The 140,107-nt window shown below is 53.1% G+C and overlaps 4 protein-coding genes and 3 long non-coding RNA genes across 7 annotated transcripts; 3 read left to right on the top strand and 4 right to left on the bottom strand.

Annotated features, from left to right (window-relative positions):
* Nucleotides 1-23,337: 23,337 nt before the first annotated feature.
* Nucleotides 23,338-28,882, bottom strand: LOC122462983. The gene is made up of 3 exons (XR_006285903.1): nucleotides 28,565-28,882; nucleotides 27,043-27,124; nucleotides 23,338-24,654 (listed from the first exon to the last, which is right to left on the bottom strand). It is a non-coding gene; the product is annotated as an uncharacterized LOC122462983 (long non-coding RNA).
* A 6,849-nt stretch (nucleotides 28,883-35,731) lies between these two features.
* Nucleotides 35,732-47,321, top strand: LOC119567759 (maestro heat-like repeat-containing protein family member 1). The gene is made up of 8 exons (XM_043528492.1): nucleotides 35,732-35,806; nucleotides 41,864-41,943; nucleotides 42,383-42,488; nucleotides 42,956-43,051; nucleotides 43,804-43,908; nucleotides 44,309-44,387; nucleotides 44,683-44,777; nucleotides 47,226-47,321. The coding sequence occupies exons 1-8, from the start codon at nucleotides 35,732-35,734 to the stop codon at nucleotides 47,319-47,321; spliced, it is 732 nt and encodes a 243-aa protein (XP_043384427.1).
* Nucleotides 47,322-51,509: 4,188 nt separating this feature from the next.
* LOC119567732 (E3 ubiquitin-protein ligase TRIM52-like) lies at nucleotides 51,510-64,534 on the bottom strand. The gene is made up of 2 exons (XM_037914979.2): nucleotides 64,059-64,534; nucleotides 51,510-54,829 (listed from the first exon to the last, which is right to left on the bottom strand). The coding sequence occupies exons 1-2, from the start codon at nucleotides 64,476-64,478 to the stop codon at nucleotides 54,770-54,772; spliced, it is 480 nt and encodes a 159-aa protein (XP_037770907.1). The 5' UTR covers nucleotides 64,479-64,534; the 3' UTR covers nucleotides 51,510-54,769.
* Nucleotides 64,535-64,656: 122 nt separating this feature from the next.
* LOC122462998 lies at nucleotides 64,657-83,078 on the top strand. Its single transcript, XR_006285921.1, has 2 exons — nucleotides 64,657-64,699; nucleotides 82,613-83,078. It is a non-coding gene; the product is annotated as an uncharacterized LOC122462998 (long non-coding RNA).
* LOC114018773 (E3 ubiquitin-protein ligase TRIM39) lies at nucleotides 82,703-109,314 on the bottom strand. Its single transcript, XM_037914927.2, is given in 7 exon segments — nucleotides 82,703-84,655; nucleotides 84,657-85,135; nucleotides 102,414-102,517; nucleotides 102,617-102,639; nucleotides 103,131-103,361; nucleotides 107,052-107,147; nucleotides 108,845-109,314. Coding segments are annotated over 7 exon segments (1,383 nt in total). The 5' UTR covers nucleotides 109,262-109,314; the 3' UTR covers nucleotides 82,703-84,622.
* Nucleotides 109,315-109,366: 52 nt separating this feature from the next.
* LOC114018743 lies at nucleotides 109,367-114,023 on the top strand. The gene is made up of 2 exons (XR_003564002.3): nucleotides 109,367-109,547; nucleotides 110,946-114,023. It is a non-coding gene; the product is annotated as an uncharacterized LOC114018743 (long non-coding RNA).
* Nucleotides 114,024-128,184: 14,161 nt separating this feature from the next.
* Nucleotides 128,185-134,424, bottom strand: LOC119567730 (C-type lectin domain family 2 member D-like). The gene is made up of 5 exons (XM_037914972.2): nucleotides 134,231-134,424; nucleotides 133,559-133,657; nucleotides 131,039-131,226; nucleotides 129,995-130,098; nucleotides 128,185-128,338 (listed from the first exon to the last, which is right to left on the bottom strand). The coding sequence occupies exons 1-5, from the start codon at nucleotides 134,322-134,324 to the stop codon at nucleotides 128,185-128,187; spliced, it is 639 nt and encodes a 212-aa protein (XP_037770900.1). The 5' UTR covers nucleotides 134,325-134,424.
* Between the last annotated feature and the right edge of the window lie 5,683 nt (nucleotides 134,425-140,107).

Raw genomic sequence — 140,107 nt, 5'->3', positions numbered from 1 at the left:
AGTGTCTGAATCCAGCCCTGAGAGTCAGCAGAGCTTTATGGGACTAAATGTGCCTCTTTCCACAGGCTTCTGGGAACAGCTCTGCTCAGAGCAGTGACTAGTGGAGGGACCAGCGTCAGCTTCTGTAGAGGGAGGGGCAGGGACCCCGCCCCCAATCAATGGACAATTCTGCTCTATGGGACAATTCTCCCATGTCAGGGAGATTCCCTGTGAGTGAGCGGCTGGTTGGAGACCTGTGCTATGGTGGTTTAATTCATTCTCTGATCTAATGTAACTGTGAAGGCTTTCATGATCCCTGTCAGTGCCTCACCCTGCTGGTCATTTTGTCTCAGTGATACCCTTTGGCAGTGAGTTCCCCAGGTTAGCTGTGTACTGGGTGGGGCTGGGCAGAGGCCATCATGGAAATACTGTTCAGAAAAGAGACTGGGCAGGCAGAGGAAGGATAAGAGCGGGGAAGGAAGAAAGTGGTGGCCAGGGCTTGCCAAAGGGGAGAAGGAGGAGAGAATGGGCAGGTGTTTGGAGCCAGGGCTGGGGAGCGGTTCCCTGGGGCTGAGGCCAATTTAGGGGGGGGCTGAGCAGAGGAGGGGACTGGTGGGCAGAGGGGTTAAGCTGGGGCAAAGAGAAGCCAAAAAAACCTTGCTTGCCAAAGAGCCAAGGAGGAGAAGGACACAATCCATCAAGAGGGACTGCTCTAGAGGCTCCTGGATGAAGAGAGGTGGAGCAGACAGCGGGACGGATTGCTCAGGGAGAACGCTGGGTGTGTGGGCCAGCAGGGTGATTCGTCCAGCTCCGTGACAGAGCCTGCACCAATGCCTGTGCCAGCTGCAGTGTCTGCGGGTGCCCAGGTACCTGTGGACAGGAGAGGGGAATGGTGTCCCTGGTCCCGGTTCACAATGGTTGGAGGGTGGAGTTTCTAGCAGGGCCAGTGAACAACATGACAAGCAGGGTTTGTTTTCCAAACTATTCACCGTTGTGTGTCTGAGAGAAAGATCCTCTAACCCCTGTCCAAGGGATGGACCCCTGTCTCCGAGACCAGGGAGGTGGCAGAGCGCAGTCTGGTTTATGACATACACGACATCTTTGCTGGTCAGCCCTGAACTTTGAATTCCATGATTCATCTTCTTCTGACACTTAATAGCTTTTCTATTTTGGCTGTAGCGATTCTTCAGGCGCTCTGACAAAAGGCAATTTGACACACCTGGCACCTCAATTTCCCACTCTCTAAAGTGGGGATAATCCTGACCCACATTCAGAAAGTGGTTGATCTTCTCTCTTTCTTCCCAAGTCCCTGCCCTCCTTGCCCAGCCCCGGCCTCTGTCCTGTTCCCCAAACTTCCATGCCCATGTTAGTGCCTGTCTCACCCCCCCTCAACCTGCAAGGTCTCCTGCCAGCAAAGGGAAGCTGCTCCCGGATCTGGAGCTGCATTCGCATGTCCTGAGGGCTGTCCTGCACCATGGTCACCACGGGCAGGTAGTTCATCAACCTCGATCTGTGTGCCAGGTGCAGGATGGCCTCTGGTTCCTGTTCCCTCAGGCACCTGGAGATGCTGAAATAGGGGTGGGGTTGGCGGAGCAGGAGAACACCCCATGAGGTTAAGAAATGGCAGTGAGAGCCTTTTCTCTCCCTGGGAGATTACGGTGTCCCTCTGTGGGGACTCCCTTCCTGGCAGATGCTGTGCTTTCGTTCCTGGACACTGCCAGGAGGCCCAGCTCCCAGCCCTAGCAGCTTGGCTGTTCCATCCCCTACTGTGTACCGAAACTGCCTTGAAAGGACTATCCGAGCCCCTCCCAGACCTGCTCCCATTGCAGGTCTCTCTCCTGGCTGAGCACAGGCTGTTCTTATATCGCCCAGAAGGCCTGGATCCTAGTTACATGCTGCTCCTTCCCATGTGACCCCTGCACTTATTCCCTTCACCTGGGGATAGGTTCACTTGAGCTACTACCCCTTTCATGGCCTTCTCACCCTGGGACAGCCTGAAACTGGAAACCTGTGCTCGAACAGTAACTGTTTGCTAGGAAAGGTGCTGAAGACACAATGGAAGAGGAAATCCTTTGGACTGGATTGAAATTATTCCAAAGGAAAGTAAATGAGAGAAAATGTCCAGCATTATCCTCCGAGCGAAAGAAAAAAATTAAGGTCAGAAAGGACCATTCTATCCATCTTCTGTGTAACACAGGCCCTAGAACGTCACCGAGCGCTTCCTCCAGAAAACCTACTACATGGGACTGAGCCAGAGCACGTCTTTTGGAAAGACATCTCCATGCATTAGAGCCAGCTGGTCAGAAAAAATCTTTCTTCTCCAGTGAAGTGAAGTTAAAGGACACGGAGAAGAAGAAAACCTCGACTTGGGTTGTTACTGGAGCTGAAGCAGAGAGGCCAGGACAAACACGGCTAGGGACCAGGACTGACTATCAGCAGATCTGCCGTTTTCTATTCCTGGCTTTTTGACCATGAGTGAATCTCTTTGCTTCTGTGTGCCTCAGTTTCCACAACTATAAAATAAAGCTACTCAAGGTTATGTTTTTTTCTCTCCTGTTTTTCAAGGCGGGACACTTAGATACATTTGGGGCCTGTCTACCCTACCAGTCTAGAGTGTCTTTGTAAGCTGATGACCCCCACATGTTGTTCAGAAGCTATGGATGACACAAGCTCCTACGTTTGTTCTGTGCTTAGCCCCTAGGGCATAGCTGGGCTGGGCGGCCTTTTCTCGCTGTGCTGTATGGAGCAGGTTCTGGGCATGAGAGATATGAAGAGGCTCTCAAGGACTAATTCTTGAAAATAAATATCAGTGAACTGCAACCCAAATAAAAAATCACTGCTGCTAACATTGGTGGGTGATAAAATAGTAGCAGAGTGGTAATTAATGATGAGGAAAGGGCAGTGACACAGAACAATCGGATCTCTTGATAAGCTGGAGCCATTCAAAGAAAACAAGTTGGAAAAGAACCACCTCTTGATGTCTTCTAATGAAGACGAGATGCCTTTCTGGAACGTGTGTAGTCAAAAACTAGCTTCTATGCTCTACAGAAAGCATGTGATATGCAGGGGGTCGGATGACATGCTCTAATTGTCTCTTCTGTCCATAAAGTCTGCTCATTTATGAAAAACTGAGCGTAGCATGGGGAGAAGCCTCTGATGTTTTACTGTGTTGGGCTTGAGCCCACAATGAACGCTCATTGCGTGGGGTGATCCAGGGGAAGCAGCTGAAACATCCAATGTGGCTGGACAGGAGCAGGACATCAGCACTGCAGGGGAGGGGTGGGTGTGGCAGTGACGTCACAAGGGCCTTTGGCAGGACCTCAGCCTATTGGACAAAGGTGGTGGGGAGGCGATGACCTCACAGAGAGATCTTGACATCAGCAAGGCAGGACAGGGGTGCAGGACAGGGGAACCTCGGAGATCCCTGTGGCTTTGCTTCAGCACGTCTCCTTCTCGAGGTCTCTCCTGGAGGACTGAGAGAGCATTCACTTTCACATTCGTGAGCACAAGGAGGACCCTCTTCGGAGTTTTCTCCTTTTCTTGTAGTGGTTTTGCTCGAAAACAGACGTCCCTGTATACAAGGTAAGAGCCTTGGAGAGGTTTGGAACCTGTTCAGTCTGATCTATCAGGTGCCGGCTGATTTTTAGGAAAGGAAAAGACTCAATTGTAGGGGCAGCATTTTATTTCCGACCTAGGACTTTGTCCCTTAGAATTACTGGGGACGTTGGGATTTCTCCTTTTTGTTTTCCCTTTTCCTCTCTCCCTCCTACCTTTCTCTTCTTGCTTCCGTTTTCCTTTTCCTCTGCTCTCCTCCCACCACCAGGAGCTCTGTGTGTGGAGCGGGGGCCGGGGGGGGGTTGTGGGAGGCCCTCACAGAGAGGTGAGACTGGACTAGTGCTCCGAGAGTGATCCCCTCGGTGGTGACCAGGGCCATTCTTTGGGCTATTTGATGAGAACCCTTAGCCTCCCACCCCTCAAAGTCTCAACCTTGATTGGCTGAGGAGGGGGCTATTGACAGGGAGGAAACTCTGGTCTTTGTTGTTCTCTTTTATGACCAAGCAAATAAGCACCACCAGTTATATGTTTGACCAATGTGGATGCTGCTCTCCATTCATTGTCTCAGAGCAGTTCATGATCCTCTCGAACATTCCAATTCTTCCGAAATATTTGCTGAATAATTACTATGAACAATTGTTGGTCTGGAGCTCATTTGAGAGCAACTCTGCTACTGACTGGCTGCATCAGCTAAGACAAGTCCCTGCTCCTTTCTCAGCCTTCGTTTCTCCTTCTGTCAAGTACGAATAACAATCCTCTCCCACCTACCTCGGGATGAGTGGATGCTGGGGATCCACTGAAGAGTGTCACTCGGAGCAGTGCAGATTAAGGATGTCCTATCACACTGAGCCATATCCGATTATGACCTAATATTCAATTGGATTTGTATTTTATTCTTTTGAAATTGAGAAGAGCAGCAACTACTTAGCTCAGACTGAAGCATCTCATCTAATTTTCTAGGTCATAGTGTCTCCCCTTTGTGTACGAGGAGACAGTTTAATGTGCTGTGACAAACAGGAGATGCTCTTGTTTTGCAAGCAAATATTTTTGCAAAGAATTTTCATCCTACTTGTTATGATTTCAAGAAACAAAGTGGTTTCGTCTGAATGGATTTTCTGACAGAAAACGGTTTCCCTGAAAATGTTCACACCTGATTTCCTGGGCTTTATCCCTCCCTCCGGGGGGGGTTGTTGTCTGTTAGTTAGAACAGGAGTCAGAACTGTTGTTTTCTCTTTCTGGCTCCGTCATGCTTTGCTGTGTGACACCTTGGGTAGGTCCAATGGGAATAGGGTCAGTTCTCTAACTCCAGGCAGCAGGGAGCCTGGGTGAGATAAGGGATGTTAAGGCCGTCTGCGAAGGAGAAAGGGATGTTTCCAGGTGTTGAATGTCAAGAATTCTAAACTTTGCTGAAATGGCTAGTCTCGAGAAACAAGAACTAGTTGGGGCCAAACTTGAACCATTGTCTTTTTTAAAGCCCATTCAGGGATGTGAGTCCCAGAGAGCCATGGAGAGGGGGAGCAACTTGCCCAAAGTCCCACAGATCAATGGGCAGCAATGGAAGCAGGAGTGACACTCTCTCTCAAAGGCAGGGGGACCAGACATTAGGGCCTGGTTGCAATTGCCAGCTGTGGGAGGGAGTGTGCGGCAGTGGTTAGTGAAGGGGTCCATCCATGGCTCTGACACTTGGTGTGACCCTGAGCTGGTAGCTGAGGCCCGTTTGCCGTCAGTAGGGTTGGGGTCCCATCGCTACAGCCCAGTGGGTTTGGGAGGCTCCAGGAAGGTGTGTAAAGTGCTGGGATGTCAGGATCCTGGAGGCGCTGTCCCCTCCGCCCTAGGGCAGTGTTCTGCACCCCCCTGCTGCTGGCTGAGTTCCTCCATCTCTCAGCAATAAGACAGACTCTTGTTTTCACAGCCAGTCGATCGCCCTCGTGTCATCACCCTGCCTGCTGGCTGGGCAGGGTAACTCCTGAGGTCACCACCCTCTCCAGCCTGCCTTGGGCTTGGAGAGTGAGGAGGAGGGCGAGGGACGTCTGCTGACCCTGAACATCCGCCATCCATTATCCCATCACTGAGAGCAAGTGAGTGGCATTCGGGTTCCTCGGTGGCTTCCCCTGTCTGTCTGGGGAGAGGCAGAAACGGGGAGAGACTATCTCCAAAGGGGGATTTCATATGCAAACAGCCCCCAAGAGCCCCTCACTCTTAGACCGGGCAGGGGCTTCTCCAGAGCCGTCTCCAGTGTGTTTGGAAAGGTTCCAGCAATGGGGCTCCCAGCCCTTCCCTTGTGGGACACTGTTCCCCAGGCTGAGAGTCTCAGATCTGGGCCAGACCCTGTGAGCTGCTGAGCCTGGAAATCAATGGGGAACGAGGAGGGCCCTGGTCTTCCTGTGCCTAGGGTCTTTGTGACTTTGACGTGGGGAATGGTTTCCCAGGAGAAGTCCGGACTCCTGGGTTCTGTTCCTTCTCTAGCCTGGGTGGGAGAGTGGCCTGGGACGACAGGAGGGGGCTGCTTGTCCAGAGTAACCGATGGTCTTTGGGACTCACCCCATAGCTGGAAAAGGATGAGACTTCCTGGATATTGCAGCAGCAGGGATTACGAGGGGGAACGTTGGGAGCAGATCATGCAATGAACTCCTGCCAGTGTGTGTAGATGGCACTCCCTGCACTCCTGTAGGGGCAGAGGGGGCTGCTGTGGTTGGAGCAGGGAGGAGGAGGGACGGAAAAGGCCCAGGAGTGAAAGGCTGCCTTGAGACCAGACTCACACCTGCTCCCTGCTCGGTTCCAGGATGGCCAGGCTCCTGCGGATGTTCAGGAGGAAGGCTCTGCAGGTGGCCCCAGAGCCTGAGGGAAGCAGCTGCCGTCTTCCCAAGGGGCAGAGCAAGCCCTGCGTCCCCGCTGGCGGGGAAGCAGCTCCCGTCCAGGCCAGACGGCGGAAGTGCCCGGCCTTCTGGAAAAGGAACCCGGCTCCCGGCGCAGGCGCCGAGCTGGGAGAGGCCCCGACCAGGCCCCTATGGAGCTGGCCCAGGCTGCGGTTTTGCAGACAGGACCCAGCCCAGGAGGGGCGCCGGGCAGGGTGGCTCTGGGGCTTGCTGTGTGGGCAGCAGCGGCCCCAGGAGCCCAGCCCTCGTTCCCATCAGGAGGCATCGCCCTGCCCGGTCTCTGAGGCCCTTCCAGCCCCCGCCGGCCAGGAGGCGGAAGGTCCCTGTCCCAGCACCAGCAGCTCAGCGCGGGACAGCGGCAGCACCTGGGCCTCTGGCAGCAGCCAGGCCGATGGAGGCCACTGCTTTGTTCCAGGTGAGGAGCCAGGCTGGGCGCCGGGAGGGGTGAGGACGGGATGTGAACCCCCTGGGCCCAGATGCTCTCCCAGGCATACGGGGGGGGGGGCGGTCCCCAGCCCAGGTGTCTGGCCTGAGCCACGCGAACCGCACGGACAGCAGCAGCCGTCACACAGCTGCCCCTTCCGCACGGGGACCTGGGGGTGGGGCATGAAGAGCTGCTGCCACTTTGGTCCTTGCTGCTCCGGGGCCGGGGGAATCGGCAACTCCCCTGGAGTCCTGGGCAGGGGAGGGGGGGCTCTGCTCTGGGCTTCTGCAGCTGCTGGGGGCTGAAGGCATCCCTGAGAGGGAGGTTTGGGGCCCGATCTGCCCTGGGTGCCTGAGGTGGGAAGGGGGGTCTTGAATCCTGCTCTGCCCACCATGCCTCTGTCCTTCCCTCCCTGGTGCAGGGACCCCCCTGGATTCGGAGCAGGAGGAAGGGGTGGACATGGCCGAAGATGAAGCTGCTCTCAAGGTCATCCGAGAGCAGCTCCAGTGCAGGGATAAGGTACAAATGTTCCCCACCTGGGCTGGAACCAAGATTGCCCTGTCCCTTCCCAGCATCCCCACCCCGTGCCGAGGGTCTTGTCCCTCCTGATCCACCACCCCTAATGGGGCCCTTTTACATCCATGATGTGGGACCCCCAAGATGCGGGTGTTTGTCCCACAACAGCCGAGGTCGTCTCCCCCCACAGGCGCTGTCCCAGTTCCTAATCCTGCTTGTGTAGGAGTGGTGGGGGATTTGGACAATGGGCGGGTCCCCACAATCCCCCATTGAGGCCTCAGCCCTGGAGCTGGTTTGGGTGGAGCAGGAAGGTCCCTCGCTAACAGATTCTCTCTCGCTATACCCCACTCCGGGTGGGTGCAGGATGAGGGGCAGCAGCTCCTGTTCCTTCAGGCCATCTACCCCGCATGTCTGGCTGCAGGGGAGAGAGGGGAGGACACGCTGGAGCCGCGCTGCTGCAAGGCGGCTGTGGTGAAGAGGATCGTGGTGAGTGAGACACGCCATCCGGCAGCTGGAGGGAGGAGAGAGACATGGGATTGGCAGGGGTATGGCCGGGCTCATGGGTGGGGGCTGGGTGGTGTTGGAGGGGGCAGCAGAGGACAAGGATTGCTGGGGCTGAAGACTTGGGAGAAGAGAAGGGAGAAATTGTGAGATTGGTCAGTAGTGGGCAGGGGGGGAATTGTGGGGCTGGAGGGCAGCTGAGAGTGGGGGCCAAGGAATCACATGGTCCCAGCTCAGTCGTCGGGATGGGGCTGAATGGGGGCAGTTTTGACAGGGAGGAGGAGAGAAGGGGATTGGGAGTGAGCTGGGCAGGAATCCGGGAAGGGGGACAAGTCTGATGGGCAGGAAGGAATCGGGGGAGCGGGAGGTGGTGGGGGATCCTGCTGGCCATGTGGGGCACTGGCTGTGTCATCTCCTCACTGGGAGGTGTCGGTCGGGCCTGAATCTCACACGCTCCTTTGTCTCCTTCGCGTCTCACAGGAGCTCATCGAGGAGCTTCCCGACGACTCGTCACCCAGCGCCGTCCTCGCCCACTCCCTGGCTGCAGTGGGTTACCTCTGGTACTGAGACAGCCCCACCCCCCCACCCCGCTGGCTCCCCTCACCCCAGTGCTGCTCAGGCCCAAGGCTGGGAGTCACCGTCACTGTCCCTCCCAGGTCACCTCCCAAGAGTGGCGCCTCTGGCAGAGATGGTGGGGTGGGAAGGTTCACTCTCTCCTGGCGGGGCTCTTCTTTTCACTCCCATAACATGACAGGGGCCTTGGGGAGGGGCTCACTCCCGGGCTCAGATACAGGAGGGGCAGCAGGCTCCAGGGAACAGGAGCTATTCTTGTCCTGCCACTGTCTGTCTGGGACGCCTTGGCCTTGTCATTCCCTAGCTAAGTGCCTCAGTTTCCATTCTTGCCAGCCTGTGCCTCTATCCCTGTGGCTTGGTGTCCGTGTTGGAGACAGTCCCACCCCCGTACTGCACAATCTAATACCAGCTCCTCTCTCTTGCCAGCACCATGAAACCTGCCCTGGAGCCAGCCCTAGAGACCCACCTCTTGCGAGCTGCCCTTCACTCCGTCTTCACCTTGGGCACGGAGAAGGACACCACCTACATCCAGGTACCTCCTCCTCTTCCATCCTCTTACTTTTCCAGAGTGGTCCTTGCTCCCTGCTCCCTTGATTCACTGGAGCTCCAGATTTAGGGGTGGGGTAGCGGAGATGGAACAAGCTGCAGGGTTGGATCCTTCCCTCCAGCAGGGAAGAGATTACCCCTCCCTTGGGGATTTCTTTCTTTCTTTCTTTCTTTCTTTCTTTCTTTCTTTCTTTCTTTCTTTCTTTCTTTCTTTCATAAGCCCTGTTTTGCCCAGAAGCCCAGCTTCCATCCATAGCAACTTGGCTGTTTCATACTCTTCTGCCTACAAGGCCCTCTGCAGAGACCTGCTAAGCTCATGGATCAAAGGTCCAGGGGTCATCAATTCTTGCGAATTGCCTGCAGTGGGATGTGAAGGAGAGAGGCCGGGAGATGTGTTTGGGAGTTTCCCCAGTACTTCCCAGAGACCCCTCTTCCCATCCTGTGGCAGGTGTAGGCCCAGGCTCCCTAACTCTGACCCATGCTTTGCAGGCTCTGCACAAAGTCATCCCAGAGGTCCTGGATGCCATGCTGGGGAACCTGCTGGCAGAGTCCCCAGACACAGACAGGCTCCACTTCATCTTGGAGGTGAGCCCCATTTGACCTGAACTCTTTGGGGGACTGGTAAGGAGAGACTGGAAGATGCATTTTCTACTCTGTCCTCCTAGCTGGGTCCCCAGTGGGCCGTCCTTGGTTGGGGAGCTCAGTGCAATGCAGTGTCAGGTCCTTCCTTCTTGAGGGACAGAGGAAGGAGCTGGGACTCCAAGCCAGAGCTCTGCCTGGTTCTGCTGAGCACTAAGCACAGGGCCTCTGGCTGTCTTGGGGAGTGAGAGTCTGAAAACACACCCTTCCCCCGCCCCTCCAACACACAGAGCCCATGAGATTCGGGAGATGGTTCTCAGAGAAGAGGCACATGCTCCTTCCTAGAGAAACAGGAGGAGCCCAGGGAATCAGCCCTTCCCTCTGATCTGCTCTGAAATTCCTGGGGGGATTGTGCTCTCAGTCACTCTCTACATCCCGCCAAGGATTTGCTTAGCAGGGAAGGGCCGAGGGTTCAGTCTTCTTTCTTGTGAACTGTTCAGGAATCAGGAGTTCTGGGAGGATGGGACCAGCCCCGACCCCGAACATTGTCCCAATCTAGAGAGACGCTGAGAAGTTGTGACCTGAAGGGTACAAGCTGCGTCCTGGGGGAAAGAATCCCCTTCTACAGCTCTGCCATCAATGACTCAGCTATTCCCCCCTGCGCAGAATGTCTCAGGCCCCTGGGGCTGGGGGCGTGGGGCTCATTTGCAAAGCAGGTGCAGCTGGCCACTGAGTCTGACCTGCCTCCTTTCCCCACAGCATGTCAACCTCTGGGTCGTGTCCAGGGTGTCGCAGGAGCGAGCCAGGGCTATCAGGAGCAGCACAGCCCTGCTGAGATACACAGTCACCCTCCCTGAGTTTGACGTAAGTGAGCTCCGAGCCCAGCTTGCTGGCTCCCGGCGGAGGCGGGCTAGCTCCAGCGGGCTGCAGGATCTGCTGCTGCTGCTGCCGGGGCTGTGGGTTAGGAGGGTTCTTCACGGGGAGGCAGAGTCAGAGCAGAACTGAGCTAGGGTTGAGTCAAGTTCTTTTTGTCCTGGTTCAGTGTTGTCCCTGGGCCTTTAAGGGGACCATGCTCCAGCTGCGGGCTCCCTTGGCAGCAGAGCAAATGAAAGGTCGATCTCAAGCTCCTCTCCCCCAGCATCTCCTGCAGAGGGGCTAAGAGGAAGGAGCCCTCTGGCCCAGGGGGGACAGGGAGCTGAGAGGAAAATGCTGATGGAGTCCCCTCTGCTCTCCCTTCCATTAGATCTCAGCCGAGTTCCCTCGGATGGGGCACCATGTGGCCCAGCTGGCTCTATTTGTCAGCGAGCCAGACAAGGACATCAGCCGGCAGGCCAGGGAGGGGACTTACCGGCTCTACCAACTGCTGCTCCAACAGAGGGGTAAGGAACCCAGCTGGGACACGGAACCCAATAGGGGACTGAGAGTGACCACAGGTTGATAATGGGACCCCAGACCATTTCTCTCAGACTGACCCCAGCCGGAGGACAAGTCTCTCTCTGCCTCTGTTCTTCTCCACTCCACTGTGCAGCCACCAATGGGATTGGAGGGACACAGAAACTGCAACCAGAATGAGGAGAAAAGTCTCTCTCTCTCTCTCTCTCTCTTCCAGGCCTGACCATACATGATGCGGAAGATCTCTGGTGCTATGACTGGCACCAGGACAGCAGGCTATTGGGCTACAAGAACACAGCCAGAGTGGGGGAGGTAAGGGCACTGTGCCAGGGCATGACACAGCTCAGGGAGTGTGGCTGGCTGGGTTCCCTGCAGTGGATGCCTCCTGGAGACAGGTAAAGAGCCTGCTCCTTATTTCCAGCTCAGAGTTCCTCATCCAGCAGCCAGTGGGACAGGCTGGTGCTAAAGGTCCCACATTGTTGCCTTGATTTGAGGAGACTCCCCCGTGGCTGAGTTAAGATAGGATTATGGCTCTGGGTGTCTCTCTGCTCCTTGTCCCCCTGGCTGATCCCCAAGTGTCTGAGAGGAGAGCACTGGCTCAGTCAGTCACGATTGCTTGATCAGACCCTTGTTTAATTCCCTGCACCCTCTAGAAGCAGAGAAAGGAGGTGGGCTTTGCCCAATTCCATTGGCGGCCAGGAAGCAGAATGCCCCAACCTGGGAACCGGGTAGGGGACATAGTGAGCTCCAGAGCCAATATGGACCACATGAGCCCGCCTCATGTCTCCAGACCTGGCCAGGGAATGGCAGAGTATCTGGACCTCAGCCACTGTTCCAAAGAAGCACATTGTCACTGAGCCAAGTTGCGGCTACTTGCTGCACAAGTAGAAAATCAAAGACACCCCCCCTGCCTCCGTCTCACAACTGTGGTGAGAATATCCAAACCTTCGAACACACCGTAACACAGTGCCCCAGACTGGAGTCAAAGGTGAAATGGGTGATTTCCATAACATCACAGAGGAGGCCTTGGAATGGCTCCTGGTTCGACAAGGGCATCTGCAGAGCGCTCCTCCACAGACGCCCCGTGAGAGAGACTGTGTGAGCTTGTCCCGCCTCCCACACGCTGAATTGCTGCAGCGGAAGAAAATTCTCCGAGGAGCGTCTGGGATGGGGATTGGGCCATGAGTCTCCTTGTCCTTGTCAGGCTGCAGGTTGGATTCCCCTTGAAGAAACCAAGGAGCTGCAGAGGCCATAGCCAGCAACTAGAGAAATCACTTAGCTGGGGGAAGAGACCTTTGGTCTGTCAGCTCCAACCCCCTCCCCCCACAACAGCACACACAAACTCCTCTAGCCGCTGAGGTGCAGGAGATCTCTCCGCTGGAAGCAAGACAGGGTCCCCTGTCGTCTCTGTGCCCTGCACAGCAGAGTGGGCCTGCTCACACACATTAGAGATCCATTTCCAGCCCATCCTGGCCCCTGCCATAAATTGCCTTCCCGAAAGAGCCACTGGAGGCTTTGGTCCCTCAACATCTGCGACCTTTTAATAAAGGGGCTTCCCTGAGCCCTGGGACCCTGAAAGCCTCCTGGGGAATGAAGTGCCTTGGCCACAGCAGCTCTCTTCCCTGCCCTTTGGGGCACTAGACGCCATTGTACCGCCAGGATTTGGAGGCTGGCTCTGGGCAATCAGCTCGAGCCTCATGTCCTCTTGGTTTTAGGTCTTTGGAAAATTCTTCTCTGTCGAGCAGAGAAGATCCTTCCTGCGGACAGCAGTGCTGGCCATCCACGACCCCCTGCTGCGTGTCAGCCAGGCTGGGCTGGTGCTCGTCTACTCCCTCCTGGGAGAAGCCCAGCAACTGATGGGGGACACGGTAAGCAGCTGTAATCGACTGAGGAGCTTGGGGTGGGGCCCAGGGCCTCATTCCCATCCTATCGCCATTCGTTGGCCTGGTAGCAAGGAGCCTAGTGGGGACTTCTGGACTTCATGGACTTCTGTTCTTAGGATGTGGTGCTCTGCTATCAGTCCTGGGAAGGACAGGAGAGTCCCCTAAGTGCCCTCTGGGAACCTTTCCTGCCCCACAGAGCTGCACCCATTTCCCCATGCCCTAGTGTCCATGTCACCCGAGCCACCATTGAGAGTTGCTCCCATCCCTGGCAGCCTGGGAGGCCAAGGACTGACTGGTGATGGTGACTGAGCAGGAAGGGCTGAGGCACATGGGCGTGGGAAGCTGGTCTTGCTGCTGGTAGGGCTGGACCCGCTCTCGAGAGATTGGGAGGATTCAGTCAGCAGGGGCTGCTGACCTGTCCCGTTCCCCAGGGCTGCCATCAGCTTTTGTCACTGGGGTGACTTGGAGAAAGGTCTCAACCTCTCCCCATCCCACTTCACTGCTGCCAGAATCCCTCCCGCCCCCCGCCATCCTTCTAGAGCGCCCTCTCTGCCCTACCTGGGTGGGGATGGAGGTGGGGGTGGAGGAGAGGGTTCTCCGAATTTGAGCGGTGTCCCCAGGTGGGTTGGAGGTGGAACAGCTGTCAGGGGCACTGATGGGGAGGTGGCAGGAGCTCACCCTCCAAGGAGGGGGGTTGGCACTGGAGGTCACGAGAGAGGACAGCAAGCCTCCATCCTGGGGGTCAGGAGGGTGAATCTACCACTCAGACATGAGCAGCTGCTGGGTGGAAATGATGGTGCTGGTTCCAGGTGCCCTTCATCCTCCCTGATTCCTGGGGAGTGTCTCAGTCTCTGCCATGTTCTCTTTCCCCTGCAGCACGAGGATGTCACAGCCAAGGTCATGGGCCAGCTACACATCATCCGGCACTTGCACCAGGTGCCCGAGGTGCTGCAAGGGCTGTGGCTCATCTGATGATCTTACAGGTTCCCCTCCCTGTTCAGCAAGTCCCGCTCCCTGCTGCAGGTACTGCTCTGTCTCACTGTAAATGGGGGGCTAGTGGAAGCGGAAATGGAGGCCCCTGGCACTCACAGAAACTCTCTCCCCTCTCTGTGGAGCTGTGTCCTTCCCTCGGCCCCCCAAATTCCTTCATGTGGGGCAGGAGCTCTTTCCCTCACACCCATACCCCTCCCCTCTTTCCTTGATCTCACCCCCATCCCATTCCCCATGCTCCCAGGCAGAGATCTTCCTGCCCCATATGGCGCAGAAGGACCTTTGGGTCAGGGCTACAGACTGTCTGCCCAACTGAAGCTCAGGAAGCTCCACATTTCAGGAGGTGAGGATGGGACAGAGGCTCAGGGCTAGCTTCATCTCTTGCCCTTTATTCTTCCTTTGGCCCTTCTCTGGGCTCTCAGAGTCTGACATGAAGAGGAGCCGCCTCCCCCCATGTCTTCTAGGCCCTGGGGTGTGTGACAGCCTCCCAGATGGGTGCAGTCAGAAGCTGAACCACCTCAGGGAGCAGTGGGGACAGGTCCCTTGTCCTAGGAAACCAAGCAGAGGTAGTACTCAAAGAGGCTGAGAGGGGAGAGCCCGCTCCCTCATGGAGGTAAGAGCCATTGACTTCTTTGGGCATCTGGGTTTCTTGGGGGAGAAATGGGATCCCTGCTGCATAGCCTGGCTGGGAGCTTCCCCCATCCCTGGGACAGAGACATCTCCATCAATGTGCCACCCTTGTTTTTTTCCTAGCAAGAGGCTCCCCAGAGAACTCCTCAAACTTGTTCTCCTGGGAGGGTTTCTGGGAGGAGGCTCCCGTCCCTCAGTCTCCAACTCCATCATGCAGTCTCTTTCACCTAACATCTCCGCTCTCCAGCTACACTTCCCACAGCGGGACAAACGGACCTTCAGCTCCTAGAGAACAGACTCTGACCTCCTTCTGATCAGCAATGGGGTTTCACCATCCCCTCGGCAAACCTGTCAGCCGGGCTGGACCGGATTTGAAGGAGGAGGGTATCTAACAGGGTGGCTTGGCCTATGGCTGCCTAGCCTGGGGCTAGGCCAAATTGATGACTACAAGTGAGCCCCACCTGAGAGGAAACAAGGGAAAACAGCAGCAAAAGTCCAGAAGCAGAGCGAGCTGTTCAGTAGACGGCCTTGGGCCAAACCCTGGAATCCAGGGTAGGACTGGGTTCTCTCACTGTTCCTAAGGAAGGGGACATAGAAGACCATAGAAACCCAAGAAGGGCAGGCCGAACCGAAATCAGGCTGAGGAAGAACTCCCCACGAGGGTGGAAGGCCTTGTTTCTGTTCAAGACATTTTTGGACTTTGTTTGCAAGAAGCATGACCCAGGAAGGAGTGGAGTAAAGGACAGTCACCTGGTTGGAGGGCTGAGTTCCCAGCCAACAAACTGCAAGAGTGAGTATCAGCGGGGTTGCTAGCCCAGCGAGAAAGCGGTGACACGAGGCCTGGCCAGCATCTAGCGGTGAGTGAACTCTGTTACACACCCAAAGTGGCTGTGTCTGGAGCCCTGTGTAGCCTCTTCTGTGGGAAGTTCCCATGGGTCAGTGGGGCCGGAATCTCTCCTGCTCCTTTGGTCTCTTTGGGCTTCCCACGAGATGTCTGGTGAACTGCCCTTGGACTCTGGGCCCAGCACCGCTCAGAAATTATTCGCTACCTTCAGAGAGACAGGGCACAGCTCAGCCTGTTGGGTAGGCTGGAGACTCACACTTCACTTGAACACACAACACTGAGGTGGTTTGGGAAGCATAGTAACAAAGGAGAGATTTAAGTGATACTAAGCAAGAGGAAGAGACAAATTTCAAAGAGACAAACAAAACACAACACACTTTGTCATGACTAAAACTGAATCTTAACAAGTCACAATCTTTGCCTTAGTAGTTTCCCGAATAAGATCTCAGCTTTCCTAACAGACCTTCTTTGATGTCCCTGTAGGGTAGAAAACTTCTCTGTCGAATCCGCTGATTTGATTGCTTCGTCTTCTGGTTTCAGACCCTCTGTTCTACTTCTGGGTGCCTGGACCCTGATTGTAACATCTCTCTGGCCCAGCCTCTTACACAGATGTGTGCTGCAGCCAGCCCAGCGCAGGGAGCAGTGGGGACAGATGATCTCCTCCTGTCAGACCAAGCAACATGGGTCCCATTGAGGGTTAGATGGAAGATCCCAGGCCTCTCCTGGAGGTAAGAACCGTCCACTCTTCTGGGCACTTGGGGCTGTTGCAACAAAGAGGGGGCTCCTGTTCCATAGCCTATTTGTCCTCATGACTGTGTTTTTTTCTTCTCAGAGGATGCATCCGGGACACTGGAGGCTGTTTTGTGCAGGAGGTTTCAGCGGGGAGAGATCACTCACTGTCCTGACCCATGGGTCATTAACCCAGGTCTGCAGGGTTCCTGGGAGCAGCCACCCTCCAGCAAGCCACCTGGAAGCCTATGAAAAACTGCTTACCTAGGACTGACCAAGTCCAGACCCAGTTTGAGGCTCCTATTGGCAGAGTCCCAGAGCAGCTTATTGGCCCCCGGGACCTCCTTAAACCAGCAGCAGGAAGAAGAAGCTGTCTGAACAGCCGAGCTCCTCCCCGGCTCTGGACCGTGTGTTGGCTGTTCCTGCTCCCACTCCCCAGGCTTGATTTCCTGGCATCCGGACTCAGGGTGACTCACCTGACTTGAGGTTCTGAACACAATTTGGTCTTTTGCTTCTGCTCTTCCAGTGTCCTGACCCAGCTGACTCTCGACTCCTGTCTTGTGAGTGTGGACTCTGCCTCTGACCCCTAGGTCTGGCTGCCCATGACCCAGCCATGACACTGACTTTTCTACAATTCCTCCAATGCCCTTTTCTGCTCTCCAGCTCTGCTCTCCCAGCAAGACACACCGATGCCTTGGCTCCCAGAGTCCTGCTTGCCTGCTAGTCAAGGGCTCAGGGGGAGTGCTTGTCTTGCCCCCTCCCCCACCACAGCTGCTTGTCCTCGGGGACTCTCCCTAGAGCAGAGGAGAATCCGTCCTGGCAACAATTCAGGAAGTCACAGAAGGGATGGTCTGCTCAGCTCCCTCTGCAATGCCACTGCCCGAGACCATTAGGAGTGGGTGCCCAGTGACTGCGCCGGCAGCTCCTTGAGAGACTCCTGGGGGCAGGGTAGTCGTGTTTCACTGTGACCGTGGAAAGCCATGTGAAGAGTGCGGCATTGAGGAGACTCTCCTGCTGTCCCAAAGGGTTTCTGTTCTCCTGCACGGTCAGACTATGGGGCCAGGTTGCAGAATGGGGAAGAGCTGGTTGGTGATGAGTCGGAGGATTCACCATACAGGTGGCAGCAGCTGCAGATCCTGGAGTCCCTGTGGTCGGGTTACCATGCGTCCGGAGTTTCCCGGACATGTCCGGCTTTTTGGGTTTTAAATTGCCCTCCGGAGGAATTTGTAAAACTCTCCAAAGGGCTGGGATTTCCCTCCCAATGCAGCACTCTGGGGGCGGAGGGGGAGCTGCGCACTCTGCTGGGGAGCAAGGCACTGTGTCTGGCTCCGCACCCCAGACACACTGCTCTGAGCAGCAGGGTATGGGGGCCGGGGGGGCTGGAGAAGGGGCATGGGGTCCCAAGGGACAGTCAGGAGACAGGGAGCAGGAGGGGTTGGATGGGTGAGTGGTTCTGGGGGGAGCCTGTCAGGGGGTGGGCTTATGAAGAGGGGTCGGGGGAGTCAAAGGACAGGGAGCGGGGCGGGGTTGGATGGGGCGGAGGTTCAGGGGGGGAGTCAGGGGCAGGGAGCAGGGGGGATTAGATGGGTTGGGGGTTCTGCGGGGTCAGTCAGGGGACAGGGAGTGGTTGGATGGGTGTGGGAGAGCCGGGGGTCTGTCAGGGGGCGGGGGTGCGGATAGGGGGCGGGGCAGTCAGGGGACAGGTAGGGGGTGGAGTTCTAGGGGGGCAGTTAGGGTGGAGGGGTCTAAGGAGGGGGCAGTTGGAGACAGGGAGAAGGAAGGCTTAGATAGAGGGCAGGGTCCTGGGAGGGGGCGATCAGGGGACAAGGAGCAGAGGGTGTTGGATGGGTTGGCGGTTCTGTGGGGGGCAGTCAGGGGGCAGGAAGTGGAGGGAGTAGATTGGGGGCAGGGCTACAACTCCCCCCCCCACCCTCGGAGTGTCCTCTGTTTTGAAAGTTCAAATATGGTAACCCTACCCTATGGGCCCAGCCTCCACTCCTGAGAGTTCAGGCGAACCTCCCCCTGTTCTCAGGGAGTCTTTGGCTTTGGCGGCTGGGCCTGCCTGCCGAGACAGAGGACTCAGTGTTTCCATCAGGCTGCTCAGTTGCCAATGCAGCCACCCAAAGACGTGAAGAATGGAAGCGAAAGAGCAAAGCTGGACCCTCCGCTGAGCTCCTGCAATCATGTGAGCCCAGCGTGGGAGAGACGAGGGAAAGCTCCAAGGTGGCTGGTGGCTGTAGGGAGCCACGGGAGGAGAAATAAATAGTTCATAATGAATCCTACGGGCTTTGTCTTGTGTGGTGAAGGGTTTAAAATGGCTCTAGTTACTATCACATTCAACTTTACAATCGCTGTGTCTGATTGAAGGGCAGGTCTGGAAAGGTCAGAGGTCACTCGAGGAGCTTCAAGTCTCAGATTCTGTCCTTATTGCCTGCTTTGACCAGCTGATCTCAAGCCAACACCTCCCTGGTCGCAGTGGTGAGCTCTTTTCCTCTTTTTCTGGATTAGCCGCCAGCGTGGGGAAAGGATACATGTGGCCAAGGAAATGGAGAGGCATGGGGGTCACTTGCAGAGGCATGCAGATAACTTGCAGAGTTGCCTGTTCATGCAGTTCCTATGGGGGAAGCACGGTAGGGTACCGTGCACTCCGGGGCACCATTTCCAATTTTGGTGGTGGTGGGGAGGATAATTTCACCCTGATTCCAGGGGCTACTTAGGCACCTGAAAACTCTAGTGTTTTGACAGATAACTTAGCAATGAGCTGACAGGAACACTTGCCAGACTGCTTTCTGGGGAAGACAGCTATAAGAATGGGTCCAGGGAATGGTTCTGTAGCTCTGAGCTGTTTGGACACTTTCAGGGAACATTCCCAATGCAAGACAGAGATCCCCAAAGTTATCCTGGGTAACCCTGAGAGACTTGTGGAAAACTAGCAGATACCACATCTCTGCTGTCACTTTGCACTGACAAACTTGGACTGTCCGAACCTGTTCATGTATTTTACCTGCTTTAACCTCTCAAGAACTTTCACATATAAAAGAAAGAAAATTAAAGAAATGACATAGTTACACTGATATAGGGCCGTAGTGTAAACCCGACCTCAGAGTTGTCCCATTGAAATGGAATTATTCACAGCAGTAATTAAAGTTAAACATGCATGTAAGTGTTTCCAGGGCTGAGATTAAGGCCACAGCTTATGAGAAGTGCCAACGCAAGAAGAGAAGAGCTGTGCAAAGACTGAAATGCCACTTGGAACTTGGCCCAAACAATGCATCATGAAAAATAAACTCATCTTGTTGTACAGTAACAGAGCTGGTTCAAAAGGGTTTTACACTGACAATGCAACCTTTTAATTAAAAATGCCACTTTGGATTCCATTGATCATTTGAAAAAAGTTCCCTTTTTAAAAAAAACATTTTGGATTTCTCTGCCCACTTGAGAGAGAACGTGGAGTTTTCCCCACCAAAACGAAACAAAAATTTGATAATTAAAAACATTTTCAAATAAGTTTGAAGAATATCGGGGGGTGGGGGGGGGAAGCGGTTTCTTCTTCAATTTTCATGAACCTCCCCACCCCCGCTATTTTTGACCAGTTCTAAGTATGAATAAATGTCTGTCTGTACATGAATGATAAATATGTCTGCTTCTGAAACATTGACAAACAACGGCTCTCATCAGGAGCACTGAGGTCACATTACGCAGAGAAACACCCAGGCCTGCAGGGTTCACCTTTTCAAAGACATAAACCGCCCCAGGACGGGAATGTCACACACAACACAGTGTGACTGGCCCGGGTTGGTTAGGTGCATGTTTTGCTGTTGCTGGCAAATTGTGCTTTTTTGAGGGTGGGGGCGGGAGTTATATTTGAAAGGAGTTCTTCACCCTCTCTCACTCTCATACAGGGGTGCCGGAACAGGGGAGACCAGGGCCCACCACTTTTTACTGGCAATAAGTGTGAGCGACTGGATGATGGGGGAGAGAAGGGAGTGGGGGGGGGGCAGTGTTTTGGGGGCAAGGGGCGGCATGAAGTGAGAGCTCAGGGAGAAAGGCGGTGTGAAGGGGGGCCTCAGGGAAAGGGGCGGTTTGAGGGGGCAGGACCTCGAGGAGAAGGGGTGGCACAGGGGCTGGGCCACAGTTTGGGTGCCAGCAGTCCCCCCCCAATTTTAGGAAGCTTTTGCCCATCCTGCCCTCATCCCAAATTAATTTGTTGCAGTAAGAAAACTTTGAGCAACAAGGAGACTTAGAGACCCACAATATAACCGCCAAAATCCTCACCCGCCCCTCGAGCTGGGCAAACAGAATTTTTTGGTCGCTGGCAATTCCAAAAAAGAGATGGAAAAAAACCGGTTTCAGGTTGAACAAAACTAACATTTTTCCAAATTTTTGATGAACCAAAAAGCTTTAAAAAAAACCCAAAAAGACCCAGGAACATTTCAAGGGTTGTAACTTTTTGAATTTTTAAAATAAAATTGAAGGACATTTTTAAACAAAAAATTGTTTCAAACTGAAAAATCAAAATGGTTTGTTTGGAAAGTGTCTAAAGGAAATGCTTCGACTTTTTAAGAACTGTGGGGAGGGTCTGGATGTGAACAATTCAGCAGACCGGATACGAATTCGCAAACAGGTCTCCTTCACCATTCTCCAGGGCTGGGTCTCGATTCCTGTTTCTGGTTCCCTGGGCCTGCTCCCCGTCCCTGTCACACACTGCGGGGAGCTCAGATCCCTGTGAATCCTGCTGACTTCCAGGCTGTTGGGAGGGATGCGTCAGCAGCTTCCTGAAGACGAGTTGCGAGTAGGCAAACACTTTCCCTCTACCTTTCCAAAACCCACATAGGTATAGTGAGACTAGCACCCCCACCACTGCCACCACTCCACGCACCATGAGACGAATCCAGGAAGTTTTTGGAAAGCGTAGGGGACAATTTCCTGGCGCAAGTGCTAGAGGAGCCAACTAGGGGGGGCGCTTTTCTTGACCTGCTGCTCACAAACCGGATAGAATTAGTGGGGGAAGCAAAAGTGGATGGGAACCTGGGAGGCAGTGACCATGAGTTGGTTGAGTTCAGGATCCTGACGCAGGGAAGAAAGGTAAGCAGCAGGATACGGACCCTGGACTTCAGGAAAGCAGACTTCGAATCCCTCAGGGAACGGATGGGTAGGATCCCCTGGGGGACTAACATGAAGGGGAAAGGAGTCCAGGAGAGCTGGCTGTATTTCAAGGAATCCCTGTTGAGGTTACAGGGACAAACCATCCCGATGAGTCGAAAGAATAGTAAATATGGCAGGCGACCAGCTTGGCTTAACGATGAAATCGTAGCGGATCTTAAACATAAAAAAGAAGCTTACAAGAAATGGAAGGTTGGACATATGACCAGGGAAGAGTATAGAAATATTGCTCGGGCATGTAGGAATGATATCAGGAGGGCCAAATCGCATCTGGAGCTGCAGCTAGCAAGAGATGTCAAGAGTAACAAGAAGGGTTTCTTCAGGTATGTTGGCAACAAGAAGAAAGCCAAGGAAAGTGTGGGCCCCTTAATGAAAGAGGGAGGCAACCTAGTGACAGAGGATGTGGAAAAAGCTAATGTGCTCAATGCTTTTTTTGCCTCTGTCTTCACGAACAAGGTCAGCTCCCAGACTGCTGTGCTGGGCATCACAGAATGGGGAAGAGATGGCCAGCCCTCTGTGGAGATAGAGGTGGTTAGGGACTATTTAGAGAAGCTGGACGTGCACAAGTCCATGGGGCCGGACGAGTTGCATCTGAGAGTGCTGAAGGAATTGGCGGCTGTGATTGCAGAGCCATTGGCCATTATCTTTGAAAACTCGTGGCGAACGGGGGAAGTCCCAGATGACTGGAAAAAGGCTAATGTAGTGCCAATCTTTAAAAAAGGGAAGAAGGAGGATCCTGGGAACTACAGGCCAGTCAGCCTCACCTCAGTCCCTGGAAAAATCATGGAGCAGGTCCTCAAAGAATCAATCCTGAAGCACTTGCATGAGAGGAAAGTGATCAGGAACAGCCAGCATGGATTCACCAAGGGAAGGTCATGCCTGACTAATCTAATCGCCTTTTATGATGAGATTACTGGTTCTGTGGATGAAGGGAAAGCAGTGGATGTATTGTTTCTTGACTTTAGCAAAGCTTTTGACACGGTCTCCCACAGTATTCTTGTCAGCAAGTTAAGGAAGTATGGGCTGGATGAATGCACTATAAGGTGGGTAGAAAGTTGGCTAGATTGTCGGGCTCAACGGGTAGTGATCAATGGCTCCATGTCTAGTTGGCAGCCGGTGTCAAGTGGAGTGCCCCAGGGGTCGGTCCTGGGCCCGGTTTTGTTCAATATCTTCATAAATGATCTGGAGGATGGTGTGGATTGCACTCTCAGCAAATTTGCGGATGATACTAAACTGGGAGGAGTGGTAGATACGCTGGAGGGGAGGGATAGGATACAGAAGGACCTAGACAAATTGGAGGATTGGGCCAAAAGAAATCTGATGAGGTTCAATAAGGATAAGTGCAGGGTCCTGCACTTAGGACGGAAGAATCCAATGCACCGCTACAGACTAGGGACCGAATGGCTAGGCAGCAGTTCTGCGGAAAAGGACCTAGGGGTGACAGTGGACGAGAAGCTGGATATGAGTCAGCAGTGTGCCCTTGTTGCCAAGAAGGCCAATGGCATTTTGGGATGTATAAGTAGGGGCATAGCGAGCAGATCGAGGGACTTGATCGTTCCCCTCTATTCGACATTGGTGAGGCCTCATCTGGAGTACTGTGTCCAGTTTTGGGCCCCACACTACAAGAAGGATGTGGATAAATTGGAGAGAGTCCAGCGAAGGGCAACAAAAATGATTAGGGGTCTGGAACACATGACTTATGAGGAGAGGCTGAGGGAGCTGGGATTGTTTAGTCTACAGAAGAGAAGAATGAGGGGGGATTTGATAGCTGCTTTCAACTACCTGAAAGGGGGTTCCAAAGAGGATGGCTCTAGACTGTTCTCAATGGTAGCAGATGACAGAACGAGGAGTAATGGTCTCAAGTTGCAGTGGGGGAGGTTTAGATTGGATATTAGGAAAAACTTTTTCACTAGGAGGGTGGTGAAACACTGGAATGCGTTACCTAGGGAGGTGGTAGAATCTCCTTCCTTAGAGGTTTTTAAGGTCAGGCTTGACAAAGCCCTGGCTGGGATGATTTAACTGGGACATGGTCCTGCTTCAAGCAGGGGGTTGGACTAGATGACCTTCTGAGGTCCCTTCCAACCCTGATATTCTATGATTCTATGATTCTATGATTCCAGGACGCTGGCTCTGAAACAAAAGCGAGAGAAAGGCCCCATGACTAAGGGGCTCCGTTAAATCATCCCACTGCTGCCATGAGGATCCCAGAAGATGAAGACGTTCCTGGGATACATGAAGAGCTGAGCTGGGTCGTGTGCACATGGGCACCACTCAGAGCAGCGGGAATGAGATCTCCAGGCTCATTATCCCCATCGGCCAACCTGACGCAGGGAGAAAGGTGAGCCCGGCAAAGCAGCCCCTGTTCCAGAGTCTGGGAACTGTGATTTTTTAAGATGCTCCAGGATGGGGTCCCTCAGGTCTTAAGGTTAGAGGGGACGGTTAGGATCATCTCCTCCAGCGTCTCCTGAAGCGTGGGGAAGGGCTAGCCATGGTGGGAAGGGTGGGGTTTGAAGACGTATCCATGAAAATGGGGGGTAGGGTCGCTAACACATTGCTGACGGGTGAGGGGCACGATTGGTTTCTTTGCCTTGAGGAGGGGGCTCAGCTTTTAAAAGTTTTGGGAAGAATAATTTAGTCTGAGCCCTGGCATAACCCAGGCCAGAGAACGTCGCCTACTGATTCCTGCACCCAGTCCAGTGATTTATGGCACTGACTTGGCATTGAGAGGGATTTTATCAAAGGCTGAAATCCAGCTGCAGAAGGGAAAGGGCATTAGAAGCTGAAAGACCCCAGAAGTGGCTCTGGTTTTCTACTCAAAATAACCACCCGGGGCTGATTTTCCCCGGCCCAGCGCCTTGCAGTCATGCACCCAGCGCCTAGTGAGTTCGCTGTGCAGGCAGGCTCCCAAATCCAGACAGTGGCACGTCACATCCACTTTGCCCTGGCGTCAGGGACTGCCCTGAGTGCCCATCCTGCAAACACTTACGCACCTGAGCCCTCCCACTGCGATCCAAGGCGACTCCTACGGATGGAGTTAAACACGTGGCTAAAGCATTTGCAGAGGTTCCAGAGAGCTGAGGCTCCGTGTAAAAGGAACATTACTTCAGTTATTCCAATCTTGGGTTGATGAGATGCTCCTGCCCGCCCCCTCCCTTCACAGCTGAGTCTCCCACCCAGTGGAATTCTCCAAGGAACTTCCCACTCCGAGACCCTGGACACTGTGACCAGCGCTAGCTGTCCCTCTGGCCCAATCCCATGCTTCAGGACATAGTCTGAACGCCACCGAGGTCAGTAATTAATTCCCCACCTGCATTTACAGCATGGTAAAACTAGCCATGTATGTTACAGCGGGTTCTTGCTTTTCCTGGAAGCATCAGATATTGTCCCCTGGGCTGGACCAGACAGGACAGCAGCCTGAAATGCCCTACGGCATTGGCTTGAACTCAGACTGACCCTGTGGAAAAGAGGCTACAGCTCCCTTTAAAAAAAAATAAAATAAAAAAATAATTCATAAGGAAGACTAGAGGTAAAATTTCCAAGTGCACTTAAGTCACTTTGATGCTTTTGAAAATTGTGCCCTCTAAAATCAGCCCCGATCCCTGTAGCGGCCACTCCTGTAAGCTGTCAAGTTCTGGCCCATTCCTGTAAGTTTGGGTTTGTGGCGTTTTTAATACAAGCCGCATTACATGCCACAAAGACCCCTGCGTGGTAAATTTTGAAATACAACAAGAAAAACAGGAAGAGGAAAAATATGCTCCATACATGCAAGTTGATCAAGTTCGTGTTGTCACAGGAAACTTAACTTGTGTGTCCGAACCGTACAACATTACTGTTGCACTCATATTGGTTTTGCATCTCATTATTTTTAAATAGCAAAAAGAAAAAAATAATGGGCTTAATAACGGTGCCATCTGGGCTTTGAGTTTTACCAACTCTCCACAGCAGAAGAAAGATTGGGGTTCTCCATTGCCTTATGCCTGGGTCTGAATTCTCAGCAGTGCCAAGTTTTCACTTGGCTCAGCAGAGAGGGATGGGAAAAGGGGGCTTGAAGTCACCCTTTTGTTCCCCCAAGCTTCGGCTGGCTGGTGCCTGAAATAGCACCGGACGTAAAACTTAGAGCACCGTTGAGGCTGCTCTAAGTTCCACTGGCTGGAGTGGCAGCGGTTCTGAGCCAGCATTATGCACCACACTCTTTGCTACCACACCACGTCCCCAGACTAAAGATTGGGAGGAGGCAGGTGACATAAGGAGACACACCAGCTTTGTGCTACCGAAGAATTTCTAAGCTGCCCCTTATGGGCAGTTGGCATGAGGCCCAGGATCAAACTCCTTGTGCCGTGATGGGTGGGTGAGGGAAGAGTTCTGGGCCCCAATCCAGCCTTACCCTGATCCTAGTGTGTGTCATTTACACTAGTGCCTGCAGTTCTTTTGGTATTTCTTGCTCACTTTGCATCAGTGTAAAGGTGACACAAACAAAGCGCAAGGCAACAGAGCGTACTTCCTTTTGTTTCTTTTAAACCTGCTGCCTATTAATTTCGTGGGGTGACCCCTGGTTCTTGTCTTATGAGAAAGAGTAAACAACACTTCCTGATTTACTTTCTCCACATCAGTCATGATTTTATACACCTCTATCTTATCCCCCATTAGTCATCTCTTTTCCAAGGTGAAAAGTCCCAGTCTTATTAATTTTTTCTCATACAGAAGCTGCTCCACGTCCCTCATCATTTTTCTCATCCTTTTCTGTACTAATGGAGGCAGCGAGGCCGAGAGCGCTGGACTCGGAGTCCCGTTGCTGTGGGAAGTGTCTGTACTGAAGGGCTGCAGCAGCTATCGTGTTTTAAGTGCAGACAGAGCCTGAGCCGTAAAGCAGGTTCCTTCCCACCTACTCCCTTTGCAGAAAACACCCCCTCGGTTTAAAGACCGACAGAATCCTCATGCAAAGCGATTTCTTCTCTAGGCCGTCTACAAGCCTCTCTCCTTGCAACTTGAAGAAAGCTGAATGGTTGACAAATGTTTTTAAGATGCTGCTGCTTACTTCCGCCTAGCACCTGTTTCTTTTAACGGTGCACCAGCCTGTCATGCAATGACCTTGCTAAAGCGGTTACAAATTCCAGAAACCCGTTAAATATAATACTTAGATTAATTGGACTGTTAAGTAAATTATTCGACTGTGACTAAGCAACTCCCTCACCGAACCCAGACAAACAGGAGTTGCCTGTCTGAGAGCATTCAGAAGAATGGACTGACTTCTTTTTTTAATGATGGAGAATTGAACGGGGCTCTCCCAGCTGAGTGCTCTGACCACAGGGCTGGGTTAGGACGGCCCCTCTGCCATTTTGCATGGAGCAAGGCAGGTACCTAACTTATTCCTGCAAGATATGACTTAAGCAGCATCTAAATCACCTGACTGCAAGAGAGGGGTTTCCCGGGATCACAAGCCACAGCAAGCATGGAACACAGAGAGGGGCAGGGCTTAGGACACACCCCTCTCATCAACATCTCCCATTGGCTAGCATAGGTGGCTCCCCCCCAGAGCATGCTGGGTTTTGGGGATCACAGTTTTCTGCCCCTGAACTCATCCCCTTAATTGACACTCTGCACTCGCGTTGGGAGGCCCCAAACACAGCTCCTCAATCAGCCAAGGGCTTGTCCTTGGCCATAGCCAGCTCTGCTGTGCCAGCTCCCCATGGTCCATTTTTGGCCAATTGTGGCCCAAGCCATCAGGCCGCCTGAGAAGATCTGGAACAACTGGACACTGCCCTCAAGCTCACACTGACGTCAGTGGGAGCTGGGACGGGCGTGTGAAATTCAGGCTGGGAGGAGAGAGGCTACTGGGGAAGGAAATCTCCCATCACAAGCTACTTCCCATCCCCTTTGGTCTCATCACGAGCTTCCTCCTCAGCACCGGAGGTCCCAGACACAGTAGGTGGGAATGAGCTGGGCTCTGGAACGAGACAATAAGGAGGAAAGTGTTGGTGAGGACTCCGTATACCACATGCCTGATTCTCCTCTTCTTGCCTGCACTGCAGAAGGTTGGCCTAAGGGGGAGGTGCTGATCTAGGAGCAAGAAGTGCCTGGTTCAATTCCAGCCTCTGCCCTGGAGCCCTTTGATTATCTAGGGCCAGATACTCAAAGGTATTTGCATTCCTGAAGATGCAGGTAGGTCACTAATGGGATTTTCAAAAGTGACTAACTACCGTCTTCAGTGAGAGTTAGGCAGCTGCATGCTTTTGAAAATTCCCCTACGTGCCTATTTGCAGCTTTAGGTGCCTAAATACCTTTGACAATCTGGCCCTTAGGCCCAGATCCTCCAAGGTATTTAGGTATCCGATTCCCATTGATCTTTGAAGATCTGGGCCTCAGAGACTAGGGTGACAGTGGCCAGAGATAAAACAGGTCACGGCATACCACGTATTTCCCAGGGATTTCAGCGCAGACCCTTCATGAATGTTTGCTCCTGATCCCGCAGTCAGACAGAGCCAGGGGTATGTTAACGAGCAGCCTGATGAACAAAAGGCTTGCTAGCCACCATAAAAATAAAAGTTACCCCATGGCCTATACAACACGTGCCACTTTCCCTGCGAGCCCTTGGGGTGCTTGAAACCTTGCCTGCACTGCAGAAACTTTGCAAATATGGGCGGCAGGTATCGTAGGCAGGGGGAGCCTGTGACTCCCCAGACAGCCTACCATGGCCCTGCCCACGCTCCGCCCCCAGGCCAGGCCCCCTCCTGCTGTTCCCAGCGCTCTGCCCTGCCAGGCCTGGGGACACAGCAACCGTGCTGCCCGGAGCGCTGGGCCTGGGGCCTCTGCCTGACAGCTGCCCGGCACTGGGGCCGGGGGCCACAGTGGGGGTGCTTTGGGCTCCTGCAGGGGCAAGGGGCCAGAAGGGGAGGGGTGGGGCCAGGGACTAGCCTCCCCGGGGCAGCTGGGTCACTAGCTGACCATGTTTGCAAAAAATGTTCATTGTTACTAGAGTCGGTGGTAGGAACATCGGTGGGCCTAGTGTAGACAAGATTCCTGCTCTGGCCCAACAGGATTTACACCTTCCTGGTTCTCTGCCCTAGCTCTAATGCCAGTCCCGTCATTGGTTATAGCAGCCTGGGGGCTGCTCTAGTGTGTGCCGGCTGGCAGGGGGCCCTCAGGGACCGTCCTTCCACTGAGAAGAGCCAGAGTGCATTGTGCTCTGGCTAGTTCCTCTCCTCACGCATTCCCACGTGACACACCCCTTGGGCTGAGGCTGCAGAGGAGATGGCTCTCCCAGCTCAGTGTCTGCTGGGGTCTTCCATATTCTGGGAGTTTATAGGATGTTTCCACAGGCTTTACATGGCCTGAGAAGTGCAAGGGGAGCAGAGTTTTTTCTGGGGTCACTGAGTGCACAACTTACCCACCACGGTAAAGTTTACGACAGCCACACACTTCCTGTACATTTCATCTTGAATCCTGTAAACTCCTTCAGCCCCTTTGCTCACGTTCTCCATCTTGCAGTATCCACCGGAAAAGGAGAGTGTCTCCTTGAAGGAACTGAGGACTGTTTGGGAGCCCCCATCAGAGGAGTAAACGACATCTTCCCACGAAGAAGTGGAGGTGTTCTATTTCTGCACGAAGAAAGACGTCTCTGAAATGGAGCTGGCATTCGGTATGGAGGTGTTCACAGAGCTGCCTTCGGGCTCAGCCACCTGGACAATTAGGAAATCTTGGCGAGCTGTGAGATTTCAAACAAGTAGTATTTTAGTTTGGCTTGGCAATCCTGGGTCAGGGACTGACGTGGAGGGTTGGGAGACAATAAAGGGAAAGGGTCTGAGAAAGGGCGTCCCTTACAATAAATCGTTCAACCAGTCACTGTTTAAGTGAGATGCTTTACAGATGCTCACAGAGAGGCTCTCCACCAGCTAAGGATTTTGGACACTCTGGCTCCCTGCTGGGACCAGCTTTGCTATTCACTTGCAACCAGAGTGGATACAAATCAATGATTTAAAAAAAAAATCAAAAAAATTGGATTTTTTTAATAAAATGTTTTTTGCCCCTCAGAAAGCTATCTAAAGATAGTTTTAATTAAGATACATTATAGCTCAAAGATCTCTCATCATGGAATAGGGATGATAAATTCTAATTCTATAGTATGAGACAATATATTCATGTAACGTTTAAGAAAAGTTTTGTAAATGAGTTCCAATACTTCATGGATTAAGGACCTAATCTTATGGGGTTCCACAGGCTTCTGTATAGATTATGTAGGTTAATCTTTCTATCTACTCAATGGGATTCAGCGCTCAGTCTAGAAGATACCATCAGAGATGCTTAGTTTTGCAGTTCTCAAACTGAAAAGGAGGACTTGTGGCACCTTAGAGACTAACCAATTTATTTGAGCATAAGCTTTCATGAGCTACAGCTCACTTCATCGGATGCAGACTGTAGAAACTGCAGAAGACATTATATACACAGAGACCATGAAACAATACCTCCTCCCACCCCACTCTCCTGCTGGTAATAGCTCCTTACAATGTGTATGATAATCAAGTTGGGCCATTTCCAGCACAAATCCAGGTTTTCTCACCCCCCCCCCCTCACACACACACAAATTCACTCTCCTGCTGGAAATAGCCCATCCAAAGTGACCACTCTCTTTACAATTTTCAGAGTAACAGCCGTGTAGTCTGTATTCGCAAAAAGAAAAGGAGTACTTGTGGCACCTTAGAGACTAACCAATTTATTTGGTTAGTCTCTAAGGTGCCACAAGTACTCCTTTTCTCTTTACAATGTGTATGATAATCAAGGTGGGCCATTTCCAGCACAAATCCAGGTTTTCTCACCCCCCCACCCCCATACACACACAAACTCACTCTCCTGCTGGCAATAGCTCATCCAAAGTGACCACTCTCCCTACAATGTGCATGATAATCAAGGTGGGCCATTTCCAATATAAATCCAAGTTTAACCAGAACGTCTGGCGGGGGGCGGGGTAGGAAAAAGCAAGGGGAAATAGGCTACCTTGCATAATGACTTTGCCACTCCCAGTCTCTATTTAAGGCTAAATTAATAGTATCCAATTTGCAAATGAATTCCAATTCAGCAGTTTCTCGCTGGAGTCTGGATTTGAAGTTTTTTTGTTGTAAGATAGCGACCTTCATGTCTGTGATTGCGTGACCAGAGAGATTGAAGTGTTCTCCGACTGGTTTTTGAATGTTATAATACTTGACGTCTGATTTGTGTCCATTTATTCTTTTACGTAGAGACTGTCCAGTTTGACCAATGTACATGGCAGAGGGGCATTGCTGGCACATGATGGCATATATCACATTGGTAGATGTGCAGGTGAAGGAGCCTCTGATAGTGTGGCTGATGTGATTAGGCCCTATGATGGTGTCCCCTGAATAGATATGTGGACACAGTTGGCAACGGGCTTTGATGCAAGGATAGGATCCTGGGTTCGTGGTTCTGTTGTGTGGTATGTGGTTGCTGGTGAGTATTTGCTTCAGGTTTGGGGGCTGTCTGTACGCAAGGACTGGCCTGTCTCCCAAGATTTGTGAGAGTGATGGGGCGTCCTTCAGGATAGGTGGTAGATCCTTGATGATGCGTTGGAGAGGTTTTAGTTGGGGGCTGTAGGTGATGGCTCGTGGCGTTCTGTTATTTTCTTTGTTGGGCCTGTCCTGTAGTAGGTAACTTCTGGGAACTCTTCTGGCTCTGTCAATCTGTTTCTTCACTTCAGCAGGTGTGTATTGTAGTTGTAAGAATGCTTGATAGAGATCTTGTAGGTGTTTGTCTCTGTCTGAGGGGTTGGAGCAAATGCGGTTGTGTCGTAGAGCTTGGCTGTAGACGATGGATCGTGTGGTGTGTCCTGGATGGAAGCTGGAGGCATGTAGGTAAGTAGAGCGGTCAATAGGTTTCCAGTATAGGGTGGTGTTTATGTGACCATCGCTTATTAGCACCATAGTGTCCAGGAAGTGGATCTCTTGTGTGGACTGGTCCAGGCTGAGGATGATGGTGGGATGGAAATTGTTGAAATCATGGTGGAATTCCTCAAGGGCTTCTTTTCCATGGGTCCAGATGATAAAGGTGTCTTCAATGTAGCACAAGTAGAGTAGGGACATTAGTGGACGAGAGCTGAGGAAGCGTTATTCTAAGTCAGCCATAAAAATGTGGGCATACTGTGGGGCCATGCAGGTACCCAAAGCAGTGCCCCTGGTTTGAAGGTATACATTGTCCCCAAATGTGAAATAGTTATGGGTGAGGACAAAGTCACAAAGTTCAGCCACCAGGTTTGCCGTGACATTATCGGGGATACTGTTCCTGAGGGCTTGTAGTCCATCTTTGTGTGGAATGTTGGTGTAGAGGGCTTCAACATCCACAGTAGCCAGGATGGTGTTTTCAGGAAGATCACCGATGGATTGTAGTTTCCTCAGGAAGTCAGTGGTGTCTGGAAGATAGCTGGGAGTGCTGGTAGCGTAGGGCCTGAGGAGAGAGTCTACATAGCCAGACAAGTGAAAGAAAGTGGTGTTGGAGACCTGCCTAGCAGCCTCTTGTTTATATTCTGACCTATTCATGATGACGACAGCACCTCCTTTTCCAGCCTTCTTGATTATCATGTCTGAGCTGTTTCTGAGGCTGTGGATGGCGTTGTGTTCTGCACGGCTGAGGTTATGGGGCAAGTGATGTTGCTTTTCCACAATTTCAGCCCGTGCACGTCGGCGGAAGCACTCTCTGTAGAAGTCCAGTCTGTTGTTTCGACCCTCAGGAGGAGTCCACCCAGAATCCTTCTTTTTGTCGTCTTGGTAGGAAGGTCTCTGTGGGTTAGTATGTTGTTCCGAGGTGTGTTAGAAATATTCCTTGAGTCGGAGACGTCGAAAATAGGATTCTAGGTCACCACAGAACGGTATCATATTCGTGGGGGTGGAGGGGCAAAAGGAGAGGCCCCAAGATAGGACAGATTCTTCTGCTGGGCTAAGAGTATAGTTGGATAGATTAACAAGATTGCTGGGTGGGTTAAGGGAACCACTGTTGTGGCCCCTTGTGGCATGTAGTAGTTTAGATAGTTTAGTGTCCTTTTTCTTTTGTAGAGAAACAAAGTGTGTGTTGTAAATGGCTTGCCTAGTTTTTGTAAAGCTCTCCAACACCACTTTCTACAAACCATTACCCTCTGATCCCACTGAGGGTTACCAAAAGTTAGTGCCTGTCTCACCCCCCGCAACCTGCAAGGTCTCGTGCCAGCAAAGGGAAGCTGCATTCTGCAGATCTGGAGCTGCATTCGCATGTCCTGAGGGCTGTCCTGCACCATGGTCACCACGGGCAGGTAGGTCATCAACCTCCATCTCTGTCCCAGCTGCAGGATGGCCTCTGGTTCCTGCTCCCTCAGGCACCTGGAGATGCTGAAATAGGGGTGGGGTTGGCAGAGCAGGAGAACACCCCATGAGGTTAAGAAATGGCAGTGAGAGCCTTTTCCCTTCCTGGGAGATTACGGTGTCCCTCTGTGGGGACTCCCTTCCTGGCAGATGCTGTGCTTTCGTTCCTGGACACTGCCAGGAGGCCCAGCTCCCAACCCTAGCAGCTTGGCTGTTCCATCCCCTACTGTGTACCGAAACTGCCTTGAAAGGACTATCCAAGCCCCTCCCAGGCCTGCTCCCATTGTGGGTCTCTCTCCTGGCTGAGCACAGGCTGTTCTTATATCGCCCAACATTCTTGGATCCTAGTTACATGCTGCTCCTTCCCATGTGACCCCTGCACTTATTCCCTTCACCTGGGGATAGGTTCAGTTGAGCTACTACCCCTTTCATGGCCATCTCACCCTGGGACAGCCTGAAACTGGAAACCTGTGCTCCAACAGTAACTGTTTGCTAGGAAAGGTGCTGAAGACACAATGGAAGAGGAAATCCTTTGGACTGGATTGAAATTATTCCAAAGGAAAGTGAATGAGAGAAAATGTCCAGCGTTATCCTCCTAGCGAAAGAAAAAAAATAAGGTTTTTAAGCATTAGAGCCAGCTGGTCAGAAACAATCTTTCTTCTCCAGTGATGTGAAGTTAAAGGACACGGAGAGGAAGAAAACCTCGACTCGGGTTGTTACTGGTGCTGAAGCAGAGAGGCCAGGACAAACACGGCTAGGGCCCAGGACTGACAATCAGCAGATGGGCCATTTTCTATTCCTGACTTTTTGACCATGAGCGAATCTCTTTGCTTCTGTGTCCCTCAGTTTCCACGACAATAAAATAAAGCTACTCAAGGTTCTGTTTTTTTGTCTCCTGTTTTTCAAGGCGGGACACTTAGATACATTTGGGGCCTGTCTACGCTACCGGTCTAGAGTGTCTTTGTAAGCTGATGACCCCCACATGTTGTTCAGAAGCTATGGATGACACAAGCTCCTACGTTTGTTCTGTGCTTAGCCCCTAGGGCACAGCTGGGCTGGGCGGCCTTTTCTCACTGTGCTGTGTGGAGCAGGTTATGGGCACGAGGGATATGAAGAGGCTCTCAAGGACTAATTCTTGAAAATAAATATCAAAGAACTGCAACCCAAATAAAAAATCACTGCTGCTAACATTGGTGGGTGATAAAATAGTAGCAGAGTGGTAATTAATGATGAGGAAAGGGCAGTGACACAGAGCAATCGGATCCCTTGATAAGCTGGAGCCATTCAAAGAAAACAAGTTTGAAAAGAACCAAATGAAGGGTCCTATAGCTAGCGACAAAGCATGCAGGCCACACCTACAGAGTGGGGAAGTGTATCCAGGAAAGCACTGACTGTGAAGAGGATTTAGGGGCCATGCTAGGCAAGCCATTCAACATGAGCACCCAGGGTGATGCTGTGGTGAACAGGGCTAAAGCCATCATTAGATGTATGAAAAGAGCAGTGAGGAGCATAGGGAGGTGAGACACCATGAGGAAGACTGATCATGGAATCCTGCATCCAGTTTTGGCGTCTACCTTTGAAAAAAGATTTGGAAATATTGGAGATGGGGCAGCAAAAAGCAATGAAACGTTTTGTGGGCTGGAGAAAAATGCCTGCGAATGAGCTATTGAAAGAGCTCAGCCTGTTTCGATGATAAAAAAGATCAGGAGGTGACGTCGTTGAAGTGACTTCATGGAGAGAAAATATCGGGTATGAAAGGGCTCATTAATAGGGCAGAGAAAAGCATAACAAGACCGAGTGGCTGGGAACTCAAAAGAGACCAATTCATATTAGAAAGAGGGCCCACATATTCAACCGTAAGGATGAATCACCAAAGGAAGAAACTAGAAAGGGAAGTGATGGGAATTCCCCACCTCTTGATGTCTTCTAATGAAGACTAGATGCCTTTCTGGAACGTGTGTAGTCAAAAACTAGCTACTATGCTCTACAGAAAGAATGTGATATGCAGGGGTTCAGATGACATGCTCTAATTGTCTCTTCTGTCCATAAAGTCTGCTAGTTTATGAAAAACTGAGCGTAGCATGGGGAGAAGCCTCTGATGTTTTACTTTGTTCGACTTGAGCCTACAATGAACGCTCTTTGCTTGGGGTGATCCAGGGGAAGCAGTTGAAACATCCAATGTGTCTGGACAGGGGCAGGACATCAGCACTGCAGGGGAGGGGTGGGTGTGGCAGTGACATGACAAGGGCCTTTGGCAGGACCTCAGCCTATTGGACAAAGGTGGTGGGGAGGCGATGATCTCACAGAGAGATCTTGACATCAGCCAGGCAGGACAGGGGTGCAGGACAGGGGCAAGCTCGGAGATCCCTGTGGCTTTGCTTCAGCACGTCTCCTTCTCGAGGTCTCTCCTGGAGGACTGAGAGAGCATTCACTTTCCCATTCGTGAGCGCAAGGAGGACCCTCTTTGGAGTTTTCTCCTTTTCTTGTCGTGGTTTTGCTCAAAAACAGACGTCCCTGTATAGAAGGTAAGAGCCTCGGAGAGGTTTGGAACCTGTTCAGTCTGATCCATCAGGTGCCGGCTGATTTTTAGGAAAGGAAAACACTAGATTGTGGGGGCAATATTTTATTTCCGACCTAGGACTTTGTCCCTTAGAATTACTGGGGACATTGGGGTTTCTCCTTTTTGTTTTCCCTTTTCCTGCCTCTCCCTCCTTTCTCGTCTTCTCTTGCATCTTTGTCCTTTTCCCCTGCTTTTCTTTCACCAACAGGACCTGTCTGTGCATGTGGAGTTGGGGGCGGAGGGGGGGCGGGGGGGTTGCACTCCAACTCTCATTGCGGGAGACCCTCCCAAAGACATGTGGCTGGAATGGTGCTCTAAGAGTGACTCCCTCCGGTGGTGGCCTGGGACATCTGGTGAGGACTCTCAGCTTTCTGCTTCTCAGAGTCTCAGTGCTGATTGGGGGAGCTTGGGGCTATTGTGAGGGAGGAGACTCAGGTCTTTGTTACCCTCTTTTAAGACCAAGGAAATAAGCCATAACCAAACATGTATTTGATTGCTCTTGACGCTTTTCTCCATTCATTGTCTTGGAGTAATTCACGATTCTCTCTCTAATGGGCTAGTTCTTCTAAAATACTTACTAAAGAACTAGGTTTTAATAAAGCCAAATGCAACCCCATACCTCCAGTAACAAAGGAGTCAGGTGGCACCCTACAGAATGGGGGACAATCCGCTGGAAAGCAGCGACCCTGAAAAGGATTTCGGGGCCATAGTGGACGAGCTGCTCAGCATGGTCTGTCAATGTGAAACTGTGGTAAAAAAGGTTAAAGCCATTCTTGGATGGATAGAGTAGTGAGAATGGAAAGGGAAGTGAAAGAGCATTGGTGAGACTGATGCTGGAATGTTGAATCCAGTTCTTGTGTCCACATTTTGAATATTATGTTAAAACAATTGGAGAGGGTACAGAAAAGATTCGTAATTGAGTGATGGGGATGATGCCTTCTAATGAGACATTGAGAAAGCTCAATCTGTTTAGTATACACAAAAGACAAATGAGAGGTGAGTTGCTTGAGTTCATGGAGAGAAAATGTTGAGTATAAAAGGGCTCTTTTATGTAGCACAGAAAGGCATGACAAGACCCCATGGATGGAAGTAGAAATCAGAAAAAGGATAATAACAGTAAGACCCGGATTTGTAAGAGGGTGATTCATCATTGGCACAAACTACCAAGAGAAATGATGGACTCTCCATCTCTTGATCTCTTCGAATAAAGACTAGATGCCTTTCTGGAAAACATCTGAGTAAAAGAAAAGCCCAGCTCTTCTGATATACAGGAGGCCTTAGGATACGCAGGGGATCAGATTAAATGCTCTAATGGTTGCTTCTGGCCATAAAGTCAACTAACTTGTGCAAACCTAATTGCGGCCTGGGGAAGAACCTCTGTGTTCTACTGTGTAGTCGGTGTCATCCCCACAAGGAAGAGTCATTGAGTGGGGTGATCCAGGGGAAGCGGCTGAAACATCCAGTGTGGCTGGAGAGGGGAAGGACATCAGCACTGCAGGGGAGGGGTGGGTGTGGCAGTGACATGACAAGGGCCTTTGGCAGGACCTCAGCCTATTGGACAAAGGTGGTGGGGAGGCGATGATCTCACAGAGAGATCTTGACATCAGCCAGGCAGGACAGGGATGCAGGACAGGGGCAACCTCGGAGATCCCTGTGGCTTTGCTTCAGCACGTCTCCTTCTCGAGGTCTCTCCTGGAGGACTGAGAGAGCATTCACTTTCCCATTCGTGAGCGCAAGGAGGACCCTCTTCGGAGTTTTCTCCTTTTCTTGTCGTGGTTTTGCTTGAAAACAGACGTCCCTGTATAGAAGGTAAGAGCCTCGGAGAGGTTTGGAACCTGTTCAGTCTGATCCATCAGGTGCCAGCTGATTTTTAGGAAAGGAAAACATTAGATTGTGGGGGCAGTATTTTATTTCCGACCTAGGACTTTGTCCCTTAGAATCACTGGGGACATTGGGGTTTCTTCTTTTTGTTTTCCCTTTTCCTCTGTCCCTCCTACCTTTCTCTTCTTGCTTCCTTTTTCCTTTTCCGCTGCTCTCCTCCCACCACCAGGAGCTCTGGGTGTGGAGCGGGGTCCGGGGGGGTTGTGGGAGGCCCTCACAGAGAGGTGAGACTGGATTAGTGCTCCGAGAGTGATCCCCTCGGTGGTGACCAGGGCCATTCTTTGGGCTATTTGATGAGAACCCTTAGCCTCCCACCCCTCAAAGTCTCAACCTTGATTGGCTGAGGAGGGGGCTATTGACAGGGAGGAAACTCTGGTCTTTGTTGTTCTCTTTTATGACCAAGCAAATAAGTCACAACCAGTTATATGTTTGACCAATGTGGATGCTGCTCTCCATTCATTGTCTCGGAGCAGTTCATGATCCTCTCGAACATTCCAGTTCTTCTGAAATAATTGCTGAATAATTACTCTGAACAATTGTTGGTCTGTAGCTCATTTGAGAGCAAATCTGCTACTGACTGGCTGCATCAGCTAAGACAAGTCCCTGCTCCTTTCTCAGCCTTCGTTTCTCCTTCTGTCAAGTACGAATAACAATCCTCTCCCACCTAGCTCGCGAAGGGTGGATGCTGGGGATCCACTGAAGAGTGTCACTTGGAGCAGTGCAGACCAGGCGGTGTCCTATCACACTGAGCCATATCCGATTATGACCTAATATTCAATTGGATTTGTATTTTATTCTTTTGAAATTGTGAAGAGCAGCAACTACTTAGCTCAGACTGAAGCATCTCATCTAATTTTCTAGATCATAGTTGGTTTCAGAGTAGCACCTTGTTAGTCGTATTTGCAAAAAGAACAGGAGGACTTGTGGCACCTTAGAGACTAACCAATTTATTTGAGCATAAGCTTTCGTGAGCTACAGATGCATCCGATGAAGTGAGCTGGAGCTCACGAAAGCTTATGCTCAAATAAATTCGTTAGTCTCCAAGGTGCCACAAGTACTCCTTTTTCTTTTTGCTAGATCATAGTGTCTCCCCTTTGTGTACGACGAGACAGTTGACTGCACTGTGACAAACAAGAGATGCTCTTGTTTTGGAAACAAATATTTTTGCAAAGAATTTTCATCCTACTTCTTATGATTTCAAGAAACAAAGTGGTTTTGTCTGAATGGATTTCTGACAGAAAACGGTTTCCATGAAATGTTCACACCTTATTTCCTGGGCTTTATCCCTGCCTCCGGGGGGTTGTTGTCAGAACAGGAGTCAGGACTGTTGTCTTCTCTTTCTGGCTCCGTCACCACTTTGCTGTGTGACACCTTGGGTAGGTCCAATGGGAATAGGGTCAATTCTCTAAGTCCAGGCAGCAGGGAGCCTGGGTGAGATAAGGGATGTTAAGGCCATCTGCGAAGGAGAAAGGGATGTTTCCAGGTGTTGAATGTCAAGAATTCTAAACTTTGCTGAAATGGCTAGTCTCGAGAAACAAGAACTAGTTGGGGCCAAACTTGAACCATTGTCTTTTTTAAAGTCCATTCAGGGATGTGAGTCCCAGAGAGCCATAGAGATGGGGAGCAACTTGCCCAAAGTCCCACAGATCAATAGGCAGCAATGGAAGCAGGAGTGACACTCTCTCTCAAAGGCAGGGGGACCAGACATTAGGGCCTGGTTGCAATTGTCAGCTGTGGGAGGGAGTGTGCGGCAGTGGTTAGTGAAGGGGTCCATCCATGGCTCTGACACTCAGTGTGACCCTGTGCTCGTAGCTGAGGCCCGTTTGCCATCAGTAGGGTTGGGGTCCCATCGCTACAGCCCAGTGGGTTTGGGAGGCTCCAGGAAGGTGTGTAAAGTGCTGGGATGTCAGGATCCTGGAGGCGCTGTCACCTCCGCCCTAGGGCAGTGTTCTGCACCCCCCTGCTGCTGGCTGAGTTTCTCCATCCCTTGGCAATAAGACAGACTCTTGTTTTCACAGCCAGTCGATCGCCCTCGTGTCATCACCCTGCCTGCTGGCTGGGCAGGGTAACTCCTGAGGTCACCACCCTCTCCAGCCTGCCTTGGGCTTGGAGAGTGAGGAGGAGGGCGTGGGACGTCTGCTGACCCTGAACATCCGCCATCCATCATCCCATCACTGAGAGCAAGTGAGTGGCATTCGGGTTCCTGGGCGGCTTCCCCTGTCTGTCTGGGGAGAGGCAGAAACGGGGAGAGACTATCTCCAAAGGGGGATTTCCTTTGCAAACAGCCCCCAAGAGCCCCTCCTTCTTATGCCAGGCAGGGGCTTCTCCAGAGCCATCTCCAGTGTGTTTGGAAATGTTCCAGCAATGGGGCTCCCAGCCCTTCCCTTGTGGGACACTGTTCCCCAGGCTGAGAGTCTCGGAGCTGGGCCAGACCCTGTGAGCTGCTGAGTCTGGAAATCAATGGGGAACGAGGAGGGCCCTGGTCTTCCTGTGCCTAGGATCTTTGTGACTTTGATGTGGGGAATGGTTTCCCAGGAGAAGTCCAGACTCCTGGGTTCTGTTCCTTCTCTAGCCTGGGTGGGAGAGTGGCCTGGGACGACAGGATGGGGCTGCTTGTCCAGAGGAACCGATGGTCTTTGGGACTGACCCCATTGCTGGAAAAGGATGAGACTTCCTGGATATTGCAGCAGCAGGGATTACGAGGGGGAAAGTTGGAAGCAGATCATGCAATAAGCTTCTGCTCGTGTGTGTAGATGGCACTCCCTCCACTCCTGTGGGGGCAGAGGGGGCGGCTGTGGTTGGAGCAGGAAGGAGGAGGGACAGAAAAGGCCCAGGAGTGAAAGGCTGCCTTGAGCCCAGACTCACCCCTGCTCCCCGCTCGGTTCCAGGATGGCCAGGCTCCTGCGGATGTTGCGGAGGAAGGCTCTGCAGGTGGCCCCAGAGCCTGAGGGAAGCAGCTGCCCCCTTCCCAAGGGGCAGAGCAAGCCCTGCGTCCCCGCTGGCGGGGAAGCAGCTCCCGTCCAGGCCAGACGGCGGAAGTGCCCGGCCTTCTGGAAAAGGAACCCGGCTCCCAGCGCAGGCGCCGAGCTGGGAGAGGCCCCGACCAGGCCCCACTGGAGCTGGCCCAGGCTGCGGTTTTGCAGACAGGACCCAGCCCAGGAGGGGTGCCGGGCAGGGTGGCTCTGGGGCTTGCTGTGTGGGCAGCAGCGGCCCCAGGAGCCCAGCCCTCGTTCCCATCAGGAGGCATCGCCCTGCCCGGTCTCTGAGGCCCTTCCAGCCCCCGCCGGCCAGGAGGGGGAAGGTCCCTGTCCCAGCACCGGCAGCTCAGCCTGGGACAGCGGCAGCACCTGGGCCTCTGGCAGCAGCCAGGCCGATGGAGGCCACTGCTTTGTTCCAGGTGAGGAGCCAGGCTGGGCTGAGGGAGGGGTGAGGACGGGATGTGAACACCCTGGGCCCAGATGCTCTCCCAGTGATATGGGGGGGGGGGTCCCCAGCCCAGGTGTCTGGCCTGAGCCACGCGAACCCCACGGACAGCAGCAGCCGTCACACAGCTGCCCCTTCCGCACGGGGACCTGGGGGTGGGGCATGAAGAGCTGCTGCCACTTTGGTCCTTGCTGCTCCGGGGCCGGGGGAATCGGCACCTCCCCTGGAGTCCTGGCCAGTGGACGGGGGGCTCTGCTCTGGGCTTCTGCAGCTGTTGGGGGTGAAGGCATCCCTGAGAGGGAGGTTTGGGGCCCGATCTGCCCTGGGTGCCTGAGGTGGGAAGGGGGGTCTTGAATCCTGCTCTGCCCACCACACCCCTGTCCTTCCCTCCCTGGTGCAGGGACCCCCCTGGATTCGGAGCAGGAGGAAGGGGTGGACATGGCCAAAGATGAAGCTGCTCTCAAGGTCATCCGAGAGCAGCTCCAGTGCAGAGATAAGGTACAAATGTTCCCCACCTGGGCTGGAACCAAGATTGCCCTGTCCCTTCCCAGCATCCCCACCCCGTGCCGAGGGTCTTGTCCCTCCTGATCCACCACCCCTAATGGGGCCCTTTTACATCCATGATGTGGGACCCCCAAGATGCGGGTGTTTGTCCCACAACAGCCGAGGTCGTCTCCCCCCACAGGCGCTGTCCCAGTTCCTAATCCTGCTTGTGTAAGAGTGGTGGGGGATTTGGACAATAGGCGGGTCCCCACAATCCCCCATTGAGGCCTGAGCCCTGAGCCCTGGAGCTGGTTTGGGTGGAGCAGGAAGGTCCCTAGCTAACAGGTTCTCTCTCGCTATACCCCACTCCTGGTGGGTACAGGATGAGGGGCAGCAGCTCCTGTTCCTTCAGGCCATCTACCCCGCATGTCTGGCTGCACAGGAGAGAGGGGAGGACACCCTGGAGCCGCGCTGCTGCAAGGCGGCTGTGGTGAAGAGGATTGTGGTGAGTGAGACACGCCATACGGCAGCTGGAGGGAGGAGAGAGACATGGGATTGGCAGGGGTATGGCCGGGCTCATGGGTGGGGGCTGGGTGGTGTTGGAGGGGGCAGCAGAGGACAAGGATTGCTGGGGCTGAAGACTTGGGAGAAGAGAAGGGAGAAATTGTGAGATTGGTCAGTAGTGGGCAGGGGGGGAATTGTGGGGCTGGAGGGCAGCTGAGAGTTGGGGACAAGGAATCACATGGTCCCAGCTCGGTCGTCGGGATGGGGCTGAATGAGGGCAGTTTTGACAGGGAGGAGGAGAGAAGAGGATTGGGAGTGAGCTGGGCAGGAATCCGGGAAGGGAGACAAGTCTGACGGGCAGGAAGGAATCGGAGGAGCGGGAGGTGGTGGGGGATCCTACTGGCCATGTGGGGCACTGGCTGTGTCATCTCCTCACTGGGAGGTGTCAGTCGGGCCTGAATCTCACACACTCCTTTGTCTCCTTCACGTCTCACAGGAGCTCATCGAGGAGCTTCCCGATGACTCGTCACCCAGCGCCGTCCTCGCCCACTCCCTGGCTGCAGTGGGCTACCTCTGGTACTGAGACAGCCCCACCCCCCCACCCCGCTGGCTCCCCTCACCCCAGTGCTGCTCAGGCCCAAGGCTGGGAGTCACCGTCACTGTCCCTCCCAGGTCACCTCCCAAGAGTGGCGCCTCTGGCAGAGATGGTGGGGTGGGAAGGTTCACTCTCTCCTGGCGGGGCTCTTCTTTTCACTCCCAAAACATGACAGGGGCCTTGGGGAGGGGCTCACTCCCGGGCTCCGATACAGGAGGGGCAGCTGGCTCCAGGGAACAGGAGCTATTCCTGTCCTGCCACTGTCTGTCTGGGACGCCTTGGCCTTGTCATTCCCTAGCTAAGTGCCTCAGTTTCCATTCTCGCCAGCCTGTGCCTCTATCCCTGTGGCTTGGTGTCCGTGTTGGAGACAGTCCCACCCCCGTACTGCACAGTCTAATACCAGCTCCTCTCTCTTGCCAGCACCATGAAACCTGCCCTGGAGCCAGCCCTAGAGACCCACCTCTTGCGAGCTGCCCTTCACTCCGTCTTCACCCTGGGCACGGAGAAGGACACCACCGGCATCCAGGTACCTCCTCCTCCTCCATCCTCCTCCTCTTCCAGAGTAGTCCTTGGTCCCTGCTCTCTTGATTTGCTGGAGCTCCAGCTTTAGGGGTGGGGTAGCAGAGATGGAACAAGCTGCAGGGTTGGATCCTTCCCTCCAGCAGGGAAGAGATTACCCCTCCCTTGGGGATTTCTTTCTTTCTTTCTTTCTTTCTTTCTTAAGCCGTGTTTTGCCCAGAAGCCCAGCTTCCATCCATAGCAACTTGGCTGTTTCATACTCTTCTGCCTACAAGGCCCTCTGCAGAGACCTGCTAAGCTCATGGATCAAAGGTCCAGGGGTCATCAATTCTTGCGAATTGCCTGCAGTGGGATGTGAAGGAGAGAGGCCGGGAGATGTGTTTGGGAGTTTCCCCAGTACTTCCCAGAGACCCCTCTTCCCATCCTGTGGCAGGTGTAGGCCCAGGCTCCCTAACTCTGACCCATGCTTTGCAGGCTCTGCACAAAGTCATCCCAGAGGTCCTGGATGCCATGCTGGGGAACCTGCTGGCAGAGTCCCCAGACACAGACAGGCTCCACTTCATCTTGGAGGTGAGCCCCATTTGACCTGAACTCTTTGGGGGACTGGTAAGGAGAGACTGGAAGATGCATTTTCTACTTTGTCCTCCTAGCTGGGTCCCCAGTGGGCCGTCCTTGGTTGGGGAGCTCAGTGCAATGCAGTGTCAGGTCCTTCCTTCTTGAGGGACAGAGGAAGGAGCTGGGACTCCAAGCCAGAGCTCTGCCTGGTTCTGCTGAGCACTAAGCACAGGGCTCCTGGCTGTCTTGGGGAGTGAGAGTCTGAAAACCCACCCTTCCCCCGCCCCTCCAACACACAGAGCCCATGAGATTTGGGAGATGGTTCTCAGAGAGAGGCACATACTCCTTCCTAGAGAAACAGGAGGAGCCCAGGGAATCAGCCCTTCCCTCTGATCTGCTCTGAAATTCCTGGGGGGATTGTGCTCTCAGTCACTCCCTACATCCCCCCAAGGATTTGCGTAGCAGGGAAGGGCCGAGGGTTCAGTCTCCTTTCTGGTGAACTGTTCAGGAATCAGGAGTTCTGGGAGGAGGGGACCAGCCCCGACCCCGAACATTGTCCCAGTCTAGAGAGACGCTGAGAAGTTGTGACCTGAAGGGTACAAGCTGCGTCCTGGGGGAAAGAATCCCCTTCTAAAGCTCTGCCATCAATGACTCAGATATTCCCCCCTGTGCAGAATGTCTCAGGCCCCTGGGGCTGGGGGCATGGGGCTCATTTGCAAAGCGGGAGCAGCTGGCCACTGAGTCTGACCTGCCTCCTTTCCCCACAGCATGTCAACCTCTGGGTCGTGTCCAGGGTGTCGCAGGAGCGCGCCAGGGCTATCAGGAGCAGCACAGCCCTGCTGAGATACACAGTCACCCTCCCTGAGTTTGACGTAAGTGAGCTCCGAGCCCAGCTTGCTGGCTCCCGGCGGAGGCGGGCTGGCTCCAGCGGGCTGCAGGATCTGCTGCTGCTGCCGGGGCTGTGGCTTAGGAGGGTTCTTCACGGGGAGGTAGAGTCAGAGCAGAACTGAGCTAGGGTTGAGTCAAGTTCTTTTTGTCCTGGTTCAGTGTTGTCCCTGGGCCTTTAAGGGGACCATGCTCCAGCCCCTGCTTGGCATCCCAAAGCAGCTGCGGGCTCCCTTGGCAGCAGAGCAAATGAAAGGTCGATCTCAAGCTCCTCTCCCCCAGCATCTCCTGCAGAGGGGCTAAGGGGAAGGAGCCCTCTGGCCCAGGGGGGACAGGGAGCTGACAGGAAAATGCTGATGGAGTCCCCTCTGCTCTCCCTTCCATTAGATCTCAGCCGAGTTCCCTCGGATGGGTCACCATGTGGCCCAGCTGGCTCTATTTGTCAGCGAGCCAGACAAGGAAATCAGCCGGCAGGCCAGGGAGGGGACTTACCGGCTCTACCAACTGCTGCTCCAACAGAGGGGTAAGGAACCCAGCTGGGACACGGAACCCAATAGGGGACTGAGAGTGACCACAGGTTGATAATGGGACCCCAGACCATTTCTCTCAGACTGATCCCAGCCGGAGGACAAGTCTCTCTCTGCCTCTGTTCTTCTCCACTCCACTGTGCAGCCACCAATGGGATTGGAAGGACACAGAAACTGCAACCAGAATGAGGAGAAAAGTCTCTCTCTCTCTCTCTCTCTCTCTCTCTCTTCCAGGCCTGACCATACATGATGCGGAAGATCTCTGGTGCTATGACTGGCACCAGGACAGCAGGCTATTGGGCTACAAGAACACAGCCAGAGTGGGGGAGGTAAGGGCACTGTGCCAGGGCATGACACAGCTCAGGGAGTGTGGCTGGCTGGGTTCCCTGCAGTGGATGCCTCCTGGAGACAGGTAAAGAGCCTGCTCCTTATTTCCAGCTCAGAGTTCCTCATCCAGCAGCCAATGGGACAGGCTGGTGCTAAAGGTCCCACATTGTTGCCTTGATTTGAGGAGACTCCCCCGTGGCTGAGTTAAGATAGGATTATGGCTCTGGGTGTCTCTCTGCTCCTTGTCCCCCTGGCTGATCCCCAAGTGTCTGAGAGGAGAGCACTGGGTCAGTCAGTCACGATTGCTTGATCAGACCCTTGTTTAATTCCCTGCACCCTCTAGAAGCAGAGAAAGGAGGTGGGCTTTGCCCAATTCCATTGGCGGCCAGGAAGCAGAATGCCCCAACCTGGGAACCGGGTAGGGGACATAGTGAGCTCCAGAGCCAATATGGACCACATGAGCCCGCCTCATGTCTCCAGACCTGGCCAGGGAATGGCAGAGTATCTGGACCTCAGCCACTGTTCCAAAGAAGCACATTGTCACTGAGCCAAGTTGCGGCTACTTGCTGCACAAGTAGAAAATCAAAGACAGCCCCCCTGCCTCCGTCTCACAACTGTGGTGAGAATATCCAAACTTTCGAACACACCGTAACACAGTGCCCCCAGACTGGAGTCAAAGGTGAAATGGGTGATTTCCACAACATCACACAGGAGGCCTTGGAATGGCTCCTGGTTCGACAAGGGCATCTGCAGAACGCTCCTCCACAGACGCCCCGTGAGAGAGACTGTGTGAGCTTGTCCCGCCTCCCACACGCTGAATTGCTGCAGCGGAAGAAAATTCTCCGAGGAGCGTCTGGGATGGGGATTGGGCCATGAGTCTCCTTGTCCTTGTCAGGCTGCAGGTTGGATTCCCCTTGAAGAAACCAAGGAGCTGCAGAGGCCATTCCCAGCAACTAGAGAAATCGCTTAGCTGGGGGAAGAGACCTTTGGTCTGTCAGCTCCAACCCCCTCCCCCCACAACAGCACACACAAACTCCTCTAGCCGCTGAGGTGCAGGAGATCTCTCCGCTGGAAGCAAGACAGGGTCCCCTGTCGTCTCTGTGCCCTGCACAGCAGAGTGGGCCTGCTCACACACATTAGAGATCCATTTCCAGCCCATCCTGGCCCCTGCCATAAATTGCCTTCCTGAAAGAGCCACTGGAGGCTTTGGTCCCTCAACATCTGCGACCTTTTAATAAAGGGGCTTCCCTGAGCCCTGGGACCCTGAAAGCCTCCTGGGGAATGAAGTGCCTTGGCCGCAGCAGCTCTCTTCCCTGCCCTTTGGGGCACTAGACGCCATTGTACTGCCAGGATTTGGAGGCTGGCTCTGGGCAATCAGCTCGAGCCTCATGTCCTCTTGGTTTTAGGTCTTTGGAAAATTCTTCTCTGTCGAGCAGAGAAGATCCTTCCTGCGGACAGCAGTGCTGGCCATCCACGACCCCCTGCTGCGTGTCAGCCAGGCTGGGCTGGTGCTCGTCTACTCCCTCCTGGGAGAAGCCCAGCAACTGATGGGGGACACGGTAAGCAGCTGTAATCGACTGAGGAGCTTGGGGTGGGGCCCAGGGCCTCATTCCCATCCTATCGCCATTCGTTGGCCTGGTAGCAAGGAGCCTAGTGGGGACTTCTGGACTTCATGGACTTCTGTTCTTAGGATGTGGTGCTCTGCTATCAGTCCTGGGAAGGACAGGAGAGTCCCCTAAGTGCCCTCTGGGAACCTTTCCTGCCCCACAGAGCTGCACCCATTTCCCCATGGCCTAGTGTCCATGTCACCCGAGCCACCATTGAGAGTTGCTCCCATCCCTGGCAGCCTGGGAGGCCAAGGACTGACTGGTGATGGCGACTGAGCAGGAAGGGCTGAGGCACATGGGCGTGGGAAGCTGGTCTTGCTGCTGGTAGGGCTGGACCCGCTCTCGAGAGATTGGGAGGATTCAGTCAGCAGGGGCTGCTGACCTGTCCCGTTCCCCAGGGCTGCCATCAGCTTTTGTCACTGGGGTGACTTGGAGAAAGGTCTCAACCTCTCCCCATCCCACTTCACTGCTGCCAGAATCCCTCCCGCCCCCCGCCATCCTTCTAGAGCGCCCTCTCTGCCCTACCTGGGTGGGGATGGAGGTGGGGGTGGAGGAGAGGGTTCTCCGAACTTGAGCGGTGTCCCCAGGTGGGTTGGAGGTGGAACAGCTGTCAGGGGCACTGATGGGGAGGTGGCAGGAGCTCACCCTCCAAGGAGGGGGGTTGGCACTGGAGGTCACGAGAGAGGACAGTAAGCCTCCATCCTGGGGGTCAGGAGGGTGAATCTACCACTCAGACATGAGCAGCTGCTGGGTGGAAATGATGGTGCTGGTTCCAGGTGCCCTTCATCCTCCCTGATTCCTGGGGAGTGTCTCAGTCTCTGCCATGTTCTCGTTCCCCTGCAGCACGAGGATGTCACAGCCAAGGTCATGGGCCAGCTACACATCATCCGGCACTTGCACCAGGTGCCCGAGGTGCTGCAAGGGCTGTGGCTCATCTGATGATCTTACAGGTTCCCCTCCCTGTTCAGCAAGTCCCGCTCCCTGCTGCAGGTACTGCTCTGTCTCACTGTAAATGGGGGGCTAGTGGAAGCGGAAATGGAGGCCCCTGGCGCTCACAGAAACTCTCTCCCCTCTCTGTGGAGCTGTGTCCTTCCCTCGGCCCCCCAAATTCCTTCCTCTGGGGCAGGAGCTCTTTCCCTCACACCCATACCCCTCCCCTCTTTCCTTGATCTCACCCCCATCCCATTCCCCGTGCTCCCAGGCAGAGATCTTCCTGCCCAATATGGCGCAGAAGGACCTTTGGGTCAGGGCTACAGACTGTCTGCCCAACTGAAGCTCAGGAAGCTCCACATTTGAGGAGGTGAGGATGGGACAGAGGCTCAGGGCTAGCTTCATCTCCTGCCCTTTATTCTTCCTTTGGCCCTTCTCTGGGCTCTCAGAGTCTGACATGAAGAGGCGCCTCCTCCCCCCATGTCTTCTAGGCCCTGGGGTGTGTGACAGCCTCCCAGATGGGTGCAGTCAGAAGCTGAACCACCTCAGGGAGCAGTGGGGACAGGTCCCTTGTCCTAGGAAACCAAGCAGAGGTAGTACTCGAAGAGGCTGAGAGGGGAGAGCCTGCTCCCTCATGGAGGTAAGAGCCATTGACTTCTTTGGGCATCTGGGTTTCTTGGGGGAGAAATGGGATCCCTGCTGCATAGCCTGGCTGGGAGCTTCCCCCATCCCTGGGACAGAGACATCTCCATCAATGTGCCACCCTTGTTTTTTTCCTAGCAAGAGGCTCCCCAGAGAACTCCTCAAACCTGTTCTCCTGGGAGGGTTTCTGGGAGGAGGCTCCCGTCCCTCAGTCTCCAACTCCATCATGCAGTCTCTTTCACCTAACATCTCCGCTCTCCAGCTACACTTCCCACAGCGGGACAAACGGACCTTCAGCTCCTAGAGAACAGACTCTGACCTCCTTCTGATCAGCAATGGGGTTTCACCATCCCCTCGGCAAACCTGTCAGCCGGGCTGGACCGGATTTGAAGGAGGAGGGTATCTAACAGGGTGGCTTGGCCTATGGCTGCCTAGCCTGGGGCTAGGCCAAATTGATGACTACAAGTGAGCCCCACCTGAGAGGAAACAAGGGAAAACAGCAGCAAAAGTCCAGAAGCAGAGCGAGCTGTTCAGTAGACGGCCTTGGGCCAAACCCTGGAATCCAGGGTAGGACTGGGTTCTCTCACTGTCCCTAAGGAAGGGGACATAGAAGACCATAGAAACCCAAGAAGGGCAGGCCGAACCGAAATCAGGCTGAGGAAGAACTCCCCACGAGGGTGGAAGGCCTTGTTTCTGTTCAAGACATTTTTGGACTTTGTTTGCAAGAAGCATGACCCAGGAAGGAGTGGAGTAAAGGCCAGTCACCTGGTTGGAGGGCTGAGTTCCCAGCCAACAAAGTGCAAGAGTGAGTATCAGCGGGGTTGCTAGCCCAGCGAGAAAGCGGTGACACGAGGCCTGGCCAGCATCTAGCGGTGAGTGAACTCTGGTACACACCCAAAGTGGCTGTGTCTGGAGCCCTGTGTAGCCTCTTCTGTGGGAAGTTCCCATGGGTCAGTGGGGCCTGAATCTCTCCTGCTCCTTTGGTCTCTTTGGGCTTCCCACGAGATGTCTGGTGAACTGCCCTTGGACTCTGGGCCCAGCACCGCTCAGAAATTATTCGCTACCTTCAGAGAGACAGGGCACAGCTCAGCCTCTTGGGTAGGTTGGAGACTCACACTTCACTTGAACACACAACACTGAGGTGGTTTGGGAAGCATAGTAACAAAGAAGAGATTTAAGTGATACTAAGCAAGAGAAAGAGACACATTTCAAAGAGAGAAACAAAACACAACACACTTTGTAGTGACTAAAACTGAATCTTAACAAGTCACAATCTTTGCCTTAGCAGTTTCCAGACTAAGATCTCAGCTTTCCTAACAGACCTTCTTTGATGTCCCTGTAGGGTAGAAAACTTCTCTGTCGAATCCGCTGATTTGATTGCTTCGTCTTCTGGTTTCAGACCCTCTGTTCTCCTTCTGGGGTGCCTGGACCCTGATTGTAACATCTCTCTGGCCCAGCCTCTTACACAGATGTGTGCTGCAGCCAGCCCAGCGCAGGGAGCAGTGGGGACAGATGATCTCCTCCTGTCAGACCAAGCAACATGGGTCCCATTGAGGCTTAGATGGAAGATCCCAGGCATCTCCTGGAGGTAAGAACTGTCCACTCTTCTGGGCACTTGGGGCTGTTGCAACAAAGAGGGGGCTCCTGTTCCATAGCCTATTTGTCCTCATGACTGTGTTTTTTTCTTCTCAGAGGATGCATCCGGGACCCTGGAGACTGTTTCGTGCAGGAGGTTTGAGCGGGGAGAGATCACTCACTGTCCTGACCCATGGGTCATTAACCCGGGTCTGCAGGGTTCCTGGGAGCAGCCACCCTCCAGCACGCCACCTGGAAGCCTACGAAAAACTGCTTACCTAGGACTGACGAAGTCCAGACCCAGTTTGAGGCTCCTATTGGCAGAGTCCCAGAGCAGCTAATCGGCCCCCGGGACCTCCTTAAACCAGCAGCAGGAACAAGAAGCTGTCTGAACAGCCGAGCTCCTCCCCGGCTCTGGACCGTGTGTTGGCTGTTCCTGCTCCCACTCCCCAGGCTTGATTTCCTGGCATCCGGACTCAGGGTGACTCATCTGACTTGAGGTTCTGAACACAATTTGGTCTTTTGCTTCTGCTCTTCCAGTGTCCTGACCCAGCTGACTCTCGACTCCTGTCTTGTGAGTGTGGACTCTGCCTCTGACCACTAGGTCTGACTGCCCATGACCCAGCCATGACACTGACTTTTCTACAATTCCTCCAATGCCCTTTTCTGCTCTCCAGCTCTGCTCTCCCAGCAAGACACACCGATGCCTTGGCTCCCAGAGTCCTGCTTGCCTGCTAGTCAAGGGCTCAGGGGGAGTGCTTGTCTTGCCCCCTCCCCCACCACAGCTGCTTGTCCTCGGGGACTCTCCCTAGAGCAGAGGAGAATCCGTCCTGGCAGCAATTCAGGAAGTCACAGAAGGGACGGTCTGCTCAGCTCCCTCTGCAATGCCACTGCCCGAGACCATTACGAGTGGGTGCCCAGTGACTGCGCCGGCAGCTCCTTGAGAGACTCCTGGGGGCAGGGTAGTCGTGTTTCACGGTGACCGCGGGAAGCCATGCGAAGAGTGCGGCATTGAGGAGACTCTCCTGCTGTCCCAAAGGGTTTCTGTTCTCCTGCACAGTCAGACCATGGGGCCAGGTTGCAGAATGGGGAAGAGCTGGTTGGTGATGAGTCGGAGGATTCACCATACAGGTGGCAGCAGCTGCAGATCCTGGAGTCCCTGTGGTCGGGTTACCATGCGTCCGGAGTTTCCCGGACATGTCCGGCTTTTTGGGTTTTAAATTACCCTCCGGGAGGAATTTGTAAAACTCTCAAAAGGTCCAGGATTTCCCTCCCAATGCAGCACCCTGGGGGCGGAGGGGGAGCTGCGCACTCTGCGGGGGAGCACGGCACTGTGTCTGGCTCCGCACCCCAGACACACTGCTCTGAGCAGCAGGGTACGGGAGCCGGGGGGGCTGGAGAAGGGGCATGGGGTCCCCAGGGACAGTCAGGAGACAGGGAGCAGGAGGGGTTGGATGGGTGAGGGGTTCTGGGGGGAGCCTGTCAGGGGGTGGGCATATGAAGAGGGGTCTGGGGAGTCAAGGGACAGCGAGCGCGGGGGGGGGGGGTTGGACGGGGCGGAGGTTTGACGGGGGAGTCAGGGGCAGGGAGCAGGGGGGATTAGATGGGTTGGGCGTTCTGCGGGGGCAGTCAGGGGACAGGGAGTGGTTGGATGGGTGTGGGAGAGCCGGGGGTCTGTCAGGGGGCGGGGGTGCGGATAGGGGGCAGGGCAGTCAGGGGACAGGTAGGGGGTGGAGTTCTAGGGGGGCAGTTAGGGTGGAGGGGTCTAAGGAGGGGGCAGTTGTAGACAGGGAGAAGGAAGGCTTAGATAGAGGGCAGGGTCCTGGGAGGGGACGATCAGGGGACAAGGAGCAGGGGGGGTTGGATGGGTTGGCGGTTCTGTGGGGGGCAGTCAGGGGGCAGGAAGTGGGAGGGAGTAGATAGGTGGCAGGGCTACAACTCCCCCCCCCACCCTCGGAGTGTCCTCTTTTTTGAAAGTTCAAATATGGTAACCCTACCCTATGGGCCCAGCCTCCACTCCTGAGAGTTCAGGCGAACCTCCCCCTGTTCTCAGGGAGTCTTTGGCTTTGGCGGCTGGGCCTGCCTGCCGAGACAGAGGACTCAGTGTTTCCATCAGGCTGCTCAGTTGCCAATGCAGCCACCCAAAGACGTGAAGAATGGAAGCGAAAGAGCAAAGCTGGACCATCCGCTGAGCTCCTGCAATCAAGTGAGCCCAGCCTGGGAGAGACGAGGGAAAGCTCCAAGGTGGCTGGTGGCTGCAGGGAGCCAGGGGAGGAGAAATAAATAGTTCATGATGAATCCTACGGGCTTTGTCTTGTGTGGTGAAGGGTTTAAAATGGGTCTAGTTACTATCACATTCAACTTTACAATCGCTGTGTCTGATTGAAGGGCAGGTCTAGAAAGGTCAGAGGTCACTCGAGGAGCTTCAAGTCTCAGATTCTGTCCCTATTGCCTGCTTTGACCAGCTGATCTCAAGCCAACACCTCCCTGGTCGCAGTGGTGAGCTCTTTTCCTCTTTTTCTGGATTAGCCGCCAGCATGAGGAAAGGATACATGTGGCCAAGGAAATGGAGAGGCATGGGGGTCACTTGCAGAGGCATGCAGATAACTTGCAGAGTTGCCTGTTCATGCAGTTCCTATGGGGGAAGCACGGTAGGGTCCCGTGCACTCCGGGGCACCATTTCCAATTTTGGTAGTGGTGGGGAGGATAATTTCACCCTGATTCCAGGGGCTACTTAGGCACCTGAAAACTCTAGTGTTTTGACAGATAACTTAGCAATGAGCTGACAGGAACACTTGCCAGACTGCTTTCTGGGGAAGACAGCTATAAGAATGGGTCCAGGGAATGGTTCTGTAGCTCTGAGCTGTTTGGACGCTTTCAGGGAACATTCCAGATGCAAGACAGAGATCCCCAAAGTTATCCTGGGTAACCCTGAGAGACTTGTGGAAAACTAGCAGATACCACATCTCTGCTGTCACTTTGCACTGACAAACTCGGACTGTCCGAATCTGTTCATGTATTTTACCTGCTTTAACCTCTCAAGAACTTTCACATATAAAAGAAAGAAAATTAAAGAAATGACATAGTTACACCGATATAGGGCCGTAGTGTAAACCCGACCTCAGAGTTGTCCCATTGAAATGGAATTATTCACAGCAGTAATTAAAGTTAAATATGCATGTAAGTGTTTCCAGGGCCGAGATTAAGGCCACAGCTTATGAGAGGTGCAGACGCAAGAAGAGAAGAGCTGTGCAAAAACTGAAATGCCACTTGGAACTTGGCCCAAACAATGCATCATGAAAAATAAACTCATCTTGTTATACAGTAATAGAGCTGGTTCCAAATGGTTTTACACTTACAATGCAACCTTTTAATTAAAAATGCCACTTTGGATTCCATTGATCATTTGAAAAAAGTTCCCTTTTTAAAAAAAACGTTTTGGATTTCTCTGCCCACTTGAGAGAGAACGTGGAGTTTTTCCCACCAAAACTAAACAAAAATTTGATAATTAAAAACATTTTCAAATAAGTCTGAAGAATATTGGGGGGTGGGGGGGGGAAGCGGTTTCTTCTTCAATTTTCATGAACCTCCCCACCCCCGCTATTTTTGACCAGTTCTAATTATGAATAAATGTCTGTCTGTCCATGAATGATAAATATGTCTGCTTCTGAAACATTGACAAACAACGGCTCTCATCAGGAGCACTGAGGTCACATTACCCAGAGAAACACCCAGGCCTGCAGGGTTCACCTTTTCAAAGACATAAACCGCCCCAGGACGGGAATGTCACACACAACACAGCGTGACTGGCCCGGGTTGGTTAGGTGCATGTTTTGCTGTTGCTGGCAAATTGTGCTTTTTTGAGGTGGGGGGGAGTTATATTTGAAAGGAGTTCTTCATCCTCTCCCCTCTCTCATCCAGGGGTGCCGGAACAGGGGAGACCAGGGCCCACCACTTTTTACTGGCAATAAGTGTGAGCGACTGGATGATGGGGGAGAGAAGGTAGCGGGGTCGGGGGGTGTTTGGGGGCAAGGGATGGCGTGAAGTGGGAGCTCAGAGAGAAAGGCGGTGTGAGGGGGGGCCTCAGGGAAAGGGGCGGTTTGAGGGGGCAGGACCTTGAGGAGAAGGGGTGGCACAGGGGCTGGGCCACAGTTTGGGTGCCAGCAGCCCCCCCCCCCCGACTTTTAGGAAGCTTTTGCTCATCCTGCCCTCATCCCAAATTAATTTGTTACAGTAAGAAAACTTTGAGCAACAAGGAGACTCAGAAACCCACAATATAATCGCCAAAATCCTCACCCGCCTCTGGAGCTGGGCAAACAGAATTTTTTGGTCCCTGGCAATTCCAAAAAAGAGATGGAAAAAAACCAGTTTCAGGTTGAACAAAACTAAAATTTTTCCAAATTTTTGATGAACCAAAGAGCTTTAAAAAAAACAAACAAACAAAAAGACCCAGGAACATTTCAAGGGTTGTAACTTTTTGAATTTTTAAAATAAAAGTGAAAGACATTTTTAAACAAAAAATTGTTTCAAGCTGAAAAATCAAAATGGTTTGTTTGGAAAGTGTCTCAATGAAATGCTTCGACTTGTTGAGAACCCGGGGGAGGGGCTGGATGTGAACAATTCAGCAGACTGGATACGAATTCGCAAACTGCTGAATCTTCATCTAAACCTATTTGAGGCAAAAAATGCAAAGTTTCGCCCAGTCTAGTCACCACCATTGAGGGGCACCATAGGAGGGATCAGCTCTTCTAGCTGGTTCCCCAGCCCAAGTCTGTCTCCATTTAATGGGTCCCTCCCCGCACTCCGGTTTAGGGTTGCCAATTTTAATTGGACGTATTCCTGAAGATTTTATCACATGACATAATCTTTCATTCAAAATTAATCTTTAATTCCTGCAGACTCCTGGTCACCCTGGAGGATTGGCAATGCTGCTCCAGTTTCCTGGGCCACACCCGTGTCCCCACCTAATGGATCCCTTCCTCTGGGTTCCAGGGGGAAGCGTCTGTCCTCCATTAGCAGGTCTCCTTCCCCCTTCTTCAGGGCTGGGTCTCAATTCATGTTTCTGGTTCCCTGGGCCTGCTCCCCGTCCCTGTCACACACTGCGGGGAGCTCAGATTCCTGGGAATCCTGCCGACTTCCAGGCTGTTGGGAGGGATGCGTCAGCAGCTTCCTGAAGACGAGTAGAGAGTAGGCAAACACTTTTCCTCTACCTTTCCAAAACCCACATAGGTACAGTAAGACTAGCACCCCCACCACTGCCACCACTCCACGCACCATGAGACGATTCCAGGACGCTGGCTCTGAAACAAAAGAGAGAGAAAGGCCCCATGACTAAGGGACTCCATTAAATCATCCCACTGCTGCCATGAGGATCCCAGAAGATGAAGACGTTCCTGGGATACAGTAAGAGCTGAGCTGGGCCGTGCGCACATGGGCACCACTCAGAGCAGCGGGAATGAGATAATGAGATCCTTATAACCAAAAGCATGAAGAGCCTGGCAATACATTGAGATCAACCGTTCACAGTGGAGAGTCCCAGCAGCCCTGACCCACGGGGCGCAGCTGGGACTCTCCATGTTAGGGCATGGGCAGGGTAGTGGGGGGATGGCAGTTGAGGGTTGCTGGGGGGAACAGGGACCATTGCTTATGAGGCTGGGGCAGTGGGGAGGGGAGGGGGCATTTCTCCACTTGCTGCCCCCTCCATCTGGGAGAAGCTGCGCCAGGGGCCAGTCCCAGTTCACACCCGTGCAGTGCGTCTGCACTGGGGGTTTGCAGTGGGGCACCGACATGGCTGAGACACTGCTGTGCCAGGGGCCAGAGCCCCTCCCCTCACTGGGGTTATGGATCAATAATTACAGGGTCACTGGAGCAGGGGTTCTGGACTCTGGGCTCCCAGCTGGGGCCCAACCCACTGGGCTGCAGAGTCAGTCTCACTCCCACGCTCTGGCCCATGCCCATGGCAGTGTTTAGACGTACGGGGTGTCTTCAGCAGGAGAGATTGAGGGAGCCCCACACCAGACACCCGGAGCCCAGTGGTTCCAGCCCTAACCTCGGGGGGGGACCCATATTCCAGTTCCTGCCCCACATCCCACGGGGGGATGGAACCCGGGGCTCCCCGCTGAGGGCCCAGCCACAGGGCTAAAGGCTGGAAGGGAAGCGGCGGCACCTTTCCGTTCATTGAAACTTGTCAGCAAACTCAACATGGATTCGCGAATCGTTTCTGTCAACCCGAAATATAATTTTACAGCAAATAAACTATTTACCCCCCAAATTACATGCAGCTTGACTTCAACTTAATAGCCGAAATCCCAGTGACTTGCAGTGAGTTACTGTCAACACCTCCAGAAATGCACAGTTACAGGCAGGGCAGGCTCAGGACATCAGCTATGAAACACTTCAGAGCTGCTGTTAAATTTGCCTTGGGTAGAAAAATTTCCCCACGGGCTCCCATAGACTCTTTTACTGAAGGCTGCTTGGAAAAAGATACAGCCAGTCATAATTAGTGACACTAACAAGGAACTAGTCTGAATGAAAGAGACCTTGGAAGAGACTAGCTGCAGAGTTATGTGAATTCAGGGGACATCTTTACCTGGTAGTCGTGGAGTATTTTTCCAGGTAGGTAGAAAGAGTGTACTTGAAAGACATAACAGACCAGAGTGTTACAGAGCAAGTGAAGTGCACTTTTGGGCATTTTGGGGTTCTAGAAGACCTTGTGACAGAGCATGGACCACAATTCATAGAAGTAGAATTTTATTTATCTCAACAAAATATGATTTTCCTCATATTACTAGAAGCCCATATTACTCACAAGCGAATGGAGATGCTGAGAGCTGTACAGACAGCCAAGAATATCCTTCAGCAGGAAGATCCATTCTTTGCTCCACTGAGTTATAGATCAACCCCAACAGCAGCTACTGGATATAGTGCAGCACAACTCCTGATGGGAAGACGACTCAGAACTACCCTCCCAACTTTGGAAAAGAATCTATCTCCAAAGTAGCCAGACACATATAGAGTAGTCAAATCCAATAAAAAGGCAAAATGAGCTTACAATCACTTTTACAACAGACATCACTTAGAAAAATACCAGGCCTAGCACCTGGTGACCATGTTTGTGTCAAACTGGATGGAGAAAAAGAATGGAATACTCCAGCTGTTGTAAAGAAAAAGAATTCAACACACTGATTGTATGTGATCAAGACCGAGAGAGGAGAGTTCAATAGAAACTGTCAACATCTACAGTTTGTTCCTCAGAAAGAACAATCAACTGAGCAAACTCTACAGATGGTGGATGCAGAACAAGAAGATGACTCAAGGATTCCAGACTGACCACAGTCAGTTGGTGGAACTAATGGACAGCCAGATGACCAAGCTGTTACCTGTTCGGGTCATGTAATTAAAAGACCAGTACCATTCAGAGACACCTACCAGACTGATCCACACTGAACTTCAAAGACAGTGCGATAATGTAAACATTATAAATGGTACAAATGTAGAACTTAAAGGGGGAGATGTAATGGAACGCTAAACTGTATTATGCTGTTCAACCACTAGGTAGCGCTGGGTAAAAATACGATATTTAAGCTGACCTTAGTCATAGTTGGTAGAAAATTAAAGGAGTTTGTGATGAACACTTCTGGTGTGTATCTGGCTGAGAGGGTAGCTCCGTAGCCAGCCCATATCTGCTACAGGACCACCACACCAATGATGAAAGCCCAGTGCTATCGACTACCTCTGCTATGGCCAACGAGTTCTTCTGAACTATGACATGCTGAAGACTATGGGGGATTTTACCCGTGACATGTGCTACATAGAGACTTGGGGAATCAAACTCCTGGTTTCTTCACACTTCAGTGACGAGAATAAAATTATGGCCAAGGGCCTTGCAGATTTCCTTGTGGCAGCAGGGCAGGAAGTACCCCTCACCTCACCCCAGCTGCAGAACATAGCCAAGTGTCAGCCATGGTCAAGCCGACCTTTGAATACAGGTTGGCTCTCGGGGGTCGGGGGGAAGAGTGGGAATGTGTCAAGAGGGCTGGCCCTTTTACAGAAGTTAGGGAGAGGCTACCTCTGACAGGCTCCTGTAAGGGAGAACCAGCCAACCCAGACCAACCTGGAAGTAATTAAATCCCTAGGTGGCTAGTTGGCAGCTAAATAGCTAATGAGCCTGATAAAGGGTGACCAGGGCTCAGCTGAAGGGATCCGAGGGATAGGAAGCTGCCGAGGAGAGGAGCTCCCAGGAGAGTTCACCAGAGCAAGGAGCCTGGAAGGGGTGCTCCTAGAGCAGTGGTCCCCAAACTGTGCGTTGTGCCCCCCTAGAGGGTGTGGAGGAACATTTGGGGGGCATGGCAGGGCCTGGACCAGCCCCCATGGGTGGTGGGAAGGGAACGCCACCCAGCCCTGCTCTGCCCCCAGCTCTACTCTGGCCCCATCCTAAACCCCAGCTGCAGCTCCAGCCCCAACCGTGCTTCCGCTCCCAGATGAAGCCCGCGGCTCCCAGACCCAAATGCCGGCCCACTCCCAGCCATGGCCCACGGCTCCTGGCCCCAGTTACAGCCCCGTTCCTGGCCCAACTCCTGACCGCAGCTCCCGACCGCAGCTCCTGGGGTGGGGGCACAAACCAGGTAAGGGAGGGCATGACCAAAAAAGTCTGGGGACCACTGTCCTCGACAGAGGAGCTCCCTTACGGGGGAGGAGCTGCCAGAGATGACAATGACAGCAGCTGCTGTAGCAGGACAGAGCCCTGGAGAGCTGCCCCCGGCTGGAGAAAGTGGACGCAGAGAATAAAGGCACAGTCTGAAATGACCCCAGCTCCGGGAAGGAGGGCTGAGGACTCCTGTCTTGAGGACAGTGAGGAGCTTGAGTGAGATCTGGAGGCTGGAGCAGAGTGAAGGAAAAGATTTTATTTTGGGGTTTACTTGGACTCAGAGCAGGCCCTAGGAGGGGATATTTCTCTCAGATCTTTTTGACTTTAAGACTTAATTTAAGGAGTGCTGAAGATGGTAAACTGAGGCAAGATGCTTGCCAAGACACCCTGAAACAGCTGAGGGTGGTACCTGAGGGTGCGTCCCCATGATGAGTCTACAAAACTGGAAGCCATTTAACAGAACTGCTGCCCCTTCCCCATGCAGACAGAGCCTCGCTCTCTTCAGTCTGTCTGGGTGGGCCCCTCACCCCAGGGTCTGACCCCAACAGATCCTGCATCACAGAGTGGGAACCTGGAGAGAACACAGCAAAGGGTTTTGGGCCACCCACCTGGCTTCCACATTGAACTTCCACACCTGTCCCAGCTCCAAGGCTGCTCCCGCTCCCCCACAACTTCCAGCTCCCCCCGTCCTCAGGCTGCCTCTGCCCTGTCCTGTTCCCTGGGGGGGTGACCCAGAGCCGAGTATGGAGCCATCAGGCTCACTACAATACTGTCTACCACACCCAGAAGACAGGCACAGGGTGGGCTCAGGGAGTGGCTGGCCCCACAATGGGACCCCCGTGTCCCCACCCCCAATGTTTGCTGCTGCCCTCGCTGGGCCTTGTCTGCACTCAGACCAGGAGCCCTGTGGGGCTGGCAGCCCCGTGTTCTGTCTCTGCAGTGCCTGGCTCACTCGTGAGCACTATACGAATGAAAACACTCACTGCCCAGCCCCGAAGGGCTGCATGACAGAGCGGGCCTTCCCCATCGCACACGGGGACACTGGGGTGCAGGGAGCCCTGGTTACTCTGCCCCACACATTCACCCAGCGACTCCCCCGAGCTGCCGGACCCGGGTCCCTGGGGTCAGAGCGCGGGCAGTCGAGTGGCAGTGACCGGCCGGGGCTGCTGGGGTGGGTGGCAGGAAAGGGTTAATCCCAGTGCGGTGGCACGTTGCTGCCCGGCCCTGGCTGGTCTCTGCCCTCTGGGTGCAGCACAGGGCGTGTGTCTCTGAGCAGGTCCCTGCCCACTCGCCCGGCCACTTGCCCCAGACACAGAGAACCCAGGTGCCGAGGGAGGAGCAGCCCCAGCAGCACCGCACTGGCCCTGCCACGGGCTGAGCCTGCGAGCGCAGCACCAGAGGCAGCGGCAGAGGGGGGGGCTCAGCCATTGAGAGCAGCAGGGTCCCCCCCCGCCACCCGCAGGGGAGGGGTCAGCGCTGGGCCAACAGGCCGGGCTGGGCCAGGGGCTGGGAGCTCTGGCAGCCAGCGCGGTGCCAGCACCAAGGGCCCTGCTGGAGACCCTGGGCCTGGCCAGCTGGGAGCAGCCAGCGAGTGACTCAGGGCCTGGGGCCCTGCCCAGGACGGGGTTTCCGGGGGGGTGACAGGAGGCTCCCCAGGGGCTGCTGATCCCCTAGAAGGAGGCACTGAGGTGACTGGCTCAGGATCCCGACAGGCTCAGGGGCCAGGGCTGTGGAATGGCCCAGAGCCCAGCCGTGTTCAGGGTCCGGTGGGCGCAGACTGTGCTGGGCTGGGGGCAGCGAGGGGGGAGGGGAGCAGGGATGTGCTGGCTCCAGCCAGCCACAGAGAGGAAGCTGCTTCCCCCACAGCCTGGGGTTCCTGCTCCCCGGAGCCCTGAGATTCTGGCCCTGCAGCCGGCACCCACTGCGCAGCCTCCATCGGCCAGGACAGACACACCCAGCTTGGCCCCTTCGACTGCCCCCTGCTGGGGGTGGGGGGTGGGAAGAGAGGAGGGCGGGGGTAGGATGAAAGGGCCAGTTCAACTATCAGAGACCGAGCTCACTGAACCTTCCCACTCCCCCTCTCCTCGGCCTTAGTTTCTTCTCTGTCCCTCCTCGCAGTCAGGTTTCTGCCTTTGCCCCAGTCTCTGCGCTGGGATTGTGGGGAGGGTGTCAAGGTTCCTTCCCCACTCTGAACTCTAGGGTACAGATGTGGGGACCTGCATGAAAACCTCCTAAGCTTACTTTTACCAGCTTAGGTTAAAACTTCCCCAAGGTACAAATGAAAAGGAGTACTTGTGGCACCTTAGAGACTAACCAGTTTATTTGAGCATGAGCTTTCGTGAGCTACAGCTCACTTCAAGTGAGCTGTAGCTCACGAAAGCTCATGCTCAAATAAACTGGTTAGTCTCTAAGGTGCCACAAGTACTCCTTTTCTTTTTACGAATACAGACTAACACGGCTGTTACTCTGAAAAAAGGTACAAATGATTTTACCTTTGGATTTCCACTGCCACCACCAAACTTTATCTGGGTTCCTGAGAAAAACGTAGTTTGGACACGTCTTTCCCCCCAAAATCCCCCCAACCCTTGCACCCCACTTCCTGGGGAAGGTTTGGTAAAAATCCTCACCAATTTGCATTTTGCAACGAGATATGGCAGAGAAAGAAGAGCAGGACATAGGTACCAGCGGTGGCTTTCGGTGCCACTGACGTGCAGGGATGTGTCAGGGTCCAGATTGTTTCGTGTGCAAGCAGGGTCTGAATGAGCTCTCCCCTGACAGCTGGCTGGGGAGAGGAAAAGGCTTCAGGTGCAGACTGTATTTACATGAACACACCAACTCTACCTAGGTATCCAGCAGACAGGGCTGTGTTACCAAAGTGATCAACTGTGGCTGGTGCTGGATTACAGATCACTTCAGTATGGAATGTGGGGGTAATGAAATAGTGTTCTCTTTACTGTATGAGTAAAGGGCAGCAGAGTAGCACTTAGCCTGTCCTGATTGAGGGGGTCACCCTCCCCTGAACTGAACTTGCTAAGCAGGGGGCTTCAGTGCCAGACCCCAGTGAAGGTGAAGAGGGGGTGGGCACAGGTGTGCTTGCTGGGCAGTGTGGACTTTACCCAAGAGTCCTAGGGCTTGGCTACACTTGTACGTTATACCGCAATAAAGCCGCCCAGTGCGCTCTACCTCACTCCCCATCCACACTGACAAGGCAGGTCGAGTGCTCTGACCCCTGGCTAGAGCGCTCCTGGTACTCCCCCTTGGCGAGAGGGATAACGTCTGATGCGTCTTGGGTGAGAAGCCCCAGTGTTAGTGTGGACGAGGTGTTGCATTACTGCGCTCTGACTGCCCTCCGGAAACGTCCCATAATCCCCTTCAGTCAAGTGGCCACTCTTGTCATTGTTGTGCAATCAGCTGTAGGAATGCGGATGTGCCCTTTCAAAGCTCCGTTTCTGACAACCACCCGCTTCTCTGCCCCGAGACAAAGCAAACATTTACTATTTGCTATGAGTGAGTGAGAGAGAGGCAGAGAGGGGAGGGGGGTCTGAACTGACCAGACAGCATGTTGACACACTCTCAGCACCCCAAAACCCATTCTCTCTCCCCAACATACACACAACACACTCCCTGTCACACGCCACCCCACCCCCGCATTTGAAAAGCACGTTGCAGCCACTTGAATGCTGGGAAAGCTGCCCATAATGCACTGCTCCCAATGCACTTGCGAGTGCTGCAAATGCGGCCATGCCAGTGCGCTGTCAGCTGTCAGTGTGGACAGACTGCGGCGCGTTCCCTCGTGCACTCTCCGAAGGCTGGTTTAACCCAAAGCGCTCTACAGCTGCAAGTGTAGCCAAGCTCCTAGGCACGGTTTAACTTGCTCCTCTCCACTGTTCAAAGACAGAACAAACTAAGGCTCCAACTGGAGTCTTCTGTTTTGTTAAGTGATCAATAGAGCTGAAATCACTTGTTGTGGGTCAGTGTTTCGGCCCAGCCTGCTTCAGCAAGGAAGTTCCCCCACTACAGGCTTGGCTACACTTGCAGATGTAGAGCGCTGGGAGTGAAACCAGCCTTCGGAGAGCGCAGCAGGGAAAACGCTGCCGAGTGTTCACACTGTCAGCTGCAAGCGCACTGGCATGGCCACATTAGCAGCTCGTGCAACACCACAAAGAGCAGTGCATTGTGGGAGCTATTGCAGTGTGCAAGTGGCTGCAGCCTGCTTTTCAAATGGGGAGGGGTGGAGTGTGACAGGGAGTGTGTTGTGTGTATGTGGGGGGAGAGACAGTGTGTTTTGGGGGGCTGAGAGCTTGTCAGCAGGCTGTCTTCTCAGTTCAGACAGCAGCAGACCCCCACCCCCCGCCTCTCTCTCTCTCACACACTCACAGCAGCAGCATTCCACACTCATGGTTTGCTTTGCCCCAGAGCAGAGAAGCAGCCGGCTGTCAGAAACGGAGCTTTGAAAGGAGATATCCACATGCCTGCAGCCGATTTCAAAACAATGACAAGAGTGGCCATTTGATTTCAGGGGATTATGGGATATTTCCGGAGGCCAATCACAGCGCAGTAATGCAACACCCAGTTCACACTGACACCCGGGCGTTTCAGCCGGGGCGCAGCAAGCGTTATGCTTCTCGTGGAGGTGGATTACCAGGGGCGCTCCAGCTGCAGAGTCCAGGCGCTCTACGTGCCTTGCCAGTGTGGACACCTCAGGAGTTAGGGCGCCCGGGGCTGCTTTAGTGCTCTCTAACTTGCAAGTGTAGCCAAGCCCTAAGAGTTGAAAATCACTAAGAGCAGCGTAGAACCTCAGGAGACTGATCTGCAGAGGTTATAGCAGAGAAGCAGGTGATGGCTGGCAGGGCGGCTGTGGAGTGGGCCAGTGGGGTGTGCGGCAGGGTGGTGACACCAGAGCAAGTGCTTGGACAGCAGAGCAACCAAGGTGCCTTCTTCCTCCCCCTGCACCCCCCCAGGGTGGGAGGTGAGCTCACACAGATGCATCTCTGAACCCTGAGTCTTCACTGACCAAGGACAGCCACTGTGAGTGGGGTGGGGTGAGGGAGCAGAGAGGGGCAGAGCAAAGGAACTTTTGGTTATGGAACTCCAGAACATGAGGCAGAAGACACTGACCAACGTACACTGGAGAGGGTGTTTTGCTCACAGTTTTATGTTTATGAATCCCGCGTGTGGCATTTTCCTTAATCAATGCCGGGTGACTTCCCTCCTCTCATTTAAAGTTTCTTTTCTACCATCGGCACCGACTCTGTGGGTGCTCCAGGGCTGGAGCAACCATGGAATAAAAATAGTGGGTGCTCAGCACCTACTGGCAGCCCCGCCGATCAGCTCTGCCCCGCCCCGCAATGCTTCCTGCCCGCTGGCGGCCCGGAGACCAGCTCCTCCCCCGTCCTCCCAGCGCCTCCCACCTGCCACGGATCAGCTGTTCAGAAGCTGTTCCCAGAAGCTGGGAATGGGCGACAGGGGATGGATCACTGGATGATCACCTGTTCTGTTCATTCCCTCTGGGGCACCTGGCATTGGCCACTAAGACAGGATACTGGGCTAGATGGACCTTTGCTCCCACAGGGGATGGCTGTTCTTATGGTCTTATGTTCTTGCTGCCCTCTCCACCTGGCAGACGGGTTGCAGGTGCACAAAGAGCCGTCAGCCCTGTTCTCTCTATTACGTGTTGGAACTTGCAGTTTTGGAGCAAAAAAAGTTTGGATCTTTTCCCATTATCCACAACCCCAGTGCTCATCCCCTCTGAAAACCAAGCCCTTTTCGTTTAGGTGCCTATCTTTAGGCAGCCAGGGGTGAATGTTTGTCCTTGTATTGATGGGGGATAAACCTGGTGTCCTTAAGGGGTTTAATTAAGCAAAGTCAACAGCATTTCTTACCTTGCATCCCTGGGCAGCCTCCTCAATGGGAACCACAGTGTGAGACTTGTGGTCCCGGGATTTCTCACGCACCCAGCAAATAGTTTCTCCATCATCCTCACAGAAGCGTTTGAGATGTTCCTCATGTCTCTCAGACAGATCCTCCTTTTGCCCTTTTCCTGGTTTTAACCCCAGTTGTTTGATCTTTTGTATGATGTTGTTCAACTGTGTGTTGATTTGGAACTCCCTTTTCTGGAACTGGGCTCTGCACTGGGGACAGGTCAGGGGTGTCCCTGTTCCGTTCTCCTCACTGTACCGGGTGACGCAGGCTCGGCAGAAGTTATGCCCACAGGCGATAGTCACCGGCTCCGTCAGATATTCCAGGCAGATGGAGCAAATAGCTTCATCTTGTATTTCCCCTGCTGTAGCTGCAGCGGCCATGGCAGCTGGGTGAGTATCTGTTCTCTCTGCCCTTGGCTGTACAGTGTGGGCTTGTGCTGACACTGGGAGGGGCCGCCTGCAAGTATCTGCTAGTCCCAGCCACAGAAGGAGACGAAGAAAAAGGAGGAGCCAGGAGGGGGAGAAAACAGGAAAGTGAAACTGAAGGAGAGTAAAAGAGGGGGAAGGACAGGGAGAGGGCAGGAGAGAAGGAATGGATGGAGGTGGGGAGAAGGGATGGGAGAACAGGGGGCAATGGAGAGAGGGGGACGAATACGAACCAATCTGATGTGTATTGCTGGAAGGCTGGACGGGAGAGCATATCCCCTGCCCCACAGGCAGGAACTGTCGAACCCACCCCAACACTCCCTGGGGATTGAAGTGGGGACCTACAGCGCTTAGCACAAGTCTCTACAGCTGGAGCTAAAGAGTCAGTCTGTGAAGTTCAGAGCTGTAAAAACCCACAAAATAAGGTCTGGATGAAGCATGGTCTGAGGATGCTTCCCTCCCCGCCCCCTCCCCCCCCCAGAGACCAGAGTGAAGCCCTAGCAGTCTGGTTTACTGGGCCCTGCCTCAGCTGGATGTGGTGATTTCTCCGGAGCCCTTCCAGCCCCACATTTCTATCAGTGAGCTCTGGCCTGTCTGAGACTCTCCGGGCCTTGGAGCCTGACCCGGCGCCCCTTGCAGTCAATGGTCAGATTCCCATTGGCCGTTGGATCTGGCCCGCGCACACATCCCATCACCTGTGTATTGCACTCAGGGCCGGTGCAAGGCTATTTTGCGCCCTAGGCGAAACTTCCACCTTGTGCCCCCCCTTCCCCCTCCTTTCCCCTCCCCGCGTACTGCTTCACTACGGTACAAAGTGGCAAGGACAATATCAATATGACAAATTTCAACAACACACGCATATCGGCACGTAAACATACACACTCCAGTACTGAACATACCCACACAATGGACACAACGTATTCACGACGTGATGCAGCAGCACTTGCCAGAGTCTGAGATCTGAAACAACTCCACAGACATCGTGAGCCTCAGTCGACAGCCTCCGAAAACGAGTCAACGTAGCACGATAACCAGCCTGTCAGAACGGGTGACGGCCGCGCGCAATGAGGAAAACGACGTCACACGCACACACATGCGCGCACACACACACATTCTGGGTACCCAGAGCGGGAGGTTTCCATGGTTGGTAACTATAATGCCTCATGGTGCCCGCTTGTCTCTGCATTGACCAGCTGTGACTCCAGGTGAGCACTCCCCATAGAAATCCTGAGACGGGTAAACTGCCCCAAGAAATTTAAAAATGTCCTGGGCCAAATGTAGAATAAGGGGGCAGGCAGGGGTCTCCGAGGCTGCTCGCTATGGGGAGCTGGGGCACCAGCGGGAAGGCTGCGGGGGGCACATGGGGAGGCAGTGGCAGGTACCCAGGTACCCTCAGGCTTTGGGCCAGGAGTCCTGCTCCATCTCCCTAGCGCCTGCCTTCAGCTCCCATCTGGTCTCACCACAGCCCTGCTCCATGAACAGTCCCACCATAGGGGGACGAGCCTGTCCCACCTCATGGGCCCGTGGGGGCTGTGCTCTGCCCCAGAGCAGGCCGGACCCCATGCTCTCTGCCCCGGAGGGGGATGGCCTGGCTCCCCCCAGGGCCGAATTAACTTTTTGTGGGCCCGGGGCCAAACATATTTGTGGGCCCCCCTGGGGAATGAAGAGGCTGGGGCAAGAGCACAGCGGGCAGGGTAGATTTGATTTAAATCATGACTTAAATCACTAGTTAGGAAGACTTGATTTAATCATGGGTTTCTACATAAAAGTGCATTCTTGTTGGTTGTTATAACCTTAATACATATTCTTCACAACTCAGAGACAGATGTAGGTTTCATTTCTAGAAGGCACTCACTATACATTTGTAAACCGTGATTTATTTTGAAAACTTTTCAGATGAGTTTTACAGCTATATCAGAAAATGAATGATTGTTTGGTTATTTCATTTGTCAAAGATAATTGAAGCAGATATTTATGAAGTCATTGGAAGGTGAACTATCTCCAATTCAAGAGGTTAATCATGAATATTTGGAGGATTTTCTTGCCAGGCTGTATTAAGAGGAGAACACTACCAGACAGACATTTAAATTGTTTTATTTAACTAAAACAACAACGTTAAGTATTTTTTTCTTCAACAGCAAACATCATATTTTAATAAAAAAGCATATGTCCATCACTTCTCACATTTATCTCCAGACTTCTTCTCCTTTTCCAGATCTATTCTGCCCCCAACAATCTTCTATTCATTGAACTTTTTGAAACTTTTCACTTTTAAAGAGGGGTAAAGGGTTGACCCTGTGTACACAAATTTGCAGAGGGACAATAGAGTTGAGGTCTGTTATTTCTCACCGCTATACATTATTTATTTATTTAAAAACATTTTTGCTGTTAACAAGCATGTTACCTCTGGAGACACAAATCCACATTTTGAGAACTGCAAAACTAAGCATCTTTGATGGTATCTTCCAGACTGAGCACTGAATCCCATTGGGTAGATAGAAAAATTAACTTAAATAATCTATACAGAAGCCCCTGGAACCCCATAAGATTGGGTCCCTAATCCATGAACTATTAGAACTTATTTACAAAACTTTTCTTAAAGATTTCAATTATATATTGTCTCATACTATAGAATTAGAATTTATAATCCCTATTCCATGATATAATGTATCTTAATTAAAACTATCTTTAGATAGTTTTTTCCCTCAAAAATCCAAGTTAAATTAAAATCTAATTTTTTAATTTTTTTCTTAAAGTCATTGATTTTTATCCACCCTGACAGCTGGGCATGGTGGGGGGGAAGGATTGGTCCCCAGCTGGAGTGAGGCAGGGGCCAGGGGCAAGATGAGCACAGTGGGTCATGGCGGCAGGATTAGTCCCTGCTGACTGGGGCAAGGCATGGGCCGGAGGCAAAAGCACAGCGGGGTGGGAGCTAGGGTTGGTCCTTGGAGCAAGGGAGGGGCCGGGAGTAAACTGCAAGTGCAGCAGGGCTGGGGAGGGGGTAAACAGGATCCCTCCCTCACCCCTGCCCACATAGAGCTGGTACCTACCTTCTCCCTGGTTCTAGCCCATCCTCTTCGTCTCTCTCTGCACCGAGCTGACAGTGCGGGTGCAGGGTCTGGGAGGGAGTTAGGGTGCAGGAGCAGGCTGGGGGTTGGGGTGCAGGGTCTGGCCAGCAGCTAGAATGAGGGAGGGGGCTCAGGGCTGGGACTGGAGGTTGGGGTGTGGAGCACTTCCCTGGGGCAGCTCCCGTTCGGTGCGAGGGGTGCAGGTGGGTATGTGGGGGGCCGGGTTCAGGAGCTCCCATTTGGTGCTCAGGGTGGTGGCGGGGATATGCAGGAGTCAGGGCATGAGGTGGGGGGGGTGGGTATATGTGGGGGTGCAGGAGTCAGGACTGGGGGCTGTGTATGTGTGAGGGGGGTTCAGGAGTCAGGGCATGGGGTGTGGGGGGTGCAGGAGTCAGGGCAGAGGGCTGGGTGTGTGTGAGGAGGTGCATGAGTCAGGGATGGGGTCATGGGGGTGTGTGGGAGGTGCAGGGGTCGGGGCTCGGAGGTATGGGGGGTGCAGGAGTCAGGGCAGAGGGCTGGGTGTGTGTGAGGGGGTGCAGGAGTCAGGGATGGGGTCATGGGGGTGTGGGGGGGGGCAGAGGTCGGGGCTCGGAGGTGTGGGGGGTGCAGGGGTCAGGACAGAGGACTCGGGGGTAGAGGAGTCAGGGCAGAGGGCTGGGGGTGTGGGCTTGGGTCTTGGGGATGCTCCCAGCCCTGAGAGGCTCATGGCAGGGGCCTGGAGGGATATGTCCCAATTCCACCCCTTTCCCCAAGGCCCCGCTCCTGCCTCTTCTCCGCTTCCTCCCTCTCCCTGATGGGTGGCAGGGAGGGAGAGGGAGTGAGGGGGGAGGCGGGAACCCAGCATGCTGGGGGAAGAGGCGGGGGACGGGGGAGCTTGGCGGCCGGCACAGCCTGCCCTGTTGAAGCAGGACAGAGCCCCGGGAGCCGCAGCACCAAGCTTCTGCCCCAGCAGGGGAGAGCAGGGGACGGAGAAGAGCGGCCGCCGGGGCCCCTTCGGAGTGGGGGCCTGGCGCATTAGCTGGCGCCATGGTAAATCTGCTACTGCCCGCGGTGCTGCCCCGCCCACCGCACTGAAAGCTGGGCCCGCCCCGCCCCTCCCTGCCGGTCCGTCCCCTGGCTCCGGGCGCTGTACAGTGGCCAAGCAGCGCCCCTGTTTCTCGGAGAGAAGACAAGTTAAAATGTAAAAAAAAATTGGGAGGCCCCGCTTTTTGGTGCCCCCAAATCTTGGCGCCCTGGGCGATCGCCTAGTTCACCTAAGGGTTGCACCGGCCCTGAGTGCACTGTGCGTTGTTAGGGGCCTCGCGACCCCCTGGGTTATTGTTACAGGGAGACACTGAGCTGAGCTCACAGAGTTCTGTCTTGTCTGTTAAATCTCCTCTGGGCTTCCGCCATCCTGCCGCTGAAAATGAAAATGTCAGAAAGTAACAACAGCCCTGGGGCTGCTCCGAGTGACTCTGCAGAGGCCCTGCGAGTTCTCCTGCTCCCGAGGCTAAGTGCAAACCCCAGCCCAAGCCAGGTGCCAGATAAGCCTCAGGCTGCAGCTTTCAGGTGAATGTGGCACACCCCAGGTAACTGAAGAGGAAGGAGCAGAGGGAAACTAACAATGTGATTTTATCGGCTATTCTTTCATCTGGCCACATTATTCTTTTTCAAGAAAATAGGCTCAGTCCAGTGAGAACAACGGAGAAAAATAGCATTTCAAAATTAAGGGGAAAAGTTATCAAGACACCCTAGTTAATGTCTAGCTCTACCCACCATTCCCAGAGTATTCTAACCACACACTAACCCACAGAAAGCTTCCTACCAACGCTACGAAAAGAAGGATTCTGTGTGGACTCCTCCTGAAGGTCGAAACAGCAGACTGGACTTCTGCATAGAGTGCTTCCGCTGACATGCATGGGCTGAAATTGTGGAAAAGCAGCATCACTTGGCCCATAACCTCAGCCGTGCAGAACACAACGCCATCAACAGTCTCAGGAACAACTCTGACATTATAATCAAAAAGGCTGACAAAGGAGGTGCTGTCGTCATCATGAATAGGTCAGCATATGAACAAATCTCTGACACCACATTCTACAGGCCATTACCCTCTGACCCCACTGAGGATTACCAAAAGAAACTACACCATCTGCTCAAAAAACTCCCTAAAGAAGCACAGGAACAAATTTACACTGACACACCCCTAGAGCCCTGACCAGGGGTATTCTATCTGCTACCCAAAATCCATAATCCTGGGAATCCTGGACACCCCATCATCTCAGGCATTGGCACCCTGACAGCAGGATTGTCTGGCTATGTAATCTCTCTCCTCAGGCCCTACGCTACCAACACTCCCAGCTATCTTCGAGACACCACTGACTTCCTGAGGAAACTACAATCCTTTGGTGATCTTCCTGAAAACACCATCCTGGCCACGATGGATGTAGAAGCCCTCTACACCAACATTCCACACATAGATGGACTACAAGCCGTCAGGAATAGCATCCCCGATACTCTCACGGCAAACCTCGTGGCTGAACTTTGTGACTTTGTCCTCACCCACAACTATTTCAGATTTGGGGACAATTTATACCTTCAAGTCAGTGGGATTGCTATGGGTACCCGCATGGCCCCACAGTATGCCCACATTTTTATGGCTGACTTAGAACAACGTTTCCTCAGCTCTCGTCCCCTAATGCCCCTACTCCACTTGTGCTACATTGATGACATCTTCATCATCTGGACCCGTGGGAAGGAGGCCCTTGAGGAATTCCACCAGGATTTCAACAATTTCCATCCCACCGTCAACCGCAGCCTGAACCAGTCCACACAAGAGATCCACTTCCTAGACACTACAGTGCTAATAAGCGATGGTCACATAAACACCACCCTACTGATTACTATACTGACCTACATGCCTCCAGCTTTCATCCAGACCAAATCACACTGTCATAAATATAAAGGGAAGGGTAAACCCCTGTAAAATCCCTCCTGGCCAGAGGAAATCTCCTCTCACCTGTAAAGGGTTAAGAAGCTAAAGGTAACCTCGCTGGCACCTGACCAAAATGACCAATGAGGAGACAAGATAATTTCAAAAGCTGGGAGGAGGGAGAGAAACAAAGGGTATGTGTGTCTGTCTATATTTTGTCTTTGCCGGGGATAGACCAGGAATGAAGCCTTAGAACTTTTAGTAAGTAATCTAGCTAGGTACGTGTTAGATTATGATTTCTTTAAATGGCTGAGAAAAGAATTGTGCTGAATAGAATAACTATTTCTGTCTGTGTATCTTTTTTGTAACTTAAGGTTTTGCCTAGAGGGGTTCTCTATGTTTTGAATCTAATTACCCTGTAAAGTATTTACCATCCTGATTTTACAGGGGGGATTTTTTTTTATTTCTATTTACTTCTATTTCTATTAAAAGTCTTCTTGTAAGAAAACTGAATGCTTTTTCATTGTTCTCAGAGTCAAGGGTTTGGGTCTGTGGTCACCTATGCAAATTGGTGAGGCTTTTTATCCAACATTTCCCTGGAAAGGGGGGGTGCAAGTGTTGGGAGGATTGTTCATTGTTCTTAAGATCCAAGGGTCTGGGTCTGTAGTCACCTAGGCAAATTGGTGAGGCTTTTTACCAAACCTTGTCCAGGAAGTGGGGTGCAAGGTTTTGGGAAGTATTTTGGGGGGAAAGACGTGTCCAAACAGCTCTTCCCCAGTAACCAGTATTTGTTTGGTGGTGGTAGCGGCCAATCCAAGGACAAAGGGTGGAATATTTTGTACCTTGGGGAAGTTTTGACCTAAGCTGATAAAGATAAGCTTAGGAGGTTTTTTTCATGCAGGTCCCCACATCTGTACCCTAGAGTTCAGAGTGGGGGAGGAACCTTGACATGGTGGCAGAGTGGTGGGATTAACCTGAAATCATTTTGAGATCCAGTTGAGATTTTTTTGAATTAGAAATACAGATTTTAAAAAGAGATTTTTTTTCCTTTGGAAAGGAAGTCCAGAAAGCAGCTTGTTTTTCTCTGCTTTGTGGCCAAGCAGAGACAAAAGGGGATTATCTTTGTGAATTGCAGGTTTTCTTTGCCTGGAGGCAGGGTACTTAACTCCTGCAGGGAAATTCACAGTCTTCCAACCCAGAGTTTTTTGTTTCTCTAAAAGTAAATAGAAGGAGGGGTGTTCTACCCATTTGCCTGGAGACAAAAGTGGCAAGGGTTTTTTTTTTGGATTTTGATTTTTTACAAGGAGCACAAGTTTAAAAAGGAAACTTGGTTTTTCTTTGGGCTGGGTAAACAGGTTTCAAAGTAGCTGGAAGTTTTTGCTTTGATTTGGGCCCAGAGCAGAGACAAGGGAATTGTTTTTTTTTTTTTTTTTTTTTTTTTTTTTTGTAGGCTGACAATCACTATCAGAGAATAGGTATTCTATTCCAGCACAGCAAAATTTTACAGCCAAGTTTTTTTTTGTTTATTTCTAAACCTCGGGTGTAAAGTTAGTTAAAAACAGAGAGGTTAGAATGACAAAATCTGCGGCTCGACTACGGCTGGAATTAGCCAGATTTCAGGCTGAGGAAAGACAAAGGGAACATGAAAGACAGATAGAACTCATGCGGCTGAAGAAGGAGGAGAAGGAACAAGAAAGGGAGGCAGCGAAAGAGGCAGCGAAAGAGGCAGAACAACACCAAGCGGCTGCTCACAGGAGAGCTATGGAAGCAAGGGACAAAGAACTGGAGGAGAAGGAAAAAGAGAGGAAGTATGTGGAGGAGATAGAGAAGATAAAGGCTCAGGAGAATATCCCAACAAACCCTAGCTATCCTTCTCCAAGTACCACTTCCCATCCCAGAAAGTTCCCCACCTACAAAGCAGGCGATGATACTGAGGCCTTCCTAGAAAACTTCGAAAGGGCCTGCCTTGGGTACAACATCTCTACTGACCAATACATGGTAGAGCTGAGGCCGCAGCTCAGTGGACCCTTAGCTGAGGTGGCAGCTGAAATGCCTAAAGAACACATGAACAAGTATGAACTGTTTAAATCCAAGGCGAGAGTCAGAATGGGGATAACACCCGAGCAGTCTCGTCGGAGGTTCAGAGCCCTAAGGTGGAAACCAGATGTGTCATTTACCCGACATGCCTACCACATTGTGAAGCATTGGGAGGCCTGGATATCCGGAGCAAGTGTTGAATCTCCAGTAAATTTGCCCTTCCTAATGCAAATGGAACAATTCTTAGAGGGTGTTCCTGAGGAAATAGAAAGATACATCCTAGATGGGAAGCCCAAAACTGTAATCGAGGCAGGAGAGATTGGAGCCAGATGGGTGGAGGTGGCAGAGAAGAAGAAAACTGGTCGCAGTTGGAGCGGAGACCAGAAGGGACAACCCCAGACCACACCCTATTACCGGGGGCCGCCCAAAGCCCCACCTACCTCCCAAAGAACCCTCCAGACCCCTTATCGTCCCACCACCCCGTTCTCCAGCAACCCTCCTCGCCCCAGTGACCAGTCAGCTGGACGATGTTTTAAATGTAACGAGCTGGGGCATGTAAAGGCCAACTGCCCCAAGAACCCCAACAGATTACAGTTCATTGCACCGGAATCGCACCAGAGGTCCACAGGCCCAGATACCTCCCAGATACCCTTGGAGCGGAGGGAAACTGTGAGTGTGGGCGGGAAGAAGGTCACCGCGTGGAGGGACACCGGAGCACAAGTGTCAGCTATCCATGCTTCCTTAGTGGACCCCAATTTAATCAACCCAGAGATCCAAGTGACGATTCAACCCTTCAAGTCCAACTCTTTCGATTTGCCTACAGCCAAGTTGCCTGTCCAGTACAAGGGCTGGTCCGGAACGTGGACTTTTGCAGTCTATGATGATTATCCCATCCCCATGCTGTTGGGGGAAGACTTGGCCAATCATGTGAAGCAGGCCAAGAGGGTGGGAACGGTCACCCGCAGCCAGGCTAACCAAGCCGTGAGGCCTAGCTCTGTTCCGGAAACTTCTATCAGGACCCGGTCAGAGGTGATGGATCCGGACCCCAGACCAATGTCTGCAACAGCAGTAGTGGATCCAGTCCCAGAGACCCAGACGGAACCAGTCCCAGAACCGGAACCAGCCGAACAACCAACACCAGACCCATTGCCAGCACTGAATCCAGTACTTGCAACCTCAACACCAGAGGGCCCCACCGACCCTGAACCGACAGCAGCCGATAACCCGACACAAGAGGCTCAGCCGGAGCCTGAATCCCAACATAGTTCACCAGCGGAGAGCGGTTCACAGTCAACAGAAACAGCCCCATCCCCTATATCGCTTCCAGAGGGACCAAGCCTAGGTCCACAATCCAATAAGGAACTGATGTCTCCAGCATCAAGGGAACAGTTCCAGACCGAACAGGAAGCAGATGAAAGCCTCCAGAGAGCTTGGACGGCGGCACGGAGCCACCCACCGCCTCTCAGCTCTTCTAATCGATCCAGGTTTGTTGTAGAAAGAGGACTTTTATACAAGGAAACTCTTTCTGGTGGACACCAGGAAGACTGGCATCCTCAGAGACAGTTGGTAGTTCCATCTAAATACCGGGCCAAGCTCTTGAGCTTAGCCCATGATCACCCTAGTGGCCATGCTGGGGTGAACAGGACCAAAGACCGTTTGGGGGGGTCATTCCACTGGGAGGGAATGGGCAAGGATGTTTCTACCTATGTCCAGTCTTGTGAGGTGTGCCAAAGAGTGGGAAAGCCCCAAGACCAGGTCAAAGCCCCTCTCCAGCCACTCCCCATCATTGAAGTTCCATTTCAGCGAGTAGCTGTGGATATTCTGGGTCCTTTTCCGAAAAAGACACCCAGAGGGAAGCAGTACATACTGACTTTCATGGATTTTGCCACCCGATGGCCGGAAGCAGTAGCTCTAAGCAACACCAGGGCTAAAAGTGTGTGCCAGGCACTAGCAGACATTTTTGCCAGGGTAGGTTGGCCCTCCGACATCCTCACAGATGCAGGGACTAATTTCCTGGCAGGAACTATGAAAAACCTTTGGGAAGCTCATGGGGTAAATCACTTGGTTGCCACTCCTTACCACCATCAAACAAATGGCATGGTGGAGAAGTTTAATGGAACTTTGGGGGCCATGATACGTAAATTCGTAAATGAGCACTCCAATGATTGGGACCTAGTGTTGCAGCAGTTGCTCTTTGCCTACAGAGCTGTACCACACCCCAGTTTAGGGTTTTCCCCATTTGAACTTGTATATGGCCGTGAGGTTAAGGGGCCATTGCAGTTGGTGAAGCAGCAATGGGAGGGATTTACACCTTCTCCAGGAACTAACATTCTGGACTTTGTAACCAACCTACAAAACACCCTCCGAACCTCTTTAGCCCTTGCTAAAGAAAACTTACAGGATGCTCAAAAAGAGCAAAAAGCCTGGTATGATAAACATGCCAGAGAGCGTTCCTTCAAAGTAGGGGACCAGGTCATGGTCTTAAAGGCGCTCCAGGCCCATAAAATGGAAGCATCGTGGGAAGGGCCATTCACGGTCCAGGAGCGCCTGGGAGCTGTTAATTATCTCATAGCATTCCCCACCTCCAACCGAAAGCCTAAGGTGTACCATATTAATTCTCTAAAGCCCTTTTATTCCAGAGAATTAAAGGTTTGTCAGTTTACAGCCCAGGGAGGAGACGACGCTGAGTGGCCTGAAGGTGTCTACTACGAAGGGAAATGTGCTGGTGGTGTGGAAGAGGTGAACCTCTCCATGACCCTTGGGCGTATGCAGCGACAGCAGATCCAGGAGCTGTGCACTAGCTACGCGCCAACGTTCTCAGCCACCCCAGGACTGACTGAACGGGCATACCACTCCATTGACACAGGTAATGCTCGCCCAATTAGAGTCCAACCTTACCGGGTGTCTCCTCAAGCTAAAACTGCTATAGAACGGGAGATCCGGGATATGTTACAGATGGGTGTAATCCGCCCCTCTGAAAGTGCATGGGCATCTCCAGTGGTTCTAGTTCCCAAACCAGATGGGGAAATACGTTTTTGCGTGGACTACCGTAAGCTAAATGCTGTAACTCGCCCAGACAACTATCCAATGCCACGCACAGATGAACTATTAGAGAAACTGGGACGGGCCCAGTTCATCTCTACCTTGGACTTAACCAAGGGGTACTGGCAGGTACCGCTAGATGAATCTGCCAAGGAAAGGTCAGCCTTCACCACACATCTCGGGCTGTATGAATTTAATGTACTCCCTTTCGGGCTGCGAAATGCACCCGCCACCTTCCAAAGACTTGTAGATGGTCTCCTAGCAGGATTAGGAGAATATGCAGTCGCCTACCTTGACGATGTGGCCATATTTTCGGATTCCTGGGCAGACCACCTGGAACATCTACAAAAAGTCCTTGAGCGCATAAGGGAGGCAGGACTAACTGTTAAGGCTAAGAAGTGTCAAATAGGCCTAAACAGAGTGACTTACCTTGGACACCAGGTGGGTCAAGGAACTATCAGCCCCCTACAGGCCAAAGTGGATGCTATCCAAAAGTGGCCTGTCCCAAAGTCAAAGAAACAGGTTCAATCCTTCTTAGGCTTGGCCGGTTATTACAGACGATTTGTACCGCACTACAGCCAAATCGCCGCCCCACTGACAGACCTAACCAAAAAGAAACAGCCAAATGCGGTTCAGTGGACCGAAAAGTGTCAGAAGGCCTTTAACAAGCTTAAAGCGACACTCATGTCTGACCCTGTACTAAGGGCCCCAGACTTTGACAAACCGTTCCTAGTAACCACAGATGCGTCCGAGCGTGGTGTGGGAGCAGTTTTAATGCAGAAAGGACCTGATCAAGAATTCCACCCTGTAGTGTTTCTCAGCAAAAAACTGTCTGAGAGGGAAAGCCACTGGTCAGTCACTGAAAAAGAATGTTACGCCATTGTCTACGCTCTGGAAAAGCTACGCCCATATGTTTGGGGACGGCGTTTCCACCTGCAAACCGACCATGCTGCACTGAAGTGGCTTCACACGGTCAAAGAAAATAGCAAAAAACTTCTTCGGTGGAGTTTAGCTCTCCAAGATTTTGATTTTGACATCCAACACATCTCAGGAGCTTCTAACAAAGTGGCTGATGCACTCTCCCGTGAAAGTTTCCCAGAATCAACTGGTTAAAATCGTCCTTGAGATGTAGAAAATATTGTTAGTCTTTATGTACTTGGTAGTATATTTAGAGATGCATGTGTCTTATTAACTCTGTTTTTCCTAGAGCTCCAGGAAGAAATCCCAGCCAGTGTTTCACCCTAGCTGAGATTTGGGGGGCGTGTCATAAATATAAAGGGAAGGGTAAACCCCTGTAAAATCCCTCCTGGCCAGAGGAAATCTCCTCTCACCTGTAAAGGGTTAAGAAGCTAAAGGTAACCTCGCTGGCACCTGACCAAAATGACCAATGAGGAGACAAGATAATTTCAAAAGCTGGGAGGAGGGAGAGAAACAAAGGGTATGTGTGTCTGTCTATATTTTGTCTTTGCCGGGGATAGACCAGGAATGAAGCCTTAGAACTTTTAGTAAGTAATCTAGCTAGGTACGTGTTAGATTATGATTTCTTTAAATGGCTGAGAAAAGAATTGTGCTGAATAGAATAACTATTTCTGTCTGTGTATCTTTTTTGTAACTTAAGGTTTTGCCTAGAGGGGTTCTCTATGTTTTGAATCTAATTACCCTGTAAAGTATTTACCATCCTGATTTTACAGGGGGGATTTTTTTTTATTTCTATTTACTTCTATTTCTATTAAAAGTCTTCTTGTAAGAAAACTGAATGCTTTTTCATTGTTCTCAGAGTCAAGGGTTTGGGTCTGTGGTCACCTATGCAAATTGGTGAGGCTTTTTATCCAACATTTCCCTGGAAAGGGGGGGTGCAAGTGTTGGGAGGATTGTTCATTGTTCTTAAGATCCAAGGGTCTGGGTCTGTAGTCACCTAGGCAAATTGGTGAGGCTTTTTACCAAACCTTGTCCAGGAAGTGGGGTGCAAGGTTTTGGGAAGTATTTTGGGGGGAAAGACGTGTCCAAACAGCTCTTCCCCAGTAACCAGTATTTGTTTGGTGGTGGTAGCGGCCAATCCAAGGACAAAGGGTGGAATATTTTGTACCTTGGGGAAGTTTTGACCTAAGCTGATAAAGATAAGCTTAGGAGGTTTTTTTCATGCAGGTCCCCACATCTGTACCCTAGAGTTCAGAGTGGGGGAGGAACCTTGACACACACGATCCATTTTTTACAGCCAAGTTCTAAGATACAACCGCATTTTCTCCAATCCCTCAGACAGTGACAAACACTTACAGGATCTCTATCCAGCATTCTTAAAACTATAATACTCACCTGTTGAAGCGAAGAAACAGATTGACAGAGCCAGAAGGGTACCCAGAAGTCACCTACTACAAGACAGGCCCAACAAAGAAAGTAACAGAACGCCACTAGCCATCACCTACAGCCCCCAACAAAAAGCTCTCCAGCACATCATCAATGATCTGCAACCTATCCTGAAGGACGATCCCTCACTCTCACAGACTTTGGGAGACAGGCCAGTCCTCACTTACAGACAGCCCCCTCAGCCTAAAGCAAATACTCACCAGCAACTACACACCACACAACAAAAACACTAACCCAGGAACCAAACCCTGCAACGCACCCCGGTGCAAACTCTGTCCACATATCTATTCAAGGGACACCATTATAGGACCTAACCACAGCAGCCACACCATCAAGGGCTTGTTCACCTGCACATCTACCAATGTGATATATGCCATCATGTGTCAGCCATGCCCCTCAGCCATGGGGGGGAGGGATGGCTCAGTGGTTTGAGCATTGGCCTGCTAAACCCAGGCTTGTGAGTTCAATCCTTGAGGGGGCCATTTCGGGATCTGGGGCAAAATTTGGGGATTGGTCCTGCATTGAGCAGGGGGTTGGACTAGATGACCTCCTGAGGTCCCTTCCAACCCTGATATTCTATGATTCTATGTACATTGGCCAAACCGGACAGCCTCTACGCAAAAGAATAAATGGACACAAATCTGACATCAGGAATTATAACATTCAAAAACCAGTCAGAGAACACTTCAATCTCTCTGGTCACTCAATAACAGACCTAAAAGTGGCAATTTTTCAACAAAAAAACTTCCAAAACAGACTCCAACATGAAACTATATAACTGGAATTAATTTGCAAACTGGACACCATCACATTACCCCTGAATAAAGACTGAATTAGGGCTGGTTGGGTCCTTACAAAACCTAAACATAATTTTCCTCATACTAATTTCCCCCTACTGTTACTCACACTTTCTTGTCAACTGTTTGAAATGGGCCACTCTCATTAACACAACAAAAGTGATGTTTCCTCCCTTTGTATCCTACTGTTAGTTGAATTGTCTCGTTAGACTGACCTCACACTTGGAAGGCAACTCCTAACTTTTCCTGTATTTATACCTGCTCCTCTATTATCCACATCATTGAACCATTATCTGACAGACGGGCCCTGAGCCAGGGCACCAGCGACGTGGAGCCTGTGTGCCCCAGAACACACTGACCGGGAACAGTCATTAAACACCCCGCTGCCTGTGCTGACCGAGCTCAGGGGATCTGAGACGCTTCAGGTGCGGCTCTGAAGGGAGTTCCAGGGTAAGGTGCATAACTCCCTGCTCCGCTACAGACTCCCTGTGTGGCCTTAGGCAAGTCACTTAGGCCCAGAGTTTCCAAGGTGTTTTAGTGTCTCAAGATGCAGATAGGTGTCTAGTGGAATTTTCAAAGATGCCTGGGCACTTAGCTTCCAATGGGAGTTAGGCACCTAGGTGCTTTTGAAAATCCCACTAGATGCCAACTACATCTTTAGGTGACTACAGACATTCCAAACTTTGCCCCTGAGTCTCTGTGCCAGATTTGCAAAGCTATTTAGGCTCCTAAAGATGCAGACTGGAGCCTGGTGGGACTTTCAAAAGTGCCTGCGTGAGTTAGGTGCCTGAGTCCCCATGAATTCCCTTTAGCTCCTGCCCCTTCTGCAGTCATCCCATGCATATTCCATCGACGGCGCTTGCTGGCAGGAATGTCCATGCAAACAAAGGATTTCTACTAAATGTTATAAAATATTCCTGGGAAGCAATGTCTGAACATTTAGGCCCTGACCCAACAAGGTCCTTAAGTATGTGTAGAACTTTCATCAGGCAAGGAACCCCACCAAAGCATGAATCCCAAATATTTGCACCAAAACCTTGTTTCTAAGAGTTAAATTCAGCCAATCAAGAAACAGAAACAATCCCATGTGACCTGTGTGTCCAATCATAACTGACTCCACAGAAATCAATGTATTTGACAAATGTATTTGAACAAATAAATGTGAGAAAATTGTGATCAGTTTGTGGGCAGCTGACAAAGGGGAACAGAAGCTGAGCTCACTGGACACGTCACATTCTGCACATGATTTCCCCAGCTCTGCTTTCAGCCTTTCTGTTCTCCCCTGGCCGCTGCCTCACCCGGTCTTGGTCTCTTGCCTTTTATTTATGCCTTTGCTCTGCCTGAAGAATTACTGGTGTTACTATTATTCTGTATTATTTCTGTAGCCCCCTCAGTGCGCTGGGCATGTTGTATGGTCCCTGCCCTGGGTGCTTCTAAGCCGGGCTGGGCTCAGGGGCTCACTGATGGGTGTATGGAAGGAGAAGTCTGCAGGCCCAGGGCAATAGGTCAGGGTGGGCGTCCAGGCATGGAGGCAGGTGCAAAGTTAAAAGCATATAGGGTGGGGTATAGGCTAGGTGAGAGGCTGAGGTGGGGAGAGGGTTGAAGAGCTTCCTGGGCTCCCAGGTCCCATTCGCCCATCCTGGGCCCCTCGCTCACACAACCCTGGGGCTGGGCTCTCCCTCCCCTTCCCCTGGCCCAGCTACCGACTGCGCTTCCCCAGCTCTCCCCACTCCCTGTCCCCACTCCTCCCTCCATCGCGCTGGAACCAGTTTCCCTGACACAGCTAAGTTGGCAGCACAAAGCAGCCCGTTCAGCAGGGCCTGGCGCTCTCACTCTTGGCCCCTGTGGCTGTTTCACTCCTTGCCGTGGACAATGAGTCCCTCGGGCAGTAAATGCCGGGACATTCCCTGTTGCTCACTGGCCCCATCGCACTCACTGGGATCCTGGGCTCGGCTTGTCTTTGGGAGTCAGACCATGCAGTTATTGGTCCTGAGGGGACCTGGGAATCCCCCCAAGACAGGCCTGGAGCCGACCCCACTGGGCTTCTCTGAGAGGCTGTGGGGGAGGCTTTAAAATGAGAGGACTTAGGTCTCCTCCCCTAGAACATTCTGCAATTTTCTGAATTTGACACAATAATAAAAAAAAGTTGAGGCCAAAAATTGTAAGTGCCCAGGTGGGACCCTATGTGGGGGAAGCAGCCTGTGGTGAGCTGGCCGAGTGATTCTGGGGGAAATTTCAAAGGTGCCTGGGCGCCTCGCTTCCAATGGGAGTTAGGAACCTAAGTGCTTTTGAAAATCCCACGAGATGCAAAGCTACATCTTTAGGTGTCTACAGACCTTCTAAAATCTGCTCCTTAGTTTCTGTGCCACATTTGCAAAGTTATTTAGGCTCCTAAAGATGCAGAGTGGAGCCGAGTGGGACGTTCACACCTGCCTTGTAAGCCGATATATATTTTTTTAAAATAATGTAAAAGTGGACTGGAAACAGGAAGCCTTTAACAGTTTCCCTCTATTCCACAATATCACTGTCATAAGAAATATGTATTTAACTAAGAATATCAACTTTATTCATACTCTTTTGAATAGAGAAACAACCCAGCACTCTTGGATCAATAGCCCTCAAAAGCACATACTTTCTAAAATTAAAACAAAATGTCGCCCCTTCTTTTGCGATGTTCTTCAGGAGGCAGCAAATACTTTTCGTTGTTGTCCAGTGGGGGATGGGGCTGCCCCTTGCCCAGCCTGGGGCAGGAGTGGTAACTGCGGAGCGGGGGCGGGGGGTGGAGGGCAGGGTGTCACGACACTCACCCAAGCCCCAGCTGCTCAGGTCCAGGAACCCCCTCGCCTCCCTTGTGGTGGGTGACAGAAGGTGGGGGGGCTGCGGTCACGTGTGCACCTCCTCCCCTGCTGCTGCCCCTCACCGTAGCATCACTGGGGGTGGGGGATGGGGCATCTCCTTGCCAAGCGTGGGGCAGGAGGGGTGACTGCGGGCGGGGGCACGAGTACAACACAGACCCATGCCCCAGCTTCTCAGGTCCAGACTCCCGGAAGCCTCCTCGGCGTTGGAGTCGGCTCCCAGTAGGTGCTGGGGGGGGGCTGCCATCACATGTGCACCTCCTCCTCTCCCCCCTCCGCAGGCGCAGCGGCCACCTCAGCCTGCCGCCCACGCCGGTCCCTGTGTTGTAGCCAGCAGCGGCCGGTGAGGGAGCACTGCGTGGAGCAGCTGGCGGGGCCGGGGGCGCTCCAGGGGAGGCCCATGGGGGCAGCAGGTGGGGCCGGGGCAGAGACCCGGCCCCAAACATTGGTGGACCCTGGCTCCCAGGCCCTGAATAGTGCTGGAGCACGAGCACCACGGGCCCATATAACTCGCCGACCCTGCAAGGTGCATTTATGCAAGTTCTCAGTTGCAGAAATTTGTCCTGTATTTATTTACTTCTGAAAAACACCAAAAGTTAGATTCTGACTGTGTGGAGACATCAACTGTTATAGAAACCACATTATAATGTTTACTTTGCTTACTATAGATGGGATTATAATAAAAATGTCATAGGAAAGATCCAAATGAGAACTCTAGCCTGTGTTCTTGCACATAGGTTGTTAAAACTTGGGAATTGCTGAGAGCAGATTTAATCAGGCGATATCTAGTACCCCAGAAGCAATACCAGTATGTACTGAGAGCTACAGATGATTTTTCAAAATGGGTAGAAGAATTTCCACTTAGAACTATGAAAGCACATGAGGTGGAGAAGAAGACATGTGAAATTATATATGAACATGGCTCTCCAGAGCAGATACTGGCAGATCTAGGTTCTGAATTGAATAACGAGGTAACAGTTTACATTTGGTGTTATTTTCACTAGATGGTCAATTACAGAATCATGGCCGGGTGACACATAGCTTCAGCAGACCATGCCATCAAGACAGCAGCAGACTGAATAAAACCACAAATGAATCCATCACAAGATAATGTTAGGGTATTTATTTTCAAATAATCAACGTAAATTTAGGGCACTCTGCCATGGATGGCATACTGTGAATAAATCTTCAAAACTGAATGATTACATTGAAAATGTTCATAACACATCACGTTTAAAACAAAAAGTAGTCCTAGCAATGCCATGTGATGTGCCTCCCATCACACTCTGCTCAGCCAGCTCTTCAAGATATTAGGTTCAATCGCTAACATCAAGGAATTGGACCAATCGGTCACTATTTTTACAGAGCATTCCAGAAGGTGGTGGACAGAACCCAGAGGAATTGTGATGAATTTCCTGGAGCAACTTTCTTTTCTTTGTACTCTAAACCTCACATGACAACAAAAATAGCACCCTTTCGACTGATTTATGGCCGAGAAGAAAGGTCTTCCAATAAAACTTCACCAAATTTCATGTTATGTGTCATTAAGCGCCAGCATCTTTACTACAATTAAGTTAATTTGTGATGATTCAGTAAAGGAATACAACCCCTTCTCTATTTCTTTCTCAAACTGCATTTGTTGTGTCCTTAGAACCAAGAACATGGAAAGCCTGGCAGTACTCTGAAATCAACAGTGGACACTGACAGTACATTCCCTGCAAATAATATTTCTAAAGAAAAATAAACCACAAAAATGAGATTATAGAAGACGTTTTTGTATTTCGCAGGGGTAGGCAACCTATGGCATGTGTGCCAAAGGCGGCATGCGAGCTGATTTTCAGTGGTACTCACACTGCCCGGGTCCTGGCCACCGGTCTGGGGGGCTCTGCATTTTAATTTAATTGTAAATGAAGCTTCTTAAACATTTTAAAAACCTTATTTACTTTACATACAACAATAGTTTAGTTATATATTATTGACTTATAGAAAGAGACCTCCTAAAAACGTTAAAATGTATGACTGGCACTCAAAACCTTACATTAGAGTGACTAAATGAAGACTCGACACACCGCTTCTGAACGGTTGCCGACCCCTGGTATCTAAGAATACAGCATTTGAGGTTGGGGACCATGTTTTGTGAGGAAAAGCAAGGAAGGGTCATATCTTGATTACCGATTATATGCAGCTAGAAAGTGAATTAATGCTGACAGAACTTCAAAGAATATTATATAATCTTGTATGAGTTAATTTAAATATATTGCTTAATTAATTCTATCATTTTTAAGCTATTAATTTTCAAAGGAGTAGTGCAGGAGGTGGGTGTATGTGCCCTGCCTTCCCGAGAGAACCAGTCAAGACAATAAAGAGGGGGGGAGAGAGAGAGAGAGCAGCTGCTCATGTGTGTAGTTGTGATGTTTATGACACACGTACATTGTAATTGAACAACCCTGTCTGATAATTTAATAGTTTATTTTGTGAAGACAAATATTTTGGATTTCTTGAAATTCCACTGTTGAGATACAAATGACATTATTTAGAGAAGTTAAACTTCAATATAGATTTGAGGGAAGAATCAAAAGATAAATGTAAATAATTCCATTTCTAAAAATATGTTTAGTTGCTTGTTTCTGAAATACTGTTGAAATGTAAATTGAAATATACTTGTATTTACACCTTGTTACGATAATATTTTCTAAATTAGAATAATCTTTTGTCCTTCCCATTTTACATTGAGATTTCACAGGGGTAGAAAATTCTGGCAGGAGTGAATGACCCCATCGCTCACCATCTGCTACCCCTGGGGCAGGGGACGGGGCAAGGTGAGGGCTGGGGGTTGCCAGGTGTCTGGTTTTTCACTGGACCCTCCAGTGGAAAAGGGAAACTGGCAGCGTTTGGGCAGCACAAAAACTCCAGTAGCTGCAGTAACCGGCCCCCACCACAGAGGAGCAGCAGTGCTGGGGGGGCCAGTCTGAGCCGCGGGCTCAGGGACCGAGATTCCCCCCGGCTGGAGCCAGGACCGGGCAGATGATCAGGGGAGCCGTGTTTGTACCCCCACTGTGGAGACCAGGATGGAAATAAGGGCGGAGCATCTCTAAGAAGGTGCCAGTGAACGTGAAGAGATGGGACCTGTCAGTCACATTGTAAAACGAGACCTTGCCCGCCGCATAGTCCAGGAAAATCCCCACCCGGCCGGGCCGGACGCTCACGGGGATGGGGGTCGAGGGGGAGGTGAAGGCCTCGTATTTCCCGTCCTCCAGCCGCAGGACCCAGTATCCATGCTCAGGTGTGAGTATGACCTCCCCCTTCCTGCACACAGATTGGCTGCAAATCCCCAGGTCCCACTCAGTCTTGTCTTCCACCCCCACCTCCCAGTAACACCTCCCGCCCGCGACCATGTCAGCGCCCAGGACACAGGCACAAGGATCAAATCTCTCACGGTTGTCGGGCAGATCCTGGCATGTGTCTCCGTGTCTCACACGTTTCTGATCCTCAGACAGGACGAGCCAGGGATTTGCCGTGTCTGGATCCAGAGTCAGGTCCACTGGGGAGAGAGTCACAGAGTCAGGGCCGGGGGCAGGGGCTGGTCACTGGGATCGAAGCAAAATTAACCTGCGTCCCCGTTAATCGCTGGGGGGGGTGTTGCTTAAGGGGAGTCAGGGCCCCTCTGCCTGTGAGGAGACAATGGGGGGAAAGGGCAGGAGGAGCTGGGGAGGGGTGGGAAGGTGTCAGTGGGGGAGGGGGGAGGGGGGAGGCTGATGCTGGGAGAGGGAAGGGGAGGGGTAGGTGACAGGAGCAGAGGGGGGAGGGGTAGGGGGTGGGGCAGGTTACAGGAGTAGAGGGGGGAGGGGTAGAGGGGTGGGGCAGGCACAAGGGCAATGAGGGGACAAGGGAAGGAGCAGGCACCATAAGAAGAGAGGGGGGTGAAGGGCAGGATCCTGGGGGCTGCAGGGGGTGGGGGGAGGGGTGGGCTCCATGGGAGAAGAAGGGGATGGACCCCAGGGGGTTGCGGGGGCCAAGGGAAGGGGCGGGCACCAGGGGGCAGAGGGGTGTGAGGGAATGGGGGAGCTCCAATGGGGAAGGGGAAATCAAGGGGAGGGTGAGCTGCCAGGGGGTGAGATGATGAGGAGTGGGGAGGTGGAACCATGGGGGGTAGCGAATGGGCAGGCACTGGTGCCAGGGGGCAGAATGGGTGGTGAGGGAGCAGGTGAGCCGAAGGGGGGCAGAGAGAGGGGTGTGGAGAAGGGCAGGATCTAGGGGGGCAGAGGAGTGTGAAGGGAGATGTGGGCACCAGGGGGGCAGAGGGAGGATGAAGGGAGGGGTGGAACCCAGAGATTAGGAGAGGGGGAGGTGAGGGGCAGGCCAGTGCTGAGGTGAGGGGAAGGGCAGAGACCAGGGGTCCAAAGGGGGGCAAGGGAAGGGACTTGCACCAGGTGGGCAGAGGGGGCAAAGGAAATGGCAGGCACCAGGGAGGCAGATGGGGCAAGGGTAGAGCTGGGACTTGGGGCAGAGGAGGAGCTGGCACCAGGGGACTAGAGGGGTGGTGAGGGGTGCAGGTGTCATGGAGCCAGAGGGCGAGGGGAGGGGCAGAGGTGAGAAATAAAGAGAAGGTGGCATGGATGATGGTGGGAGAGGGGCGAGAGGAGAGTGAGGTCAGTGAGCAGAGGGTGGTGAGGGGGTAGGCACCAGGGAGGAAGGGGACAAGGGGAGGGTCAGGTGTTTGGGGCGGGCAGGGGGAAGGAGGGAAGGGGTCGGCACCAGAAGGGTGCAGGGGGTAAGGGAAAGGGTAGGTGCCAGGGGGATTGAGGGGGTTGAGCAGAAGGGCAGACACAGGGAGGGCAGAGGAGGGGAGGGACAAGCACCAGGGGGCAGAGAGGGGCGAGGAGAGAGGCAGGGGCAGGTGGGTAGAGGGAGGTGTTAGGAGACGGCATTGGGGAGAGGCAGGTGCCAGGGGGTCAGAGTGGGGTTAGAGGAGGGGTGGGCACAGGGGGGTGAGGGAAGGGGTGCGTGCCAGGGGTCAGAAAGGGTGGGGAGAGAGGCAGGTGCCAGGAGGGCTGAGGGGAGTTAGAAGGGCAGAAGCCAGGACAGCAGAAGAGGGTGAGGGGTGGGATGGCCATCAGGGGGTAGAGGGGGTGAGGGCAGTGGCAGGCACCAGGGAAGCAGATGGGAGTGAGGGAAGGGGTGGGAGACATGGCAGCAGAGGAGGGAAAAGGGAGAGGTGGATGCCAGGACATAGCGGGGGTGTGAAGTGATGGGTGGGCTCCAGGGTGCAGAGGATGTTTGGGGAAGAGGGGAAGGTGCCAGGAGGGGAAGGGAGGGGGGTTTCCGGTGGGGTAGAGGTGGGTGGAAGGGAGGGGCACATGCCAGGGAGGCAAAGTGGGGGACAGAGCGGCCTGGGGAAGCAGAAAGTGGGTGGGAAGAAGGGGAGGGGCGAGGAGGAGGGGTCAGAATAGACACAGGGTCCAGGTGGGCACAGGGGTGAGAAAAGGGGAAGGGAGGGGCAGGAGCCAGAGGGGTGAGGGAGAGGCAAGCCCCAGGGAATCTCTCTTGCTTTGGGGTCATGTGTGGTTGGTTTCTCGCTAAGAGCAGGTTGGAGCTGGCCCCACACACACTGGGGGTGCAGCCCTGCCCCAAGGGGCGCAGCTGGGACTCTCCATGCTGGCGGGACCCACGGGGACCACCTTCCAGCCAGGCAAACCCCACAGCCAGCCCCTCCCCTCTCCTGGCCCAGCCCGTCCGCCATGGGGCAGTGCTCTGGGTTGGGCTCACTGGGGCGGCAGGGCAGTGGAGGATTCTGGGGCGGGGGGTAAATACGTACTAATAGACTGTTGCTAATGAGGCCAGGGCGGTGGGGAGGGGAGGGGGCATTTCCCCACTTACTGCCCCCTCCCTCTGGGGGAAGCTGCACCAGGCGTCAGTCCCAGTTCACATCCGCACAGCAAGTCTGCCCTGGGGGTTTCCACCGGTGCAAGGAAACCCCGGCAGACATGGCCTGAGACACTGGTGTGCCAGGGGCCATAACCCTTCCCGTCACTGGGGTTATGGATCAATAATTACAGGGTGACTGGAGCAGGGGGGCTGGACTCTGGGTCTCCCAGGTCAGGGCCTGACACCCTGGGCTGCAGAGTCAGTCTCACTCCCACGCTCTGGCCAGTTCCCAGAGCAGTGTTTAGACACAGGGGGACGTCATCAGACCCCCAGAGCCCAGCAGTTCAAGCCCTCATGGCGTCCCACGGGGGGATGGAACCGGGGGCTCCCCGCTGAGGGCCCAGCCACGGGGCTAAAGGCTGGAAGGGAAGCGGCGGCACCTTTCTGTTAATCGTCAGCAAAGTCGACATGGATTCGCGAATAGTTTCTGTCGACCCGAAATATAATTTTGCAGCAAATAAACTGTTTGCTCCCAAAATTACACCCAGCAACTGAGGAGCCCAAATCCCAGTGACTTGCAGTGAGTGACTATCAACATCCCCAGACACGCACAGTTACGGGCAGGTCAGACTCAGGACATCAGCTGTGAAACACTCCAGAGCTGCTATTTAATTTGCCCTGGGTAAAAAATTCCCCCTGAGCCCCTGATCTCACCCCCAAAATGAGGCTGAAAATGGAGACCCCCACAAATCAGCCTGAACTCTGCCCAGAGCGATTGTCCCATGGACGATGCTAGCGGCACAGACCCTCTGCAGCTGCACCTGGGCGTCTCCCAGAGCAGATAATGGTCACAGAGACCATCCCAGAGCCCCAGGGGCTCCGGTGTCTCCATCTAACCACTGCGCCAGCCACCCCCCTCGCTCTCATTAACCAGCCCTGGATCAGACGTGCTGGGAGCTTTCAGACCCAGACTCTGGACACACTCTGGGTTCATGTACACAGCCCGCGGCAGCGAGTCTCCGAACAGAGTGGACAGATTCAGGCTTGTGGGGCTCCTCTTTGGCACTAAAAATAGCCGCCTAGACGTTCAGGCTCAGGCTGGAGCTCAGGCTCTGAAGCCCAGCGTGGAGCCAGGTCTGCCCCTCACAGCGCAAGCGGGGAGATTGTCTGTGTCCACGTCCCCTTACCCCATTCCTGGGACAGGGAACAGCAGCCCCAGGGACCCTCCCTTCACCCCCAGGGCAGGGGAGCAAGAGCCCTTGGCCTCCTGGGCAGTGGGGCCTCCCAGCACTGATTCCTGGGTCAGTGAGAAAGTGTCTCCACCTGGAGAGCTCTGTGCACCTGGCAAATACACAGATGTGCCCATGGATCAGGATCCGGGATGGTCCTCTCCCCAGGAGTGATGGAAACTCCCTAAAAGTAGAGAGGCCACCAGAGCCGGAACCATGGCCCCGCCCTCCCGTGTGGGTCCTTCTCCGGGAGCTCCTGCCCCCTCACCACCCCTTCTCCCCGAACCCCTGCCCTCACACAGCCCCTTCTCCCCGAGCCACGGCCCTCACACTGCCTCTTCTCAAGACCCCGCCCCCACACCGCCCCTTCTCCCCAAGACTCCACCCCTGCACCGCCTCTTCCCCCGCAACACCCTGCCCCCATGGTCGCTCCTCTCTGCCCCCTCCCGCCCCCCATCATTCGCCCTTACAGCTGGTAAAAAGTGGGAGACCTAACCATCCTATCAGTAAAAGTGATGGGGCCATGGTCTCCTAGCCCCTCTCTTCCAGTGTCATTTATTCACCCCCCCCAACCTCGGGAGGAGCGGGGGTCTTGGGGCAGTGTCAGTGAGTTCCGTGCTGGGGGTACAAGTGAGGTGTACACCCCTCTTGCTGGAGCTCTGGATACCGAGGGTACGAGGGTGTCACAGCGGCCATGTGAGCCCCGCACTGTCCTGCCAAAGGCTCAGCCCTGACACTTGCTGGAGCCTCTCCCTGGGGAGGAACCATCCCTGCGGCCCCTTCAGGCCTTGGCCTCCCTGCGGAGGTGGCCAGTCAGGCTGCCGTTGACGAAAATTATGACATGAGCTCCTGTTCGCTGGGAGCCGGACTCTGAGCCTGGACTGGGATCAGTGACTGGGGAGTGAAAGGCCCCAGCTCCCTCACTGCCCCCCTGAGCCAGCCCAGCGCCCTCAGCCATTCAGTGCGATAACAGCGATGCTCACACCTGGTGACACCCCCAGTGCCGGCAGCGGGCAGGGCGAGGGCCTGTCCAAGGAACAATGGGTGCGAGCTGCAGCAAGGGAGACTGAGGCTGGAGATGAGGAAACACTTTCTAAGTCTCAGGGCAGTGAAGCTCTGGACCTGATCCAAGGGAGGCTGCGGGATCCCCGTCACTGGAGGTTTGTAAGAACAGATTGGACAAACCCCTGCCAGCGATGGTCTAGGCCCTGCCCCAGCACCAGGGGCTGGGCGAGGTGACCTCTCCAGGTCCCTTCCAGCCCTGCAGTGCCACGAGTCTAGGTTACAGCTATTCCTGGGGTGTGGTGTGTGGCACGTGGCAGAGTTAACACTGTTAGTGACCATAGCAGCTCAGCGTCCCTGCCAGGGGCCTGGGCTGGCATGTGGCTGCCTGTACCCAGCTCAGCAGGGTGTTACTGGGCCATGTGGACAGGACCTAGGGTTAATACCTGTCCCCAAGGTTGCCAGGCGTCCGTCCTTCACCACAAACCCCTCATCCCCAGCCCCACCCCAGAGCCTGCACCCCCAGCTGGAGTCCTCACCACCCCTGCACACAACACCCTGCCCCAGCCCAGAGCCCTCTCCCACACCTTGAACCCCTCATTTCTGGCCCCACCTGGAGCCCACACCCCCAGCCCAGAGCCCATACCCCCCTGCACCCCAAACCCCTCATCTCTGGCCCCACCCCAGAGTCCACACCGCCAGCCGGAGCCCTCATCCCCCTCCCACACCCCAACCCCCTGCCCCAGCCCGGTGAAAGTGAGTGAGGGTGGGGGAGAGTGAGCGATGGCGGGAGAGGGGACAGAGTGAGCGAGGGCGGGGCCCCGGAGAGGGGGAAGGGCAGAGCCTCAGGGCCGCGGCAGGGAAGGGGTATTCGGTTTTGTGAGATTAGAAAGTTGGCAACCCGACCTGTCCAGGTTTTCCCAGGATTGTCCCTTTGTCAATGTCACTCTCCTGGGAAATCTGTGAGTCTGCCCAGGCCGTGACGAGTCCCAGGTGTGTCAGTGGCTGCAGTGGGGGAGCTGCGGGGTGACCGTGCCTACGCAAAGGGAGCTCTGGGTCCAGAGTGCCTGGGAGCTGCAGAGACGGGGCAGCTCGGAGCAGTGAGTGAGATCGGGAGCTCAGGGCCAGCAGGGCCCAGTCACCCCTGTGCAGGTACCGGCTGCGGGGGTCACTGCCGGGGGCAGCGGGGTAGATCTGGCGCCATGTCCTGCTCGGTGAGGTTGGTACTCGGGGCAGTCCAGGAGCAGGAGCCTGTGGTGGCTGGTGCCCTCTCCCGGGATTCGGATGGGGAGACGGTGCCCGGGTGAGGGGACAGGTGATGTCCATGAAGCAGGCAGATTTCCTGTTTTGTTGGACCTCAGAGGTGGCGACCCGAACAGGACCCCCAGCGGTGTTTGTGTAACTGCCCTGGATGCCCCCCTCCCTCCCAGCTCTGTGTGGTAGGATACCCCGGAGTGCATGGACCCCTGGGCCAGTGGGGCTGCAATGTGTGTGCATGGCCCCTGGGCTCTCTGATCCCTGCTGGAGCTGCCCCGGCTCCCCCAGCAGGCACCAGGGCACACACAGGGTCAGGCAGGAGGCTGGGAGCAAACACACACAAAGCTCAGCCCCGGCTGTGAGGCAGAAAAGCTGCCACGTGGGCACAATTGGTTGTAACTGGGTCAGGGGAGTGTCACAAGCTGCTTATAAAAACCTGTCTGCCCTGGCAGTGGGGACAAGGCCTTCCTCCCCCCAGATCCAGGGGGCCACTGAACAGCTCCTGTCTGGGCATGTTCGGGGAGAAGGAAATTGTGGGGGAAAGGGCAGGAGGAGCGGAGGAGGGGTGGGAAGGTGTCAGTGGGGGCGGGGGAGGGGACAGGCTGATGCTGGGAGAGGACAGGAGAGGGGCAGATGACAAGAGTAGAGCTTGGAGGGGCAGAGGGGAGGGGCAGGCACAAGGGCACTGGGGGGGTAAGAGGAGCGGGCACCAGGAGGACAGAGCGGGGTGAAGGGAGGGGCAGGTTCCCAGGGGCTGCAGGGGGTGAGGAGACAGGTGGGTACCGGGGCAGAAGAAGGGGATGGACCCCAGGGGGCACAGGCAAGCAAGGGAAGGGGCAGGCACCAGGGGGAGAGGGATGTGAGGGAATGGGAGGGCTCCATTGGGGCAGGGGGAATCAAGGAGAGGGACTGATGCCAGGGGGTGGGGGGGATGAGGAGTGGGGCAGGTTCCAGGACCATGGTGGGGAGGGAATGGGCAGGCACCAGGGGGACGGAGTGATGCAGGAGCCTGGGGGCAGAGGGTCTGGCTAGGGCAGGCACAGTCAGCAGTGGGTGGAGGAGGGCAAGAGGAGGGGCAGGTGCCATGGGGCTATGGGGGGAGGGTGAGCAGAGGAGCATGTGCCAGGGGAGAAAATGGGATGATGGAAGGGGCAGGCACTGGCAGGGGCTAAGGGGAGGGACATGCATCAGGGCGTAGAGAGGCAGGACTGGTGCCAAGGGAAAGAGAAAGATGAGGGGAGGGCTGGTCACCAGGGGTCCAAAGGGTGGGCTAGAGAAGGGGCGGGCGGCCCTGGGGGATGGGGGGGGAAGGGAAGGGGCTTGCACCAGGGGACACAAGGGGTGAACAGAGGGGCAGGCGCTAGGGAGGGAGAGGGGGAGTAGAAGGAGGGGCTGGCACCAGGGGAAAAGGAGGGGGTGGAAGAAGGCGCAGGTGACAAGGGGACAAAGAGGGGTGAGGGGTAGGACAGGTTTCAGAGGGACATGCAGGGGCAAGCGGTGGGGCAGACCCCAGGGGGCAGCAGTGGAGCGAGGGAAAGGGCAGTCCTAAAGGGGGAGAGGGGCATGAGGGGTGGGTGACAGGAAGACAGAGGTGGGAGGAGGGAAGGGGTAGTCACCAGGAGGGATGGTGGGGATGAGCAGAGGGGTAGATACAAGGAATGGAGAGAGGAGAGGGGCGGGCACTGGGGGGCAGAAAGTGGGGTGTGGAAAAGGGCGCGCCCTATGAGCAGAGGGGTGTGGAGATGTGGGCATGATGGGGGAAGAGAGATGGGGAGGGGAGGGGCAGACACCAGAGGGCCCAAAGGCGGGCAGGGGAAGGGGTTTGCCCCAGGCAGGCAGAGGGGGCAAAGGAAGGGGCAGGCACCCTGGAGGCAGATGGTAGCGTAAGCAGAGTCAGGATGAGCTCCTCCCTGACACCTGGTGGTGAGGTGTGGCAAGTTGTGGGAAAGAACTTCAGGGGCTGATCTCATTTGCATCGGCTCACCCACCCCGCCTAGCGTGAGCCCATAGCTGCCCAAATGGTCACTTTGGCTGCTGTGGGATCCCCAGTGTCTCTCTTATTGGGGCAGGAAGAATAAATTGTTATTATCTTGATTATGTGAATCAAGGAGAGTGGGACTGTACTTGGCAGGGGAGCCTGCAGATATACGGTGGAACAGCGGGCGGGACAGTGAGCAGAGCGGCTGGTGGAGCAGAGCAATTTGCAGGACGGCAAGCGGAGTGGAGCCCTGTGGAGCTGTGGGGCAGTCAGCTTCAGGTCATGTAAGGTGCCCCTTACCTCTTCTCTCTCTTCCTCCCCCCCTCGCCCCCCCCCACAGGCACATTTTTACCCAGACTGGGGAGTAAAACTCTGCAGATAAACTTTTGGACTCTGGGGCTGCCCTGACCAGGGACAGAGACTTTTGGGTCATTGGACTTTTGGGACTTTGGGTGATTTGGGGTTGCTGGACTCAAGAACTAAAGGGAAAGGACATGCCCCAATTTGCTTGGGGTGGGTTTTTTGCTCATGGGTTGTGTTAGGAATCCTGTTGGTGGTGTTTCCCCAGCATAATGCCACATTGTTTCTCTCTGTTATTAAAAGGCTTTTTGTTACCCTCAGACTCTGTGCTTGTGAGAGGGGAAGTATTGCCTCTTGGAGGCGCCCAGCGGGGGTGGTATATATTTGTCCCAGGTCACTGGGTGGGGGCTCGAGCCGGTTTTGGATTGTGTTATTGGAATGGAACCCCTAGATACTGACCCCGGCCCTTGTTGCTGCCAACTCTGACAGGCAGAAGGGTTACATTTTCAATGGTAGAGATGGGCCTCAGGGGGGCAGAGGAGGAGTGAAGAGAGGGGCTGGCACCAGGGGACTAGAGGGGGGTGAGGGGTGCCGGTTTTAGGGAGGCAGAGAGTGAGGGAAGGGAAGGGGGAAGAACTAAGGGGAAGGTGGCAGGGGAGGGGGTGCAAGGGAAGGGGCAGGCAACAGGGGGTGGGGGCGAGGGAAGTGGCTTGTACTGAGGGGAGAAGTGGGGGCCAGGGAGGGAGAAGGAAGGGGCAGGAACCGGGGGCAGAGACAAATGCTGGGGGGTTGGGGGACAGTGGTGGGGCATGGGATGGGGAAGGCACCAGGGGCTAATGGGCGGGGCGGTGAGGGAAGGTGTGGTCCTCCGTGGGTAAGAGGGCAAGGGAAGGGGTGGGTGCAGGGAGACTAGAGGGGTACAAGGGGAGGGGTGAAAGCCGGGGGGCACAGGAGGGAGAGCAGATGGGCAGGCAGCAATGGGACAGTGGTGAGGCATGGAATGGGGCAGGCACCAGGGACGACGAGGGGCAAGAGGCAGTATTGGGGGCAGAGGGGGGCAAGGGAAGAGGTGGGCGCCAGAGGGGAAGGGGCAGGTGCCAGGGGACAGAAGTGGGTAAAGGAAGGGGGCAGACAAAAAGGAGGGAAGGGGGTGGGGAGGAGTGGGTGCCAGGAGATGGGGAGTGAAAGGAGGGGTGGTCACGAGAAAGGCAGGAGTTGGGGCAAGTCATGGGTCATGGGGGAAGAGGGGCATGAGGAGAGTGGAGTCAGGGGGCAGAGGGAGTGAGGGGGGTGGTCATCAGGGAGGAAGGGGGCAAGAGGAGGGGCAGGTACCAGGGGGGCAGGGTGAGTGAGGGAAGGGGTCGGCACCAGCAGGGTGCAGGGGGGTCAGGGAAAGGGCAGGTGCCAGGGGGATTGAGGGGGGTGAGCAGAAGGGCAGACACAGGGAGGTCAGAGGAAGGAGGGATAGGCACAGGAGGTAGAGAGGGGGGCAATGGGAGGGGTGTGCACGAGGGGCCAGAGAGGGGCGAGGAGAGAGGCAGGGTAGGTGGGTAGACGGAGGTGTTAGGAGAGGGGAATGGGGAGGGGCAGGATCCAGAAAGTGAGAGTGGGGCTAGAGGAGGGGTGGGCACAGGGGGACGAGGGAAGGGAAGGGTGCCAGGGGTCAGAGAGGGTCGGGAGAGGGACGGGTAACAGGCGGGGCTGAGGGGGGTGAGAAGGGCAGGAGCCAAGACAGCAGAGGAGGGTGATGGGTGGGGGGGCATGAAAGGGCAGAGGGGGTGAGAGCAGGGACAGGCACCAGGGGTGTGGGGGGGGGGCGAGAGGATGGGGGGAGAAATAGCAGCAGAGGGGGAAAGGGGAGAGGTTCATTCCAGGAGGTAGTAGGGGGTGAAGTGGGTGGGCTCCAGGGTGCAAAGGATGTTTGGGGGAGAGGGGCAGGTGACAGGACGGCAGGGGGAGAAGGGAGGGGTGAGTTCCAGGGGGGCAGAGGTGGAGGGTAGGGGCACATGCCAGGGAGGCAAAGTGGGGGCAGAGGGGCAGGGGCCCAGGGGAGTAGAAAGGGGGTGAGAAGAAGGGGAGGGGTGAGGATAGAGGCAGGGGCCAGGTGGGCACAGGGGTAAGGGAGGAGCAGGGGCCAGGTGGGCACAGGGGCATGAGGAGATTGGCAGGTGCCAGGGGACAGAGATGGGTGGAGGGCAGGGGCACATGCCAGGGAGACAAAGGTGGGGAGAGGGGCAGGGTCCCAGGGGAGAAGCAGGAGTTTGGGGCGAGGGTGAGGGGACAGGATAGAGGCAGGGGTCAGGTGGGCACAGGAATTGAGGGAAGAGTAAGGGAGGGGCAGGTGCCAGGGGGATAGAGGGAGGTGAAGGGGGCAGGCCCCAGGGAATCTCTATTGCTTTGGGGCCGTGTGTGGCTGGTTTGTTGCTAAGAGCAGGTTGGTGCCATCCCTACACACACTGGGGGTGCAGCCCTGACCCACGGGGTGTAGCTGGGACTCTCCATGCTAGGGCACGGGCAGGGTGTCTGGGCTTGCTGGAAGGGGGCAGGGTAGAGGGAGATAGGAGTTGAGGGGTGCTGGGGGGATTAGGGGCCATTGCTAATGAGGCTGGGGCAGTGGGGAGGGGAGGGGGCATTTCCCCACTTGCTGCCCACTCCATCTGGGAGAAGCTGCACCAGGGGCCAGGCCCAGTTCACACCCGTGCAGCGCATCTGCACTCGGGGTTTGCAGTGGGGCACCGACATGGCTGAGACACTGCTGTGCCAGGGGCCAGAACCCCTCCCCTCACTGGGGTTATGGATCAGTATTTACAGGGTCACTTTAGCAGGGGAGCTGAAGTCTGGGCTGCCAGGTGCAGCCCGACCCACTGGTCTGCAGAGTTATTCTCACTCCCACGCTTTGGCCCATGCCCATGGCAGTGTTTAGACACGGGGGCGTCTTCAGCAGGAGAGATTGTGGGAGCCCCACATCAGACACCCGGAGCCCAGCAGTTCCAGCCCTAACCTGGATTCCCACATTCCAATTCCTGCCCCACATCCCACGGTCGGATGGAACCGGGGGCTCCCCGCTGAGGGCCCAGCCACAGGGCTAAAGGCTGGAAGGGAAGCGGTGGCACCTTTCTCTGTTCATTGAAACTATTCAGCAAACTCGATATGGATTCAGGAATAGTTTGTCGACCCAAAATATAATTTTTCAGCAAATAAACTATTTGCCCCCCAAATTACACCCAGCTCTATTTCAAACGTGTCCCAGAAACTTAGGAGCCCAAATCCCAGTGACTTGCAGTGAGTGACTGTCAACATCGCCAGAAACACACAGGTACGGCCAGGCCAGGCTCAGGACATCAGCTATGAAACACTCCAGAGCTGCTGTTAAATTTGCCCTTGGTAGAAACATTTCCCCACGGGCTCCCATAGCTCTTTTACTGAAGGCTGCGGTGAAAAAGATACAGCCAGTAGTAATTAGTGACACTAACAAGGAGCTAGCCTGAACGAAATAGACCTTGGAAGAGACTAGCTGCAGATCTATGTGAATTCAGGGGACATCTTTACCTGGTAGTTGTGGACTATTTTTCCAGGTATGTAGAAAGAGTGTACTTGAAAGACATAACAGACCAGAGTGTTATAGAGCAACTGAAGGGCACTTTTGGGCATTTCAGGGTTCCAGAAGAACTTGTGACAGAGCATGGAGCATAATTCACTGACGTAGAATTTAATTTATCCAAACAAAATATGATCTTCCTCATATTACGAGAAGCCCATATTACTCACAAGCGAATGGAGAGCCTGCGAGAGCTGCACAGACAGTGAAGAATATCCTTCAGCAGGAAGATCCATTCTTTGCTCTACTGAGTTATAGATCAACCCCAACAGCAGCTACTGGATATAGTGCAGCACAACTCCTGATGGGAAGACAACTCCTAGCTACCCTCCCAGCTTTGGAAAAGAATCTATCTCCAAAGTTGCCAGACATGTAGAGAGTAGCCAAATCGAATAAAAAGGGAAAAAAAGTTTACGAACACTTTTACAACAGATATCACTTAGAAAACTACCAGGCCTAGAACCCGGTGACCATGTTTGTGTCAAACTGGATGGAGAAAAAGAATGGAATACTCCAGCTGTGGTAAAGAAAAAGAATTCAACACCCAGGTTGTTTGTGATCAAGACCAAGAGAGGAGAGTTCAACAGAAACTGTCAACATCTACCGTTTGTTCCTCAGAAAGAACAATCAACTGAGCAAACTCTGCAGATGATGGATGCAGAAAAAGAAGATGACTCAAGGATTTCAGACTGACCACAGTCAGTCGTTGGAACTAATGGACAGCCAGATGACAAAGCTGTTACCTGTTCGGGTTGTGTAATTAAAAGACCAGCACCATTCAGAGACACCTAACAGACTGATCTGCACTGAACTTCAAAGACAGTGAGATAATGTAAATATTATAAATGGTCGGAATGTAAAACTTAACGGGGGAGATGAAATAGAACGCTAAACTGTATTATGCTGTTCAACCACTAGATAGCGCTGGGTGTAAAATACCATATTTAAGCTGACCTCAGTCATACTTGGCGGAAAATTCAAGGATTTTGTGATGAACACATCTGGTGTGTATCTGGCTGAGAGGGAAGCTCCGTAGCCAGCCCATATCTGCGACAGGACCATCACACCAATGATGAAAGCCCAGTGTTATTGACTACCTCTGCTATGGCCAAAGAGTTGTTCTGAACTGTGACATGCTGAAGACTATGGGGGATTTTACCCCTGACATGAGCTACATAGAAAGTTGGGGAATCAAACTCCTGGCCTCTTCACGCTTCGGTGATGAGAATAAAATTATTGCCAAGGGCCTTGCAGATTTCCTTGTGGCAGCAGGGCAGGAAGTACCCCCCACCCCACCCCAGCTGCAGAACATAACCAAGTATCAGCTATGGTCAAGCCTACCTTTGAATATAGGTTGGCTCTGGGGGTGGGGGGAAATGTATGAAGAGGGCTGGCCCTTTTATGGGAGTTAGGGACCAGACTACCTGTGACAGGCTCCTGTAAGGGAGAATGAGACAACCCAGACCGACCTGGAAGTAATTAAATCCCTATGTGGCTAGTTGGCAGCTAAATAATTAATGAGCCTGAAAAAGGGTTACCGGGGCTCAGCTGAAGGAATCCTCTGGACAGGAAGCTGCCGAGAAGAGGAGCTCCCGGGAGAGCTCACCAGAGCAAGGAGCCTGGAAGGGGTGCTTCCAGAGCAGTGGTCCCCAAACTGTGGGTCGCGCCCCCCCTAGAGGGTGTGGAGGAACATTTGGGGGCACGGCAGGGCATGGACCAGCCCCCATGGGTGGCGGGAAGGGAACGCCAACCAGCCTTACTCTGTCCCCACCTCCACTCTGGCCCCACCCTAAGCCCCAGCTGCAGCTCTGGCCCCAGCCTCAGCCACCGACTCCTGGCCCTCCTCCAGGCTGGGACCCAAGCTGCAGCTCCAACTCCAACCGTGGTTCCACTCCCGGCCAAAGCCCCCAGCTCCTGGCCCCAACTGCAGCCCCAGTTTCAGCTCAGGCTGCACCAGCGGCTTCGCTCCTAGCTGAAGCCTGCGGCTCCCGGCCCCCACAGTGCGTCCACTTCCAGACACGGCCCCCAGGTCCTAGCCCCAGTTGCAGCCCTGTTCCTGGCCCAGCTCCCGACCGCAGCTCCTGGGGTGGGGGCACAAACCAGGTAAGGGAGGGTGTCATAAATATAAAGGGAAGGGTAAACCCCTTTAAAATCCCTCCTGGCCAGAAAAAAAAAAAATCCTCTCACCTGTAAAGGGTTAAGAAGCTAAAGGTAACCTCACTGGCACCTGACCAAAATGACCAATGAGGAGACAAGATACTTTCAAAAGCTGGGAGGAGGAAGAGAAACAAAGGGTCTGTGTGTCTGTCTATATGCTGTTTCTGCCGGGGATAGACCAGGAATGGAGTCTTAGAACTTTTAGTAAGTAATCTAGCTAGGTATGTGTTAGATTATGATTTCTTTAAATGGCTGAGAAAAGAATTGTGCTGCATAGAATAACTATTTCTGTCTGTGTATCTTTTTTGTAACTTAAGGTTTTGCCTAGAGGGGTTCTCTATCTTTTGAATCTAATTACCCTGTAAGGTATCTACCATCCTGATTTTACAGAGGTGATTTCTATTTACTTCCATTTCTATTAAAAGTCTTCTTGTACGAAAACTGAATTCTTTTTCATTGTTCTCAGATCCAAGGGTTTGGGTCTGTAGTCACCTAGGCAAATTGGTGAGGCTTTTTACCAAACCTTGTCCAGAAAGTGGGGTGCAAGGTTTTGGGAAGTATTTTGGGGGGAAAGACGTGTCCAAACAGCTCTTCCCCAGTAACCAGTATTTGTTTGGTGGTGGTAGCGGCCAATCCAAGGACAAAGGGTGGAATATTTTGTACCTGCTGGGCCTTGGGGAAGTTTTGACCTAAGCTGGTAAAGAGAAGCTTAGGAGGTTTTTCATGCAGGTCCCCACATCTGTACCCTAGCGTTCAGAGTGGGGAAGGAACCTTGACAGAGGGCATGGCCAAAAACTTTTGGGAACCACTGTCCTAGACAGAGGAGCTCCCCTAACGGGGAGTCGCTGCCAGAGATGACAGCAGCAGCTGTAGAAGGACAGAGCCCTGGAGAGCTGCCCCCGGCTGGAGAAAGTGGACGCAGAGAATAAAGGCACAGTCTGAAATGACCCCAGCTCCGGGAAGGAGGGCTGGAGTCATGTGATTCCACAAGGGAAACTAATCCAAGCCCAGCTCTGGGAAGGAGGACTGAGGACTCCTGACTTGAAGACAGTGAGGAGCCTGAGTGAGAGCTGGAGGCTGGAGCAGAGTGAAGGAAAATATTTTATTTTGGGGTTTACTTGGACTCAGAGCGGACCCCAGGAGGGGACATTTCTCTCAGGTCTTTTGGACTGTGAGGCGTAAGTTAAGAAGTGCTGAAGAGGGTAAACTGAGGCAAGATGCTTGCCAAGACACCCTGAAATGACTGAGGGTGGTACGTGAGGGTGCCACCCCACGATGAGTCTACAAAACTAGAACCAATTTAACAGAACTGCTGCCCCTTCCCCATGCAGACAGAGCCTCGCTCTCTTCAGTCTGTCTGGGCGGGCCCCTCACCACAGCATCTGACCCCAACAGAGCCTGCAGCACAGAGTGGAAATTTGGAGCGAACACAGCACAGGGTTTTGGGCCACCCACCTGGCATCCAGTGTCCCTGTCCCAGCTCCCAGGCTGCTCCCGCTCCCCCACAGCCTCCAGCTCCCCCCGACCTCAGGCTGCCTCTGCCCTGTCCTGTTCCCTGGGCGGTGACCCAGGGCCCAGCATGGAGCCATCAGGGTCACTACAATACTGTCTACCACACCCAGAAGACAGGCACAGGATGGGCTCAGGGAGTGGCTGGCCCCACAATGAGAGCCTCGTTCCCCCTCCCCCAGTGTTTGCTGCTGCCCTTGCTGGGCCTTGTCTGCACTCAGACCAGGAGCCCTGTGGGGCTGGCAGCCCCTTGTTCTGTCTCTGCAGTGCCTGGCTATATCAATAATAACACACACTGCCCAGCCCCTAAGGGCTGCATTACAGTGCGGGGCCTTCCGCATCACACACGGGGACACTGGGGTGCAGGGAGCCCTGGTTACTCTGCCCTACACATTCACCCAGCGACTCCCCCGAGCTGCCGGACCCGGGCCCCTGGGAGCAGAGTGTGGGCAGTCGAGTGGCAGTGACCGGCCGGGGCTGCTGGGGTGGGTGGAAGGAAAGGGTTAATCCCAGCGCGGTGGCACGTTGCTGCCCGGCCCTGGCTGGTCTCTGCCCTCTGGGTGCAGCACAGGGCGTGTGTCTCTGAGCAGGTCCCTGCCCACTCGCCCGGCCACTTGCCCCAGACACAGAGAACCCAGGTGCCGAGGGAGGAGCAGCCCCAGCAGCGCCGCATTGGCCCTGGCACGGGCTGAGCCTGCGAGCGCAGCACCAGAGGCAGCGGCAGAGGGGGGGCTCAGCCATTGAGAGCAGCAGCGTCCCCCCCCCACCCGCAGGGGAGGGGTCAGCGCTGGGACAACAGGCCGGGCTGGGCCAGGGGCTGGGAGCTCTGGCAGCCAGCGCGGTGCCAGCACCAAGGGCCCTGCTGGAGACCCTGGGCCTGGCCAGCCGGGAGCAGCCAGCGAGTGACTCAGGGCCTGGGGCCCTGCCCAGGACGGGGTTTCCGGGGGGGTGACAGGAGGCTCCCCAGGGGCTGCTGATCCCCTAGAAGGAGGCACGGAGGTGACTGGCTCAGGATCCCGACAGGCTCAGGGGCCAGGGGTGTGGAATGGCCCAGAGCCCAGCCGTGTTCAGGGTCCGGTGGGCACAGACTGTGCTGGGCTGGGGGCAGCGAGGGGGGAGGGGAGCAGGGATGTGCTGGCTCCAGCCAGCCACAGAGAGGAAGCTGCTTCCCCCACAGCCTGGGGTTCCTGCTCCCCGGAGCCCTGAGATCCTGGCCCTGCAGCCGGCACCCACTGCGCAGCCTCCATCGGCCGGGACAGACACACCCAGCTTGGCCCCTTCGACTGCCCCCTGCTGGGGGTGGGAAGAGAGGAGGGCGGGGGTAGGATGAAAGGGCCAGTTCAACTATCACAGACCGAGCTCACTGAACCTTCCCACTCCCCCTCTCCTCGGCCTTAGTTTCTTCTCTGTCCCTCCTCGCCGTCAGGTTTGTGCCTTTCTACCCGGTCTCCGCGCTGGAGTTGTGGGGAGGGGTTTGGATGGGGGCAGCTCACGCTCAGCCATTGTGACAGGGTCACATTCTTGTAAGTGAGTCTCACCTCACTGAGCAGCAAACCACTGACCCAACCTCACACTGGGCTGTGCTCAGAGCAGACGAGGGGCCCGTAGGATTCAGTTTGTTACCCAGTAACACACGGCTCAGGTCAGACCGCAGCAGCCAGACCGGCCCCTGGCTCAGGGACACCCATTAACTCAGCCACAGAGGGGTCAGGATGTCACAGTGATGGGGCCTGGTCAGACACCTGGGCAAGTACCAGCAGGTGGCTGTAAGTAGCGGGCAAACTGCCCAGCACTCAGCGCATCAGCCTCCAGCTCTCACACAGCTCCAAGCCTGTCAGCTGGGTGCAAGCGTGTCCTGGGGTCCCAGGCTCTGTCCAGATCCACAGGCACAATACAGCTGAATGTCCCAGTAGACGCCACTCACCTCCATATCTCTTCAGCGCTTCCCTCATGTCAAGGGAAATCTTATACACGTTCTTCAGGTCAGTAGAAACAGCTTCTGGTTCCTGGAGTTTCACATTCTCGGTCCTATGAAGAAAACGTCCCATCATCACTCAGCTGCTCTGTACACACAACATCCCAGAACCACCACCAAGAATATAAGAGCAATGAACATAGGAAACACACCTGCTCAATGTGCTTTTCACATCCTGAAAGGAAAAAGAGAATCAATGTCCTGTATTAACACAATGTGCATAGAACTGAGTGAGTTTCACTCGGGGCATCAAACTTTCTTGTAGAAAATAGATCAACCCTCCCAGGCTTCACTGTTTTGAACACTTGTTCCATACATATAGGGGAGACAGGAATTTAGCTAAAGGGTTCTCCCTTCTAGGCACACAACACACCAGTATCTGTGTTTATTGACTGTTGGGTCCAATGTTCTGGGGTCAGAGCAGGGATGGGTTCAGCTCAGTATCATTTTTGTATTATCCATTTAATCTCCCATGGCCTCACTGGGTCTCCATGAGGAGAATTCCCCTGTATCATGAACTGCGATATTTGGGAACTGATGGAGCCCTTAGCCTCATGTTCTGTTTGTCAGTAAACCACAGAACACATTGACTCTAATTGTTGGAATCCAGACCCATGGAGCTGAGTTATAATTCTGGATGGGTGGAGAATTTTGATGCCATCTCACCTTCAGCAGCTCCGCAACCGGTTGTTGACATTTCTCCTCTATCTCTGTGATCAGCTGCTGCAGAGAGAAGCTTTGCCGGGAGAGTTTGGTGACATTTTCCTGCAGTCTCTGCAGAGTCTCCCTCTCCTCCCCCGCCAGGCTGTACAGAAGCATCCCCTCCTCCTCTCTCAGCAGTGCGTGCAGTTTGTTAAATTCACCTGCAATCATCTCTCTCTTATTCTTCACATTCCCCTTGAGATAGAAAAATAGGAAAGGCACAGAGAAAACGGGAGCCAGACGTTGTATTACATGGACTGGGCATCTGTCCATGAAACGGGATATTAGATCAGTATCAGTTTTTAAGGGTATTTACTTAATATGGCCAGTTCCATAGCGGGGTTGTCTAGGGTGCTTTGTAAAGACACAGTATGTTATGGCAGGTGGCATGGGATCATAGAATCATAGAATATCAGGGTTGGAAGGGACCTCAGAAGGTCATCTAGTCCAACCCCCTGCTTGAAGCAGGACCATGTCCCAGTTAAATCATCCCAGCCAGGGCTTTGTCAAGCCTGACCTTAAAAACCTCTAAGGAAGGAGATTCTACCACCTCCCTAGGGATGGACACAGTGGAGTGGGGAGAAATCGAGGGGACAGTAAAGATTTACAGGGGGCTGCACAGGGCGTCCGTGGGGGGATTTGGGTGCCAAGTGCTGGGCACTCAGACACCCAGGGGACCCGTCACAGCGGGATGTGGGCAATGTTCCTTCTTTGACAACCAGCTCCCAGGGCTGCAACATTCAGGACCTAGGGCTGGTGCTAATAGTTCTTTGGGTGCCATCCTGGGGCTCACATGGCTGTTGGGTGCCCAGGATATTGTCAGGGCTGGCTTTGGCCTCACCCAGCCTGGCCAAGTGCCCCATGCCCATGTGCCCAGTGCCCCTGGGATCGCAGCCTTTAGGGAGCCCTCTAGGCTCACAGAGCAGCGGGTTGCTGATGCCAGCTGTGTCCCCACCTGCTCTCTGAAAGGAGCCGTGGGAACGATGCTGAGCCGGTGCTGATCCTGGTAGGGGGACGGGCTGGCTGCTCTGCACTGGCCTCTCTAGCTCCCCTGCAGCTCAGCCCAGAGCTGCTGGGTGACCCTGGGGTGAGCCTGCCCTCCAGTGTGACTCGGGCCACAGTGATGTTGGGAAAAGTCCCTCTTTCTCTCCCTGAGATGCCAAAAGGGCCAAGGGCTTCAGCAGCTTCCCCAGCCCCTGTCCCCTGCCCCCAGAGCCTCCTCCCTGAAACCCCAGTGTGTGAGCCCCCAGCCCTCCCCCCACCAGTCTGTGCCCTGTGCAGGGCTCTAACCCGTCTGTCTGTCCGGCTCACCTGTGTGGTGGGGGAGGGGCCATGCCCAGTGTAGAGGCAGCTGCTTGAGCGCTGTAACGTCCACCTTCTACCTCTGCCCTGGCTAACCCGAGCCCCCAGCGCAGCCCTCCAGCACCCCAGGGCCCCTCTGTCAATGGGCTTTGGACACCGACCGATCCCCCAGACTAACCTCCACCCCGCCCTTGGGAGCGCGGCAGCCACAGGGCACTCAGACAACTCGGGTACAGCCCTGACAAGCCCCAGCTCCCTCAGGAGACCCTGCTGGCACCTGCCCGAGGCTTTGTGCATGTGGCCTGGACCCTGCAAAGGGCCGTGGGCCTGCAGCCTGCTTCCCCTCCTGCCCCTTGGGAGCTGTTGAGTTACAGCTAATTCGAGTGGTGCAGCATTACCATATCCCCTAACATCTCCCCCCATCAGACACGGACAGCACATCCTTCATGGGGGCCTGTCACCTCCCGGGCCCTGCTCCCGCCCATGGGAATACTCCCCACCTGGCTCAAGCCCATGACGGCCCCTCTCAGTGGGTGACTGGCCGCCCCTGCTGGGCCTCATCTCACAGTCGCTGGGGCTGCAGTTACTCTGCACCGAGTGACACTGATCATTGGGCCGTGACCTCTGGTGCTGTGGGACGTAACTCGCTCTCACTGGGCGATAATCAAGGGTTTCAGAACCACCCCAGTGACTGTCCCAAGGTGCAGCCGCCTCCATGGCGCCAGCTGGGAACTTTGCCGGACACATTCAACATGGCTGTTAATTGTTATGCACCTAAATCCCTATTGACTGAGGAACTGAGCACCAGCTGCTTCCAGTGCGGGCAATGGGAGCTGCTGCAGTTCTGTCCTCTGGAAACCAGCCCACTTCCGCCGGGCTCTAAATACGGCTTCAGATGCAGAACCAGGGGCACCCAGCTCTGAGCATTTCAGCTCTTGTAAATGGCCATTTTTATCTGACTCGTGGGACACCGGCTTCTCCTCTCCTCCCTGCTGCTGGTGTCTTCCTCACACCCCCCACGCTCTCTGCAGGGATTTCACTGTAAAAGGCAGGCGAACCAGAACAGACATTTTGTCCCATGGGTTCATCACCTGCTAGAGACGAGCACAGGTAAAATCACGCTAACAGAAGCAGGTGCCTGGGATGAAGTGGCCACGTGATGGCAACAGAGGCTGTGAGGTGGCCGAGCGCTGCCTGGCTTTACACTGACCCGCCCCTGACGCTGCTCACTCAGGGGGTGTCCACACTGCAATGAAGGTCTGACAGCACCCGTGTGTAGACACCCCCCCGCTAGCTTTGATCGAGTGAGCTCGGGTACTGGTCGCTATGAAGCCGCAGCAGCACGGGCTGTTCACGCCCACCCAGACCCCTGGGTGTCACTCAGGGACCAGCCCGCAGCTAGCTGCTGGGGCCATGTAGATGCACCCTGGGGGCAGATTTTCCGCAGAGCTCCACACCCGCCACTGGGTTCGATGCTCAGAAGAGCTCAGCTCCCAGCGTGCCCCCAGCCCAGCCAGCTGAGCGAATCTGAACCTCACCCATGGGGGCAAATCCTCCTCCCAGTGCCCAGCTCCAGTGTCTGGCCCAGGCACTGGGCAGATTCATTGCAGGGACTGTGGGAGAAGAGCGAGAAGGAACAATCTGTTTCCTCCAGGCTGCAGAGAAGCTGCAGAGCTTTGTCATGGAGGCCACTGAAAACCGATGGCTGGAGCAGCCGACACACCCTCCCCATCTGCAGGAGGGAAACAGGATCCATGGAATAGTGAAAACACTGCACCCAGTATGGAGAATTTGCCCCATCCGAGATCTCGGGGTGGGTCTGCACCACTGTACAAGGGCCAGGAACTGCCCCTCCTTCTCCGGCTACAGGAGCTGCTGTGCTGAGATCCCCACCAGAGACACAGCCTGATGCTGCCAGCACCCTGGATGGCAGGTACCACAGGCCAGGGGAGGCTGAGCCTCCCCAAACAGGATGCAGCGCCCCTCCCTTCGGAGGCAGGCTGCAGACCGGCCGCCTGTGGAGTCCTGCCTGCGCTCCGCCCGGAGCCCTCGCTCCCGCTCTTCCCCCGAACCCCGCAGCACCCGCCGCTTGCCGCCCGCCAGCTGTGTGGGGGGCCCCGCCACTTGCTCCTCTCCGCCCCTCCCCTGTCACTAGCCCTTAAGGCAGGAGGGGGCAGAAAGGAGCAAGTAGCAGGCGAGGGGGCCTTGCGGGAGGGGGTGGGGGAGAGGAGCAAGCTGCAACAGTGAATCGTGAGCTGGGAGCCTCTGGGGAGGGGGCTGAGCGGGAGCGGGGCATGGGGCAGAGCAGGAGTGGAACCTGGGTGGGGCCTTGGGGAGAGGAGGCCAAATGGGTCTGGAGCAGTGGGCAGGGTGATGATCCAGGCACCGGGGAATTTCCAGCACTCACGCCAGGGCTCCCCAAACGCTGGAGGCATGCGCTGCCCATGGCCGGCACCAAGCCTGTGACACGGAGGCAAACAACCAGAGCAGGTTCATAACCTCATCCTGGAGCTTTATGGCCCTGTCATTCCTGGGAACGCTGCAGGCGGAAGGGCTCAGGGCGGAATAAACCCGGACACCCACCTGCCACTCTGTGGTTTTCTCCTCCTCTTTCGACATCAGAGCCAGGGCCTCTTCCAGCTCCTTCCTCAGAGGGCCCAGGGCTCCCTGGAGTTTCACCTGCAGGGGCATCGTGTGCGAGAAACAGCCATTAGTCTGCCTGTCCGATGGGTGGACAGTCCTATCCATATTGGCATTTCATACAGGAGCAGTAAAATACCCTGGAAGCGAGCAGCTGACCTGGCTCTGCTGGCCCCAAAGGCCTCATGGGAGCCAAGACGCCCGTCTCAGAGCGGGGGCTCTGCTTCGTGCAGACACTCAGGACTTCTCAAGTCCTGTGTTTTAGCTGAAGTTTCCCATCCCCGAGCACAGGCCAGACGGGAAATAGCTGGGAAGGTTCTGAACGATCCCTCCTGCCGGTGCGAGTGAAGAGGTTGGGACAGCACCTCGCTCCACTGTACCCCAGACCCAGGCCAGGAACAAGACCCCACTGTCCTCTCGTCTGTCCAGGCTCCCATGCGGCCTCCCTCGGGCAGCAGCTGAGCACCTGAGCCAGTGCAGTCCCGTTAACTGGACAGGGTGAAGCTGTGATGTGGCTGGAGGTCAGTGAGGAACAGGGAACACCCTCGATCTGGGGGAATGGGCCACCCATAATTATAACGGCTCCAGAGCCGTAATAACCCAGGGCTCTCTTCCCCTTTGACAGCGTGTGATTCATTCACACAGCACAGCAACGTGCTCCTGCCCCGTCAGCCCCGCTCTGTGCAACACCCCTGGCAGCGCCCTAGAGCCCCCTCCTGAGCCCCCGCCAGAAATCTCCCCATTTCACTCTCTCTCTTTTCTCTGAGCCCTCGAGTTCTCTCCTCCTCCCTGACAAGGGCCCAGGCTGCAGCTGCTGCTGAGAGCTCCTGGGGTGCTGTTCAGCTGACACCCCTGGGGTGCTGCTGCAGGGAAGCAGCGAGGGAGGGAGGGAGCCAGCCGGGGCTAGTGAGAGACAGGAGGCAGAAAAGCAGCCTTTGCATCCAGCAAAACAGCTTCATAAATGAGCAGGGATCAGAATTGGGGGAGGGGGGGGGAGTGTGGCTGGATTCTTTGAAGCTCCACCCACAAAAGAAGCTCCACCCATGTGAGTCACCAAAAGGAGACACCAGGATCTGTTCACAGTAGATGGTGCAATGTTCAGAACAGGATGGAGTTGCTGATGGACTCCAAGGGGCTTCTGGGGCCTGGCTCCCCTCATGGGGCTCGAATATATCCCTGGGGTCTGCTGGACTCTCTGGGCCGGGTCCTCCTTTACTGGGGGGAACATAAGAGGTGGCATCTCCCAAACATCACCCGCTTGTGGCACCGGAAGGAGGCGTCACTGGCAATAAATGGTCCTGAGCTGCAATTCTCCCTCTCCGCTCGCACAGGGGAACAAAATAATTAACAGTGTTGATATTTAAGTGATCAGTTCTCCAGTCTGAAGGTAACACACTCACATAGACTGGCCTGCAGCTCTTGTGATTTAAATCTCACTGATTGTTAACACTGTCCATTGTGTAAAAAGTCCCCTTCTTTCAGCAGTGGAAGCTGAGTTTGAAAAGCATTCAGAATCTCAGAGAAAAGTTTCCCACAGCAGATATCTTTTAAGACTTGATATTCTGATTCTGCTGCCACACTGCCAGATCATTCATTTTGTTACAGCATCTCCCATACAATGAAGGCTTTACAGAGCTGAGTGATGCGTCACACCAGTGACAGGCAACTTCCAGTGAAATCAGCCTGTAATTAAAATCCTAAATTATTACCCATTAAACTTGACAGCAATTCCCTACCTTGTACTCCTGGGCAGCCTCCTCTATGGGAACCACCCTGTGAGCTCTGTGAGCCCAGGACAGATGGCAAATCACACAGATGGGGGTTTGATCCTCTTCACAGAACAGTTTCAGAGTCTCCTGGTGTTCCCCACACACCCCGCTCCCTCCTGCTCCCTTCGCTGCCTGGAAACTCAGCCGCTTGGCGATTTCTACCATGTTTCCCAGCTGCCTGTTGGGCCTGAGGTTTCTCTGTTGCGCAGTTTCTCTGCACTGAGGGCAGGAGGCGGCTGTGTCGGGTCCCTCCCACCACTGGGCGATGCAGGCTTGGCAGAAATTGTGCCCACACTCCAGAGTGACAGGGTCTGTGAAATACTCCAGACAGACGGGACATGTCGCTTCCTCCTGGAGACTTTCTGCGGGGTTGTCTGCAGCCATGGCTCCCTCCGGGCAGTGGAGCAGGGTAAGGTTCACTTTCCTGAGCTCAGAAATATGCCCCGCCTCCAGCAGCAGCAGCTGGGTGTTTCCCTTCCTGGAACTGACTCAGGCTGTTTGCTGAGCTGGAGGCAGATCACTGGGAACATTCCAGCCTTGGAACCTTTGGTGAGAAATGTGCCCAAAAGGCTCCGATCCTGCAACAAGCCCCCTCTGCTGGTGTGTGTGTGTGTGGGGCGGGGGGGTGGTCACGGGGGCTTCACATGGACATCAGCATCCCCCTGTCCTGGTAAGCTCACAGAACTGCGTGTCTAAGGAGTGATATTTAGGCTTGGCAGAATTCATTTGGTTTAATATGTTTCAGAGTAACAGCCGTGTTAGTCTGTATTCGCAAAAAGAAAAGGAGTACTTGTCGAAAGCTTATGCTCAGATAAATTGGTTAGTCTCTAAGGTGCCACAAGTACTCCTTTTCTTTTTGGTTTTATATGTAATTTTGACAGATAAGATTAATATTTATTTGTACGAATTTGTTTGTATTTATCTAGTTAAACTTTTAGTTTAATTTTTTATCAATATTATTGTTCACAGTTGTGGGGAATGGGGGGGGTCAGACAATATTTTAGTCAGACAATAATTATTTTATGACAGTGGACACAGAGATTCAAAAAGTTAAAAAGTGTAAGTTCTCAAGCAGCATTTTCTTTACTGTGCCTATTTGTAAATTTCAGTTATCATCAGTGGAAATTTTTCTCCATGGTTTGTGTGTACAGTGAAATCAACATTTACTGACATCTACCGATAAAATCGAATCCTTCCAAGTCGAGGGATATTCAATTCACAGGCCAAAAACTTGGTTAAGCTGGAATCAGTGTTTCAAAGGCCTGATTCTGACGTACGCTAAGGCAGCTTGGCATCAGTGTAAAGGAGATGCAGTGTCAAAAGTGTTGCCAACATTCATGATTTTATAATGAGTCTCGTGAACATAAGAACGGCCAGACTGGGTCAGACCGGTAGTCCATCTAGCCCAGTATCCTGTCTTTTGACAGTGGCCAATGCCAGGTGCTTCAGAGGGAATGAATAGAACTGGTAATCATCCAGTGATCCAGCCCCTGTCACCCATTCCCAGCTTCTGGCAAACAGAGGCTATGGACACTTCAGAGAATGGTTTTGCCTGTTATTTGGTGGGTTTGTTAAAGCCCCAGCTCCTGGAAGCATGTGATGAGGTGAGACTCTTGGCTTTTGTTTCCTAAACAAAGGAAGTTTTTGCTTCCTTGATTGTAGAGAAAAACGTAACAATGTGATCCAAGTGCAGCCTAAAGGTCTGAGAAGCCAGATGGCAAATAGAAAGAACCCAACATTTATTATTAACTATTATTTTTAAGTCTCATGGTTTTTAAGGTGATCTCATCATTTCAGGGGTTCTGACTAATGAGTTTTAAAAGTTTGGAGTTGGCAATACTGTGAGAATTCAGGCCTTAACTCTGTATTCACTACCCATGGAAAGCCCCCTAATTTTAATGTGATCATTTATCGAAAACAACACAGTCAACAGAAAGGGAAACGGAGAGGGCAAGGTGTGGAAATGCGCATGGAGCCGGGCTGTAGGCCCAAGCAGCAAATGAGCCCAGGCCCCCTGGAGTAAGGGTGAAGTAAAGAGATAAATTACAATGTTCATTTTTATTTTTAGGTCCTTAGAGCCTTTGCTGGAGAACATGAACTAATCACTGCCTGGCCTGAAAAGCCAGGCCTGAAAACATGAACTGATCACTGCCAATGCAGTACAGCCAGCAGCACATAATCAAAAATCTTGAGGTTGGCTAAAGGAAACTTGAAGGTTTTTCTTCTAAAAAATTACATTCTGGCGTTTTCGTTTGTTTCTGAGCGTTCATGATTCACTCTGGTCACGTTCTCAACCTTTGCTGCTCCGCCTTGAGAGCAAGAAACTGACCTTTGTTAAAGTGAGAGCTGAGATTGTCACATAATCACAGGATTCCAGGAGCTGGGGTGTTACGAGAAACACCAGCTAGTGAAAGAGTCAATGTGAAATGAGGAAAGTTTGTGACAACCCCAATGTGATGTTTTTGTGATTTGATGTGGACAGAAAACAGCTGCACCTCTAGCGATTGCAGGTCCTTACCTGGCCCCCATCACTGCACTGTCTGAGCACCTCACAAACGCCAGTGAACTTAGCCTCACCATACTGCTGTGCACAGATGACCCATACCTGCTGACGGCGTGGGGGGTGGGGGGCGCAGAGTGAGGGCAGCACCTTCAGCTGATGTTACTGAGCATGTTCGGTCTGTGAGAGCATGGTCACTACAAGCCAAGCAGCAAATCTGGGGGACACCCATGTGCCCCCCTGCCCCCCCCAACACAGTGCCTCTGCGGCTGTGAGATGGGGAGGGGCTGTTTCCCCCATTTTAGAAGAGGGGAAATTCAGGCCCAGACACAATAAGTGACTTGCCTGACTTCACACAGATCAGGGAAACGAACCTGGGTCTGCTCAGGGTAACTTAGCACCTTCGCTACTGGGCAAACTTTTTCCTCTGCAGCCGGAACCTGGGAGAAGAGGATAAGGAGACGGATGGACACGCCCAGACACAGGGTTTGTCTGATAATCATCTCACTGACCCTCCCCGCAGCAACTAGGCCAGCCTGTGCAGAGTCAGGTGATAATGGTGATGTCACCAGTCCTTGATGTGGCCTTTCTCCTTGGCCCAATTCTGACCCGATAATCACTGTGTGGACTGGTTCTGCAGGGGGAAAATACGAGCCAGAGATCCTAGTCTGGGTTTTGTCTGACTCTGGGCAGAGGAGTGTCAGGCCGGAGAGATGGGACAACGGGGCCTGTTCAGCACACACAGCTGGACGTGCTCAAGCCCACAATGAGCAGCAATCTGCCCCGCTGCACAGGCTCTTTGCTGCTGGAGCTCCCTGCAAATGTTTCCCACCAACGCATTTGCTGCCATAGATCTAGATTCTGACTCGGGTTGTACCATTGCTCCTTTGACATGAGCAGTCAGCCAGTGTTGGGGCCTTGCTAGGTTCTTCCATTGGCAGGAGAAATTGATTATAGGAGCCAGGTATTTCTTTGATGCAATCTTTATTATTTACAAAGAATTTCCACACATTCGTGTGCCCTGAACACAGTACAAACAAACAGCAGCTGGCAGTTTACTTACTCAGAAATGCACGTCTGCCTTTCCAGGGAACCCTATGCCTGAAGCAAGCTCTGTCTCTCCATGTCCTGCAGGGATCAAACTCACGACTGCTTCTCTTGGCTTTCTGCCTCACGCACACCAAGCTGCCGGCCAATCCCTCAGCCCCTCTGTTTCCAGCTAGATTCAGGGAAACCCATCTTAGGCTTGGTCTAAACTTAACACTTAGATCAACCTACTGACGTCACTCAGGGCTGTGAAACATTGTGTGCTCTGAGTGCCACAGCGAGATGGACCTAACCTCCGGTGCAGACAATGGAATTCTGCCGGTGACCTGGCTGCAGCCTCTCGGAAAGGGGGATTAACTAGAGAAATGGAAAAAACATTTCCATCAATGCAGGATGCATCTACACTATGGCACTTCAGTGACACAGCTGTAGCTCTGCTGCCGTAGTGACTGTAGTGTAGACATACCCTTATTCTTCCTGAGGCCTGGTCTACACCTACAACTTAGGTTGGCCAAGCTACATTGCTCAGAGCTGTGAAAACTTTCACACCCTCTGTGACATAGTTAGGTCAATCTAACCCCTGATGTAGATGCAGATAGGTCAAGGGAAGAATTCTTTGTCACCCTAACTACTGTCTTGCCCAGAGATGGATTAACTGCACTGATAGAAAAAACCTTTCTATAGATGTAGGAAGTGTCTACCCTAGCCACTCATTTCTACTGGATATTGGGATGCATCACACTCCCCAGTCCCTGGCTCTCCCTCTCCCAGGCTCCCTGCTGGCGTGGAGCCTCCAGCTTCTCCCCAAACCCCCAAATCCCAGTTAATTAATTCTGTTTCCCTGCTACCCCTACATTTGCCTGTCCCCAGCCCAGCTGTTAATTCTGCCCCAGCAGCCCTCACATCCCTGTGCTGCAGGGAGGTAGTGGGGAGGAGCTTCCAGGGGTCATAGAGCTAAGAGGGTTGGGTAGACAGGAGTCCTCCAGGTCATAGGTACTAGGATGACTGTGGCTAGAGAAGAAGCAACCTCCAGGGTCATAGAGACAGCATGATAGAAAGTCCACAGGGATAGGTCATAGAGACTAGGGCTTGTGAGGGTAGAGAGGCTGATCTCAGGGGCCCCAGGGGGCTATTTCCCCCCACCCCCCGGGTCTCAGGGACACAGGCGGAGCCAGGGGCGGATTCTCTCCCCAGGGACGAGGCCCGGCGTGAAAGTGAAGATCGGGGCCTCGTCACCAGCATCGATAAATGTCACCTGCCCCCGGCCACAGTCCAGACAAACCCGGATCCTGCTGGGGGCCCGGCTCTGGGGCAGGGGGGTCCCAGGGGAAGTGAGAGCCTCGTACTGACCCCCCCACCACCCAACGGAATCCCAGTCTCATTATATTTGGTGTGTTTGTTAAAGCCCCAGTTCCTGGAAGCATGTGATGAGGTGAGACTCTCGCCTTTCATTTTCTAAGCAATGGCAGTTTCTAGCCCTCTCGCTTGCAGAGAAAATCTGGAAAAAGTCACTGAAATGCCGCCTAAAAGTCTGAGCAACCAAAAGGTAAATAGAAACAATCAAACATTTATTATTATTACATTTCATGATTTTGAGGAGCCTGACTTGTGCTTTGTAAATGCCTGGGGTTGGCAATACTGTGCCACACAGGTGCTGACTTCTAGTTTTCCCTGGAGGTGCTCCACCCCCGCTCCACCCCAAGTCCCCGTCCCCACTCCGCCCCTTTCCCCAAGGCCCTGCCCCCCCACTCCCCCACATCTGGCACACCCCTTGCTCTACCTCTTCCTGCCCCCACTCCACCTCCTCCCTGAGGCCTCCACCCGCCCATAGAATCGTAGAATCTCAGGGTTGGAAGGGACCTCAGGAGGTCATCTAGTCCCACCCCCGGCTCAAAGCAGGACCAGTCCCACCACTCGCTGCTCTCCGCCCTCTCACAACCCCTCACCGACCCCAAGCCACCAAATAGCTGTTTGGTGGTGGCGCCGAACAGTGGTGGCTGGTGGGTGCTGAGCACCCACTATTTTCTTTCCTTGAGGCTCCAGCCCCGGAGCACCCAGGGAGTCAGTGCCTATGCTGTGCCAGTGAGAATTCAGGAATTAAATCTCAATCCGTTACCCAGGGAAAGCTCCCTAAAGCAGCGTCATCATTTATCTAAAACAGCACAATCAACAGAAAGGGAAACAGACAGAGCGGGCAAGCTATGGGACTGCGCACAGAGCCGGGCTGTGGGCACCATCCCACTGAACTAGGAGTGAAATGAAAAGATAAAGGCGAATGTTCATTTTAATATTTAGGTCCTTAGGCCCAGATCCTCCAAGGTGTATAGGCTCCTAACTCCCACTGGCAGCAGTGGGCATTAGATTCCTAAATACTTTTGAAAACCTGAGGCTTAGAGTCTCACCTGGAGAAAACAGGCCTGGAAACATAAACTGATCAATGGCCTTGCAGTACTGACAGCACACAAGTGTTCAAAATTCATGAGATTGGCTGGAGGAATCATGAGATCTTTTCTAAAACCAATCACATTTTTGTTTCTGAGTGATGAGGTTTCACTCTGGTCACATTCTCAAGTTTTTCTACTCAACCATAAGAGAAAGTAACTCTTCAGACTTTCAAGCTTTTCTAGCAAGAAACTTTATATGTATTAAAAAAAGAGATTCTCCTATATTCACTGGATTCTTGGAGCTGGGGCTTTAAGAAAAGCAACAGATATTGAAAGAATCCAGATGAAATTAGGAGAGTTTGTAATAACACCCTTGTGATTTGCGTGTGATTTGATGTGGAAGCCATCCTCCTAGTGTCCTGGGCATCCTGCCCCAAGTGACTAGTGAGGAGACATTCCTGTACTCCCGCTATTGCTTTCCCAGTTTATTCCTCTGGGCATCCTTCTAAGACACATTTCTCTGTGCTCCCAAGGAAGGGTTCTGTCTCTTGTTCATCTGCAAAGCTCCGCCAGCTAACAACTGGGACAGTTTCCTTAATCACTGACAACACCTCTCCTGCCCCTGCGCCTAAGGGCATGAGCCTTCTGCTGGAAAGGAGCTAGTCTAAGCCCCTCCCATACTTGGAAGCACACTGCTTCCCTGTGTTACAGAGTCACAGGAATCCTCACCCACTTCAATGGTTTCTGAGATTCCCTGCCCCTTCTCTGGGCTCTCCTGTGGGACACGTTTCTCTATGCTCCCTAAAGCCGGGTTTGTTTCTGGAGTTACCAGATTTGCCTGTTACGCTGGGATATGCTCATTTATTAGGGTTTCAGAGTAGCAGCCGTGTTAGTCTGTATTCGCAAAAAGAAAAGGAAGACTTATGGCACCTTAGAGACTAACCAATTTATTTGAGCATAGGCTCTCTTTGATCAGAGCCTTTCTCAGTCAAGGCAACAGGACAAGCGCATTGCCTCCTGCTGAGTCGATGTACTGTAATGGTGAGAGATTGTACCTGCCTGGAAGTATAGTGAAGGAAATGAAGAGTTTAAATTATCCTCCACCTGTCCCACTAGGATGAATCCAACCCACAGGTCACTTGGGCAGAAGTATCAAGGTCAGGCTGCTACATAGTTTGCACAGTAAACGGCCCCCCAAAATAAATGATCTTTAAATGCCCTCACGCTCTGAAGAGGTAATGGACACAGATGTACCCCAGGCAGGCTCGTTTGGAAGCCGACGACTTTATGCGCCCCTCGGCCACGTTTTGGCCAAACAGGACAAGGCAGCAAATAAGAACAACCGGACGGATCAGTAACTGGCAGCAGCTCGCTCCCTCGGGCTGCTGCAGGCAGCACAGCGCTCCCGGGAGCAGCGTCCCGTCCCGCCCCGCAGGAGATCGCTCCAGCGGGGGCAGCGCCCTGCGCCCCCCGGCAGACCAGAGACTGCGGCAGGCGGCGCGCGCCGGCACCGAGCAGCTGCCTGCACCGCCCCGGCCGGGCTGCCCCGCGGCGCCGGGGCCCTTCAGCGGCCGGGACCGCAGCGCCTCCCCCCGGCTCAGACTCCCCGCAACGGCGCCGCGCGCAGGGAGCCGCCCCGCCCGGACGCGCCGCAGCCAGGCTGGGCTTTGTTGCGCATGCCTGAGAGACCCGCGCGCCCCTTCGACTCTACCCCGCCCCGCCCTGCCATTGGCTGCTCCCCAGGCCGACCCCGCCTCCCGACCGCTCTGTCAGTCACGGGCGGATGACTCCCGTGCCTGGCGTAGGGGATTTTGGGTGATGTAGTTTTTGTGCGGAGGAAGTGACGCCAGCCCCTCGGCGCTCAGGCGGAGCGTCAGCGAGCGCCCCACGCGTGTCCCGGGGGCGGGGCTCGGGGCGTGGCCGGTCGCCCAGGGAACAGCCGAGCCCCGGAGCCCGGTGAGGGTGAGGGGCACGTCCCGGCGTTGCCTGTCCCGGGGGAGTCCGGCCCCGCGTTTGCCCCACCGTGGCCACAAGCTCCCCCCCCGCCCCATCCGGAGTGTCCCAGCCTGGCGCCTGGCCCCGGCGCGAGGGAGGGGTGGGGCGAGCTGGGGCAGGGGGCTCGGGCAGGGGAGAGGGCGGAGAGCCCAGCCCCAGAGCTGTGTGAGGACGGGCCCAGGCTGGGTGAACGGGGCCTGTTCGTGGGAAGGAGCCGGGGCAGCTTTTCTCCTCCTCCTCCTCTCCCGACGTGCTCATAAGAGCGGCCAGACTGGGTCCGACCAAAGCGCCGTCCAGCCCAGCGTCCTGTCGTCTGCCGGTGGCCAGCGCCAGGAGCCCCAGAGGGAAGCAACAGAGCAGACGGTCGTCCAGTGACCCATCCCCGGTCGCCCATTCCCAGCTTCTGGCAAACAGGCTAGGGACACCTCAGAGCATGGTTCCCCTGCCACACCCTTCTTGTCTGCCTGGGACCTGCTCCCGTGGCCTTCGCCCTCCCCTGCTCCTTCCTGTCCCTTCTCAAAACCCCCTTCCGAGGGGCCCCGAGCCCTCCCGCCGCCCCCCATGCTGCCAGGGAACATTTAAATATGGGTCACTGTCCCTGGTCTGTGCAGAGTGGGAGCCCCCCAGCGCAGGAGCCATGTCTGTGGGGGTCTGTCCTAGACGTGCCCGGTGCTGAGGGGCTAGAGGGATATTATTGAGTCATCACAATAACTCCACAGGTGTGCAAAGGGTCTGTTTAGCCAGGGCTGACCTGAGGATTTATGGTACCCTAAGCGGGATTATTAAACTGGTGCCCCTATGCCTGACTTGCTCGTAGCAACACAAACATAAGCTTACAGAATTGGAAAACTTGCCACGTGCACTTTATTAAAAACAGTTTAACTTAATTAAGCACACTGTAATGCTGGTGGACTAGCACTAAAGAATTAGCGCAATAGAAAAAAATGATTTATTGACAGAATGATGCAAATAATATAATTTTTTAAATTTAATGTGTCAACATGTTATTGGAAAATTATATGAAGAGGTATTGAAATGCTATTGTAGTGATAATCAAGATGGCCCATTTAGACAGTTGACAAGAAGGTGTGAGGATACTTAACATGGGGAAATGGTATCCTCACACCTTCTTGTCAACTGTCTAAATGGGCCATCTTGATTATCACTACAAAGTTTTTTTCTCCTGCTGATAATAGCTCATCTTAATTAATTAGCCTCTTACTCCACCTTTTCATGTTCTCTGTATGTGTGTGTATATATATAATCTTCTTACTATATGTTCCATTCTATGCATCCGATGAAGTGGGCTGTAGCCCATGAAAGCTTATGCTCAAATAAATTTGTTAGTCTCTAAGGTGCCACAAGTCCTCCTGTTCTTTTTATAAAATCACTGCTGATAAAGTCTGTGGCTAACACAGCTGGGAGGAGTGGTAAATAATGCTAATGATGGGGCAGTCATACACAGCAGCCTGGATCATTTGGTATACTGGGATTAGTAAAACAAATGCATTTAATACTATCAAAAGCAAGGCCCTATATCTAGGAACAAAGACTGGTGGCCATAGCTAGAGCATAGGGAACTGTATCCTGGAAAGCAGTGACTGTGAAAAAGGATTTGGGCATCACAGAGGACAAACAACTGAACGTGAACTCCCATTCCTAATGTGATCATTGGATGTATAAACGGGAGCAGCGAGTAGGAGCAGGGAGGTGATTTTACTTCTGTATATGGGCTTGGTGGAACTGATATTAGATACAGTTCTGGTGCCAACAGTCTAAAAAGGATGTTGATCATTGGAGAGGCTGCAGAAAAGATCCCCACAAATGAGCTGAGGTTCTGAAGAAAATGCCTTACAGCAAAAGACATAGGGGTAGGGTGATACTGTAAGGAAGCAGAGGCAGAGGGAGCTGCTTTTTGGGCACAGGACTGGAGTGTGGAGCTTGGGATTTCTGCAGAAGCCAGTGTACTGCAAATCCCCACTGCTGTTCAAGGAAACAGGACTTTGTGTGTATTTCTGTAAATCAATGGGTGACACCGGGAATAATCCTGACTCCGTGTCCACCGTTTCTTATCTGAACGGAGCCCCCTGACCAGCCCCCAGCTTCCAGATACCACTCAGACAAAGGGGCATCAAGGACTGTAACAAACAATGTTAATCATAGAGTTAGAAAAAACTGCAAGGGTCTCTAACCCCCAAGTGACAGGCATGGAGCAAATGGCTTTGAATAGTCATTATTCACATTGTGTAATGTGACTGGTCTTCTAAGTCACCTGGGGTGGATTTAGTCATCCCATCAGAGAACAGAAAGGTTATAAACAATGGAGGAACAATTTTTAAGTACCTTAACTGTAGGAGGCTCTACTTCCATCATGTCTAATAATACCAACCCTTGTATGGGGCCGTGGAGTATCTAGGGCAGGAACTCTTGTATAGTTAAGTGGACGCGCAGGACCCAGCACAGTGGCGCTCAGAGTCTGAAGTGGGGCCTTTAGATCAGTAGTTCTCAACCAGGGCTACGTGTACCCCTGGGGGTATGCGGAGGTCTTCCAGGGGGTACATCAACTCACCTAGATAGTTACCTAGTTTTACAGCAGGCTACATGAGAAGCACTAGCGAAGTCAGTACAAACTAAAATTTCATACAATGACTTGTTTATACTGCTCTATATACTATATACTGAAATATAAGTACAATATTTATATTACAATCTATTTATTACACAATTATATGGTAACAATGAGAAAGTCAGCACTTGTTCAGTAATAGTGGCTGAGACACTTGTATTTTCATGTCTGATTGTGGAAGCAAGTCGTTTTTCAGTGAGGTATAACTTGAGGGTACACCAGACAAATCAGACTCCTGAAAGGGGCACAGTAGACTGGAAAGGTTGAGAGCCATGGCTCTAGATGATACATAACACAAGTGTTATTCGGGGGTCCTGAGTTTGTGGTGACAGTGGGGAGGGGTACGCAAGGGGATGGGACAGGAGTCTGTGGCCACTAAGGGTCCTGCCCAGGGAAACAGGGGTAGTGAAGCAGAGAGCAGCCCCTGTGGTGGGGGTGACCCCCTAACAACTCCTTCTCGGCCCAATCTGGGGCAGTAAAACAGTCTGTCAGGGTCTGGCCAGCTCTGCTATTAGGAGCTGGGCGACACTGTTCCCTAAACGGGCTCCTGGCTCTGATGTTCATTAACCACGGGGCGAGTCACCTTCTTCAGCAACATGTCAATTTTAACAGGTCTAAAGGGGAACAGAATTTGATTGTGAGACGTGAGGGGGAAAGTTGGTCCCTGGGGGGTTTAACCCCCTCCCCCTGCAAGTCCCTAACATGAAGAATGACTCAGGGCAACAGCTTCCCTCCAAAAAAGGAGAAGTTGCTGCAAATAAAGTATGTGAGGGGGAAAAAATCCAAATCTGAGCGGATTTTCCATCAGTAACTGATAATTACGTGGGAAAGAGCAAAACCGGAGGAGATTTAACATCAATGTTCAATTATTAATGAGATGTAAAGGAGGTCCCATATTCCTGTTCCTGTTGCCACCCCTTATCAGGGTTCTCAGCACTCTTCATCCGTGGGTGGTAGGGGGACCCAGGCCCACCCTCTCCTCTGGGTCCCAGCCCAGGGAGCCTGAGTGACGCAATCCGGGACCGTTTATTTAAATCCCCTCCTGCTTCCTGCTCAGGGCCTTGCCAGGTACTTCCTGCCTGCTACCTTCTCCGATCCCTTCTGACAGAGAACTGCTTTCTGTGGGCAGCTTCCTCCAGTCTTCCCCTTCCCTGGGTCTCCCTGTAGCTCCCCCAGGGCAGATCCTGACCAGAGCTGAGAGCTGGGTGAGGGCAGCAGCTTCACTGATGTTCACACAGCTCAGAGCTTTTCCTCAGGCGCATTAACAAATAACAGAGAGGAGGAGAGGAGCCCAGTGAGTGCGAGGGGGCCAGTAAGTGAGTGGGGCATTTCCTGCCTTGCGGGAGTCTCTGCCCAGGGAGAGGACTAAAATGGCCACAAGGGTGCACCACGGGGGCAGGAGTGAGAGCACCAGGGTCCTGCTGTACGGGTCGCTCTGTGCTGCAGACTCAGCCATGTGGAGGAGCTGGTCCCAGCGATGGAGGGAGGGGTGGGGAGAGCTGGGGAAGGGGATTCAGTAGCTGGGCCAGGGGAAGGGGAGTTAGAGCCCAGCCCCAGGGCTGTGTGAGTGATGGGCCCAGGCTGGGTGAATGGGACCTGCTCCCAGACAGCGCTCCCCTCGCCCCGTATGTTTTACCCACCCCAGTCCACTGTGACAGATAGCTCTCAGCACAGGGCAATCCTGACACAGCTAGTGTCTTCTCTGACCCATCACAATTTGCTGTCCCTCCCCTTTCCCTGTCTCCTTGTTTAGGCATATTCTTAATATTTGTGATTCTGTTCATAATAAATTGGAAACCTGCAATATTGATTTATAATATTTGTAAATCTGCATTTATAACATTTATAATTCTTCCATTTGACATAATTGTAAATCTGCAATATTGATTTACAATTCTGTATTAAAGCTTGCAAACCGTACCTTGCAAACTGCTCAATTGGCTCTGCTTTCTCTGAAGTGATACTTTCTCTCACTTGTTATTAAGATTGACGCTTGTAAAACTAAACCGCTCAATTGATTCTCCTTTCTCTGTATTGACGCTTTCCCTTGATTGTAATTGAGATTGATGCTTATAAATGTGAACCAATCAATTAACGTGACTTTCTCAAATGGTTATGTTCAATTGGCTCTACTTTGCAAACGGATATTTTGTGATGGAGATTGACATGCTTCTTTGTAACGCCCGCGAAGAGCCGCGAATTGGAGCGGCGCTCATAGAAATGCCACATAGAGACTCCCACCCTCTATAGTTTGGATCAGGAATGTTAAAAAACGGGGAGTCTCAAATAAATAACACCTTTGTATGATAAAAGAAAGTCAATACCGAAGGAATGTTAAGAGACAGGGAGTCTCAAATAAAATAACAATACTCGGTGAAATGAGAAATGTGTTTTTATTAAAGTAAGGAATGTATGTGAATGAATAGTGGGTTTTGAATAATCAGGGAAGTGCCAGCCTAGGAATTTAACATCAATTGGCCGAAGAAGCCGTCAGGTGGAGACAACCAGAGAACCCCACCGGAGGGCAAACTGGGATCCACCCGACCAATTCAAAGGATGAAGAAAGCTGATGAGCACCTGACAGCCGTCCTGGAGCAGTCATGACTAACAATATGACAAAGCAAATTCCACGGACTGGCACAGGAAGAAATTCCTATAAAAATGGACACTAAGGTCTGAGAACTTTGAGTCTCCAGTTCTGCCACTACCCTTCAGGAGGATCGGATGCGCATCTGACACGGACTCAGCTCCACTCTCGTGTACAGGTTACCTGGCCAGTACTTGCTGGTAACTATAACCCCTATGCAGAACTGGTATGAATGAATGAATGAATATATATATATATATATATATATATATATATATATATATATAGTTAAGTAAGGAATAAGTAACAATACGACAGTGTGAGTTTTATATTTCTTTTTATTATATTTACAATAAATGTGGCATTTTTCCGTGTCCCTTTTAATAAGATCCTGCTGGTTTTTATTTTATTGGTATAACACCTGGGGGGGGTCAGGGACCGCAGGTAGAGCGAGCATCTCGCAGGGTTTCCTATTTCACACCAATCTCTGCACCATCGCTGCACTCAGGGCCCACTGCGCTGGGAGAACCATTGAGGGCCTGACTCTGGGGGGTGGCTTTGCCAGGAGCTGCGTCCTCCAAGAATTGGCCCAGAGATGTCTGGAAACTAGGCCATGGTCTGAGATTGACTTGCTTATTCTGATACCTGTTGCTCCCAGGCTTCCCCCAGCTGCTCCCAGGCTTCCCCCAGCTGCTCTTGGCCAGCAGATGCAGCTCTTTGTCCCCATCTAGTGGCCACATCACACTTTTTCGCTCCCTCTTGCTTTTCTGTAAGTGAGCTCAGGAGTAGGCAAGGCGCTGTAGAACACTGTGAGGGGAGGAGAATTAAATTCATGGAGGTAAATGGAAAAGGGGATGTAACCAAAGGTAGATGGGGCCAGACTAACCTGAGCTCTTTCTTTGAGCTAAGAACTGGTTGTTTAGATAAGGGAAATGCAGCAGATCTAATATACTTGGACTTCAGTAAAGCATTTGATACGGTATCACATGGGAAATTCTTAGCTAAATTAGAGAAGACGGGGATCAGTACAAGAATTGTAAGGTGGGTAAGGAACCAATTAAAGGGGAGAAAGCTGGAAGCTGAACTATGGGATCGGAGGGAGATTCCTAATGGAGTTCTTCAAGGATCTGTTTTGGGATCCATCTTCATTAATCTCTTTATTAATGGTGTTAACCCAAAAAGTAGGAGAGTGGTAACAAAACTTACTGATGATTAAAAAGCTGGGAAACATGGTCTGTACAGAGGGGGTAGAATATTATATAGGAAGATCTGGATGACCTTGAAGACTGGAGTACCAGAAGAAGGATGACATTTAATGGTACCAGGTGCAAGATCCTGCCCTTAGGGTCTAATAAGAAGAATTTCTTCTTGATGCTGGGGGCTCATGAGTTGGAGGCGATACAGGAGGGGCTAGACCTTGATGTGTTGGTCGATTATAGGGTGACTGAGCCACCCATGTGATGTGGCCATGAAAAAGGCAAATGTGATGCTAGAATGCATCAGCTGAGGCACTTCCAGTCGAGACAGAGAAGTACGAAAGTACATGGCACTGGAGAGCCCTCCTCTAGAATCCTGTGTACGATTCTGGTCATTGGAGAAAGATGAATTCAGAGTGAAACAGGTGCAGAGAAGAGTTCTCAGGATGATCAGGGAATGGAGGGCCTGTCTTATGAGAGAAGGCTGGGAGAGCTGGGCTGGTTTAGTCTAGCAAAACAAAGGCTGAGAGGGGCTCTTCATAAATACATCGGGGTAAACACCAGGGAGGGTGGAGAGCTGTTCTAGCTAAAGGCCAATGTAGGCCCAAGAACAAAGGAGGATCAACTGGCCAAGAACAAGTTCAGGCTGGAGATTAGAAAGTTTCTAACCATCTGAGGAGGGAGGTTCTGGAACAGCCTCCCGATAGGGGCGAACTTTATTAGTTTTAAGAGAGCATTTGAGTGTGACTAAGAGACACATTTGAGTGTGACTGTATGAGAGGGTTGCTTGTGGGATGGGGGTGGACTGGGCAACCCTGAGGGTCTTGTCTGGTATATGTCTTATGGTTCCAAGTCTCTTGCTTCAGCTGGTCACCTGCAGGGGTCAGTAATATATTTTATTATTACTTTCTTCTTTGCACTTACAAACTTTGAGCAGATTTAGGGATGAATGAATGTTCCGTTTCCAGTGGTGTCATCATGCCAACAGCTCTGGGATTCGGACACGATACGGGTACAGTAGGTTAATGTGCATCAAATCTCTTCAATCCAGACAGCGTGATCAGCATGGGCAGCAGGTATCATGGGGCTGTGGGCACTGAGGTTGCAGTGCCCCGGGGCTGGGATCTCGCCCCCCGACCTCTGCCGTCCAGTGCTGGGGCTGTGGGCTGTGGTGAGGGTGCTTTGGGCTCCTGCAGGGGAGAGGCAGGTAGAAGGGGAGGGAGGGGGGCAGAAGGGGATTGGCGGGACCTCAGGCACAAGGGGAAGGGCCAGGGGCTAGGCTTCCTGGGTGGCCAACTCACTGGCAGCCCGTGCTGATCAGAGAGTAGACAAATGATCGTCAGGCTTTGTGCTGACCAGGTCTAAGTCAGAGCAGCCTTGGGGCTGCTCTAATGTACATTCCGCTCCACATAGGCCCGGGTAAGCTGAGAATAGCTGTACTACAATGCATTCTGGCCATGGGAAGCAGGGCAGTTGAGGCCTTTCCACCAGCCAGGGAAGCCGCTATCTGCAGGCATCCTCTGAGGGTATTGACCTTGTGACATTGCACTTCATAAGCTTTATAAAAATGTTTAAGTGTGAATATGATGTAACTGGAATATGCTTTATGCAAAAGGTCTCTATAAGCTTTGTAATGAGACATTACAAATCTACTGAGTGTGTTCATCCTATTTGTATGAATGTGTCATTCTTGTATCTGAGATTAGGAATATGAGATATCACTCTGAGGTCCTACTGTAGTTATGCAAAGTGTGGGCCATTAATGGTGGTTTAGAATCTTGATGGCTCCCATTAGCTAGGACAACTGACTGTAGGTGGCTTTGTTCACCTGCAAGCCTTCACTGCATACGTGCGGGCCAGTCCTGAAAGAATGGAGGGGGGCTCACAGGACATGTGAACATGTCACATGATACTTGAATCCATCTTTAACCTGGTGCTTTTCCATTTAGAAGGAGGGGTGGGAACCCAGAGAGAGAGTGAGAGGATTCCCGCCTTGTGCCAAAGATATAAAAGGGGGTGGAACAGAACAAAGGGGGCTGCCAGTCATAAGAAATCCCGAGTTACCACCTGAGCTGGAACAAGGCTGTACCGGGGAAAGGATTGGGCCCAGCCTGGAGGGAGTCCAGTCTGGGAAAGAAGCTTATTGGAACATCTCTCAGGGTGAGATTTACCTGTATTCCCTTTCTTAATGTATTATGCTTAGACTTGCGTGTTTAGTTTTATTTTGCTTGGTAACTTATTTGTTCTGTCTGTTATTACTTGAAACCATTTAAATCCTACTTTTTATATTTAATGAAATCACTTTTGTTTATTAATTAACCCAGAGTAAGTGATTAATACCTGGGGGAGCGAACAGCTGGGCATCTCTCCCTATCAGTGTTATAGAGGGTAGACAATTTGAGTTTACCCTGTATAAACTTTATACAGAGTAAAACGGATTTATTTGGGGTTTGGATCCCATTGGGAGCTGGGTGCTGGAGACAGGTGACCTGCTGAGCAGTTCTGGGTTAAAGCGTTGAGCCGGGGACGTGTGCCCGTTTGAGTGATTCATAGCAGGCATACGAGGCACCTTTGCGGGAGCCTTGTCCAGGTCTGCCATGGGTCAGCTCTCTGAACCCACCATCCCTGGCAGCGGAAGCCTGACCTTCCAGCCCCCTGCAGGCCTCGCTCTCTGTGTAGAGGTTAGCGATAGACACTCCCAAAGCCTCTGAGCATCCCTCTGGAGTGCTCAGCCCGTTCCACTGAGCACATGCAGAACGGTGACTCTAATCCCACAGGCGTGGTCCACAGCAGCTTGTAAGATTCAATTCAGGCCAACCACTCTATTGAGAACACAGCACTTAGATATATAGAGAACAGGAATGAGTTTATTGTCAAAGAACAGAGATGCAAGCGAGAGTGAATAAATACTGGTAACACCCATTGTTTCATGTTCTCTATGTACATAAATCTCCCCACTGTATTTTCCACTGAATGCATCCGATGAAGTGAGCTGTAACTCACGAAAGCTTATGCTCAAATAAATTGGTTAGTCTCTAAGGAGCCACAAGTCCTCCTTTTCTTTTTGCAAATACTGGAAAGTAATGGTTACATAGAAAATAAAATCCTAACACTTTCTAGAGCCGGGGTTCTCACAAATATTTGGCAGCCTCAGAATGCGGCTCTGACAATACTTAACTAACTGCAGGAAAAACAAATAAATAAATTACATGTGCATATTTACAGAGGGATTTTTTGCAGACTCAATAATAAATATAAGGTACAGTTGTGTCTTATCTTTACTGGACCTAAACACAGAACAAACCAGTGCTTTGCACAGTCTTGTCTTTTTTGTTGTTCTTTTGCTTTTTTGGTCAAAGGTGGACGGCTGTACAACAATTCTGAACTAAATTTAAAAATGCTTTACATAACAGAAAGAATAATGACTAATAATGAAAGAACGTATCTGCCAATATGTCCAAAATTTCTTTCACAGACAAAAAAACCCAATCAACCTCGCCCAGTAATAATAATGATAATAGTAACAACAAAATCTGAGCCGTTGCTGTTGTCTTTTCAGCTTGGTTTTTGCATCATTTAACAGCTTGCTCCTCTGAAGCTCACCGTGGTAATTTTGTTCAACTTCCCTTGCACGAGTGCTGTAGGGACGTTGCACGACATAAATTTCAATTTGATGAATTTCTCTCTCACACTGCAACTTGCTCAGAAACGGAATCGGCTGGCTTCGGAAACACAGGAAACTACCTTTCCCCCTGGTGCTGAAGTGTTCATGTTTCTTTCTATGTTTTGCTTTTCTTAGCAGAAGGTCCCAGAGGAGCCACCTGCTGTCACATTCAAGGTCATTTTCTGGCACTAGATTATCTGAAATACTTTCTGATACCCAGTCACATTTTTAACTCTTTCACCTTCCCCCCCATGAACAATCGCAACCTACCCAAACACCACGCAGTGAGATTGCCCATAGCCACTTATAGAGCTACAGTAACATGAGATGTAAACACAGTGGTTAGAGGTCTATAAAATCATGAGTAGTGTGGAGAAAGTGACTAAGGAAAAGCTATTTACTTGTTCCCATAACACAAGAACTAGGGGCCACCAAAGGAAATTAATGGGCACCAGGTTTAAAACAAATAAAAGGAAGTTCTTCTTCACACAGCACACAGTCAACCTGTGGAACTCCTTGCCTCAGGAGGTTGTGAAGGCTAGGACTATAACAGGGTTTAAAAGAGAACTGGATAAATTCATGGAAGTTAAGTCCATGAATGGCTATTAGCCAGGATGGGTAAGGAATGGTGTCCCTAGCCTCTGTTTGTCAGAGGGTGGAGATGGATGGTGGGAGAGAGATCGCTTGATCATTGCCTGTTAGGTTCACTCTCTCTGGGGCACCTGGTGTTGGCCGCTGTCGGCAGACAGGATACTGGGCTGGATGGACCTTTGCTCTGGCCCAGTATGGCCATTCTTATGTTCTTAGCCAAAGAATACACTTTGTGACTTGAAAGAAAACCACACCTATGTAGCTCAGCTCTGCCGGCATGGTACTATTTAAAAGGGAGCGCGCAGGAGGATTTATGGCATTTAGAAGGCACCTTTAATACTTAACACCTCAGCGATTGTTGGGGCACTTTGGAGGCCCTTGTGGCTGCAAAACAATCAGCTGGTGGCTGCATTTGAGAAATGCTGTTCTGGAGCCTAAACGAACAAGGCCTTCCCTTACCTCATTTCCCCAGCGTGTGGCTGAGACTCCTTCTCATAAGATCACTCCCTCTCAGCTGCAGAGAAAAGCTTGACAATGTGACCCTGAGTTTAAAGGTTCAAAAGCAGAAGGCACGTACGAAGAATCCACAGTTTAAATGAGACACACTTATTGCTTGAGGGCCCCGCTGCCTGATTTTGAGATCTTGGCCAGGCTGACAAATGGGGACTTGGCTCTTTCAAGTAGGTGTGAGTAGGATCAGTGTCACTTCTAGGAATCTCATTTTGAGCCCCCTTCCAGTGCAATCTCTTTTCCCATCACATACACCTCAGGTTTCCTACAGATCCACTGTCTTCCCATGTAGCACCGTGAGCTGCTGACCCCCTTCTCATCATTCAGATGCGTGCAGTCACCTCCTCCTCTTATCTGAAACCTGCAACACAGAAGCCAGGGAGCTGCAGTCAGGCAGAGGCCGGGGATTTCACACCAGTCCCAGCCAGGGGAGCCCTTCTCCACAGTGCAGGCCTGAGTGCGGAGCAGCTACTCTCCCAGCCCCTCAGGAGCAGAGCTCAGGACAGCGGGGGCTATGCAGAACCGCTGATTGTTCGTGACCTTCTATGCTGAGCAGCCCACAGGGGTGCTGGAGAATGGACAGTCCCCAGCAGGACGGAGAGAATTTGTTAGACTGATTGTCAAAAGGGACCGGTCCTCTAACAAGAGGGGCAGACCATCACCAGAACCAGACAACTGAGCAGGAAAAGTGGGGGGCAGGAGGGATCTTGCCTCCTTGAAACACACGGAGCAGAACCAAGATGACACTGAAAGAGGAAATTGCACTCAGGTGTTTCCTTTTCCATTGATCTACAACTCTTGAGCTTTCCATTGGGATGGGGAAAAAAGAGAGTGTTGAAGAAGTTCCTTTGTGAAAGCATGTGTTCCCTGTTTGTAACCCTCACGTGACCCGCCCAGAGTTCATCTGGAGTGGAGGGTGGAGCTCTAGGGACAACATGCCTCTCGGGAGGTTTGGGAGGGTTCAGCCCTGGTTTTGGGTCCTACAGCAGCTGATCTGCAGGGTCCCACCTCCTAAGGAGGGAACCAGACAGGGAGTCTACCCCAGGAGAGTGCCACAGAGGCCCGAACTCGGGACAGTGTCTGGTGGCTATTCAGACCCAGTGAGGCTGGAAGCAGGTGGGATCCAAAGGTTGGGTCCAATACAGCAGAATGGGGACTGTCCACTGGGGAGCCCTGACCCAGCGCCATAAGAGCCTGAGTTTTCAAAGTACTGAAGTAACCCAGACCAGAGAAGTGGGGGGTCTCCATTCCCCTCTAATGGCTGGCCTGCAAAAGAGCTTTATCAATCAGGGGGGGTTTTCAGTTAAAGAAGTGGATTCTTTCGCTCCTATGGCAGAGGCTCATGCTTCTGGTCCTGAAGTCCCAGGATTCAGACCCTGCTCCGGGCTCAAGCAGCGCTGGTTTTGTGATCACACTTGGAGCCCACTGAAACCCATCGCGGGGTGTTGGCTGGGCAGCCATCACTACTGTACCCCGTTCCAGTGGGAGCCCCAGGCGTCCAGCACCTGTGAACCGCAGGCTCCTTTAACATCGGTGCCTTGCTGCGGATTCAGAGGCCTCACCAGCCAAGTCACTCAAACCTGCCGGCAGCAATCCCCAGCGGGACCTGCACCTGCCATGCAGTGCTCGGCATGCTGCCCTCTCCAGCAGCCACTGTTAACCTGAGCTCCCTGCTGTCTCCTTTCCCCGGGGGGGGGGTCAGACACCCCAGGGACCTTGCTGAAGAGGGCTGGGGGAGAACAGCGAGTGTCCCAGCTGAAATCCCAGCGCGCTGCAAGGGCACCTCTGGCTATGGCGGGCTCTGTCTCCGGCCCAGCACCGTGCTGCGGGGAGGAGCCGAGAGCTCAGGGACACGCCGGCTCCCGTCGGTCTCCGATACACGCAGGACGCGAACGGACCAGGGTCGGGTCTGGTTGTTTCATCAGCACTGAATGGTGGATCTGCCTGAACTCAAACAGCTCGGACACCAGAATCCCTAAGCCCAGGGAATTAGTCCAGAGGGGTGAGAGAGACTCACGGGTGGTTGAATTCGGTGCCGTTGGTCCATTTCCAGGGCTGACCCTGCTCCCTCCGGAGGCCGATCCAGTGGTCCCGGACACCCTTATGGCGCAGCAGGAATGCCTTAAAGAAACCTGCTGTCCCTCGGCTATCAGCCCCAGCTCCAGTGCTTCCCCCACCCCCACCCTTCCAGGGCTCTGTGCTGCAGAGAATCCCAGTCGCATATTCATAGAGTATCAGGGTTGGAAGGGACCTCAGGAGATCTTCTAGTCCAACCCCCATCCCCAATTAAATCATCCAACAGATTTTTGCCCCATATCCCTAAATGGCCCCCTCAAGAATTGAACTAACAACCCTGGGTTTAGCAGGCCAATGCTCAAACCACTGAGCTATCCCTCCCCCCATATTGAAGGGTGCTCAGTTTATTTTCGGCAGAGGGGGGGTGTTTCCCCTCCCTTTTGCAAAGTAAAAGATCACCCAGGCAGTATTAACCCTCCCCCTGCACAGAGCAGCCCCACCCCGGTGCTCCCAGTCACCCACACCCCAAGTCCCCCTGGGCTGGGGGCAGCTGCTGGGTCTGAGCTCTCTGCAGAGACGTCTCTTCTCACAGATCAGCCCCCGCTCACCACAGCAAGGCAGGAGGAGGGAGCGAGGCAAGCTGAAGTGGGAGGGGTCAATGTGAGAGGATCCCCTCCTCCCCCGCCTCCTCAGCTGGCTGCTCCTTTCCCATCCCCACAACAGGAGCACTGGCTGGGTTCTCAGTCCCACTCCAGCAGCCAGCAGGCCAGGAGATGCCTGAGCCAGCCCTGCCCTAGACAGAAGCTGTCTCCCTATTGGGGGAGGGGGGCAGCTGAGAATGGGCAATCCCTGTGATCACACACAGACAGTAGGGCCCTGGGCCCAGCCAGGGCTGGCGTTCAGCAGCTGGAAGTTCATTCACTCTGGCCTCCCAGCATGAGAGGGCTCAGAGCTGCTCCTCACCCCACAGGGGCAGAGCCCAGGTCCTGCTGCAGCAGCCACCACTGTGCCAAGATCAGTGTATGGCAATTCAAGAGTCTCTCACCATTTCCTGCTCACTGTCGATCCCAGCCAGGGAGGCACCCGGTGCAGAGCAGCGGCTCCGGCTGTCGGTCCAGCTCCCTTCCGTCTCTGAGAAATAGTAGCATTTCCCTCGGTATCCCATCCAGCCATCCAGACACGAGGGGCCAGCAGGGAGGCACAGATCAGCTGATGAAAGCTTAGAGGTCAGCACTGAGAATGAGACAGTCACATATAGGGTAAGAGTTGCATCGAGAATTGGGCATTTGACTGGTACAAAAATTGGTCAAGTGACCAGTCAAATCTGTCAAAGAGTGGTCAGATATTTTAAAATACCAATTTATCAGAATTGGTTACCTCCCGCCAGGAACAAAAAAGAGCAAGACGTCATTGTCTCCAGTAGGTTTAGCTTTAGATAGATACGGATCTACCTAATTTTTTAAAAAATGTACTTCACTGAGTTATTTTAACTCAGAAAAAAAAGGCGAAACAATGAAACCAAGTTCTGAAAAACACCAGCGAGGCTCCCGGACGCAATCCGAAAGGCAGGCTGCCTCCTACCCCCAGGGCTCTCGCTGGAGTATTTGACTGCGGCCAAACAGGCAGTCAACTGACCGGCTTGCCAAGCACACTGGGACCCCCAGCTGGGGCTGGTCCACGGCAATCATACGCAGGGGGACGGAGACTTTAGTCACAGTAAATTTGCCTGGCAAGAAGGATTCCAGGGACACTCCCAGCCTGGGAGGGACTGACACAGCTCAGAGCATTTCACCCCAGGCACAAGATCAACAGCTGGACGTTCAACCTCGCAACAAACAGCCGGTGAACAACTGAGAAGAACGTGGGAACTTTCACGCAGGGACATGAACGCCACAAGGGGGCGCCAGACACCACAGCCACGGGAAATGACCTGTTGCACTGTGGGCCAGGAATGATGGAACTTAATTCACCTCCTACCTGCGGACTTTTCTCTCCCCAAACACAGCAGCAAGAAAGGCACTTTGTGGAAGCCCTCACAGCAGTGTAACCCTTTCAGAGTCATGAAAGAGCAGCAGTGGGGTCACCCATAAGTGACACCAAAGAGGATTTGAAAGGCCTGTCTAGTTGAGAGGCGTTGAACTCAAACCCCTCCAGACGTTTTTGAGCACATCACTTTTTTTTGCACCACAGTAACTCGGTAGCTGGTTTTCAAGCCTTCCCATGTGGCTGGCGCTCAGTGAGGAACAGACACTCTAAGTCGGGAAGAGTTAGGAAACGTGGCAGCGGTGATCAGAAAAGGAGCATGTGTTCACCTCACGCACAAGGCATGTCTGACCCTGTAGATTTAACTGTGCAGTGCACGGTAGCCCACACCCCTGCCCTACTGAACTGAGCAGAGAAGTCAGTGACTAACAGTTGATGGCACAGGCTGTCTCCACCATCCATCTCCAGGTCAGATGCCACATGTTCTGCAGAGCTCCCTGCACCTGCAGGTGTGTAACCAACCCTAAGCTCACAGATTCCCACCTCACAGCATGAGAGCCAATGCTGCCCATTGCAACAGCCTGCCACTACAGCAGGGAGCTGGGATTCAGGGTCCATCTGTATCAGAGCAATCTGCACCAGTATAATCACAGTGACGCAGTGACATCCGGGCAAACACCTCCTGGAGATGCACTGGAGCTGTGCGGCTCGCTCTGATAACTTCCTGCAGCGAACTGCACCAAGGCAAGCTCCTTTGTGCACCAGTGCAGTGCATCTCCTTTAGCAGTTTGCACCAATTCAACTGCAAGGACGTCATGACATCGGCACAGAGGATTCCTAATACAGACAGACCTGGATTCAATCCCCTCTGCCAGCTGCTAAACCCTCCTGGGGCCCAGTGATCAGATCCCAGGGCAATAGAGAAATCCCACCCCCGACAGTCCCCAGCACGCCCTGCCCCAGACGACTGGGGGATACAGCAGGGTTCATGTTCACCGCAAACAGATGCCCTCTGCACGAGCACACGCTGTCTGGGCAGCCCAGGGGAGTGAATGGTGCTAAGGGACCCTTCATGGCCAAGCTCAGCGATTGGTGGGTTTCCACACTGCGCTGGTGGAGGGGTCTCGACTGAGTTCTACGGCTCATTTCAGTAACACGGCAGCACCTGCCGCCCGGCCACAGGCGTGACCTGAACATCCAGGAAGGCCAGGCTGGTAACCTCAGAGCAACACAGGGAAGGCAAAGGGCTCAGGGATGCATTGCACCCTGTCCCATTGGACACCCTGGTCAGGGACTGCTTCATGGCGCATGGCAAAGGTGACTTGGGTCCAAAGTGCTCAGAGATGGGCTGGGGGGGCTAATGTCAGTCAGATCGTCCCGACACAGAGAGTGGCCAGGTGCAGGGGTCTGGGAGGGAGCAGGAGGAGGGTCGGGGAGGAAGATCCCCCAGGAATCCTCTGTCCCAGGGGCAGAAGCCAGACAGGCCGGGAGGAGAGAGTGAGCGTGGTAGGTCACGGGGGAACGGGATGCACGGAGATTGTAGCTGGAGGGGAAGGGAGCAGGGTGGAAGCTGGGAACTCACCTGCCAGAGCAATGATGGCAGCGATCAAAGCAGACGATACAACCATCAGTGCAACCACAACTCCACAGGTTGGACTTTTCTTGCAGTTACAAGGAGGGTCTGAAACAGAAAGACCCGTCAGGCAGGGCTGGGAGGACACGTCTCACTGACAGCACCGGGGCTGGAGCTGTCCTGGAACATGCACCGTTCTGTCGATTGCTCCTTCCCTCAGACGCTCTGGGAGAGGAGCCCGGAGGGTCAGGCAGACCCCGCCACCAAGGGCAGATGGAGGGTCCATGGCTCCCTAGAGCTACCCTGGGGCTGTTACCAAGATCCGGCTCTGGCTGGGTAGCAGGGCCTCAGAGCAGCAGCCGGGCCATGGTAAGAGCCGCAGCTGTGGGGAACTACAGACCCTCCCCCTGCTCTGGGCAGGGAGCCTGGGGGGAGGGATATGGACCTGGGGCTGCTCTCAGCCCCCCACCCCAGGCAAGTGGAGGGTCATCCATGGCTCCCTGCAACTGCCTGGACTCCAGCTGCCAGCCAGAGGTGGGGTGGGGGGGGGACCTCAGGGGGAAGAGGAGGGGGAGGGGCGGGGCCAGTGACAAAAAGTGGGAGGGCCATGCCCCCTTCCAGAACCCCGGGCAGTCTCAGTGTCTCTCTCCAGCCTGCCCCCAGGCAGAGATGCCCCATTACCTGGGTTCCCTCCAGTCTCCAGGTGTCCATTGCCATTAACACACAACTCCTGCAGCGGCTCTTCGCTCTCAGCAGCCCCAGCTGCTGGCCCCATTGTCTCTCTCAGCGACACTCAGGCCACAGACGCTGCTGCAGGTGCTGGGCTGGGGTTGGCTCCTCTCTGTCTGAGTGGGTCCGATTTGGCAGCAGCAAAGCCGAGGCAGAGGTCCTGGCCCTGGCTCCCCGTCCCTGCTCCAGACTCTCCAGCTGATCTGAAACCAAGACGGACCAAGCAGGACAGATCAGGGGTGGGGGAGGCGATTTGTGTTTTCTCGTTGCCTGCCCAGCAGCCCAACCCCCTGCCAGAGGTGGTGCCATGATGATTAGACCCCCTTAACTCCCATCGGCCTCTCCGCCCCCCAGGGCCTCAGAGATCTGATCTCCTACGGGCCCCACCACCTGTGACAGGCACCCAGCTGGGGGGTGGGGGAGAAGACCCTCCTCACACACACAATCCTCCTAGAAGTAAGTGTGAGTAGGATATCATAAGGGGACAGGGCTGGGGCTCGAAACAGCCCTGTCCCTGGCCCAGCCCCCTCCTGGCAGGGTGGGACTTGAACCAGCGTCCTGCGCTCCTCTGCCTGGCCCCTCCTTTCCCTTCCGGAGGGGGCTCTCTCGAACCCCCCCGGCCTTTGGCCCGGGGCCCGCCCCCCGAATCACCCCCCTTTGGCCCAGAATCCCTGCCCTTCGGCCAAGAAGTGGCCCCCGCCACCGCGCTGCCCTCCCCATGCGGTCCCCAGCCCCCGCCCGAGCCCCGGCCCCCATTCGGGCCCACGGTGCCCCCTCACCTCAGCCCGCCTGTGGCTGTAACCAGCCCGCAAACCCCGCCGCGCAGTGAGCGAGCCACCGCGGAGCAGCGAGCAGCACCCTCCCTCCCACCCACCCGCGCCCCGGGTGGCCCGGGCAGGGACCCCTGGGACCGGGAGCGTCTCACCCCGTGGGAAGAGCGCCTGGCGCCGCAGCCGGAGGGAAGGAGCTGAGGTCCCGCACACCAACCAGGCGGGCTCGCAGCCGGATCCCACCAGGTGAGTTCACAGCCATAGCGCGACCTAAGAGAACAGCTGAGATGCCAGTGCCCGATGTCATCACAACAGCGGCCAATCCACGTGCGCCCCGCCCTCAGCCCCCCCTCCATTTAACCCGGCTCCCCCTTCTCTATTGCATCAAACAGAAGCTGCTTGTCTTCGCTTTCAAGGCCCTTCACATACTGTCCTCTCCCAACCGGACATCTCTCATTCACTGTACCAAGGTGTTGACTCCCACCTCCAATCGGTCCATGCTGCCAGCAACACCCACTTGTTAAATTTTCAGACAACCACCTTCATGCTTTCTGCCACATGCCCTACATGCTGGGGAGGAGAGCCCCTTAAACATTCTCAAACCTACCTCATTCTCCATCTCCAATTCCCAAATCAAAGCTCTTCTTTGCCCTGGTGTCTACCAAAAATTCAACAGCCTGTCTCCTGGGGTGCTGAGACCACTGCCTATCATACCGACCAATACAGTCTCATTATTTCCTTGCACTCCCCTGTCCGTCTGTCTCCATCCGTCTCTTGTCTTATACTTAGATTGTCAACTCTTTGGGGCAGGGACTGTCTTTTGTACTGTTTTGTACAGCACCTAGCACAATCGGGTCCTGATCCATGACTGGGGCTCCTATGTGCTACAGTAATACAAATAACACAGGCTAGAGAATGTCACTATTATGGCTTCAGTGCCCTCCCCCCCACCCCGACCCCCACCAAAAAGCAGCAAAACAAACAAACAAAATCAACCTCCCAGCTCAAAAAGTATGTGTTTACACTCAGCTGGCGAACTCAATGTAAAGTACTAGTAGAGGTGAGGGAGAGGTGTCTTTTACCTTGGTGTAGCTAGTCCAGGAATGCTATATGATCAGCCTGGAATTTACCTGGACAAGTGACACAGAGGTTAAAGCCACCTGTGCCTTGTTTCTACTAGGATTTTACATCAAGTTAGCTATCTCCGTGTAAACACACTTTTGCAGTGAAGACAATGCCTGGGAGACTCCTACCTCAAGCCCCTAACTTCTGGTTGAGCTAGAAATTATTTGCAACATTTAAGAGCCCACTGATTGAAAGAGGTTAAACACACACAACATTTCTCCATTTTATCTTTGTGCAACTGACAGCACTCTGTGTAGTCAGGTTTCAGAGGAGCAGCCGTGTTCGTCTGTATTCGCAAAAAGAAAAGGAGGACTTGTGGCACCTTAGAGACTAACCAATTTATTTGAGCATAAGCTTTCGTGAGCTACAGCTCACTTCATCGGATGCATAAAGTGGAAAATACAGTGAGGATGTTTTTAAAGACACAGATCATGAAAAAATGGGTGTTTATCACTTCAAAAGGTTTTCTCTCCCCCCACCCCACTCTCCTGCTGGTAATAGCTTATCTAAAGTGATCACTCTCCTTACACTGTGTATGATAATCAAGGTGGGCCATTTCCAGCACAAATCCAGGGTTTAACAAGAATGTCTGAGGAACAGTGTGGTGGGGGGGGGGAAGGAATAAACAAGGGGAAATAGGTTACCTTGTATAACGACTCAACCACTCCCAGTCTCTATTCAAGCCTAAGTTAACTGTATCCAATTTGCAAATGAATTCCAATTCAGCAGTCTCTCGTTGGAGTCTGTTTCTGAAGTTTTTCTGTTGTAATATCGCAACTTTCATGTCTGTCATCGCGTGACCAGAGAATGAAGAACAGTGAAGCCTGTTGATTGTTCTTTAGCCACTTGGATGTGCTGCAGTGCAGCTGCTCACAATGCACATAGAGGCAGGGGTAGGAAAATGGCAGTCCAGCCTTAGAGTTACTCATGCCAAGCCACTGGCCAGGTGGCTTGGACATGAGGAGGGAGCAGGGCCTTGTCAGATGCACATCTGATTCTCCTGGAAGTTGGTTTGCAGAATCAGACCCCCAGAGAAGCATTCACCAAATCTTTGGAAGCTGTGCACTGCTTCAGGGCAATACAATCAGTCATGTCTCTCTCCCCCCACACCCTCCACATGTGTATTCGTCAAGACCGAATCATCTTTATTTATACCTCCTCTGTACCCCTCTAACGAGTGCTTCATACACATCCCCAGGGGAAGGGGAGGGCAAATGAGTGCACCCCACGCTCAGAGAGACACTGACCTGGGAGAGATTTCTAGACACAGTTGAAAATCTTTTCCAAAGGAAGGATTGTCTGTAGAAAAGTGACTATTTTTGGAATGCAAGGGTTTTTCGTGAAAGATTGTCAAGACTATAGGAATTTCCTGTTTTCACAACATTGTTCTGACACTTTTAAAATCAATCTTTTGTTCACTATATACTCTCTTCCATGCCTCTACCCCCTTTGACCCAAAACGTGAGTTTGTTTTGGGTCAAAGTGGGTGGAGGCATGGAAGAGTAGCAGCCATGTTAGTCTGTATCGGCAAGACTAACACTGTTTCAGAGTAGCAGCCGTGTTAGTCTGTATCCGCAAAAAGAAAAGGAGGACTTGTGGCTCCTTAGAGATTAACCAATTTATTTGAGCGTAAGCATTCATGAGCTACAGCTCACTTCATCGGATGCATGCAGTGGAAAATACAGTGTGGAGATTTTATATACATAGAGAACATGAAAAAATGGGTGTTACCATACAGACTGTAACAAGAGTGATCAGGGAAGGTGAGCTATTACCAGCGGGAGAGCGGGGGCGGGGAGGGGGCGGGGAGGGGGGTGAAGAAAACCTTTTCTAGTGATAATCAAGGTGGGCCATTTCCAGCAGTTGACAAGAACAGTAGGGGGGGAAATAAACAAGGGGAAATAGTTTTACTTTGTGTAATGACACATCCACTCCCAGTCTTTATTCAAGCCTAAATTAATTGTATCCAGTTTGCAAATTAATTCAAATTCAGCAGTCTCTCCTTGGAGTCTGTTTTTGAAGTTTTTTGTTGTTGAAGAATTGCCACTTTTAGGTCTGAGTTCGAGTGACCAGAGAGATTGAAGTGTTCTCCGACTGGTTTTTGACTGTTATAATACTTGACGTCTGATTTGTGTCCATTTATTCTTTTACGTAGAGACTGTCCAGTTTGGCCAATGTACATGGCAGAGGGGCATTGTTGGCACATGATGGCATATATCACATTGGTAGATGTGCAGGTGAACGAGCCTCTGATAGTGTGGCTGATGTGATTAGGCCCTATGATGGTGTCCCCTGAATAGATATGTGGACACAGTTGGCAACGGGCTTTGTTGCAAGGATAGGATCCTGGGTTAGTGGTTCTGTTGTGTGGTGTGTGGTTGCTGGTGAGTATTTGCTTCAGGTTGGGGGGCTGTCTGTAGGCAAGGACTGGCCTGTCTCCCAAGATCTGTGAGAGTGATGGGGCGTCCTTCAGGATAGGTTGTACATCCTTGATGATGCGTTGGAGAAGTTTTAGTTGGGGACTGAAGGTGATGGCTAGTGGCGTTCTGTTATTTTCTTTGTTGGGCCTGTCCTGTAGTAGGTAACTTCTGGGTACTCTTCTGGCTCTGTCAATCTGTTTCTTCACTTCAGCAGCTATGTATTGTAGTTGTAAGAATGCTTGATAGAGACCTTGCAGATATTTGTCTCTGCCTGAGGGGTTGGAGCAAATGCAGTTGTATAGTAGAATTTGGCTGTAGACAATGGATTGTGTGGTGTGTCCTGGATGGAAGCTGGAGGCATGTAGGTAAGTATAGCGGTCAATAGGTTTCCAGTATAGGGTGGTGTTTATGTGACCATCGCTTATTAGCACCATAGTGTCCAGGAAGTGGATCTCTTGTGTGGACTGGTCCAGGCTGAGGATGATGGTGGGATGGAAATTGTTGAAATCATGGTGGAATTCCTCAAGGGCTTCTTTTCCATGGGTCCAGATGATAAAGGTGTCATCAGTGTAGCACAAGTAGATTAGGGGCGTTAGGGGACGAGAGCTGAGGAAGCGTTATTCTAAGTCAGCCATAAAAATGTGGGCATACTGTGGGGCCATGCGGGTACCCAAAGCAGTGCCGCTGGTTTGAAGGTATACATTGTCCCCAAATGTGAAATAGTTATGGGTGAGGACAAAGTCACAAAGTTCAGCCACCAGGTTTGCCGTGACATTATCAGGGATACTGTTCCTGAGGGCTTGTAGTCCATCTTTGTGTGGAATGTTGGTGCAGAGGGCTTCTACATCCATAGTGGCCAGGATGGTGTTTTCAGGAAGATCACTGATGGATTGTAGTTTCCTCAGGAAGTCAGTGGTGTCTGGAAGATAGCTGGGAGTGCTGGTAGCGTAGGGCCTGAAGAGAGAGTCTACATAGCCAGACAATCCTGCTGTCAGGGTGCCAATGCCTGAGATGATGGAGCGCCCAGGATTTCCAGGTTTATGGATCTTGGGTCGCAGATAGAATATCCCAGGTCGGGGTTCTAGGGGTGTGTCTGTGCGGATTTGTTCTTGTGCTTTTTCAGGGAGTTTCTTGAGCAGATGGTGTAGTTTCTTTTGGTAACCCGCAGTGGGATCAGAGGGTAATGGCTTGTAGAAAGTGGTGTTGGAGACCTGCCTAGCAGCCTCTTGTTTATATTCTGACCTATTCATGATGACGACAGCACCTCCTTTTTCAGCCTTCTTGATTATCATGTCTGAGCTGTTTCTGAGGCTGTGGATGGCATTGTGTTCTGCACGGCTGAGGTTATGGGGCAAGTGCCTTTGCTTTTCCACAGTTTCAGCCCGTGCACGTCGGCGGAAGCACTCTCTGTAGAAGTCCAGTCTGTTGTTTCGACCTTCAGGAGGAGTCCACCCAGAATCCTTCTTTTTGTCGTCTTGGTAGGAAGCTCTCTGTGGATTAGTATGTTGTTCAGA

Source organism: Chelonia mydas, chromosome 14 (assembly GCF_015237465.2).
Source record: "Chelonia mydas isolate rCheMyd1 chromosome 14, rCheMyd1.pri.v2, whole genome shotgun sequence".
NCBI classification, from domain to species: domain Eukaryota; kingdom Metazoa; phylum Chordata; order Testudines; family Cheloniidae; genus Chelonia; species Chelonia mydas.
This window is presented reverse-complemented; position numbering and strand designations above follow the sequence as displayed.

Coding starts and splice junctions, on each gene's coding strand:
- LOC119567759 (XM_043528492.1), top strand. CDS start 35,732: ATGGGGGACAATCCGCTGGAAAGCAGCGACCCTGAAAAGGATTTCGGG. Junction 41,944..42,382: donor GCTGCAGTGGGCTACCTCTG/GTACTGAGACAG, acceptor CTCTCTTGCCAG/CACCATGAAACCTGCCCTGG. Junction 44,388..44,682: donor CGAGCCAGACAAGGAAATCA/GCCGGCAGGCCA, acceptor TCTCTCTTCCAG/GCCTGACCATACATGATGCG.
- LOC119567732 (XM_037914979.2), bottom strand. CDS start 64,478: ATGGCCGCTGCAGCTACAGCAGGGGAAATACAAGATGAAGCTATTTGC. Junction 54,830..64,058: donor AGGCTGCCCAGGGATGCAAG/GTAAGAAATGCT, acceptor CTTTTGTTTCAG/AGCCAGCGTCCTGGAATCGT.
- LOC119567730 (XM_037914972.2), bottom strand. CDS start 134,324: ATGGGGCCAGCAGCTGGGGCTGCTGAGAGCGAAGAGCCGCTGCAGGAG. Junction 131,227..133,558: donor TGCCATCATTGCTCTGGCAG/GTGAGTTCCCAG, acceptor TCTCATTCTCAG/TGCTGACCTCTAAGCTTTCA. Junction 130,099..131,038: donor TCGACAGTGAGCAGGAAATG/GTGAGAGACTCT, acceptor GGTTTCTTTAAG/GCATTCCTGCTGCGCCATAA.